A 132,046-nucleotide genomic window follows, 5' to 3' on the forward strand; every position below is an offset into this window, starting at 1 on the left:
ACAACCCGAGTTCAATTCATCCATCCAGAGCTGGATCCAGAGTGAATGCTGGATTCTTAGAAAAGAATCGGGCCAATGGCCAACACCAGCCGAAAGTTTTGCCTCCTGTCGATGGAGACAGACTCTCCCAGGGACATCCGGAAAGCTCTAGTGTGAATTTCCGCTGAACTCAGAGCATGATTTCAGTTACATTAGGAGACAAGAATTGGAGCATCCGCGAGAGTAAGAAAAGCAGCAGCTCCGGCAGAACCGCTGCCGTGACATGGGACATGTCCAGCTCTACCACCCCTGAGAAGCAAAGTGCCGCCCAGCAGCTCCGGATCCGCTGACGGGAACCCGGAAAGAAGAGCCCATCCCCTCCTGAAGGGCAGAGGGGGCCCCAGCTCATACTGTCGGATTTGTCTTCCTGCGAAGCGGGTCCTTCACGCCCCTCTAACGCAGTTCAGCGGTTAGAGGACGGCGCAGAAAGGTGAAGCTTGGTTTCAAAGCCCTGCTGAGACCGAAAGCTTTTCGAACAGCCTCTCCCGTCATTCAGGAGTGCCCTAATCACCGAGAGAGGGACGGGCTCCCCCCGGTCCTTCAGCGGGGCAGTCCAGCCCGGGCGGAGGGGACGACCTGGTGGCTCAGCGCCGCGGGGTTTGGTCCTTCTGCACAGCACCTGCAGCAGCCACCGAAGGTAACGGGGCTCAGAGAGCCGGGAACGGACAGCGCATCCGTCCCTTTCCAGCTGTCTTGAGGACGGCGGTGGCAGCGCCGAAGCTTTCCTCCTCCGACGTTTTCAGGAAGCTGCCGGCGATGCCCATCGCTGCGCGCCCACCCGCGGGCGCCCAGCCCGGCACTCGGACGGTGGCAGGACCCGCCGCAGGGTGACGGGAGGCGACAGGACGGCTGCCTGCCCGCAGACGCCCGGCTCCCTCGGCCAGCGCAGCGCCCGGCTGCGGGCCCGGCTCTCCCCGCCTCCCGCCGCAGCGGCGGCCCAGCTCCCGGCTCGGCCGTGCCCTCCCGGGAAGCGAACAGCGGTTCCGCCCGGAAAGTGGCATGGGAAAAAAAAAAAACAACACAACCCTACAGAATAATTTTTAAAAAACCAGCCATTTCCAAAGAGCTCCGAGGCCGGCGCGTCCCTCCCCGGGCGGGACGGAGCCGCTCCCCGCGCTGGGCCCGCAGGACCCTCGGCGGAGCCCGGCCCCGCATCCTCCCTGCGCCGGAAGTACCGGCAGGCTCTGCTGCCGCCGGCACCGGCCCCCCCCGGGGGTCCGCGCTCTCCCTCGCCCCCCGAAGGGGAAGCGGCGGGTCCGGCCGCCCGTGGGGCAGCGCCGAGCGGACCCGGCTCTGCCGCCGCTGCCCCTTCCTGCCTCGCTGGGCATCTCCAGCTCAACCGGCCCGTACTGAGGCTGGAGCGCTCCCCACAGGATGTTGTGGGTTTCCCCACGTGTTAAGTGTTTTAAGGACTCCGTGCCCGCCGGTGCCTGGTTCTGGCTTTTTCCTTTAAGGGAAGGTGTGTCCCTTAGACCCACCCGATCGCTGTCAGGCGGAGATATCTTCTAGCAATTAACATCCTGGGTATTTATTCATCCCGCAAAGAGAGCCCGCGTGATAGCCCCTCCAGGCCCCCAGCCTTTCTTAATTAACATAAATGACATCTGGGCGTTCACAGCATCCCGCAAGTGGCTCCGCAGCCGCGCATCCCTTCAGCGTTGGGAGGAGCTGGGCTGGAAATCCTTCCCAGCTGCTTGAGACAGCACAGGCAGCCTTTACGGTGGAGGATAAAACGTGGGGAAGAGTGGCTAGAAAGCTGCCAGAAAGCAGAAAAAGACCTGGGGGTGCTGGTTGACAGCTGGATGAACACGAGCCAGCAGTGTGCCCAGGTAACCAAGAAGTCCCCATCAGCATCCTGGCCTGCATCAGGCATGGTGTGACCAGCAGCAGTAGGGAGGTGATCGTGCTCCTGTGCTCGGCTCTGCTGAGGTTGCATCTCAAATATCGTGTTCAGTTCTGGGCCCCTCAATACAAGAAGGACGTTGAGGTGCTGGAGCGTGTCCAGAGGAGCTACCAAGCTGGGGAAGGGTCTAGAGAACAAGTCATATGAGGAGCAGCTGAGGGAACTGGGGTTGTTTAGTGTGGAGAAGAGGAGGCTGAGGGGAGACCTCATTGCTCTCTACAACTGCCTGAAAGGAGGTTGTAGGGAGGTGGGTGTTGGCCTCTTCCCCAAAGTGAATAACAACAGGACCAGAGGAAATGGCCTGAAGTTCACAGTATCACAACATCCTTCTGGTTGGAAAAGACTTTTAAGATCATCGAGTCCAACCACTACCCTAACTCTGCAGTGTCCACCACTAAACCCTGTCCTCTGGCACTGCATCTGACTTCTTAGATGTCTCCAGGCATGGTGGCTCAACCACCTCCTCAGACAGCCTGGATCACCAAGCCCAGCTCCTGCCCCAGAACAGGACAACCTCAAAGTTCACGCCATGTTCCTGAGGGCATTGTCCAAGTGCTTCTTGAATATTGTCAGGTTGTGCCATTCCTGCTTCCCTAAGGAGCCCATTCCAGTGCTCCACCACCCTCTGGGTGAAGAATCTTTTCCTAATATCCAACCTAAACCTCCCCCTGACCATCTTCCTACCATTTCCTTGGGTCCTATCATCAGTCAGCAGAGAGAAGAGGTCAATGCCTCCTCCTCCTTCCCTAATGAGGAAGCAGTGGCTGCCATGAGGTCTCCCCTCAGTCTCCTCTTCTCCAGGCTGAACAGACCAAATGCCTTCAGCTGTTCCTCATATGGCTTCACCAACCTTGTGGCCTCCTCTGGACTCTCTCTAGTAGTTTTATATCCTTTTTGCAGTGTGGTGCCCAAAACTGCACCCAGGACTCATGTTGCAACAGGGGAGGTTCAGATTGGATCTTAGGAATAATTTCTATACTGAAGGAGGAGCTGGATGTGTCACCATCCTTGGAGGTATCAAAGAAATGTGTCGATGTGGCACTTCAGGGCATGCTGCAGTGGCTGAGAGTGTGGGGGGGTTATGGGTGTTTTTTGGTGGAGTGTTTGTGGTTGTTTCTGGTTGGTTGGCGGGTTTTTTTGTGCTGATAGTTGGGCTTGGTGATGCCAGAGGTCCTTTCCAACCATGATGATTCTGTAATTCCTGTGGAGAATAATATTCATGGGTGACAATTAGCACTGACTGAGAAGAAAGGTGGGTGAGATCGGCTTTCCTATCCAGGGGTGGGGACACAAGGCAACACCTGCTTTTCCTTAGGCTGCAAGGAGGTAATAGGAAAGCTGGGGAGGCACTTTTTACAAGGACACCTAATGATAGGGTGAGAGATAACAGTTTTAAGCTGAAAGAATGGAGATTTGTTCTTAGGAAGAAATTATTTCCTGTGAGCTACAGGAAAGCTGGGGAGGGGCTTCTTACCAGGGTATGTAATGATAGTATGAGGGGTTTTAAGCTGGAAGAGGGGAGATTTAGGTTGGACATCAGGAAGAAATTCTCCACTATGAGGGTGTTGAAACACTGGAACAGATTTCCCAGGGAAGATGTGGATGCCCCATTGGCAGTGTTGAAGGGCAGGCTGGATGGGGCTTGGAGCAACCTGGTCTGGTGGATGGTGTCTCTGCCCATGCAGGGGGTTGATATTAGATGATATTGAAGGTCCCTTCCAACCCAAACCATTCCATGATTCATAGAATCATAGAATCAGAGAATGGTTTGGGTTGGGAGGGACCTTAAAGATCCTCTGTTGATTCTGTGGTTTCATTATTCTACCTCAGAGTAAGGCTCTCCCCAGCCCAAGACCCTTTGGCTTCTGGAAAGGATCTCAAAAGAGAGGCTGAGTTTCCTGGTGCTGGCTGAGCCTGCAAGGCTGGACAGTTGATGCCCACACTCGGCCCAAATCCCAGTTCTTTGTGCATCTGTGTGGGATCCTGTCCTGGGGGCGGGGGAGCCACCGTGTTTCCCCTCCCTTGGAAAAGCTGTGAGGAGACCAGGCACACACCCTCCTGGCTGAACCTGTTGCCTTTCATTTCCTAAATTCATTTCCCAGACATCATTAGATCTACCACTTGGGAGCAGATGGTTGCCCTCCATCCTGAGGTTCATCCGGGACAGATTGCATACAATTTATTAATAACCTGACAGATGCTTGGGCGCATTCCAGCTCAGATTATATTTCCTGATTGTTCAAATCCCAGCATGGGGGAGCTGTTCATTTATCTTGCACCACTCCTCTTGGTGCCTTACCAGCACCAACCTAACACAGATGGAAAGAGTGAAATTTGTGTGTCCTCCACCCCAATCCTGCTGAGAAGCACCTGGGAGCAGAACGGGGTGTGATGCCAGCCTTGGTTTGACCCTCCCAGCCCCTGTGTCCTGGGGAGAATCCCTGCTGCCTGAATCTGGGGCTGCCCTGCTCCCCACCAACCCAGCACAGAAGCACCATTGAGGCCCCCCAGTGCTGCTCTCCACAGCAGAGCTGGAAACCAGAGCACCCATTAGCCTGGCAGGGAACAACGTGTCGTGACTCCTAGGAAAACAGCAGGAGTCAGGATTTATGCCCATAGCTTGCCAGGGTTGTGTTAATTGGGTTGCTGAGAGCAAGGGCAGGGAGCTGCTTTCTGAGTCATGGGAATCACTGTATCAAGGTGAAATTAAAATAACCCCATGATGGAAAACAACACTGCTCGTGGCGTGAATTCCCTCAGCCTTGGGCAGTGAGACAGGCAGAGCTGAGAGCTGGTGACCCCATCTCTCTCTCAGTCTTAAGAGAGGAGGGGGATATGCAGGGAAAACCAGCTTGTACTCTGCGAGACCCCTCTGGAGCTAGATAAGATGCTCTGAGCTCCAGGAAAAGCCATCAAAGACCTTTCAGCAACACTCCGTTCAATTTTAATGCATAAAATGGGCTTTTCTTTGCTCTGCAGGGAGAAGCACAAAAGCAGCAGGTTGTTTATACTACTGAATAAACTAAATGCAGGTCTCTGAGGGATCTTATGCAAACCACTTACCTTGAAACACACCCCCCAGGGAAAGTGAGCTATGGAGAGAGGCACAGCTAATGTTTTACATCATCAGAGCAGCATCCTGGTGGCTGGCTCACCAGCAGTCGAGGTACCACAGAGGGTAGGGCCTGTGCTTATAATTTGGAATGTAGAAGTCACTTGTAAGGTAGAAGTAGCAGGACATTTGGGGGCTGAAGTTTAGTGGAGCGTGATATTGGAGTAAATCCTAAAGGCCCAGGGCTTAAATCAAGTCCTGAAGTTGAAGGTTAATTGTAAAAGTGAGAGTTTGGAGGGAAAGTGCATTTATTATCAGGATGCAGGATGTACTTCTAAAACAAAAATAGGAGGCATGGAAATCTTTTCTGCTCAGTGGCAGCTGAACTCGTTAAAAGGCACTTCAGTTTCTGTGAACACAGGTGAGAGAGAGACACTCAGCAATAACAGCAGCAGAATATTAAAGCCTGTTACATTTTTCATAGCTCCTGACATTTGCAATATAATTCCACTTCCTTGCTTTCACCCTGCTCCCTGTGCCCAGCAGATTTAGTGCAGGGGTGATCTTTCTTCAGCCTCCGTAAATGAAGTGAGAGAATTATGCAGTTGCAGGGGAAAGAATTCCTTCCTCCTTGCTCTGCAGCACTAAGACTGTGTGACATGTGACATGGGCCAGCCAAGCTTGCCCCGGGAAGGAGACCCAGGATGTAAAAGCTGGGGATGTGACCAGGGACAGGACAAGAGGAAATGGGGTCAAGCTGTGCCAGGGGAGGTTCTGACTGAATATTAGAAAGAATTTCTTCACAGAAAGAGTGGTGAGGTGCTGGAACAAGCCTAGGGAGGTGGTGGGGGCACCATCCCTGAAGATGTTCAGAAAAGAGGTAGATGTGTTTGTTAAGATGGTTTAGTGGTTGCAGGTTGTAGGGTGGATGGTTGAATTTGATGATCTTGAAGGTCTTTTCCAGCCTTGACAATTATATGATTCTATGGTTTTAAACTGGAAAAGGGGAGACTTAGGTTGGACATTAAGAGGAAATTCTTTGCTGTGAGGGTGGTGAGAGCCTGGCCCAGGTTGCCCAGGGAAGCTGTGGCTGCCCCATCCCTGGCAGTGTTGAAGGGCAGGTTGGATGGGGCTTGGAGCAGCCTGGGCTGCTGGGAGGTGTCCCTGCCCATGCAGGGGGGTGGGACTGGATGGTCTTGAAGGTCCCTTCCAATCCAAACCAGTCTGGGATTCTGTGATTCTATGATCATGTCCACTCCCCTCTGCTCAAATCAAGTTGCTCAGGACTGAATCCTATCCAAGATTTTGCTCCCCATTTTTTTGTCTCCCAGGGATCAGCTTTCAGCATTTGGAAGCTGAAAAAGTGGATTGAAGAGTTTTGCTTGGTTTGTTTTGATAGGGGAATGTCTGTGTTGCTCTTGTTTGTGGAGGTCTTTCTGTGTGCATGAGCTTCAAGATGTTCTCTGTCGAGCCTGCTGTTCTCTGCTCATCTTTGAGGCCACAGCCAGCTGGATGTTTGCCAAAGATTTTACTGGAAAAAAACAAACAAACAACCCATAAAGCAGCAAGCAATCCAGTTAAGCCAATGAATGACAGCCCCACAACCCCAACCTAGAAAGCACTGGAAGCTGCATCTGGATTGATACTTAATTTGCCACCAAAATCAATCAATCAATCAATCAAGCCTCAAGCGCTGTGACGTTCATCAGGGAAACAAAAGCTGGTGCAGATCAGCAGCCTCCTGATTTGGAACTAGGGGGGGAATAAAAAAGATAACTGAAGCCTGACTCACAGTTTCAGCCCTTATAACAAATCCAGATGACAAGGTCTGCTGTGTTTTGCAAACTGCAGGGTGCCAGGAGCCACTGCTGTCCATCAGCCACCCTGGTCAGCCTGGCAGCTTGGACACCTGCCTGTGGCCTCCTATTTTTTTTGTCTTCCTCAGCCTTTTGGTTTCTTTTGGGCAGAGGCACACCCAGCCCTGGCCCAGGTGAAAACAGATGCCACTGAGATGTGGTGTCTCTGGATTCTGCCCAAGGTCTTACTTTGGACAAAGGGTTCACTGGAAATCTGCAGCTTGAGGAACAGCTGCTTTACCCCTCCCCAAGGACATCAGGAAATGCTCTGCTGATTTTTTGCTTGTACAAACTCCTCATCAGGCTTAGTCCACTGCCTTGTTTCATAGAATCATAGAATTATAGAATCATTAAGGTTGGAAGGAACCTTAAAGATCATTAAGCTCCAACCCCCCCTGCCATGAGCAGGGAACCACTAGACCAGGTTGCACAAAACCTCATCCAACCTGGCCTTAAAAACCTCCAGGATGGGGCATCAACAACCTCCCTGGGCAACCTATCCCAGTTCCTCACCACCCTTAGAGTGAAGAATTTCTTCCTAATATCTAACCTAAATCTCCCCTCTCTCAGTTTAAAACCATCACCCCTTGTCCTATCACTGTCTTCTCTGATGAAAAGCCCCTCCCCAGCTTTCCTGGAGCCCCTTCAGGCACTGGAAGGTGCTCTCAGGTCTCCCTGGAGCCTTCTCTTCTCCAGGCTGAACACCCCAACTCTCTCAGTCTGTCTTCATAGCAGAGCTGCTCCAGGCCTTGGATCAGCTTCTCTGGATCCTCCCCAACAGGTCTATATCTTTCTTGTGCTGAGGGCACCAGAGCTGTACACAGAATTCCAGGTGGGGTCTCACCAGAGTAGAGCAGAGGGGCAGAATCACCTCCCTGGCCCTTCTTTTGATGCAGCCCAGGATGCATCAAAATTGATTGTTTACCACTTCTTGGCTTTTCCACTGAATCCCAGAAAGAAACCAGACACCGAATCCTAATGAGAAGCTCGGTGTGTAAAGGGAGAATTTATATTTCACTTCTTGCCTTTGCTATTGGTTTCACAAGTGATTGCTCATCAGAAACCAATTACCCCAGAAGGGCTTGGGTTTGGGTCCCTACTGATGTGAGCAGGATGAATAGCCTCATTTACAATCTCTCAACTGGAAAACAAAAAGTAATGATAATAATAATAATAAAGAAAAAAAAAAAGAAGAAGTCTTTTCTAATTCTCTCTGCCCCTGTTGTAATTCACAAGAAAATTAAACTAATAACTCTCTGTGTGAGCGTGTTATGCAGATGCCAGGAGTCAGGGATAAATGGATGAACCTATCCCAGGCAAAGTCCCCAGGGAAGGAACCTCTGAGCAGATAACTGTTATGCCTTGCAAGATTCAAAGCTTCTCCAGCAACGTGATCTATGCTGTTTCATTTTTCTTTCTTCCTTTTTTCTCCCCCCTTTTCCCCTCGATTTCCACCTGCAGGCAGCAAAAAAAACTTCTGGGATTTTTTTTTTCTTTTTTTCTTTTTTTTTTTTTCTTTTGCTGGGCTTATTTCCCATTCCATCTCCATTTGCATGTAAGAGGTCCTTTGTGAAGAAAATTCTCCATGCCAACAGAATCAAGCTCTTCACAAGTGGCTCCCAAAGTGATCTTACTTCCACATTCTTTCAGCAAACAGACAGAAAGGCTTTGGGAAGCCATGAGGGTCCCCATTGTGTTCCCAAGCTCTGGGCTGTGATTTCTCCCTGCAGCTCAAATCTGAGTTTTTTAATTCATTTTTTAATCTTTTGAAATAAGATATAACAATAAAACAAAGCCTGTAACTTGCCCTTGTTGGTGCCCAAGACAGGAGGAGCAGAAATGAGCTTCTAACTCCTTCTATGCAAGACTGGAAGTGTCTTGCTGGTCAGAGGTGATATCCCAGATAGATCCACCCTGGTTTTCAGACACCACAGGGCTGCACACAAGATGGCTCAGTAGACCCCAGCACAGCAGATTGGGATGGTTTTGTCCCAGTTGAGTGCTGGTGGAGTTGTGCATCATGTGGGTAGCACAGAGAGGGCACCATTTGGGGAGGGATTTGGCAGCTTGCAGCATGGAATCTTCATGGGTTCACATGATGCTTGAGACTGAAAGGGATGCCTGGAAGTGATTCTGCTCAAAGGGGGGTGGGGGGTGTCAGATGTGATCCAACCTCACTAGGAAACTGTGAAAGATATAAAACTTGAGCCAAAAGAGAGGCACAAAAGTGGGTATGAGGGTGGACACCACAGCAACAGGAGGAGCATGCTTGCTGAGGTCTGTTCAGATGGAAAAGGAACGTGACCATCACAGTGAGCAAGATCTGATGGGCCCTGAGTGAGGCAAATGGCTGATGTTGTGTGGAACCACCAGCCAAGAGGACTCAGGGAACATAGGAAAAGGATTCACCCCCAGCTGTACGTGTCCTCACATGTCAGACTTCAGCAGCTGGAAAGTATGAGGAAGAAAAGATGATTTAGGTAAGGGAACTAAATATAACATTGCATGTCCTGGGAAGAGAAAAAATAAGCTTCAGTTTTAGGATTGTGTTCCTAAAGTTTTGTCTTCTAGGAGACACTCAAACAAAATAGCAAATCTGTTCCTCTGACCTCTGATAAAATGTCACTGGCCAGTGCTGGGCTTGCAGGGTTTCGTTTCCACTTCTCCTAAATGATATTTAAGTTCTTCCTTAAATATCATTTACCTGGAGGAGACTGGGGGTGGGAGAAGGGGGATCCTGCCGGTGGGATTCAGCCCCAGCTCAAACTCCTTACATTTAGATCTCCAGGTGAACACATTGCATCTGTACCCAGAGGAGCTTTGGAGATTTAGTCAATGCAGAGTGAACAACTGCAGAGCAAGAGCTGTGCCAGCCTGGGTGCACAAGTGCAGCAGCTCTTTGACAGAAGAATTAGACCCAGAGCCCCCAGCCCTCCCCCTTGGCAGCATGAAAAATAACTTTCTGTTGGTTAAAACACCAAGAAATGTGGACAAGGACTGAAGAGGAGCCTCATCAAACCAGCCAGGCTTCCCAGTGATGCTGAAGCCTGAACTAACCTCTGAAATTCAGAGAGGCTTGGGCTGAAAATGTCCCTGTGTAGAGATCTGCACTATTGTTTGCACTATGATGAACTCCAGTGCTTTTCAGGGGCAGATGTGGATACAGAAATTCAGTGACTCATTGCAACAGAACAAATTCAGACAGCTCGTTTTTGTGTTGTTTTTTTTTTCTCTCTGGGTTATCATAGCAATTTAACCCCAATTTTTCTAGTTCACACACAGCCTGATATCACAGAGCCTCTGCCTCTTGGCCTATCAGAAACCCTGCTCATGCTCAAAATTATTGCCTTGATCGATGGTTGCTTCTCCTGCATCTCTCTCCTTTGCATGATTTCTTTTCTGTGCAGGAAAAAGACATTTCTGGAGGTATTTAATGATCTTTTCTGTTGTAGACGTTACTGAAATGAACAGATTTGATGTGAAGACCCTAGTGACCCTTCTGGGAATCTTCACCCTCTTTTCATACCTTCAAATGCACATTGTTTTTTTCACCTGTTGTTGCAGACATTCCCAGCAGTGAATTAAAAGAAATTCCTGATCCTAAATGCCTGCAGATCCTCTGGATGTATTTCTGATGGCTGACTGCACTGATGTGTTCTTTTTCAATTCGTTTAACATGAGCTTGTTTGCCCTGCTTCCCAGCATTGGAGGAACACTTGGAATTCCGAATGCTGGAATCACAATTGCTGCCATTGTTTCAAACAGGCAAAAAATGGAGCATTTGTTCCAACGTTAAGGTTTGTAAATCATTGCATTTCATGGGAGACGAATCATTAGTCAAATTGCAGACTGCACTAGAGGTCATCTTTAATTTATTTTCAAAGCCTTAATTCATGCTTTTTGGTCCAGCATGTCATGAGTTATTCAATACACAAAGGTGTCTACTTCTGTCTCACAATAATTAAGCTGATTAAGTCATATTATCACTAACAAGAAGCATTAATTCCACTCGAGTGAATGCTGCAGAGTCAGTGACATTTCCACCACTTAGATTGAAAAAGCATTCTAGACAAACTGGGGAGGCAAAAGCTCCACTTAGCCCAGGCCTGTTCAGCTCTGAGGAGGGGTTGGCAACTGATGTTTTCAGAGCAGTAGGGCAAGCAAAACCAAAACAACCCCAAACAAACAGGAAAAGGTGCAAAGGAGCAGAGAAAACTGGCATGTGACAATCATGCCCATCATTTGTCAGTGTGGCAGGGGCTAAATTATTGTGACAAAAGCTAAAGGATATTTATTTCTATAAAAACATCTAGAGATAAAACAGAAAAAATAGGAGGAGAGAGGAGAGGAGAGGAGAGGAGAGGAGAGGAGAGGAGAGGAGAGGAGAGGAGAGGAGAGGAGAGGAGAGGAGAGGAGAGGAGAGGAGAGGAGAGGAGAGGAGAGAAAAAGAAAGAGAAGAGAAGAGAAAAGAGAGAAGAGAAGAGAAGAGAAGAGAAGAGAAGAGAAGAGAAGAGAAGAGAAGAGAAGAGAAGAGAAGAGAAGAGAAGAGAAGAGAAGAGAAGAGAAGAGAAGAGAAGAGAAGAGAAGAGAAGAGAAGAGAAGAGAAGAGAAGAGAAGAGGAGTCCCAGTGTCTTTGGAGGCTGTCATTAACCACTGAGCACCACAGACTTTGGGCTGGATCTATAATCTCCCAAGGTCAATGTGCAGACTCCCACTGGTCCCTCTGTACATTAGCTCTGTCCTGCCCATACCACCCCCTCTGGGGAGCTGACACCACTGGTATTTGTGTCTCTACCAGCCTAACCTGACTAACCTGCACACAGGGTGCTGTGTCCCCACTAAGGTTTCCTGGGGACTCCACCGGCTGCTGCTTGACTTCATGCGTGACAGACCAGAGCCGAGCTGAGCACCAGCCCCCCTGGGTCCTTTGTTTCTGGCCTCTTTTCTTTCTACCTCTGGGTTCATTTTGTCTCTCTGGTACACGCTTTCAAGCCATTACAGAGATACAAGTAATGTTTCCATCCAAAGAGTCTATTCAGCAATAGCAGGAGCACAAAACCTCCCGGTTGCGTGGTGCCCAGAAGCAGTCTGTGCCTGCCTAGCGTGGCCTGCAGCATTTTGCAGCCAGCTGCACCACATGGCAGCTTTCCTGCTGTTGCAGAAGGAAGTCTCAAGCTGGCTGACAGATCCCTGAAAGCCAGATTTGCCTCTGGATCTGATGGAGCTGGAACAGCCGAGAGGGGCATACAGAGACCTTCTGCCGAGCGTGTCTCCAAAGCTGCTCTGCTACCAGGTGCATTATCAGCCTACAGAAACCAGCTAATGCTCAGGAACTGTGCAGGAGTGTAAGCACAGGAAAAGTTGTAAAAATAACTGGTTGTAGGGCAAAGACCTTGCATTTTTAATGACACTTTGTCCCTGCGGGAGATCTCATCTAGTCGGTGGATGATTCTGACCAGACATGCCCTTTGAAGAAGGCATTGTCATGTGGTTGGATTTGGTTTAAGCAAGTGCTCTCTCTTCTCAAGCAAGTCCCTTTGTATTGTCCTTTTCATCAACATGTTGCTTGAGAACAAAGATTGAAACTGAGCTGTGTGTCAGGGCAGGATTTCCTTCAGCTGAGCCAGAGGAGACCCTCAGGGAACACGGGGTGTTGGGGCCTGGGCTGGGCACTGTGCTGACCCTCAAATCCCTTTTGGAAGAGACTTGACCTGAACATGCAAACCTGGGGATCAGCAAGAGACACAGAGGTGTGTGTGTATCTGGCTCATCTCCTGGGCTGAGGATGGCCAGGGGTAATGGAGAGGAGAGGGAGCCCATTTCCTGGGTATCAAGTTGAGGTTATAGATGCCAACAAAATTCACTGAGGAGGACAAGCTCACGGCCGGGTGACAAAAACTGGCTGCTTGGTTGCTCAACCCCAGGAATTTCCAAAGACAGGGATGCAAAGTGCCACTTGCAAATGCCTGTGACTTTGGGGATCAATTTTAAGATCAGCTTCCCTTTGGAAAGCCACATCCAGGAATCCATGCATTTCTTTGGAGCCTGGATACCAGCACATGTACTGAGTGCTTCTGGTGTGGGAGCTAAACCTCAGCCAGCAGCCTGGCCCTGCTGCAGGGGGGCTGTGGCTGAGCCCCCAGGCTGCCTGGAGAGGGGCTGCAGTCCCATCCTGCTGCCTGACCAGCACGGCCTGAAAAGGCAAGGAAGGTATTGCCAGAGCTAATCTGAGGGAGAGAGATGCTCGCTGACCCCACTGGGACTCAGGTCCATTTGATGGTTTTATTACTTCTGGAGGCTGTTATTAATCATATTGTATCACTTCACATCATTCACTTGTTCTTTTGAAGCAGGGGAACGGGCTAGTGCTGCACAGGGGTCTCAGGCAGTGGCTCTTTGGGGTTCTTTCATCACCCTTAACATTCTGCAGAGACCACTGAGGAATGCAGTTGGCAGCATGAAATTCTTCATCCTATCATCTAATTGCAACGGGGAATAATGTTTCATCTACTGACAGACAGGCTGTGACTTGGGACTGAAGTCACCAGAAGCAGCCAGGTCCCTTTCATGTCCAGAGCACAGTCCTCCTGGGTCCCAGAATCCCACAGGACCCCTTGGAGTGTTCCTTGTCCCCCTGCTGCCACTGAAGAGCACGTTACTCACTTGTAGGCAAGGACTTCCCTGGGCTAATCCCAAAAGCTGAATTACAGCTTCCCCAGGCCTCTCACTGAGCAAGCAGGAGGCAGGAGAAGGACAGTCATGGTGTGGCCACCTCAGGACTTCATCCAAAGATGAACTGCTTCCCACATCAAGTCAGGGGCCCTTCCACCAGCAGGCACAGGCTTGCCTATTCCCAGGCACACCCCCAGATTATCCGTGTGACTCCAGAGGGTGCTGAGCATCCATGGGAAAGCTTCAATGAACGACAGAAGGCAACACACAGTAACAACAACAATCTGTTCCTGCCAGATCCAGCCCCTCTTCCCTGGCAGTTTGAAGTCCTTTATGCCCACACTTGATTGCAAATCCCTGCACAGTCTCTGCTCTACCTGTAGCATGGAGCAAGGAGCTGTGGCATCCCACGGGCACAGGGATGCTGGGAGGGCTGGAGCAGCTCTGCTCTGGAGACAGGCTGGGAGAGTTGGGGTGTTCAGCCTGGAGAAGAGAAGGCTCCAGGGAGACCTGAGAGCACCTTCCAGTGCCTGAAGGGGCTCCAGGAAAGCTGGGGAGGGACTTGGGGCAAGGGCAGGGAGGGATGGGATGGGATGGGATGACAGGGGATGGTTTCAAGCTGAAGGAGAGGAGATTGAGATGAGATCTGATGAAGGAATTCTTTGCTGTGAGGGTGGGGAGACCCTGGCCCAGGTTGCCCAGGGAAGCTGTGGTTGCCCCGTCCCTGGCAGTGTTGAAGGGCAGGTTGGATGGGGCTTGGAGCAACCTGGGCTGGTGGGAGGTGTCCCTGCCTGTGCAGGGGGTGGGACTGGATGATCTTGAAGGTCCCTTCCAACTCAAACCAGTCTGTGATGCCATGAGCTCCAACACATGGATTCTAGTGGCCAAGACCCCAAAGTGCTCCTGAGTCCAGGGAGGGAGGGAAGGGCACCTCAACCCCCCCCAGCAGTCAGGTGAAGTGAATAAAATGAGCTCTCCAGGGCTGTTCAAGCAACTAAGGAGGCCAGAGGGACATGCATGTCTGCTGAAGCCCAGGGCCCTGCTCCAGGAGCTGAGCAGCAGCTCCTGCTGTCACAGGCAGCTCAGGGACAGCCAGGACCCAGGGTGAGTTATTAAAATACGATTTATTGGTACAAATCAGACACTGTGAAACAAACTCACTTTATAAAGAGCATTCTGCACAGATGGGTTGGAGATGAACTGTCCCGTGACAGGAGCGATTGGCAACACCAGCAGACAGACTGGGTGGACAGGTGGAGGGTGAGCAGGGCAGGGGGAGAGACTGTTCTGGGGCTGGAGTCCTGCCCGTGAGGGCTCCTGAGAGCCAGCTGGAAGTCCTCAAAGAGAAGCAGGGTACAGCAGGAGATGTCTGTCCTCTGCAGGGGTTCCCTCAGGTGCTCAGGACTTGGGAAAACCGAGATCGGGAGTGGGACAATCACAGCCATGGCCCAGAAGGCAGGAGGAGGAGGGGAGAGGATTGTCACCTGCACTGTGGTCCCTCTGATGGCTGGAAATTCTTTCAGATGATGTTGCCTTGGGCTAGAGAGTTTCCCAGCAGGGCCTCATCTTGTGCATCTCTCAGATGCTTCAGCTAACAGCTCTTCTGGCCATCCAGTCTGTGTGTGCTCCAGCCCATCCTGCTCCTGAACAAAGACTACTGTGTCCTGGACCCTGGCTGTGCCCTGGACTTTGGTTCTCCAGTCCTGGGTTTGAAGGGAAGCACTCATAGTGGCTGGGTTTTGCACTGACTTCCTGGAGAAGCCAGATTCCAAAGGTTGCTCTGGACATGCAGCACATCCCACTGGATCTCAGGGATGGAGCAATGGTCTCTGCCCTGGTCCACGGGGTCAGGCTTGGCTGAACCAGACTTGGTCTGGGTACATTTTCCATGGGGCAGAAATACAGGCATGCAGCTTGGTACATTCACACAGCCAGACAAGACAAAGAGGAGACAATGCTTACAGAGATGGTGGGACCCTAAGGGGACACAGGAAGGGATAAACTCCAGGCAGATTTGCTTAACTCGAGTCATACAGACCCCCCCAACAGCACTTGCTGCCAACAAAGCTCTGCAGGATGAGATGGGAGAATCCCACCCTGCTCTCCCCACTCCATCTGCCCATCCCTTTCAGTACTCAGTCTGTTGTTCCTGAAATCCTTCCTGCTTGCCCTGGTGAGCCACGATCTCAGCAGCCCCACAGAGTCCTGGGTGGTCCCGACATGGATCTGTGTGCTGGGGGGACGTAGCAGCTGAAATAACATGAGCCAGCCAGGCCCAGTACTGGTCACTATTTCAGATCGTTGTTGATAACCACACTGTCATGCATGTCACAGTAAGTTGTCATCTTCTTCCTCTTGCCAAAGGTGGAGAAGCTGTTCTTGTTCTCCCGGCCCAGGAAGAGGGGCCCGTCCTTGCCCGAAAGCAGAGCGGGGGTGCCGGGGATGTAGACGTTGTGCTGATAATCAAGGGCTGGGATGTGGCCTGGGTACAAGGAGCTGTACTGGGGGGTCCAGATGCTGTTGGTGCCTGCAGAAGCCTTCTGAAACTCTGGAGAAAGGGTGAGTGTGAGACTGGCTTAGGGGAGGTCACATCTATAGCTCAGTGGGATGGTCACATCCATGGCCCAGGGGACAAGCCTGGGGCCATGTGCCACCAACCTCCCTTGAGCACCCCTCCCACCCCACAAAAACAACCACTGCCAAGAGCAAGGATGTGTCCCCCCTCATTGCACTGCCACCAAACAACAGGAGGGTCTGCCCTTCCCAACCCCACTGCCTCAGTACTAACCTGATACAGGGGTCACCAGCGTGCACAGCCTCTCGTGCTCCTTCTGAAGGGCTCTGCGGATTTCCCCCATGTCCTCCAGGCTCTGGGAGCTAAAGAGAAGAGACCAGTTCAAAGCTGTGCTGGAGGTAACCTCCCCATCCCCACATCTCCCTTCCACCCCTCCCTCTGTTCCAGCAGTGCTGGATCTGGTACCTCTTCAGGACAGGTCTCTGTGTGCTCGGAGGCAGCCAGTCCATGTTGGGCTGCTTGACCTGGAAAACACAGGGAAATGAAAGGCTGGTTATTGGGACCCTCTGGGAATCAGCCCAGCCTTGCCAGCACAAGGCTTCAGTAGCCAGGGATACAGGATCCTATCTCTTTTGTGGAGAAGCAAACAGCACATTCCCATTTTAGGGAAACTGAGGCAGTGTTGAAGCAGCCTGTTCTCTTCCAGACCTTTCCCATGTTCTTGAGACACTGGGGTTGTCTGGTGGCTTGCTCTCTGTCTCCCCTCTTCCCAAGAGGGAGAGGGGCTTTTCCTATATCCCTTTGTTTTAAAAAGCTGGTTTTGCAGGTGTGATGGGAACTCAGTCCCAGCCCCAGGCACCGAAGGGTGAGAGGTGCAGGAACTGGCTGCACACCCAGTGTCCCAGGAGGGTTGCAGACAACTAGGGGACAATCCCATTAATGTATCAGAGAGGCAAGTCCAGAGGTGCCAGGAGACACGTGGGGAGAGCCTCTTGGCAGTGAGTCCTGGGCTCTCCTTGGAAGGGCTGTTTTATTAAAAGTCAAACGTAAGTGGATTAGAAGCCTCATCACTCTCCATCCTTGTAATCGCGTTTCGGAAAGAGTCTTTCATCGGGAAAATTAGATGTTCCTCATTTCACTACCTAACAAATGTTGACAGCAAAATCCTGCCCTGACGACCCCGTTCCCTCCCTGCCCGTGCAGCCTAGTGTGGCACAGAGCCCAGGTCTGGGTGCCAGACCTGGGGACAGGAGCAGGGCCAGGACCAGCCCCAAGGCAGTGGAGGGACACTGCAGGTCCCCAGACAGCTCAGGCTTTCCCAGTGTGAATTGCTCACCCACAAGAAGGAGATGCCACCCCCACCATCCCATTCTTCCAGGGCATGGGGGCATCGGAGCATCTCTGTTGCCTCTAGTGGGTGCAAAAGGCAGCAAGAAGGGATTTCCTCTCGCTTCAGCTGAGCCTGACACTTCCCTGGTAATTAGACCCACCAGGAAGCTCAGTGAAGTTTCCCACTGCCTGACTGCCTCCTAATTCCTGCACTGATCAAAGGCACCGGTTATCCTCTGGGAAAAGCCACGCCTGGTTTCTCCCACGACAGAGGCTGAGGGAGGGGACTGAGGGGGACCCATGGAGCACCAGTAAGCACCACTGGGCACAGAGTTACCTGCTTGGAGACCTGAAGATGCTGGCCGGGCTGGGACCGCTTCCCGGGGTCCTTCTCATTATTCCGGGGGGGGCTGCAGGGTTTGAGGAACATAAAGTCACTCTGGGCAGACTCAGGACCGAGGCAGACCTTGTAGCAGTAGCCCGGGGGGCCGCCCCCTGGCACGTCGAGGCAGGTGGCAGCCGTGGTCCCTGCAGGGGGCTGCACTGTCAGGTTGGACGTCTTCAGGCCATCAGAGGAGGGTCTGGAGCCAGGGCAGCAGTGGCAGCGGGGTGCCGAGCAGCCGTCCCCTTGGCGGGAGCGCCGCTCTCCACGGCACCGAATGGCTGTGAGGATGAGGATGGCGAGGAGGAAGGTGAAGGAGATGGAGCCCAGGGAGACAAGGAGGTAGAGGGTGAGTGGGGAGGATGAAGAGGCCTCTGGGGGGAGGCTGAACTCGCTGAAGTCAGAGAGAGTCTGAGGCATGGTCTCCACCACGGAAAGCAGGAGGGAGACAGAGGCAGAGAGGGCTGGTTGCCCTCCATCCCGCACCAGCACCACCAGCTGCTGCCGGGTCGCATCCTGCTCCAGGAAGGAGCGCAGGGTGCGCAGCTCCCCCGTGTCTGGTCCCACGCTGAAGAGGGTGAAGTCAGTGGCCTGGAGGAGCTGGTAGGAGAGGCGGGAGTTCAGCCCTGCGTCTGCATCCACCGCAGACACCGTGCCCACGAGGTAGCCAGGCCTGGCTGATCGCGGCACCAGCTCGGTGGCCACGGAGCCGTTGCGAGGCGTGGGGGAAACGATGACCGGAGCGTTGTCATTCTGGTCCAGCACGAAGATGTGGACGGTGACATTGGCACTGAGGGGGGGGGAAACCAGCGTCCTGTGCTTGCACCTGGATCTGGAAGCTGCGGATCTGCTCGTAATCGAGGGAGCGCAGGGCGTACATGTGCCCGCTGTCCGAGTTGATAGACACGTAGGTGCCCACGGGCATGCCATGGATGTGCCCGTCAGCGATCGAGTAGGACAGGTAGGCGTTTTGTTGGCAGTCGGGGTCCGAGGCGCTGACAGAGCAGATGGAGGCACCTGGTGCATTGTTCTCCATCACGTAGACGCTGTAGGAGGGCTGGAGGAAGCGCGGGGCGTTGTCATTGACATCGGACACAGGGACAGTGAGGGTGCTGTGGGTCAGCAGGGCAGGGGAGCCCATGTCCCGTGCTGTGATGCTGACGTTGTACTCGGGCACGACCTCCCGGTCCAGTGGTTGCGTGGTCACCAGGGTGTAGTAGTTGCGGAAGGAGGAGCGGAGCTCAAAGGGCACATCGGGGCTGACCTCGCAGCTCACCCGCCCGTTGTCCCCAGAGTCCCGATCCAGAACACTGATGACAGCGATGACAGTGCCTGGTGGGGCATCCTCCAGCACAGGAGTAGATACAGAGGTGAGGGTCACCTCCGGCGCATTGTCATTCACATCAAGGAGATGCACAAGCACCCGGCAGTGCACGGCCACAGCCGAGGGCCCACGGTCCTTGGCTTGCACGTAGAGCTCATGGAGACTTGCTCGCTCATAGTCCAGAGAGCCCTTCAGCAGCACCTGCCCGCTCCGGGGCTCTATGTGGAAGAGCTCCCGGACACGCGGTGGCGCGTGCCCGCTGAAGGAGTACTCGATCTCCCCGTTGGAGCCCTCATCCAGGTCAGTGGCATTCAGCTGGATGACCAGGGTGCCAGCTGGGGCATCCTCAGGAAGGCTGATGCCGTACGAGGGCTGGTCGAAGGCCGGCACGTTGTCGTTGGCGTCCAGCACCGTGACAAGGATGTGAGCTGTCCCCGAGCGCGGGGGGACACCCCCGTCGAGAGCGGTGAGCAGCACCCGGTGCGCCCGCTGCTGCTCGCGGTCCAGGGCGCGCTCCAGAACCAGCTCGGCAAACTTGCTGGAGTCACTGCGTGTCTGCACCTCAAGGGAGAAGAAGCTGTTGGGGCTGAGCCGGTAGGTGTGCACCGAGTTGGTGCCCACGTCGGGATCCTGAGCGCTCTCCAGAGGGAAGCGGGCACCCAGCACCGCGGACTCGGCCACCTCCAGCACGTACTCTTGCCAGGGAAAGGTGGGCGCGTGGTCGTTGATGTCCAGCACCTCCACCTCCACACGGTAGAGCTCCAGCGGGCTCTCGACAAGGAGCTGCAGGTGGAGCAGGCAGGTCCCCCCGGCCTCGCACACCTCCTCCCGGTCGATCCGCTCGTTCACAAAGAGGATCCCGTTCTCCAGGTTCACCTCCAGGTGCTGCCTGGCCCCGGCCCGCGACACGATGCGGAACCGTCGAGCCGACAGGGTCGATACGTCCAGCCCCAGGTCCTCGCCCAGGTTGGCCACGAAGGCTCCGTGCTCCAGCTCCTCCGGCACCGCGTAGCGCAGCTGCCCGCCCGCCGGGCGCGGGGCCGGGGACCCAGCCAGCAGGAGGAAGAGGAGGGAGAAGAGGAAGAGCTGCCCCCGCCCGGAGCCTGCCCCAGCCCCCATAGCCCCGCAGCCCTCCCGGGAACCCGCCGAGCTACCCCTCGCCTTTGCTCGCCCCTTGCACTTCCAAAGAGTTTGTGGCTCCCGGGGGCTGCGGAGGAGAGACCTGCGCGGATCTGGGGGGGCCGAACCGCGACCACCGGCGGCCGCTTAACCCCTTCGCTGCTGGCCCTGCGGAAGGGATGCGCGCCGGGCCCCGGTGCCACACCGGAATGGGTCGACCGGAGCCGGACGCACCTGGGAAGGGGGCTGACCCCAGGGACGTCCCGTTAACGGCGGTGAGAGCTCCGGTGAGACCGATCGCTGCCCGGGGCACCGGTATTACCCCGCAGATGCTGCGCTCGTCCCCGCGGTAGATTAAGAAGAGCCTGGATCGCGGCGGCTGCCAAATCCCCCAGCCGCGTCCCCCGCCGTGCCGGTCCTAACCTTTACCAGATGGTTAAGCCCCTCCAGACTTGATTACATTTCCCCGCACACCGTTTTCCTTGTAATGCGGAGTTTTTAATTACCGGAGCAGGAGGGATTATAGCCCTGGATAAAGCTGAGCCCATCCGCGCGGAGGCACCGAGAGACGCCCCCCCCAGACCCCCAGCTTTCCCTGCCTGCTCCCACCCCGGCACCCCGCCTGCCCGCAGCCCCGCGCCTCTAATCCCGCTCTCCCACCGGGCACCCCATGCCAGCCCCCCACGGGCTCTCGGGGCCGCAGACCCAAGGACCTGCCCGCCCTCCCTCCCCGCGGCTCCCCCCGCTGGCACAAACTTTCCGCCCCCTGCGGAAGGCGAGGGGGAGGCGGGTGCGTACCCAGCCGCGGGTCCCCACAGGCCCCCGGAGGGAGACAAACGGAGCCCCCTGCGTCCCCCCCCGGCCCTTCCTCGCCCCGGTACCGGTCACGGTCCCTCTTCTGGCCGATCCGTTCTTCCCGCAGACCCGTCTCCAGCCGGCGCCGCTCCTGGGCAGCTCCGCGCGTCCCCTCCCACCGGCGCCGTTCCCGGGGGCGTTCGGTACCGGGACGGGGCGGCCGCCCCCCCTCCCGCCGCCCCGCGGCTGCCGGGGCGCGGATAATCCCCTAACGATCTAGTTAAGGGCTCGGGGGGCTCGGAGCGGCTTTAGCCGTGCACTGATATTTCACCGCCTTTGTCTCTGTCTCCCGGTCCCCGGTGGGAAGGGAACGGCCGGCCCCAGCCGCCCCCCACCCCCCGACCCCCCCCCTCAGCTCCGCACGGGAACCCGCGTGGGAGGCAGGATCCAGGAGCGACCGGGAGACCGGAGGAAGCAGGAGGCAGAGGGGCTGGAGGGGTTTGTCGAGCTTCGGAAGGGGGGTTTGTCCGCGGAACCCACGCGGGACTCGCCGGTCAGGGAGAGGCGCGGGAGAGGTGGCCCGAGGGGCGAGCGGGTGGAGGGAAAGGCGACTTGGCTTACAGGTGGGCTCGGGTGGCACCGGGACAGCTCCCGGTGAGTGAAGCCCGGGCTGCCTCGGTCACGGCCATCCCGCCCGCTCCATTTCCTCCCCCTCCCCAATCTCCCACGCCACGACCACTCCTGGGTGTCGTTGTCAACCCCCCCGCACGGATCTGGTTCTGTCCCATCCCCCCATCTCCCCCGCTCTTGCCCCCCCCCCCCCCCCCCCACCCTGCATCACCCCCCAGCCCTGCCCGGGGCTGGGACCCCGCGGGTGGGATGGCTGGGGCAGGGCGGCTCAGGGCTCCCCCAGAGGGTTGCTCAGGCCAGGGGGGATCTGAAGGGAGGTCGACACTCTACACAGGGATTTTCGGGGGTCTCTCCCCCTCCCATTTCCCTTCCCCGTTCCCCCCTCAATCCCCCTTTCCCGTCTCCGATCAAGTGCGTTCCGGGAAAATCCCCGGAGCGGCTCTCGCCCTTTTGTTTGATTAAAATATTCATCCTCCCCCCTCGGGGTGCAACCTGCTGCCGGCAGGATCCGAGCCCCCCCGCCTGCTCCTGCCTGCCCTTTTCAGGCTTTGCTCGACGATGCCTCGGCGCCCCCCCCCCCGTAACGGGAGGGAAGCGTGGAGCCGTGTCCCCCTGCCCCTCCTCCCCCACGGGAGGTTAAGGGCTAGTCCCAGCCTGTTCTTTTTCCTCACCTTCCCAAACCTCGAGGTCCCTTCCTGCCCTCCCCTCCCCGTCCCCACCCCCCTTCTCCACCGATTCCAGAGAACCGAAAAGTGAAGGGCTTGAAAGGGGGCACAGGCTTGTTCCGAGGATCCGTTTCCCCAAGGAAAAGGCACAGGCTGGGTGGGGGTGCTGCAGAGGGGTGGGGGATCCAAAAAAGAGCCTTTTTCGCGCGGGGTGGTGGGGGCATAACAGGAAGGTAGGGAGCAGGATGAGGGAGATGGCATGGAGACAGTCTGGCTCCCCAACTAACACCCCGCTTCATGTCCTGCAGATGATCCCAGAGGAGAGTCCAGCTGCCAGCCCACTTCTCTCAGGAATCAGGATGCAGCCAGAAGCTTGTTTTCAGAAGACGCTGGAAGCTAGGAGAAGGGGGGGGTGTCTGTCTGAGCTGTCTTGGCACAGGCGGGCGGGTGGCCGGGTGCTGCAGGTCGGCACGGATGTGCCTTGGCAAGGCCAGCCGGAGGTATCAGGGTGGGATGGAGCAGGAGCTGCCGCAGGTCGAGCCTCCTTGGAAGAGCCACAAAGGGTGGAGGGCCCCTCACCAGCTGCCCGCGGGCACCAAACCCTGCCCAGCCACCACCCTCGCTCTGTTCTCCTGCCCGCTGCAGGCAGCAGGAGGGTCTGCAAGAGAAGCTGTCCCTGCCAGACCGCGCGTCCCTTCCCCCAGCCCCCTCCCGGCTGCCCAGCCGTGCATGTGGGTTTGCTGCTCCCTGCTCGCTCAGAGCCAGAGCAGTTCCAGTCTGCAGAGCCCAGGAGGGCAACCGCGGTGGGAGGGGGGTCTCCGGGTGGAAGATGAGAGCAGCTCTGGCCCCGGCGGCTGGTTAACTCAGTCCTGGGTTGCTCGTGCAGGGTCAGGCGCTGGGGGGTCGGTCTTGGAAGACACAGAGCTCTGTGCAGCAGGTCAGAGCTCCCTGCATTCCCTCAGTGGGAAAACCAATGCCCTGAAGGGGGTGGTGGCCTTCTTGGTGTGTTTATCAGGGCTGGTGGAGCACTCTGCCTGCCTTGGGGTGCCGGGGTGCAACACATGGAACATGCCCAGTCTCCTTTCAGAGGCACACGGGCAGGATGAGCAGCTACGGGCAAGAGCTGGAGAAGGGAAATTAGGGGGAAAATCCTCTCTGTGAGGGTGGTAAAACTCTGGCACAGGGACCAGGCTGGGGCAGGAGTTGCCACCCTTGGAGATCCTCCTGAGCAACCTGATCTACTGGCCCTGCTCCAAGCAGGGATGTATCAGGGGTCTCCTACCTGATCAACACACGTGTGATTTGGGCAGCTCCAGTCTGCAGCAACTCATGCAGTGTTGAAGAGGTCACCAGAGGATCAGCTTCTGAGGTTTTTCAGGACACGGGAGGCCAGATCCACTCAGATTCTGGGTGAGCCAGTTCTGGCTCCCTGTAGGACACATCCTTCACTGGCAGCTTAGGAACCCATTGTCTCCACTCCTGCTTCAGAGGGGGAGATTTTCCTGCAAGCCCAAGCCTGCAAATGTCTAAAATGTCTAAAATGTCCTGTGGGAATGTCTCTCCTCTAAAATGTCCTGTGGGAATGTCTCCTCTTCTCTGGGAAGGACTGAGAAGGAAGGGTGGAGTGGGTCAGTGAGCAGGGAAGTCAGGGTGGGCGACGGTGTGATGCTTGCATGGGGGAAGAGCAGAGGTGGTGGGGGAGAGGAGGTGACAACTCTCCTTGAGCAGGAACCAGTGTGACTGATCTTGGGAACATTGTGCACAGAGCCTGAGCCTGAAGTTTTGAAAGGAGATTTTAAAAGTGATTTAAGGCTTGGAAGTTTCAGAAGGGAAAGGTAGAAAAAGGCACATTTTTCTCTGTCCCCATTTCTAGTTTTTAGCCATCTGCTTCTGTGGAGCCATCCTGGATCTCTGGGGATGCATCTCTGGAGAAGAAATTCCAATTTTTCAAGTCCTGGACAGATGCAGGGATGTGTCCTGCTTCCCCATCGCCCTTTTCATTTCTCTGTCCCCATTCCCAGGACAGAAACCACCTCTACCCTCCCACCCTCCCCTAGCCCCTGTTGGGGACAGCGTAGACCCCTGGGACACCCCTAACATCTTCATCTTCTCCCCGGGAGCTTTGCAGATCCCCCAGGTCTTCTTTTTCTCCCCCACCAGCCCTACTTCTTTCCTCCCTGTCTGGGAGATCAGTCATGGAGGGTGTCGACACGCACGCACCCGGCTCCCCCGGGAGGATGGGGAGCGTGGAGGCTGGGGGTGGTTCTGCCGCGAGAAGGCAAAGCTGCCATCAGCAAGTGCTTTGATCTGCAGACAATTACAGACGAGTGTAGGACCTCGCTCAGCTCAGCCAATAAATAATGGAATTTGTGTGTTGACACAGACAGATTTCCCCCAAACTGTCAGAGAAAGGGAGACGGAGAGTGAGGGAACGGGAGGCTGAGCGGCTGGAGGGAAGGGGAGAGGAGTGGGGTGAGGAGGGTCTGTGGGAAAACAAGGAGAAGGGGCAAGGGAGGGGGGAAGAGGAAGTTTGGGGAGGCAACGCTGATGTATGGATCTGGGCAGGGAGGAGAAAGAGCCTAAGGGACACGTTTGGAGAAGGGAAGGAAAATCAAGACAGGAACTGTGGGTGGAAAGGGGGGAGCGCTGCACGCACAGCAGGCTGGAAGCGGAGGGGGAAACAAATCTGAAGGTGGAAAAGAAAGAGAAGGAGGAACAAAGGCACGGCAGTGCCCGCGGGGCTCCCCGCTGCCTGGCAGATCACACGCTCTCCGAGCAGGGCCCGTATTCCCGCAGCGCCCCGCACAGCAGCCCCGGGCTCCGGGCGGGACGGGCTGGTGCCCGCGTGCGGAGCCAACAGCAGGAATCTGCTCGGAGAGAGCAAGTCCCCGAAAAAACCTCCCGCGGATGCCCTGTCCTCACGTCCCGCAGCTCCTCCCCATCTCCCTGATCCTTCTCCAGCCCGGAGCTGTTTGTTCTTCGGCTGATGATGGTTTTTTACTTTGCTTGTGACAAGGAAATACCTCCCCTTTGCTCAGGAACCACCACCGAGCCCTGCAGGAGCCATCCATCCTTCCAGCAGCCCTACAGCCCAACCCAGATGTGGCAGCAGATCCAACAGGGATGAGGGGCACCACCAAGGTTGTCTCCTTCCTCCCAGTTTGGAGCACTCCAGAGCACTCCCTCTTGGCCTCATCCATGGCCTGACCTGGCTCAGCACCAAGTACTGAGTGTGTGGAGAGTGGCCCCACTTGCTGAGGTCTCCAGGCCAAGCACCACTTTGCTGTAAACACCTCCCACTCTTTAAAATGAGGTGTCCAAGTTTCCCATCCAAGCACCAGATGGGAAGCAAGTAACTTCCAGCCCAGGGTGTCTACCTTCCCCTTCCCCAGACCTTCCATCCCTTCCCTATCCCTTCTGCAGAAATGCCAGCTCCACCCAGGGGCTGGGCCTTTGCCCATGCACAGATGGGGATCCCCTGGGGACACCTTGTCCCACCACATGAGGAAAGCAGGAGAGGTTACAGCTTGGGCCAAGGGTTGCCTGATTGAGGTGACACATAGTAAACAGGGTGTCCATAGAGCTGGAGGGGGTCCAGGGTTGTGTGAGATGGTACCACAACAGAAGGTCTCCTGGTGGGGCATTGGAGGCCCAGGACCCCCACAGCCTGTCCCCAGGGGAGCAGGGTTTTGGTGGCACATCCTCCTGGCACCACCATGCAGGGTCATGGTGCAGCAGGAGCCAGAGCTCCTGGGGTAACACCTATGGATGGTGTTTTACTTGATGGCAAGTGGGAAAAGCAGCTGCCTAACTGGGGCAGTGGTGACTTCTGGCCCAGGAGCTCCTGCCAAGCTCTTAAACCTCCTGTTTGGGAGGGTGGGATGTAAAACTGGGGTAAATAACCAAAAAGCTGCAACTTCTTGCTAGTTAGGTCATTGGAGGAGGTCATAATTCAGCTGGCCAAGGCAAAGCAATGCAGAGGACCAGGCTGGGACTCCTTCTCCAGATTCTCTCCAGATCCCTGATCCCAGTAATATTACTGGGATGGTGGGAATACTGGGCTGGATCAGGCTGCTGCTCTAGTCTGGGACCTGAAGACAGTGAGGGGAGGGTGGGCCAGCAGAAGAGGGCAGGGTTGAGCCCAGGAGCCCCCCCAGGTCCCTCTGAAAGAAAGGGGGGGCTGGTGCTCAGCCCCTCCATGAGGCTTCACTCCTTCTTCCCCCTTCACATTCCCCTTCCCAGGATGAGGCCCAGGAAGAAGATGGCTGGGAGAGAAGCAGCAGTGGGGGCAAGATAGGTTTGTGTTTCTCTGTCTGCTGTGACACCAGAGTGCTTCTCCAAACATGGCCACCATGGAACAGGATGGAGCCACAGGAGCCCAGCTCAGGCTCCCAGCTTCGCTGGCACAGAGGGGGTGCAGGTGGGTCTGCTGTACTGGGAGATCCTTCCCCCAGGTCCCCTGAGCTGTGAGGAGCTGCTTTGCAGGCAGGGCAGAGCCTTGGACCTTCTGCCCAGGCCCTGAGAACAAGCACCAAGCTGGCTTCAGGCACCTCCAAGCACTTCCACAGTGAGTCCAGGCAGTATGCCCCCAGCCTGAACATGGAAACCACGAGAAAAGTCCCTCCTTACTCCACCAGATCCCAGTTTTCACCTATGGAAGAGCTGCATCCCCTTTTGGCAAGAGTGAAGTGGGAATCAGCAGGCTTAGAACACTTGGGCCCCTTGCTGGGCTGGGAAGCAGGGAGCAGAGCTGGGACCTCCCCCTCAGAACCCCAAACCCTGACCCAGCAGGGCACATGCAGGAGCCTCACAACCCAGCACGGAGGTGGAGAGCACTAAAGAGCTGCCACAGAGAACTCTGGAGAACCATGGAAAACCATGGAGAACCAGTGCTGCAGTGATGGGGGCAGTAAGCGAAGGGTTAACACCCCACAGCAGCACTAAACCTTGATGGGAGCAAAGGGTTAAGGTGGGGTGGAAGCAGGGAATGTTATCCCTTTCTTCTCTAAATATTATTTCCTCCCATGAAACCAGCTTTTCATCCTTGGCTAGAGGCAGCTCCTGCTGCTGGGAATCCAGCAGGAGCTTGAATCTGCTGCCTCACACCCCAGTGCTCCCAGCAAGCGCTGAGATGGAGCTGAGCTCCCCAGTGCAGGGACACTGGGGCTTCAGCCCAGGGGTGCAGATGGAGCCTGGGGGTCACTGGGGGTGCAGATGGCCTCGGGATGGAGCCTGGGGGTCACAGGCTTCTTACCAAAGAGGAATCTCATAGATGAGATTCCCACCATGCTGGGGAGGGATTTCCTTTCCCTCTCCCAGGATGGAGATCCGCAGGCAAGGACACTGGGACAGGCTGCACGATGCCCACCATCTCCCTGGGAAGGTTTTCTGGGGGCTGCCCATGTCACACCTCCCCCCTTGGGTGCTCCGGGGTGGACAGGAATGGTTGGGATGCTCCATGGGGGGAAGCAGGGCAGCAGCCACCAGCTGCAAGGTGAGGAGTGAAGGCGCAGGAGCAGCCCAGGCCCCTTCCCCAGGGGCACAAACAGGATTCAGGCAGGAGCAGTGGGGGTCTGGGTGTCTGCAGAGCTGGTGGTTGGGCTAAAATGGCTGCTGCTCCATCTTCTCTGGAACGTCCTAAACTTTTAATGCGCAGGGAAGGGCGGCAGCAGCCCCTGCACACCCCGGAGGGCACAGAGGCACCAGCCTCTCCTCTCTCCCATTCAGCCAGAGCCACGTGCTGCAGTCTGAGCAGCGGCGGGGACGTGGCTGGAATGAAAGTGGCCTCTCCAGCTCCAGCCTTTTGCTGAAGTCAAAGGATTGCCAAGTTAAAAGGGTCAAACCTCCAAGGACAGCTGTGTCTGCCTGGCTATATATCATTTCAATAGCATCTTCAATGGGGATTATAATCTGAATTGAAGCGGAAAGACCCGAGGCAATGAAGCTGTCAGCAGCCTAAGATTAAGGAATTAAAACAGCAGCAAAGCACTACAGGATTTGTTCTAGATGTATTAGAAAGAGCAGGCGAAACGCACGGCAGCCTTCCCAGGGTCGGGAATTTCTTATGAGTACAGAGAAGGGCAAGAGCAAGGAGCTCATCCATGTACACAGAAAAGAGAAGGGGGAGCGAGATGGAGCCATGGAAAGCCTGGCACGCAGGATGTGACTCAGAGCTGTGGAGGGAAATGAGTCACAGCAGGTCTGAGGGAGGTAAATACAAGCTGGGATGAAGTGGACTTGAGGGAGGGCAGAGGTGAGAAGACACTGATCAGCAGCAGACAGGGAAAAAATGGCCTTTAATATACTAAAGCTGGTACATTCTGGAACACAGCCCAGCCTGCTGGGAATGCAGGTCCCCAGCCCCACCACCCCTGCCCCTCTCTCCTCCCCCCCCCTCCCATGTTCTTACACTCATCTTCAGAATGACTTTCAAAAGGCAAGACCAGCAGCACCTGCACAGGGGAGCTGGCAGCTGAGCTGAGAGGGGGTGACAAGCCCAGCCTTGGCCACCATCGAGGTCCTCAGAAGGCACCACCAGCTCTGCCCAGCTCGGGAGGGAGCAGCAGCTCTTCTGAGCAGGAAGCAGAAGCTCTCAAAGCAAAGAAGGAATGAAACTCCCACCAAAGGACTCATTAAAATGATCCATTTATTTCTGGCCAATTGCACACACGTTTCTCTCATCCACTCCACCCTAGATCAGTTGTGGGGCGGGAATTTCTCCCCTGCCTTAAAGATAACAAAGTTATGGGACGAAACACAAAGAGAAGCAGGGAAGTAACCCTTGGAGAGTAAAATACAGAGGCAAGTTTTGGTGCCCCAGGCTCCAGGCAGCCCGCAGCTCTCATGGAGATGCAGCATGGAGATGCTCACTGAGGCACCTTTCCTTCAGCTGCAGGATCCAAACAGAAACACGATCTCAAACACAAGGCCTGGGTGACAACTGCAACAACCAGGGCCTGGAACAACCATGCCTGGTTGACATCTAGATGAATCCTGAACCAGGCCACCTGCACAGCACTGCTGCACTTCACTGACACAAAAAGGCACCCAGCAGAACACTTCCCTGCGTGCAGGAGGCTGTGGAGTGGGGATGAGCAGCTGGATCTAGGACACAGGAGGAGATGGGAAGCTAATGACAGGCGGGGCTGGTTCTGCAGCACAGGCAGAGCAGGGAATTGCTTTTTCGACTCCTCCAGCTGACTTCTACTGGGAGGTTTACATACAAGTCCTCAATCAAGTCTTTTAAGAGATATCCAGAGTCCCCTGGGTAAAAACAATCTGTTTCAAGAAAGAGGAGAGTCCAGAGCTGCTCAGTGATTCTTTTTGGTTGAGCCAAAACCAGAGAAACCCATCACTGCTGCCATTTCATCATCCTCTTCAAAGGTCAGGTCTTCCTCTGCCCGCCTCTTCTTCTCTCTCTGCTTCTCCTTCTTGTAGGCTTTGGCCTTCTCCTCCTGCACCAATGGACAGAACAGCAAAATGGTTTGAACCTCCTGAGCCCAGCTCTAGAGACAGCAGGCATTGCACAGGTAACCCCAGTCCTACCAACAGCTGAGAGAGTCAGGGTGTTCAGCCTGGAGAAGAGAAGGCTCCAGGGAGCCCTTAGAGCACCTTCCAGTGCCTGAAGGGGCTCCAGGAAAGCTGGGGAGGGACTTGGGACAAGGGTTTGTAGTGAGAGGACAAGGGGTGAAGGATTAAAACTGGAAAAGGGAGATTTAGGTGAGACATTAGGAAGAAATTATTTAGTGTGAGGGTGGTGAGACCCTGGCCCAGGCTGCCCAGGGAAGCTGTGGCTGCCCCATCCCTGGAAGTGTTGAAGGGCAGGTTGGATGGGGCTTGGAGCAGCCTGGGCTGGTGGGAGGTGTCCCTGCCCATGCAGGGTGCTGGACCTAGATGATCTTTAAGGTCCCTTCCAACTCAAACCATTCCATGATTCCATGAACAACACACATGCTGTCTGAGGAAATCACCAACCAGCAGCAATCCTGGACTGCAGCCCCTCAGAAGGAGGTTTCCCCATTGTCTCCAGACCATCCCAAGAGCAGTCTCACAGGAGACATAGCCAAAAGAAGCATTATGAAACTCTCTTTTCCAGAATTTGTCTGGAATCCATGCAGGGGCAGGAAGGAGCTGCCTGTAAAGCAGCAGGCCTTTCCCTCCTAGGATGCCCTGTCCCAGTGGCCATGGCGCAACGTGGCTGCCTGGTGGTGCTCAGCCTGGCAGAGCATCAGCTGCTCACTGGAAGAGAAGCTGAAGCTCTGAAAGGCTTTGGGAGGTTTTGGCAGCAAAGCGTTTGTGCTGCTCTAATCAAAGTGTTTTGCTCTGCCAGGATCACAAGCCCTGGAACAGTGCCAGGCTGGGGCTGGGAGATGTGGCAGCGTGGCCAGGGCTCCTGTCTTGGCAACTGCTCCTGCCATTCCCAGCACCAGCCCCTGGGCTCAGCTCCTGCCCACAGCCGTGCCCTGCAGGGGCCACACCAAAAGCTGCTGCTGCTGCCTTGGTGGCCACACACTGACTGGGGCCTGTAGGAGAGCTGGGGGGGACTGTGTACCAAGGTGTGTAGCGATAGGATGAGGGGCCATGGCCTTAAGCTAGAGCAGGGGACATTCAGGTTGGATTTCAGGAAGCTCTTTACAGTGTAGGTGGGGAAGCACTGGAACAGGTTGCCCAGAGAGGTGGTGGAAGCCCCATCCCTGGAGACATTTAAGGTCAGGCTTGACAGGGCTCTGAGCAACTTGATTTAGTTAAAGTGGGATTGGAGGAGATGACCTTTAAAGGTCCTTTCCAACCCAAAGCCTTCTATGATTCTATAGTTCTACAACTGGCAGCAGCTTTTCAACCCCCAGCTCTGCTAGGGCACTGGTCTCCTACACCCCTAAACAGAGCAGGCTCAGTGGCACCACAGAGCAGAGCACCCTGACAGAGCAGCCCTGTGGTGTATCAAAGCTCAGGCCTTGGGGCAGGGAGACTCCAACCCATAGTGATTTTTAACCTTTGGTTTGTCTGTGAACTGCTGATGGAGGAGAAGTCTCCACAGAAGCTCCCTGACTGTGAGAACTTTGTCAGGCTTCTCCACGTCAGGGAGCTGACACCCATGCCCAGGTCTGAGAGGACTCTGCTATCTTTCCCTGCCTCCACACACATCTCACACCACAGCACTCTGCTCACAAAAGCCTTCCACACCTGGGGAGGCCACTCAGAAGCAACATGCCATGTGGAGAAGGATCCCAGCAATCCTAAAACCCACAGATAAGGGACAATGACACAGACCTGCTGATCAGAGCACACAAGTGCAAACACAAGGAAAGGGAGAAAAAACCCAGGTGCATCATCAGGGCTGTGCTGCTCCCTGGGAACCTGAAGTGTCACAAATGATCCTCACACAAAGAGGGAGCAGGGGGTTCCAGGGACAGCAGCAGCAAACTTCTCAAAAAGCAAAGACCCAAGCCCCAATCACTGCAGCAGACAAGCTGCTACCAAGAGCAAGGCTTCTGTAGAACAAGATTAGGAACCAGGGCTGATTCCCTCACAAAACATGCTTCTGGGGGGCTTGGCTTCATCACCTGCTGCTCAGACTCACCTCCTCACGGAGCTCCTTCATCCTCTCCTCAAAGTCATAGTCCTTCTGCTTCTCCTCCATCTTCTTCTTGTTCACCTCAAAGCGTTTCTTCACCTGGTCCAGCGTGGAGCGCTCCACCCGCATGGACATGCCCAGGTTTCTCTGGTCTAGAGAACAGGAGCAGAACCAGCTGTGAGCAGCAGAACCCTTCGCCTTCAGACATCCACACACAGCCCCTGTCCTGGTCCTAATTTAAGGACCTCAGCATGGCAGCCTCTTCCTGCCTGCCACCCCTGTGTCCAGCTCTGGAGCCCCCAGCATAAGAAGGATGTGGAGCTCCAGGAGTGAGTCCAGAGGAGGCCCCGGAGATGATGGGAGGGCTGGAGCAGCTCTGCTCTGGAGACAGGCTGGGAGAGTTGGGGTGTTCAGCCTGGAGAAGAGAAGGCTCCAGGGAGACCTTAGAGCACCTTCCAGTGCCTGAAGGGGCTCCAGGAAAGCTGGGGAGGGGCTTGGGACAAGGGCAGGGAGGGATGGGATGAGGGGAATGGTTTCAAGCTGGAAGAAAGGAGATTTAGGTTGGACATCAGGAAGAAATTCTTTGCTGTGAGGGGGGTGAGACCCTGGCCCAGGCTGCCCAGGGAAGCTGTGGCTGCCCCATCCCTGGGCAGGGTTGGTTGGGGTTGAAGGGCAGGTTGGATGAGGCTTGGAGCAACCTGGGCTGGTGGAAGGTGTCCCTGCCCTTGGCAGGGGGGTGGAAGTAGATGCTCTTAATGGTCCCTTCCACCCCAAACCAGTCTGGGATTCCATGATCTCTGACTGTCTGGTGCAACGCAGCCTTGGGGCTCCCAACACGGGGACCCCAACCCTGTCCCACAGCACGTGCTGACAGACCCTCTGCCTCCTCAGCAGCCACCAGGCTGCCAGAGCTCGCTGGGAGGTGACAGTTTGTGTTTTCCCCTCTCCCTCCCAGATCCAAGCTGACCAATGAAGACTTCAGGAAGCTGCTCATGACCCCGCGGGCTGCGCCAACGTCGGCGCCACCGTCCAAATCTCGCCACCATGAGTGAGTAGGACTGTGGGAGTCCAGGGCAGTGGTGGAGTCCCCAAACCTGGGGAGGTTTCAAAGCCATGTAGGGACATGGGTTAGTGCTGTCCTGGGCAGTGCTGGGGAATGGTTGGACTGGATGGTGTTAAAGGTCTTTTCCAACCCAAATGATTCCATGTCTATGATTCAGTTTCCTCACCCCCTTCACCTAAAAGCACAAGGCTGTGACACATTTAGTTTTCTTTCCCTTCTTTGCCCTCAGGGCCTCTTCTGAACCCCTTGTTGCTCAAAGGTTCAGCAGCCAAGCATGCAGGTCTGGATCACATCCATCCCTTCTGAAAAGGGACCATTTGTTGACATCCACTGGGAGCCAAAACCACCTTCAGGAGTGGAACAATGTGCCAAGAGCGTGTCAGTGCGTCCTGCTGCTCCTGTGCCTTTCCCTCTTTCCCCACACTCTAAGCACACCAAGCAGCAACACCCAAAGTCAATGGAATGAGGGTCAGTTGAAGGAGGGTGCACTCCTCTTCCTCTAGTTAAAACACAGTAAGAAACAGGCAGATAAACTGGTAATTCTTATCTCAGGCTGGGTTAACTGTATGATTAGAGCAATGGAGAGAAGAACCAGAGGTGGGCACAGGACAGGAACACCACCAAACAGCTGGTCCCAGCTCTGGGGTTGTCCTGCCCCACTCCTGTCTCTGCTCATCCTCAGCAAACCCAAGCCTCCATCCTTGGACACTCTGATCCCCACTCTGGAGCTCAGGGACCAGCTAGTTTGGAGCTTCATGCTCAGCTTTTACAGAGAAGCTTCTGATCAAAACAACGGGCTAAAGTCCCATGCCTTTTACTTACTCAAGAATTCCTTTAAAGTTTTGGTTCTGTAAAAAAGCCAATTCCATCTTTTCAAAGGAGACATCAGGGTTTGCTCACCCTCACAGCACAGAGTGTGGGGAAAGTATTTCCCAGTGCCCAGGGTAAATCAGTCACTACTTCTTCAGGGCTTATTCCACAGGAATAGTCCAGCAGCCTGGAGGAGGTGCCAGGAGACAAAGCAGCAGCTTATGAGCTTCATCCTGATCTCCAGAGCTCACCCTGGCCCACTATAAGTGCTCAGACACTGGTGATGTGTGGAGGAACAGCCCTGAGTGCTGCAGCAGCCTCCAACCCTCCAGCAGAGCAATGGTCCTTACGTTTTTTGCCATTGATGTGATCCAGGAAGTTGATGGAATCTTTCACCACGCAGTCGCAGACGTTGCAGTAATACCTGGCAGGAGAGAGAGAGGAAACATCAACACCAAAGCATGAGACCAACCTCACCTCACAGGACAACTCGTTGAGATCATCTGAAACATGGGAATTGCCTGGCACTTGGGATACAGCTCCTTTCTCCAGGGGGAAAATACAAAAAATAAGAGGCTGCTTCCAGTGGAGAGCCCCAGTGAGAACAGTGCACAGCCTGGACTGACAGAGGTGATCTGTGGTACATCAGCCACAGCATTGTCCCCTCCCAGTCACAGCCACCATGGTGGGAGGGCAGGCTGGGCTGGAGACAGGGCTGGCCACAGCCTGGGTCCCCAGCCCCTGAGGGATCTCTCTGCTGCCAGGCAGGTCCTCCCCTCCCCATTGGAGGCAGCAGCAGCCCTGCCCATCCTGGGCAGAAACCCAGGCCAGGATCACACTTCCAGCCCCGGATGGGATCAGGGCTCTGTATCCCCCTGTCACTGCTGGTTAGGCAGCCAGGGGTGCTCTTCCCAACTCTGTGCATCCTCCTCAAGTTCTCCAGGGCTTAGGATGAGCTGGGAATCCTTTCAGCCTTTGCCCAAACATGATCCACAGGAACAGTGGCCTAACACCACTGCTAAGGACTGGCTTCAGAGCAAGGGGAAATGGCCTCAAGTTGTATCTCAGGAGGTTTAGATTTGATATTAGAAGAAACTTCTTCACTGAAAAGCTCATTAAACATTGCCCAGGCTGCTGAGGGAGGGGGTTAAATCACCATCCCTAAAGGTGTTTAGAAGCTGAGTAGATGTGGTGCTGAGGGACATGGCTCAGCACTGAACTTGGTAGAGTTAACTGTCAGTAGAATTGGGCTGTGGTTGGACTTGAGGATCTTAAAGGTCTTTTCCAACCCCAACAACCCTGTGTGGTTCTGTTTCTGGATGCTTCTCCCATTCCCAGTGCACAGAACCTCAAATCAGGAACCCAAATTATCAGCAGAGAGGGGCTTGCTGCAAGCTGGCCTGGGGAGCAACACGAGCCAGGCAGGCAGCAGAGACCTGCCTTGTTTTTTCAGGAGAGCAGAGCAGCCCTGGCACAGAGTGACAGTGCCCCAGGGGGCTCAGCACCCACTGCCCCTCCAGCACAGGACCCAGTTCAGGTGTCACACACACAGCACCACAGCAGCGAGCTCAGAGGGGGGTGAGAGGGAGACCCCCCCAAGGCACTGCAGGGGCTCACTGCTGTACCACAGCCCCAGGAACCCCCAGACATCAGGACCTACCCTCCCATCTCGGACTGGGGAGTGGTTTTGGTGATGACAATGGTTTTGCCCAGCTTGGATTCCAGGTCCACTTTGTAGTCGCGGTGCCGCAGCAGTTCCCTCTTGACGGGCTGGGCTGGTTTGCCTGAAGCACAAGCAGAAAAACAAAGTGTTTGTCAGAGAAGGTCCAGCTCGAGGTGTTGGGCTTCATGTTGCCCTTGATGAAGAGGGGCCTGCTGGGAGCTTGGGAACTGCCTGATTCATGCAGAAATGGCAATTGTTTATTTTTTTTAACCAGTAAAGATTTAATTTCCTCCTCACTGTCTCCTGCTTCCTCTTAGCACCAGGTGGGCCTGTGAGGTATCTCCAGCTCTGGTGTGGGTCACACTTCAAGATCTCCTTGTTTCCAGGGGCTGACTGCTCCTCTCCCACCCCAAAGAACAGGCAGAGCAAGGCACAGGTTCTCAGTAATTACTTTTTGCCAAAAAAAAACCCAAACAACTCATTCAGTGGCAAGCACAGGGAAAAGGATGGGACCAAGCCAGCCTTCCAGTGCTGCTTCCCTGTGGGATTTCACTCCCTGGAGGCCAGCAGAGCCTGCCTGCAGCCTGCACACCACGCACCATCTTTCTTCTCTCTCTCTTCCGTGAGCCTCTTCTCTGCCAGCTTCTCATACTCATCCTTGTCCCACTTCCGGCGGAAGTCCAGGTTCTTGGTCTGAGAGGGAAACAAAGTGTTTGATAGTATGAAAACATTCATGGTACAAGTGGAGCAGCTCAGAGGGGAGCCAGGGGAAAGAGGTGGAATCACTTGGCCAGCAAGGCCACAGCAGTAAAATTGGGGCACCACATTATATCCCCCTGTCCTCTGTTTTTTTAATTGAAGGATTAAGGAAGCAGCTTGAGGGAATAACCCTCAGCAGGTCTGAGGCCACCTCTTCTAGAAGGATCTCGAAGCACTGAGAAAAGTAATGACTTTATCTTCACAGCACCTGATGGGCTCACCCAGGCTTTGGCTGCAAGGACAGACACAAAGGGCAGATACAGGGACTTCTGACAAGGGAGATCCCACCTGGACCACTGTGGCCAGTTCTGGAACCCCCAACACAAGAAGGACATGGAGCTCCAGGAGTGAGTCCAGAGGAGGCCACAGAGACGATGGGAGAGCTGGAGCAGCTCTGCTCTGGAGCCAGGCTGGGGGAGTTGGGGTGTTCAGCCTGGAGAAGAGAAGGCTCCAGGGAGACCTTAGAGCAGCTTCCAGTGCCTGAAGGGGCTGCAGGAAAGCTGGGGAGGGGCTTGGGACAGGGAGGGATGAGACAAGGGGGAAGGGTTTTCAGCTGGAAGAGGGAAGATTTAGGTTGGACATTAGGAGGAAATTCTTCACTATGAGAATGGTGAGACCCTGGCCCAGGTTGCCCAGGGAAGCTGTGGCTGCCCCATCCCTGGCAGTGTTGAAGGGCAGGTTGGATGGGGCTTGGAGCAACCTGGGCTGGTGGGAGGTGTCCCTGCCCATGCAGGGGTTGGATCTGGATGATCATTAAGGTCTCTTCCAACCCAAACCATTCCAAGAAAAGCTCTGAAGGCCCCTCTGGCACAGAGGGACATGCCAGGGAAGCACAGGCATGAAACTCAGGATGAGCTGTCCTGCTCCCACAGCCAGGCTGGGAAGGGAGGGAACCTCCCTGAGTCACCCCCTGAGGCCCTGCTCTGCAAGGACAGGATAAGCTGCAGGAGGAGAAGCTGGATTCAGGTGAAGCTGGTGCTGAAGAACACAAAGGCTGTTGTTTTCTGTTTCTCTCTCCTCACTAGGGCTGAGAGTGGGAGGGACTGGACAAGATTCCCTCTTCCATCCACAGCCACCCTCACCAGCCCAGCAGCACCCAGGGCCCTGCACCCCGCGTGGCTCAGACACCTCAGACACTTTTATCTTCTCCAGAAGACAAGTCTGGTTTGCTCAGAAAGCTGCATTTCACCTCCCAAGAGCCTCTCAGTTTCATATTAAAAGAAGAGAACAAAAGGACAGATGCATTTTAAAACACCTCCAGGAAAGCAGGACTCCCCCATCCCCCACTGCCTTCTCCACTCACCCAAATCAAGAATCCAATCACAATCCAAGGGAAATAAATCCCATTTGAAGCTAGAGCAGCAGCAGAGTCATTTAATGTTTTCTCCCCTGGCAATCCTTCAAATGGAACCAACAACTACTGATAGGAATGAAAATGCCTTAGGGAGGTGTAGAAAAATTCTCATTTATTCCCAGAGCTTCTTAAGCACTTTAAGCATGTCATAACAGGGCTTATTAACCAGCCTGAGCCACAGAAAAGAAAATACCACCCAGTGTAAATGAACGTTTGGGGGTGTTTTCCAGCCTCTCCTGCACCCCAGCACATCATCACACACCACGGCTGGTGGGAGCCCGGGGGGAGGTGATTTACTTGCTGCTTCACTCTCCTTTTGTAATAAAAAGGAAGGAGTTTTTTGCAGCTCTTTTACCCATCTCCCTCATCCAGGCACAGGGAAAGAAATGAAACCCAAATGCATGACAAGATCCTGGCTAGAGATCATCCAACAGAACCCTTCTTAACCAACCTGGTGGAGACTAAGGTGCCTGCAAGCCCCAAAATCTTCTTCCAAGACCTGCTCTGGATGACAGAGAGTATTTCCCAAGCAAGTAACAGCAATTAAATACCAGCAGTGCCCCACAGCCTCCTGCTCCCTCTGGAGGTGGACACTGAATGACCTGCCCAGTACCAGCATCAAAGCCTGTAAAATGGAATCCAGTTTGGCCGGATCCAACAGGAATGCAGCCCCCAGGCCCCCCTCCCGGGCAGCCCGGCTGCACCCTGACCTGTCCCAGCTCTGCTCCCTTCTCAGCAAGTGGCTTCCAGTTCAGGAAGCTGGGCCAAGGAGACAGAGGAGAGCAGCCCCCGCGGCGCTGCCCGGGTGTCTCTGGAGGGGTTTCAGCTGGTCTGGGTCTCCAGACACATCACACCAACCTCACTTAAGTGGTCTCAGCAGCCCAACACCAAATCCCGCAGGATCCACACAGACCTCACCGCCACGAGACACAAACTGAACAAGGTTAATAAAATAATCAAGTCACACGGGAGCAATCAGAGGCTCCGGGGTCAGTCACGGACAGGCCGGTCTCTCTGCGCGGGGCCGGCGGCCACACGCAGCAAACGGACAGGACAGTGAAAGGGGTGGGAAGCAGCAACCCCTTCCCGGAGGAGCCGAGAAGCACCAGGGCAGGACAAGAGGCGAAGGGAGCGGAGCTGCCAGCAGCCCGCACCGCCCGGCCCCAGGGGCGGTTCCCGCGGGGGCTGAGGCGGGGGCAGATCCCCCGGGGCTGCAGCGGATCTCCCGCCCCCCCCGGCTGCAGCACAGGACGGGACCGTCCCCGCCGCCGCCCTGAAGACCCCGCAGCCTTCCAGGGCCCCCAGATCTGCCCCCACCCGCGGGCAGAGGGTGTGACCGGCCGGGATCGGGGCTCCCCGCGCCCCCCAGGCCCCGCCGCGCCCCCCCCGGGCCCTCACCCCGCAGGCCCCGCAGGCCCCGAGCGGGCCCGGCCCGGCCCCCGCCCCTCCGAGCGGCCCCAGCCCCGGCCGGGGGGCGGCCCGGCAGGAGGGCAGGGGGGCAGGGGGACAGCCCGGCAGGAGGGCAGGGGGACAGCCCGGCAGCCCGGCCCGCTCCCCGCTCCTACCCCGCTGCCCGACGCCATCTTGAGGGAGCAGGCGGCGAGGGAGCGGCGACTGTCGCCCGGGCCGTAAAGCGAGGCAGTCCGCCCGCGCACCACCGAGCGCCGCCGCCCGCGCCTAGAGCGCCGCCGCCCGGGCCTAGAGCGCCGCGCGGTCACGTGCCCGCGGTGCGGCCATGCTGGGGCCGCGCGGCGCCGCCGGGGCCTGGCGGGGCCTGCGGGGCCTGCTCTGCCCGCGGGCCCGGGCGGCGGGCGGGGCCGGCGGCTGGCGGGGCCCGCCGCTCAAGACGCCGAAGGTAACGGCGGGGAGCGGGACCCAGGGGTGACCGGGCGTCGTTTTCGTCCCGTCCCCCCCCCCCCCCCCCCCGCGCGCCGCTGATCCCCGCTTTCCGCCCCGGGCCAGGGCACGCGCGATCATCCCCCCGCCCACGTGGTGCTCCGCGACCGGCTCCTCGCCGCCGTGGTGGCCGTCTTCAAGCGGCACGGGGCGGCCGCCATCGACACCCCCGCGCTGGAGCTGCAGGTGAAGCGGCCGGACCCCCCTTCCCTCCCACCGGGGCCGTGGGACCCCCCCCCACCCCCCCGCTCCCCGGGGGGCTTTGGGTGCTGTGGGACCCCCCTCTGCGGGCTGGGGGCGTTGTGGGGTCCCCCCCCACTCCTGCGGGACTGAGGAGCGCCCCGTTTCCCCTGGGGGGGATCCTTCTTGGGGCCCCATTTTGTGGGGGGATGGGGACATGGACCCCCCTTCTGCCCTGGTTGGGAGGGGACTCAAGGGAGGAGTTTGTCACCCCCAGCCTGTGGGGCTGAGGAGGCTGGGCTGACCCCCCCCGGGGGTCCCTGCCCCCCAGAGCTGCCCGGGGTCCCTCACCAGCCTCTGGCCCCTCCCCAGGAGACGCTGATGGGGAAGTACGGGGAGGAGGTGAAGCTCATCTACCAGCTGCAGGACCAGGGCGGGGAGCTGCTGGCCCTGCGCTACGACCTGACTGTATCCTGCCTGTGGGGACATCTCGGGGACACCCTGCAGTCCTGGCCACCCCCACCTCTGAGGTCACCCTGCCCTGCCCCACCCGCAGGTCCTGTCGTGCTGGTGGGACCCACCGGACACCCTGGCTGGTCTGGTTGTCATTGGGGTGACCCCACAGACCACCCCATGGCCAGGACAGCAGCAGAACACTGTGGGTGCCCCAGTATGCCCCGCTGTACTGGTTTTGCCTCCTCCCAGTTACAGTCCCCACCTCAGTCCTGCCCATCCCACCTCCGTGGTGCCTCAGGAGTTGTTCAGAGAGCAGCAGTGTTTGCCACAGGGGTCCATCCTTGGCCTTCTCCCCCTGCAGAACACTCCCCCATAGCATCTCCAGGTCTGTGCTGCGTGTTAGATCCTCTCTGGTGGCACCATAAGAGGGTGAGGTGACTGAGTGAAAGTCTGTGTGCCTGAGGTGTCGACCTCCTGTGGTTCAGAAGAACGAGATGGAGCTGACCTGGTGCTAGAGGAGCTCAGCGTGGGTTGTACTCCCTGCAGATCAGGGAGGAGCAGCAGCGGTGAAGGGGGATGAGGAGCTTTGAGGTCCAGCTTTCCACAGCTCAGGGGTCTCCCCGTTCCCGTCCTTAACCCCACCCTCCCAGGTGCCCTTCGCTCGCTATCTGGCCATGAACAAGATCACCAACATGAAGCGCTACCACGTCGCCAAGGTCTACAGGAGGGACAACCCGGCCACCAGCAGGGGCCGCTACCGGGAGTTCTACCAGTGTGTGCGTGCGGGGGCTGCGGGGGCAGCTGGAGCTGGAGCCCCTCAGCCACGCCAACAGCTTCTGCCACTTCTTCACCCCCAGGACTTTGACATCGCTGGGCAGTTCGACCCCATGATTCCCGACGCCGAGTGCCTGAAGATCGTGCACGAGATCCTGAGCGACCTGCAGCTGGGGGACTTCCTCATTAAGGTGTGACTGGGGCTGGGGGGGTCTTCATATCTCGGTGCCTGCCCTTCCCAGGGGTTGAGGGAAGGCAGGAGGACACGCCAACGGTCTCGAGGGAGCAGTGGCAGCGGGGGGGTCTCCCCTGAGCTCCCTGTGCCTCTGCCCAGGTCAACGACCGACGGATCCTGAAGGGTGTGTTTGCTGCTTGTGGCATCCCAGAGAGCAAGTTCATCACCACCTGCTCCACGGTGGACAAGCTGGACAAGGCAAGGGTGGTGCTCATGGGGAGGTGGCTTCCAGGCTGGGGGGTGCCATGGCTGTTCCCACCATAATGAAGGTCTCAGCAGTGAAGCTGCTGGTGTTTGTAAAGGATTCAGGGAGCTCTTGGTCTGGGTAAGAGTAAAGCCAGGAGTTTCCAGTGGCATCTGATAGAAATTCCTGTGAGAAAGGAAGGTTGGAGTGTGGTGGGGATTGGTCTCTTCTCTAGTAGCAAGCAATGGAAGAAGTGGCCTCAAGTTGCATCTCAGGAGGTTTAGATTGGATATTAGAAGAAACTTCTTCACAGAAAGGCTCTTAAACACTGCACAGGCTGCCCAGGGAGGGGGTTGAATCACCATCCCTGGAGGAGTTCAGAAGCTGAGTAGATCTGGTGCTGACAGACATGGTTCAGCACTGGACTTGGCAGAGTTGGGTTAATGGTTGGTAGAGTTGGGTTATGGTTGGACTTCATGTTCTTAAAGGTCTTTTCCAACCAGGACAATTCCCAGATGGTTAGGGGTGGCAGGTTGGTGCCTGCCTGCACATCTAGTGGACACGTGGGCTGGTAGAGACACTGGGTGAGGAGAGTGTCCTGAGCAGTGTTCAGAGGTTCTCGTGTCCCCTCGCAGATGCCGTGGGAAGAGGTGAGGAGCGAGATGGTGGGAGAGAAGGGGCTGTCTCCTGAGGCTGCAGATCGCATCGGGGAGTACGTGCAGCTGCAGGGTGAGCAGGGGGTGCAGCCCTGGGCCTGCTCCTGCCAGCCCAGCACGGCCAGCCCGGGGGTGCCCGGCCCTGGCAGCCCTGAGGCAGCGGCTCCTTCCCACAGGCGGCCTGGGCCTGGTGGAGCGGCTGCTGCAGGACCCCAAGCTGTCCCAGAACAAGCTGGCCAAGGAGGGGCTGGGGGACATGAAGCTGCTGTTCGAGTACCTGGCGCTGTTTGGCATCACGGGGAAGGTGAGCAGGGCCGGGGGCCGGGGCGGGCGCTGCCCCCCTGGCCGGGCAGCCCGGGCCCCCTGCGAGCGCCCGGGGGGTGACGGGGCTTCCCTGCTGCCCCCCAGATCTCCTTCGACCTGAGCCTGGCGCGGGGCCTGGACTATTACACGGGGGTGATCTTTGAGGCTGTGCTGCTGCAGCAGGAGAACCAGCACGTGGAGGAGCCCGTCAGCATGGGGAGCGTGGCCGGGGGCGGCCGCTACGACGGGCTGGTGGGGATGTTTGATCCCAAGGGACGGAAGGTGCCCTGCGTGGGGGTCAGCATCGGGATCGAGCGGATCTTCTCCATCCTGGAGCAGAGAGTGAAGGTGGGTGCTGCAGGCAGGGCTTGGTGTGGGGAAGGAAGGGCTGTAGGATGTCATCTCTTTGCTGCAGAGCTCCACGGTGTTGGAGGGGAAGGGGTTTTGCAAGCGAGGTGGGTCCTCTCCTGCCTGAATCCCAGGGTTCACAGAAGACATCCCCTGTCTCTTTCAGCCTGTAGGATCTGTCAGGGGCAGCCAAGTGCAGCATTCCCTAGCAGATGCCAAGGAGGTGTCCAAGATGAGCCCTGAGCTCTAGTCCTGGCTCTGCAATTTGTGCCCCAGTCACTTGTCTGAAGATTCCTGTCCTGGGGACTGTGAAATGATGGATTTGTTAACAGCTCAGGCACCCGCTCTGCCACGAGCACCCCAGGGAAGCCTGTCAGGAAGTCCATTGCTCTGAGTCTGAACCAAATGCATATCAAGTGAGGCTGCTGCAACATGTTTTTACTTGAAGAATCAAAGGAGACAGGGGAAAGCTGTCCTGATCCCCCCTGGGAGGGAGGAAGGCAGGCCATGGTCCTCCAGGAACAGCAGCAGATGATGCAGCAGCGTGTCAGAGCACAGATCCTCTGGGGGGCTCATTAAACTCCCCCAGGCTCTGGTCTGGGCACCCTTTTTGCTGCTGAAAGGCTGACTTCCCTCAGTCACCTTCACGGAATGGTGGTGGCTGGCTGGTTTTGGGGAGATTAGAAGGTGAGGAGAGATGAGCTGCAGTTGTGGGTCCCCTCAGGGCAGGTCACTCCCACAAGTGTGTCCAACCCCACAGGCTTCTGGGGAGAAAGTTCGGACGACTGAGACAGAGGTGCTGGTGGCTACACCTCAGAAACACTTGCTGGCTGCAAGACTGAAGCTCATCTCTGAGCTGTGGGATGCAGGGATCAAGGTAAAGATGTGGGCTTGGTACAGGGGAGGGAGGGAATATCTGAAGGGAGCTGTAGCACAGCACGGCCAACCCCAGAAGCTGCCTGTCTCTTCAAGACCTGAGCCTGTTGGAGATCCCTCAGGCAGAGAAGAAGAGCCAAGAGCACTAAAGGCAGCTGCTTGGTGCAGGAGTCATGAGGCAGAGCTTTCTGTGGAGTTTTGGCTCTGGCTGTTTTGCTCCAGGATCTTTGCATTAATGATTGTCTGTCTCCCCTCCCTCCCAGGCAGAGATGCTGTACAAGAAGGACCCGAAGCTGCTGAAGCAGCTGCAATATTGTGAGGACACGGGGATCCCCCTCGCTGCCATTGTTGGGGAGCAGGAGCTGATGGACGGGGTGGTCAAGCTGCGAGACGTCGCAACGAGAGAGGAGGTGAGAATGCCTTTTTCCAGCAGGTTTCCAAAGCACTTCCGAAATCTAGGGATTCCTGAAAGGCCCTGGGTTTTCCCTCAGAGATGGTGTTCCTCTGGGGAGCAGGGATCTGCTGGGTACCTGCTCCAGAAAGCCAACACAGACTGCGTCGGTGTCCACAGCAAGTCCATGAGGGACCAGATTGAGCCCCTCTCTGCTGCCACCTCCTCCTCTCACTTGCTTTTAGGTTGACATCCCGAGGGAAAAGCTGATTGATGAGATCAGAAGGCGTCTGGAGCCCTAGGACATCTCTGGCTAGAGCTGCTGTGCCACAGGAACCCTCCAGCCAGGAGCCATTTGCTTCCCATGGAAGTCTGGTCACCATCCACTGGCTGGGCCGAGGCAGTGTCAGCACCAGGCATCTGCTTGGGATGGAGCAAGGGGAATTAAAAGCTGGGGACAGTGCAGTCACTGAGCTAACCACCAGGAGTTCATCCACCTGGTGAGCTGCTCTGAGGGATGGTCAGTAACTGCAGAGCCATGTCCAGGCTGGAGGTGGCACGGGCACAGATGGACATGGGGCAGCTCAAGCAGGACCAGGCTGAGCTCCAGCATCGGGGTGGGGAACTGAGGTGTGCTGAGCACCCACAGGCTCAGAATATAGGGAGAGGGTGGCAGGGGGAGGCCACCCCTGCCCCTCCAAGGGCTGCAAGGGGCAGCCTCAGCCTGCAGCTGGGCTCTGCCACCGTGGGTGGGGCTGGATGAGCCTGGGCTCTGCCACCAGCCTGGGGGGTATGTGGGGGCCCCCTCAGGGAGGCACACAGGCAGGCTCCCTCTGGGGCAAGCCTGGAGGAGCTCCATTTTTATGTATTTGTGGTGGGTTGACATTGGCTGGACAGCAGGTGCCCAGCAAAGCCACTGGACAGGAGAGAGAAAATGTAACAGAAGACTCATGGGTTGAGATCTGATCACTTGGCAATTGCTGTCACAGGCAGAAGAGGCTCAACCTGGGGAAATCAGTTTAATTTCTTGCCAATGAAATCAGAGAAGGGTAATGAGAAATAAAACCACATCTTAAAACACCTTCCTCCACCCCTCCCTTCTTCCCAGGCTCAACTTCACTCCCAAATTCTCTACCCCTTGCTCCCCGTGGGGGGTCGCAGTCAGTTCATCCCGCGTTCCTGTCCCTCCTTCCTCCGGGAGGAGCACTCTCACTGTCCCTGCAGCCTGGGTTCCTCCCTGGAGGGGCACTCCAACACCTCCACGGGGAGTCCTTCCCACGGGCTGCAGTTCTTCAGGAGCAGGTCCCTTCCATGGGCTGCAGGTCCCCAGGAACAGGCTGCTCCAGCGTGGGTCCCCCATGAGGTCCTGCTGCCTGCTCCAGGGTGGAATTCCCACCAGGTCCCAGCCTCCCTCAGGCACCCCCCCGCTGTGCTGCGGGTGCGGGTGGGGATCTCTGCACCTGGAGACCCTCCTCACTGCCCCTGCTGGCTGCAGAGCTGTTTCTCACGTTGTTTCTCTTCCTGCCCATTCCCACTGAAACGAAAATTGGGAGCTTCCAAACCCCCCTGCTTTCTAACACTCCTCACCGACGTGGGAGGCTGGTGGGGCTGGGTGAGGATTCCCAGATCAAGACCCAATAACAACAAACAAGCTGTTGTTGAGCAGGGGTTCTTTATGGCAGCACTGGGGATTCTCCACCATGAGTGCTTCGAGGAGTCAAGTGAAACACCCCGACTAATACACACCAAAACCAGGCATATTCAGTTCCATGTCAGTGAGTCCCCAGAATTCTTCTACATAGTCATTTTATTTCCTGCAATTGGCTGTCTTTGTGATGATGTGTGCTCGAGGGTCTCCTGTGGGGGTCTTTGTTGACTCCAGTCCTTTGTTGCCTTTGTCCTGGTGTCCCCTCCTGGCCCTGTCCCCAGCCTCCCGCAGGTGGGTTGCCCAGGTGGGTTGCCCAGGTGGGTCAGAACCCACATAACTGGTCTGTAGGAGCCACAGGGTCTTAGGAGAGTTGTTATCCCAGCCTGCAGGATGCTTGGCATCACTGACCGACAGTTTCACAAAGCACCTTGTTTTAAAAGCAACCCCTAGCACAGCAAACCCATCACTTCAGTAAACTCACCGGGCTGTACCTCCGCGGGGCTCGCTCCCGCTGCCCGGCCGCCGCTCCCCTCCTCCCGCCAACGCGCGGGGCCGCCCTGGCGCGGCTGCCATCGGCCCCGGGGCCTGAGGGAACCTTCTGGCAGCCCCTCCTGCCCCAGCCGGGCCGCGCGAACCCGACGCGTCGTGAAACAAGAACGAACCGCCCCAAAAAAAACACCGGAGAGGAGGCTCCGTCGGGGGAGCGCAGCGCGCATGCGCGGAGCCGGGGGGGGGGGGGCCGCGCACACACACAGCGCATGCGCGGAGCCGCGGGGGAGGGGGGGGAGGGGGTGTGTGGTCAGGTAGCGCATGCGCGGAGCCGGGCGGGCCTGGCGGAGGCGGCGATGGCGGAGGCCGCGGTGCGGGCCCAGGCCGAGGCCGTGCGGAGGCTGAAGCAGGAGCAGGCCCATCCCGACCAGGTGTGTGTGTGTTGGGGGGGGTCCCGGGGCTCGCCCGGGGGGGCTGGGAAGGGGCCTGGCGGAGCTGCGGGGAGTGGGAGCGGGGGAGGGGGCTGGGGCAGCGGGAGGGTTGGGGGGGGGGTGCTGGGGGGGCTGGGTTGAAGCTGGGGGGCTTGCTGGGCATCGTGCTGGTGCTGTGGGGAACTGGGGGTGCCGGAGGGATGTTGTGCAGGACGGGAGCGCTGGGCTGGGCTGGGGGTTCCTGAGGCGGGGATGCGAGGGAGGCTGGGAGCGGGAACTGGGGATACTGGTGTTAGACTGGGGAGGAGGATGTTCGGGTGGTGTTAGAGCTGGGAGGGGGGTGCTGGGGGCTGCCGATGCTGGGGTGCAGGTAGGAGGAGCTGGTGGTGGGAGGTCTGGGGGGGCAGGTGCTGAGGGTAATGGAGGGTCTGAGGGTCAGAGAATGGAGGGGTGTTGAGGGTGCTTGTTGCAGGAGCAGGGAGTACCCCTGCGGTTACTGGGGGAGACTGGGAATAGCAGATGCATTGCAGCTGAGGGGTCTGGGTGTACTGGGAATGCTGAGGCTGAAGGCATGGAGGAGGCCTGTGGGTCGAGCTTGAGCTCCCTCCTTGTTCTCTCCAGATTGCAAAGGAGGTGGCGAAGCTGCTGGAGATGAAGGCACAGCTGGGGGGAGATGAGGGGAAGCAGAAGTTTGTGCTCAAGACCCCGAAGGTAACTTCCCCAGCACACACACTTGTGTGCAGAGTCTCAGCAAAAGAGCTGGAAACATCTCTGACAGCATCTGACACATCCCCAACTGACTTAAAGACCTTCTGGTGCTTTTGTGACAAGGCAGCCACTCGCTGGTGTGGTCAGGAGATCAGATTCCCTTTTGTTTAAGTTTTATTGTAGCTGCCTGGCACGAGAGGTCTCCTGTCTGTTTGGGTTGCACTATTTGAAGTCAGGTTATGAATCCCAATGAGTTCAGGGTTAGGACTCTTCAGCTCTTGTAGCACTGCCCACAGGTGTTGGCTCTCAAGGATCCTCAAACTGCTCCAGTTCCCTCTTAGCCTGGAGGGAGCTGAGGAAGCTGCTGGTAGGTTGGGTGAGCACAAAGTGCTGTGAAGTGCAGCTCTGCTGGCGTGAGGCTGGTTGTGAGGGAGCTGCCAAGCACACACCAGCCAGAGAAACCCCGTGGCAGGCTGTGTGAGGGGAGCAGAGCCCTGGGACAGGCTGCCTTGACAGGTTGTGGAGTCTGCTTCTCTGGAGACATTCCCAGCCTGTCTGGACCCTGCTCCAGCAGAGCGTTGGGCGAGATGATCTCCAGGGGTCCCTTCCAAACCCCAACACGACTCATTGCCTCTCACATCTCTCTCCCCTGCGCGCCCCTAACCCAGCGCGTCCTTTGCTCTTCCTTCTCCCGCCCCAGGGCACCCGGGACTACGGCCCCAAGCAGATGGCCATTCGGGAGAGGGTCTTCAGCACCATCATCAGCTGCTTCAGGCGCCACGGGGCAGAAGTCATCGACACCCCCGTGTTCGAGCTGAAGGTGGGCGAGGACACGGCGAGCTGGCTGAGCTGATGCAGCTGAAAGCCACGTGTGGAGGGCTGAGCTCCCTTCTCCCACCTGCTCTGTTCCTGTGTACTCTGGGGCTGCTCCCCTGTCACTGAAGGTGCTTTGCTCCTCTGTCCTTTTGTTGTAGGAGACGCTGACAGGGAAATATGGCGAAGACTCAAAGCTCATCTATGATCTGAAGGATCAAGGGGGAGAGCTGCTGTCCCTGCGCTATGACCTGACAGTATCCTGCACAGCCAGCCCTGAGGGGTCTTGTCACCTTTGCCACCCTCCTTCTGGGGCAGCACTGTCCAGAGGGCGAGGGAGGAGCAGGGAGGGCACAAGCAGTGTGGTTCAGTGGATGCAGAACCTTTGCTCAGATATTTACTGCCCCTTGTTTCTGTTTGGTGAAGCAACCTTTGTGCGTGGAGGTGAGGAAGGTCTGTGGCATGTGGGGTTCCTCCTGCAGCAGGGTCCCCAGACCAGGCTGCTGTTGTGGCACACAGCCCACGGGAGACTGAGACCCAGCCAGAGGTGGTGCTGGGAGATGCCTGTGGGGACCCTTCATGGCAGCACGTGTGGGCTGGGTCTGGGATGGCTGTGGAGACCTTGGGCAGCTGCAGCAAGTCCAGCTGTCTCCGCAGTTGCTGTGCCCCGGGGGTGTGCGCCACAGCGTGCTGGCTGCTGGGGAGATGGTGAGGACCCAGCGCTGCCTGTGCCTGGCAGCTTGGTGGGGTGAACCCTCCCCGTTCCCATCCTTAACCCCACCATCCCAGGTGCCCTTCGCTCGCTATCTGGCCATGAGCAAGATCACCAACATGAAGCGCTACCACATCGCCAAGGTCTACAGGAGGGACAACCCGGCCATGACCAGAGGTCGCTACCGGGAGTTCTACCAGTGTGTGAGTCTGGCCCTGGGCAGGGGCACTGCTGGGTGGCTGGGCAGTGCTGGTGGGGACCTAGGTCTTTCAAAACCCAGGCCCCAAGGCAGTGTTACCCTGTGGCTGTGGAAATCTCAGGAGATCTGCTGATGTTCTCCCTCATGTGCCCTTACGGGTGTGAAGAACTGCTTGAGAGTGAGGGTGATGGCACAGGGTGCTTGGGTAGAGGGAGCACAGTCCCCAGCTACCCCAGGTGACTCCACCTGCCTGGCACGGTGCAGGAGGGCAGCTCCTTGCTCCATCCCACGGTGGTGGAGGGGAAGAGTTCCCTTCTCATCCCAAATCAGGCAGCAGTTGAGCTCCTGGCTGTGTTAGCAGGACCCATGAACCAGGCTGGTTGGTGGCTCAGCCTCAGCAGATGCTACTTCTGCCCTGTGCCCTCTAACTCTTTACTTCAAAGGACAGGAAAAACCTGGAGGCCAAATTACAGAGCAGGCAAGAAAGCAATTTCCTTGTTGGCTTTCTCAGATGAGTGTGGTAGCCCCGAGGAATGACTTTGTTCCACTGTCCTAGTGCAGTCCCCAGGGCTCATACTGCAAACAAACTTCTGTTTGAGAGTATTCCTGTGTCACTGTACAACTCCCAGGGAGACCTTCCAGCTCCAGCCTGGTGAACTCCCATTTCCAGGCAGCTTCTAGTCTTTGCTGCTGTCTCATCTGAAAGATGGGCCCAAGATCTCACTCCTAGGATAGTTAGAAACAGTTTTCTAGTGTCCAAGTGAATCTTACTTGTGGCTCATAATTTACTTCCTATGCCAGTATTTGTCATTCCTTGAGATGGATTCTTCCCCCCTTCCCAGATAAATATTTGGGAAATTATTAGGGAAATCTTTCCTCAGGCCACATAAATAGCCTTCCCTCTCTGGAAATTCTTTGCTGCTTTGCTCAGCCCAGTAGCTTTTTCTGCATCTTTTCTTACAGGTAATTCACCAGCCCTTGGGTGGGGTATTTTTCAGTGAGATTTTCACCTGTGCCATGTACAGTGGTAGTGGCACTTCCTTGGCTGTGCCAAACCCTGCCCAACTTCCACAGGGATTGCATCAGCCTGTCTTGTGCTCAGCAGATAAGGCAGTGACTGGTGTGATCTCATCTGATGTGATCTCATCTCTTTCCTCCTCCACGGCCCCAGTTTATTTTGGAAGCTTGGTGAAGCCAGGTTGGAATTTACCCACTTAATTACAATTATTCTTGTACTCAGAATCTCATTGAAGGCTTTGCATTTGGGGATTCACAAATGGGAGTTAAAGAAGAGGTCTCTTGCTTCTGTGTTTTATTTCTCTCTGAACACTGATGATGGGCTTTAGTTCTACATGACAGTTCATCTGGTGATCTCTGGTGGAGACCCCTCAGGCTTTCTGATTTCTTTTTCTGTTTCAGCAGTTGAAACTTTGATTTTACCTCAGTTGAGATCACTTCTTTTGTCTTCTTCCCTGATTGGCATGTGTATTATAAAAAGAGCATCCTAAGAATCAAGGCAAATCACTTGGCATTTAGATCCTACCAAAGAAGTCCTGTTCTCTTCCCCTTCCTTTGTTCTGCTTATTTGCTGCTGCTGATTGCTCTGCTGTCCCCTTTTTGTTGTTTTTCAAGGGTCTCTGTCTCCAAGTGCATCAGGCAGCAACCTGCTGTGTCAGAGGCAGGGAGCAGGTCACACCTCCAGCAGCAGAAAGCAGGGAAGAGCAGGATGGCTTCTCCCAGCCTGTTCACTGGCCCCGACACAGAAACTTTGCAGTGCAGGGGAGGGGAGAGTCCTGCTGAGCCCCCTTCAGAGAGGGTCACAGCCCACACCCTGTCCCTTTGGGATCCTGTTGGCCAGGACTAGTGCCTCCTTACCTCCCATTCCTGCTGCTTTTTGTGAGCAAAGTGCTGCTGACAGCTGAGCTGCCCTGTTGCAGCCCCCCCCCAGCCCTGCTGCAGCCCCCCCCCCCGCCCTGCTGCAGCCCCCCCCCAGCCCTGCTGCAGCCCCCCCCAGCCCTGCTGCAGCCCCCCCCAGCCCTGCTGCAGCCCCCCCCAGCCCTGTTGCAGCCCCCCCCAGCCCTGCTGCAGCCCCCCCCAGCCCTGTTGCAGCCCCCCCAGCCCTGCTGCAGCCCCCCCCAGCCCTGCTGCAGCCCCCCCCCAGCCCTGCTGCAGCCCCCCCAGCCCTGCTCACTGCCCTTCTTCACCCCCAGGACTTTGACATCGCCGGGCAGTTCGACCCCATGATTCCCGACGCCGAGTGCCTGAAGATCGTGCACGAGATCCTGAGCGACCTGCAGCTGGGGGACTTCCTCATTAAGGTGAGGCCAGGAGGGTTTCTCTGTGCCACCCTGGGAAGCCCTGCTGGCTGTTCCTGTGGCTTCAGGCAGCAGCACCTGGTCCTGCTCTTAACCAAGGCCTAATCCAGAAGTTCATCCCACCACTCTGCTTCCTCGTGGTGCAGATGGCAAAAGGCTGGACCTCAGGTCAGACTTGCCTTCAGCTGGGAGTGCCAGGAGGTCTCCTGAGGCCCAAGTTAAGGTATCTTAAATTGGTTCAAATGCATTATCTTAAAAATAGGACAAAGAACAGAATTTTCAAGATGCTGAAGTTCCTGAAAAAGATACTTCTGGTTTATGTTAAAATGCTGATTCTAAATGATGAAGGTGCAACTGGTGATTGTTATTCCAAGTCTGTGTGGGTCTAACTCTGAAAGTAGGTGGGCAAGTACTGAAGGGGCTACAGGAAAGCTGGGGAGGGGCTTTTGATCAGGGCTTGTAGTGAGAGGACAAGGGGGGATGGATTATAACTGGAAGAGGGGAGATTTAGGTGAGACATGAGGAAGAAATTCTTTGCTGTGAGGATGGTGAGACCCTGGCCCAGGTTGCCCAGGGAAGCTGTGGCTGCCCCATCCCTGGAAGTGTTGAAGGGCAGGTTGGATGGGGCTTGGAGCAACCTGGTCTGGTGGGAGGTGTCCCTGCCCATGCAGGGGGGTTGGAACTGGATGATCTTTAAGGTCCCTTCCAGCCCAAACCGTTCCATGATTCTTTAAGTCCTGATGCATTGCCCAAATTCAAAGCCTCTGACTTGCAGATAATCTCAGATATAGTCATTTAGCTGATTTTTAGCTAATAAAGTGCTCCTTCACTCTGTCCCAACTGCTGCTCCATTTTCAAGGGGCACACAAGAAAGTGAAAGGGCTGGTTTGTAAATGCAGCCACAGGGTTTTATCCCACCTGCTGCAAGGAATTGGCAAGAATCCCACTGGATGTGGAAGAGAGAAGGAAAAACTGCAAAAGCTGAAGCTCCAGATAAAGTGTTCTCCTTGAGAACTCATTCTGGGTGTTGTGTAAAATGATGGTGTTTATCTGCTGTGGTTAATTAGGTTCTGTCTGGCACTGACCAGAGTCCCCTGCACACCAGCTGACTTAATGGGGTGACTGTCACCTTCACAGTAAAACACAGGCTTGCCCTTGTCAAAGCTCCTGGTGCCCCCTTAGCAGGGACACCTTCTCAGTGTGTGTGCTGCTCTGCACACTCCTGCCTTCCCACCATGCCCTTCCTGGGGCTGAGGCCTCTTCCAGAAGAAGAATCGTGTCCTGCTGCAGGTTGAACTTGCTGTTTGCTTCGAAGCCTCTGTTATCTTGGTGTGGCAGCAGATGGTGCTGGGTGTGTGGGTTGGGTGGGATGGGGAGGGGTGCACAGCAGTCGGAGAGCAGTGGGTGGGAGTGCCTGGTGTGCAGGAGGGTGGTGGGACCTCAGAGAGACGTTGGTGGGCTCTGCAGTGCAGGCTGGGTGCTGAGCTCCTGCCTGGTTACCTGCCCCTGGGATGAGCTGCAGGGCCGTGCACAGGAGCTGCCTGTCCAGCTCCTGCCTGTTGGGGTGCTGAGAGCAGATGCCTGGGAGGATGAGAAGGCACCACTGCAATGGGCAACAGCAGAGTAACCTGCTGAAGTTGTTCTGTGAGCCACTGGTTGATGTTGCTGGAGGATGACAGGCACCCGAGCAGTCTTTTTTTCTGTTTAGTTTAATCATAGATGTTCTCACTAACCATGGAAGTGTTGAACCCAGCTCAGGCTTTGGCCTCAATTACCTACTATTACAGAGCATGGTTCACTTTGGAATTCACTGTGCTATTAAAAAATCCCCAACAAATAAATCTTTAGGGAGGAGGTTTTAAGATGATCAGATGTCCCTGTGTTCTTACGCTGGGTAGCACACTGGATTAATCTCCTTAGTCCATGGTTTCTTCCTGAGCTATTTTCACATGTCCAGTTCAGAGGACTCACGGCCCCCCTTGGTTATTCTTCTCTGTTGATGGAGGTGTCTGGCTGGAGGAGGGTGTGGTGGCTCTTCCCAGGCTTGGCAGGAGTCAGTCCTGGCTGACCTGCTGTGGGCAGAGGGGCAGCTTGGCTCCCCGGCCGTGGGGAAGGGAGGAACTGCAGGCAGCAAGAGATCTTGGCAGACACTAGTTCTCTCCTGTGCTTAGAGAAGAAAGTGGACAGAGCTGGAGCACCTGTTGAGGTGGTGGTGAATGACTTGCTCTCTCTCTGCCAGGTCAACGATCGGCGCATCCTGGATGGGATGTTTGCAGTGTGTGGGGTCCCAGACAGCAAGTTCCGAACCATCTGCTCCAGTGTGGACAAGCTGGACAAGGTAGGGCTGGAGCCCCAGGCGGCAGCTGCCACTGCTGGGGTGGCAGTGAGTCTGTGTCCCCTGGGGCTGCTCTTAGCACAGGCCAGGAGAACTGGCTGGAAAACGCTGGGCAACATGGAGTTGTTCTTGTTCCAGCCTTTCTCTGGAGGGGAGGCACACAGGGCTTGGCGGTCAGACGGGAAAACTGGGCGCTGTGCTTTCCTCTCCAGTATTTTGGGGCTGCGTGTGTGTGGAAAAGCAATAGGAGGGGAGGACTGGGCTATTTGGGAATGGGATCGTTCTCTTTTTTTTCATGCTGAAATGCTGTGATTTCTGTTAGTGCAGCTCGATGGGACCAGGACTGGTTCTCTTTGACCCCTTGGTCGGGGGAAAGCTGCAGCGTGTTCTGCTTCCACTGGGATCATGCACAGCCCAGCCACCTCCTCACACCTTTCCAGGTGGTGGGCATGACCAGCAGCACTTTCTTGACTGGTGTTGATGTCTAATGACCTTACCAGGGAAACCACAGCAGACAGACCTCTCTCAGAGCTGGTGCTTTTACAGTACCAGGGTTGGATTTCTGGCCAGAAACCAAAACCAAAGTATCCACACTGGGACTGCAAGTATTGGGCAGCTTTGCTGACTGCTAGGCTGGGATACAAAGAGACTGCACAGGGAGACAAGAAATGGAGTTAGGACCAATGAACGTGCTGTGCTAGCACTTCATCTGCTGCTTCTCTCATGCACCTAAATAACCACGCTGACCCTACTGGGGTTAAAGATCTGTTGAGGGCACATGTGTCCTGAGCAGCGTTCAGAGGTTCTCGTGTCCCCTCGCAGATGCCGTGGGAAGAGGTGAGGAGCGAGATGGTGGGAGAGAAGGGGCTGTCTCCTGAGGCTGCAGATCGCATCGGGGAGTACGTGCAGCTGCAGGGTGAGCAGGGGGTGCAGCCCTGGGCCTGCTCCTGCCAGCCCAGCACGGCCAGCCCGGGGGTGCCCGGCCCTGGCAGCCCTGAGGCAGCGGCTCCTTCCCACAGGCGGCCTGGGCCTGGTGGAGCGGCTGCTGCAGGACCCCAAGCTGTCCCAGAACAAGCTGGCCAAGGAGGGGCTGGGGGACATGAAGCTGCTGTTCGAGTACCTGGCGCTGTTTGGCATCACGGGGAAGGTGAGCAGGGCCGGGGGCCGGGGCGGGCGCTGCCCCCCTGGCCGGGCAGCCCGGGCCCCCTGCGAGCGCCCGGGGGGTGACGGGGCTTCCCTGCTGCCCCCCAGATCTCCTTCGACCTGAGCCTGGCGCGGGGCCTGGACTATTACACGGGGGTGATCTTTGAGGCTGTGCTGCTGCAGCAGGAGAACCAGCACGTGGAGGAGCCCGTCAGCGTGGGGAGCGTGGCCGGGGGCGGCCGCTACGACGGGCTGGTGGGGATGTTTGATCCCAAGGGACGGAAGGTGCCCTGCGTGGGGGTCAGCATCGGGATCGAGCGGATCTTCTCCATCCTGGAGCAGAAAGTGGAGGTGGGTGCCTTTGGAGCTGTGCTAAGTGCAGGGAAAGAGCAAGGCTTTGCATCTTCCCCAGTCCCGCAGGTGCTGAAGTGAGTTTTGCTTGCTGCAGTCTTTGGTGGAGAAGCCAGCCAGGGCTCTGTGCCCTGCAGCAGGAGTTACAGCCAGGACATCTCCAGTTTTCTCTGGACTGGGAGATGATCTCGGGGGCTCCCAATGGAGACAAAACCCCTCTTCCAGCAGCCTTCAGGCATGGCTTGTTCAGCTGCAGCTGGAGGGGGCACTTTAATCCTTTGCAGCACCAGGGACGTGATGCCTCAGTGTTTTCCTCTGTGCTGGGCACCTGTGAGAGCTGGGCAGGGTGGCACTGCCCTGCAGGGCTGGCAGGGAGGTGACAACCCCACACATCTGCTTGTCCTGCCCAAGCACTGCAGAGAGCAGACAGGGGTGAGGTGTACCAGGGCAGGGAGCAACATGCCTCTGGGGAAGTTCCTTTCCTCCTGTTGCCCCTCCACAGAGCTGCTGTACTGAGGTGCTGTCCTCCCTCCCAGTCAATGGGTTTTGGGTTGGTCTTTACAAGCTCCCAAACCACTGCTGCACACTCCCCTCCCTAGAGGTCAGTTGTGGGGACTTCACTCCTGGCAGCCAGATACAGCCAGCATTTCTAAGTGGGAGCTGATTTCTTCCCCCACCACCTTGAGTCCTGACCAGGTCTGTTCCTTTGCAGGTGACCTTTTCAAGGCTTCTCCCTTCAGCAAAAGCAGCAGCAGGAAAATGCCATTTTTATCCAGCATCTGCCACGGGAGCAGGTGGCTCCTGGCAGCACTGGAGCATCTCAGCTCCCTGCTGTTAACCTTACCCACAGTGACCAGCCCAGCTGCAGAGCAGGCAGCTGCCTCTGTCCAGCTTCTGCCAGGCTTGCTGCTCCTGTCCTGCTTGGAGTGGATCTCTGGGAGGCCCTTGGGTGTGGAGGGGGAGGCTCTAGGCAGAACCTGGCAGGGAAACTGTTCATTCTCAGCATATCCTCCAGTCTGTGCCCACCTGCAGTGCAGGATGGACACTGGCTTAAGTCCTCATTGTGGAACAACCAGAGAAGATGAGGTTCAGCTCCAGGGTGGGGTCTGTGGGGCCTCCCTGACTCCCCTGTATTTGTGCTGTTCACCCCACTGAGCTTGATCCTCTTCACGACTAAACTGATGGGCTTGACTTACAGGGTTTTGGATGGCTCTGTAAGCCCATGGCACCTTTTGAGTCTTGTCCCCTTTCTAGGCCTCTGAGGAAAAGATCAGGACAACAGAGACACAGGTGCTGGTGGCCTCTGCCCAAAAGAAGCTCCTTGAAGAGCGGCTGAAGCTCATCGCCGAGCTGTGGGATGCTGGAATCAAGGTATGACCAGGTGATGGCAGAGCTGCCTGCTCTGCTCTCTGTGCCAGGAATGGACCAGATCTGGCTTTGCTTTGGGAGGAAGGAGAAGGTGGGCAGCAGACTGCCTTCCTGAATGGAGCCTGCTGCTTCTCAGTGTCCTGAATCGAGTGTTCTCCAGGGGCTGGGCAGCACATCTTGCCTAGCTCTGTAACAGTGTGGGGGCTGCTCTGTGTCTGCTAGCTCAGGATGGATTCCCAAAGCAGGTGTGGCAGTGGGATACCATGATGCTTCCACCAAAAAGCAGAATAAACCACGGAGCCTTGCAGGGAAGAGCAAGTGGGGCCAGGGAGGAGACCAGACTGTCCTCTGCTGGCTGCTGTGGGCAGCCTCCTGGGAGCAGAGGAGAAGGCCTGGGTGCTCTGTGGGGCTGCTGGCCCTGCAGGGGCACCACAGGTGACAGCCCTGGTCTGACATGGAGTGGAGCTCATGGCCCGGTGCTCTCCAGAGTGAGCAGTGTGTGAGCACCTTGTCAGCAGCAGCACCTGGGGATGGAGTGGCCCAGGTTTAGGAGATGTGGGCCTGGCTGTGGTTCTTTCCTCCTGCCCCTTGGCCCCCAGTGCAGCCAGCTGGGCTGTGGGACCCCACCCATGGGCAGTGATGATGTTAGCTCTCCTGTGAACCTGCCCCGTAAGGAATTGTGCAGTAGGGGGGAAGAAATTTGAGGAACCTACAGTTTGCAGGTTTGGTTTTGTAAAATAACGTGATAAGAAGAGGAATATATGATAACAGGGAACAGGTTGCCTAGAGAAGCTGTGGCTGCCCCATCCTTGGAAGTGTTGAAGGGCAGGTTGGATGGGGCTTGGAGCAGCCTGGGCTGGTGGGAGGTGTCCCTGCAAGGGGGTTGGAACCGGGTGATCTTTAAGGTCCCTTCTAACCCAAACCCAAGCCTTCTCCATGAGCCCATCTCCCCCATCCTCAGCAGACAGCAGTGAGCAGGCTGGCCCAGCAGTGCCTGGTTGAGAGGCTGTTGGTGAAATAGACCAGCTGTGATGGTGCTGTGGTGCTCTGGTTCTCTTCCAGGCAGAAGTGCTGTACAAGAAGAACCCCAAGCTGCTGAACCAGCTGCAGTACTGTGAGGACACAGGCATCCCGCTTGTGGCCATTGTGGGCGAGCAGGAGCTCAAGGATGGAGTGGTCAAGCTGCGGGTCGTGGCAACCAGAGAAGAGGTGAGGCCTGTGGCAGCCCAGTGTGAGGGGGCCACTCCTTGACCCTTTGTCCCAGCTCTCCAGACCCATCCAGACCCTGCTCTGCAGCAGTGGTTGCACACTGCGAGGTGGCTTTGCTGCCCCACCTTGTGAGTGTAGTGCCCAAGGGGGAGATCAGAGAAGTAAGGTCCTACCACCTGATGTGAAAAGCCTCCAAGGTGTAACAGAGCTGCAGAAGGTGTGGTGGGGGAAGGCTCTCTACATGCAGCAGGCTGGGTAGGGGTGGACCTTTGCAGACTGGGTGAGGTGAGTTTCCTCAGCCCCCTTGACCTCATGTGGAGCACATGCCCCATTGTCAGTTGGCCACCAAGCCTCTTCTAACAGGTTCTCAGCATTTTATACATTGATCATTAGATCTTTTCAAGCAGTGGTCTCTCGGGGACTTCTGCAACACCTCACATTCCAGTTCCTCGCCCTGTGCACTGTTGTCTGCAGCTCTGTAGAATTTCCTCATTGTGTGGCCTCCTTGAACTCCCAGCTATTCCTCAGTTCAGGAGCCTGGACCATAGAGGGGTGATTCAGTGGGTTGTGTGGCTGCTTGTGCTTCCTGTCCAGGCCATGGGACCAGTGCTTAGAGTCCTGGAGGTGCCCTCTTGGAATAAGTGGGACCAGTGCTGATCGGTGCACTGGTCTTGGCTTCAGAACCAGTAGGAAGGAGCGAGAGGAGCTGTTGGGCAGGAAAGGTCTCAGCAGGGCTGCAGGCAGGTGCTTGCTCTCAGCTGTGCCTGGGCTGCATCCCGCTCCATCCCCACGCAGGGACTGGTGCCAGCACCAGGGTGTGGTGGGGCCATCCCTCTGGCACCAGAGAAGGTCACCACACATCAAGCTGCTCGTGTTGTATTGAAGCAACTTTGTTCTCCCCCCGTCTAGGTCAACGTGCCCAGGGAGAGCCTGGTTGAGGAGATCAGGAAGCGGACGAGCCAGCCGTGACCCCCTTCCAGACACATCCACGGGTTGTTGGATGTTGGCTGACACATTTCCTCCTGGAAATGCCTTTCCCAGCCCACGTGGCAGCCGTGTGGGGCCGGGGGGCCTTCCAAAGCTGTATTTATTCTTCTCGTGTGCCCTCCCTTTCCCGGCGGCAGCAGAGGCTGCACCAGCTCCTGCCCCGTGCCCTGGCCCCCGAGCGTGGGGCTGGGAAGATGTTTTGCCAAGTGGCTCTGGGGCCCTGTGCCCTCCCACCGGCCCTGGCTGCGGTGACACGAGGAGCCCCCGTGCTGGCACCAGCCCCCTGGGCCTTGGCTGCAGCTTCTCCTTCCCCTCGCTCTGAATAAACATCCCATCCCTCTCCTCTGGCTGCAGGGATGTGACCATATCCCGAGCGGAATGTAAAGGCCGTAATAAATCCGTCTGTCCCTCTCCGTGCCTCCTGTCCCCTCCTTCCCCTCCTGGGCCGAGCTTTGTTCGCCTGGAAATGTCCCCGGGGATGTTCCACCAGGAGCCCTTCTCCCTGCTTCTCTCTGCATCCCGCGGGGGTCTGGGCGGTCCCCGTTCCCAGCTCCCATCGCTGCTGCCCCACGCATCCCGCCCAGTTTCCTGCTCCAGACCAGGTTGGTCTGTGACCCTGGGGGGGGGAGTCTGTGGGGCCGGCCGGTCCCCCCTGCCCTGCCCTGCCCTGCCCCGCCGGGGCGGAGCGGCCGCGGCGCCAAGGGCGGAGCTGGAACCTTCCAGAGCCCGGCGTGGGCAGCGGGAGGAGCGGGAGGAGAAGCCGCGATGGAGGCGGAGGTGGGCGCCGTCGGGGCGCGAGGGGGCCCGGGGTGCGGGGGGCGAGGAGGACCCGGGGTGCGGGGCCCTTCCACCAGCGGGGAGCCCGGAGCGGGGGGTCTCGGGGAGCCCCCGGGGAGGTCGGGCGGGGACCGGAGCCCCGGGGCCAGTGGCGGAGCTCCCCATTCCAGCCCTGTTCTCATCCCACCCGTTTCCCCCCGGTGCCCCGGGGGGTGATGAGCCCCGTTGGCCCCTGCGGGTCCTGCCCCTCGGGAGCCCCGGGAGCTCCGAGCCCCGCACCCCCCGTGCTGCGGGACAAGGCGAGCAGCGGTGGTGGGGTCTCGGTGCGGTGGGGCTGGACTTGCTGCAGCCTCTCAGCAGAGGTTTCCCCTTTGCGGGTCCCGGACTTCATCTCGGGGTGTTTGGAAAGCGGGAGGTGGGAAGGTGCCCGCCCTCGGGGATGCACGAGGTGCAGCCGGGCCGCATTTTAGCCCGGGGCTGGAGGGCTTTAATCCCACCCGCTGTTCCGGTTTCTGAGGCCCTAATGGGACCAGGCAGTACTTGATGAGCTGATGATGTTGCCACGTGGGTGGTGTCTCCAGCCTCCCCCAGTGTCCACAGAAGCCTGAGGAGATGCTGGTAGAAGCAAGTTGGCTCTTCTGGTGGGACCTGATGTGGTGGGACACCCTGGCTTTGTGCTGCACCCCCCTTGCAGCACCAGCCCACTGCTGCTGTGTCTTTGCTTCCAAAGCCCTTGCAGGGACCTGCAGGGGAGCTGGTGGTGACCTCCTGCTCTGCCAAAGTTGCTGCAGTTAGTATCGTGGGGCAGTCTGTGAGCAGGGTAGTGGGAGTGCTTTGGATGTGCAGTGTTGGAAGGCTCCTCAGGTTTCCTCAGGGCTCAGCCTTTGTTTCTGCACCTGCTGGCCTGTGCTGAGGCCTTGCAGGTGCTTCATGAGGCTGGTTATTCCTGAAGCTGGGAGGCTGGAAACTCTTTGGCCAGATGAGCACCAACGTCATCTCCCTCCTCAGACGTGGACCGACAGCATCAACCAGGCCAATAAGATGGCCCTCCTGGCCTGGGCAAAAGAAACTGGCATCCAGCTGGTGCAGATCAACGGGCAGAGGAGATACGGTGGCCCCCCCCCAGGTAGGTGAGGGGAGCATCTTGGCACCCTGGTCCCCTGGGAGCACGGCCTCTCAGGTGCCCGGGGCTGAGGTCTGCCATGACATCCTTGTTAGGAAGCTCAGGAAGAGTGGGATTGATGAATGGACAGTGGGATGGATGGAGTGTGACAGAGCTCAGAGGGTGGTGATCAATGGATCAGGGTCGAGTTGGAGGCCAGAAACCAGTGATGTACCCCAGGGATCAATACTTGGTCTGGTCTTGTTCATTGTGTTCACCAATAGCCTGGATGAGGGGACAGAGTGTGACCTCAACAAGTTTGCTGATGATACCAGCCTGGGAGGGGTGGTGACACTCAGAGGCCTGTGCTGCCATTCAGTGTGATCTGGACGAGCTGGAGAGCTGGGCAGAGAAGACCTCATGAGGTTCAATAAGAGCAAGTGTAGGGTCCTGCACCTGGGAAGAAAGAACCCCAAGCACATCAATACACATTAGGGGTGGACCTGCTGGAAAGTAGTTCAGAGGAGCAGGATCTGGCAGTCCTGATAGACAGCAAATGATCCATGAGCCAGAAATGTGCCCTTGCTGCCAAGAAGGTCAGTGGAATCCTGGGGTGCATAAAGAAGAGCGTGGCCAGTAGGTCCAGGGAGGTCATTCTCCCCCTCTGCTCTGCCCTGGTGAGGCCACAGCTGGAGAACTGGGACCAGTTCTGGGCTCCACAGTTCAAGAGAGACAGGGAACTGCTGGAGAGTCCAGAGGAGGGTGATGAGGATGCCTGGGGGCTTGGAACGTCTCTCTGATGAGGAAAGGCTGAGAGAGCTGGGGCTGTTCAGCCTGGAGAAGAGAAAGGTGAGGGGAGACCTTATCAATGTATGTAAGTATCTGAGGGTGGGTGCAGGGAGGATGGAGACAGGCTCTTCTCAGTAGTTTTCAGTGACAGGATGAGGGGCAGCGGGTACAAGCTGGAATATGGGAAGTTCCATTGAAATAGGAGGAAGAACTTACTTACAGTGGGGGTGACAGAGCCCTGGGACAGCCTGCCCAGGGAGCTGTGGAGTCTCCATCTCTGGAGATGCTCAGGACCTGCCCTGCTGCAGCCCGTGGGGTGTGCTGCGGGTGATCCCGGTGTCGCAGGGGGTTGGACGAGATGGTCTCCAGAGGTCCCTCCGGCAGTCCTGGGGCTCCAGGGTGGGTCTCACCGCGTCGCTCTCTGCCTGCAGACTGGGTGGGCGACCCCCCGCCGGCCGGCACGGAGGTGTTCATCGGGAAGCTGCCGCAGGACGTGTACGAGAACGTGCTGATCCCGCTCTTCCAGAGCGTGGGCAGGCTCTACGAGTTCCGCCTGATGATGACCTTCAGCGGCCTCAACCGCGGCTTCGCCTACGCCAAGTACGGCGACCGGCGCGGCGCCCGCGAGGCCATCGCGGCCTTCCACAACTTCCCGCTGCGGGAGGGCTGCCCCATCGTGGTCTGCAGGAGCACCGAGAAGTGCGAGCTGAGCCTGGGCGGCCTGGACGCCTCGCTGGGCGCGCAGGAGCTGGAGGCCACGCTGCGCAGGGTCACCCCGGGGGTCCTCAGCGTCACCCTGCGCGCCAGCCCCGGCCAGAAGCAGGGCCAGGTGGCTCTGCTGAAGTACAGCTCGCACCAGGCTGCGGCCATGGCCAAGAAGACCCTGATGGAAGGTGAGCAGGAGGCTGGGGGTGACGCTTGGGCTGGTCTTCCCGGTGTCTGTAAGGTCAGAACTTCCCCACCTCCCAGAGCAGCTGTGAAGTGGCCTCAGCCTGGAGGTGCCTTTTGCCCTCTCCCCGGGTCCCCTGGGGGGTGGGTGTCCTCCCTGGGGCTGATCCTGGGCAGGCTTCATCAGACCAGGTGGTGCTGGGGTTAAGGAGCTGCTGGAGGTCTTCAGGCACCTGCCTGCTCAGGAGGAGCATCACCACTGCCAGTCCCAGGCATCCAGAGCTTTTCCCAAGTTACTGAACTCTCCTGATGGAGATGCCCTCCCCCCCAGTGCCCTGTCCCATGATAGCACTGCCCTCCCATGGGACACAGATTCCAGACATCCAGCTGGAACATCCAGAGTCCTGATTTTTACCCATTCCTGCCCCAGCTGAGAAGTGTTTCTGGTGTCTTTGTTCCTGTCCCTGAAGGCAGGTTGCTCCTCACGTCCCTGGGGCCTCCTGGCCCCCAAGCCCACTTTGGTAGCCAGAGGAGGTGGAGGAGCAGTGGGAGGGCTGGGAGGGAGATCCCATGTGGTTCCCATGCGGTGGGTCAGTGCCAGCCCACCCGTGGTGGTCGCAGCACCAGGTGCTGGGGGACAACTGGAGGTGGGATGGGATGACACTGGAGGGGCTGGTGAGTGGGCGTCTCCTGCCACTGCTGCTGGTCTGTCCTAGGGAACACGAGGCTCAGTGGGGCACAGCTGAAGGTGGACTGGCTGAGCCACGACCTGAAGCAGAAGCTGCAGTCCTGCCAGGAGAAGCCATCGTCCAGCCGGGCGCAAGGGGGCAGGCACCTGGGGGTCCCCAAGCAGGCACCCCTGTCCCCTGTGCTGCACAACGCCGTGGACCACCTCAACACCCTGTGCAGGAGGCGGTGCCTGGGCACCCCCCTGTTCCTCACCAAGTGCATCCAGGCCACCCCCAACGGGTGGCTGCGTTTCTGGTGCCAGGTGGTGATCCCAGGGTGCCCCGTGCCCTTCAGTGGGTTTGCTTGGGTCCAGCAGGATGGGCCAGGCAGGAGTGGGCACGAGGAGGCCAAGGTGGTGGTGGCACTGCAGGTTCTCCGGGTGCTGGGTGAGTGCTGCGGGGTGGGGCTGAGCCCCTGCCTCTCCAAGGTCTGGGAGCATCTCCTGGGAATGTGGAGCTGTGGTGCTTCTGGTTGGGGGGGGGGCGGAAACTCAGCCTGGCAGGCAGGGCTGAAACACCATGACCCCCCTGCCCAGTGATCCTGGTTGCTCTGAACTCGGGGTGGGATTCCTGGTTGGAAGCAGAGGACACGAGGGGAGGGGGTTTTGGGGTGCTGCTCCCCAGCACTGCAGAGCCTGACGCTTTCTTCCCCACGCAGGGGGCCAGCAGACGTAGGTGGCCATTCTGCCCGAACCACCAGTGGAACCTGAGCCACCAGCCTCGGGGCCACCAGCCACAGCAGCGGGGACCTGGGGACCTGGTCCTGTTCCAGCGTTGTCTTTGAGTTTGTTTGGGTTTGTTTTGAGAGCTGGTTCTGGAGGATGGGGCTGCTGACCTGGCCCGGGACAGCTGCCCTGTCCCCACCCAGCCTTTGGGGACAGTTCTGGCTTTTGGGGACATCGTTTTTTACCTGCCCAGTTTGGCTGCTTTTGGGTTGGTTTGTGTTGCTCTGCTGCGGTGGAGGCGCCCAGTGAAGGTCTTGGGAGAAAAAGCAGCTGCTTGGAGAGGTGGAGGGGACCTTGGGGGTACCTGAGCTCCCCGGGGACTGTGGCCTCAGCTGGCACACCTGGTTCCTGAGGAACAGCCTCCCGTGAGGACAGGGCCATGGATGGGGACTGTCTGGAGAATGGGGGATGTCCAAGGGCTGGTGGAGCTGCGTTTTTAAGGAGGGGAGTGTCCATGGGCCCTGGGAGGTGGCCGTGGGGTTGCAGTTGTTAGTGAGTGACTCCTCAGGCCCAGGAGACCCGGCCACACTCTTCACTTGGCATTAAAGTAGCCTGAAAAAAAACACCAGCTGGGTCGTGTCATTTCTTGTCCTGCAGCCTCAGCTCCCTGCCTGACTCCCCCCTCCACACCAGGCAGCAGCAGAAGGGGAAGGTGGGGTTTGGATCCATCCTGTAGGCTCCAGGCTGTAGCTCCACAGCCAGCGGGGCCCCTGGAAGCTGCAGCCCTTGGCACCTGGAGCTTTGTGGCCCCACGGTCCCACTGTGGTGCCTTTTGGGGGCCCCAGGCTCCTCTGAGCACCTCTTGATGAGCTCTCGGCGACCTCCAAGAGCTTTTGGGTGCATCTCTGGGCCATGGCAGCACTTTTCTGCCCTTCTCTTGGCCTCCAAGTGCCTTTCAGCTTTCCCAGTGGTCTACGAGTGGTTTCTGCTGAGCACCATGGGTTTCCAAGTGTGTTTTGGGGCACACCAGGATGGCTCTTTGAGTACAGAGCTCTGCTAGTCCCTTCTGTTCAGAGGACCTTGCTCTTAGTCCCTGGGGGCCTCCAGAGGTGTCATTGTGCTCACCAGGGTCCACAGTGCATTTTGGGGCACCCGAGAGAACTCCCATGTGTCTGTCTGCACTGCCCAGGTGCCTCCAGGAGCCTTGTGGTGCAACCTCAGGGGACTCAGGCGTCTTCCCCATGCTCAATGGGGCAGAATCTAGTTGGAGGCCTGTGACTAGTGGAGTCCCTCAGGGGTCGGTACTGGGACCGGTGTTGTTCAATATCTTCATCAACGACCTGGATGAGGGAACAGAATGTACCCTCAGCAAGTTTGCTGATGACACCAAGCTGGGAGGAGTGGCTGACACACCAGAAGGCTGTGCTGCCATTCAGAGAGACTTAGACAGGCTGGAGACTTGGGCGGGGAAAAACCTGATGAAGTTTAACAAGAGCAAGTGTAGAGTTTTGCATTTGGGGAAGAAAAACGCCATGCACCAGTACAGGTTGGGGGCTGAGCTGCTGGAGAGCAGTGTAGGTGAAAGGGACCTGGGGGTCATGGTAGACAGGAGGATGACCATGAGTCAGCAGTGTGCCCTTGTGGCTAAGAAGGCCAGTGGCATCCTGGGGTGTATTAGAAAGGGTGTGGTTAGTAGGTCAAGAGAGGTTCTCCTCCCCCTCTATTCTGCATTGGTGAGGCCACATCTGGAATATTGTGTCCAGTTCTGGGCCCCTCAGTTCAAGAAGGACAGGGAAGTGCTTGAAAGAGTCCAGCGCAGAGCCACAAGGATGATTAAGGGAGTGGAACATCTCCCTTATGAGGAAAGGCTGAAGGAGCTGGGTCTCTTTAGTTTGGAGAAAAGGAGACTGAGGGGTGACCTCATCAATGTTTACAAATATGTAAAGGGTGAGTGTCAAGACGATGGAGTTAAGCTTTTTTCGGTGAAGACCAGTGATAGGACAAGGAGTAATGGATACAAGTTGGAGCATAGGAGGTTTAAGATGAATATCAGGAAAAATTTTTTTACTGTAAGAGTGACAGAGCACTGGAACAGGCTGCCCAGAGAGGTTGTGGAGTCTCCTTCGCTGGAGACATTCAAAACCCGCCTGGACGCCTTCCTGTGTGATGTGCTCTGGGTGACCCTGCTCTGGCAGGGGGGGTTGGACTAGATGATCTTTCGAGGTCCCTTCCAACCCCTAGGATTCTATGATTCTATGATTCTATGATTCAATACCAGCCAGTGCCTTTGGAAATGTCCCAAAGGCTTCCCAGAGGATGTGGGATCTGGAGGATATGGCCCATGGGGCTCCAAGTCCATTTGTTGTGCCTCAGGTGGCCCCACGTGCCTGTCTCTGCTTCCCGGAGGTCCACCAGTACCTTCTGATGTGGAGCTGGACCCTCCAGCTCCCTTTGGCAACACCCAAGTGACATCTTTGTTCCTTCTGGACATACTCAGGAGCAATACTCCAAGAGCCTTTTGGTGCCCCCTCAGGTGCCTTTTTGCCCTCCCTGTCCATCTGGACATCCCCAAGAGCTTCTGAGCAACTCCTGATGTCCTCACAGTGCCTCTCCTCATGCTGCAGGGGCTCCAACGTGCCTTTTCTTGTGACACCCTCCTCTGGGACCTCCGTGGGCCCTTCTGTGCTGCCCAAAGGTCTAGTAGTGCCTTTTGAGGCACCTCAAGGGCTGTGCTGGGCCTGTGGACACATCCCAGGGTCATGAGGGATGACAGGGGACAAACCAGTTGCCAAGTGGATCTGGCACAGAACTGCAGACTGGTTTAGGCTGGAAGAGACCTTTAAAAGACATCCAATTCCAACCTCCTCCCCACAGCCCAGGCTGCTCCAAGCCCCATCCAACCTGCCCTTCAACACTGCCAGGGATGGGGCAGCCACAGCTTCCCTGGACAACCTGGGCCAGGCTCTCACCACCCTCACAGCAAATAATTTCTCCCCAAGATCTCATCTCAATCTCCTCTCTCTTCTTTGGTTGGGGGCTCCAGAACTGGACCCAGCACAGCAAAGGGGTCACACCAGAGCAGAGGGGAGAGCACCATGTCTGGCCAGGGCCACTCCATGGGTGCAGTGTCACCCATCCCCCTGGCCACCAGCTACCCCACCCAGCAGGGACCAGCACTCAGCCCCTGGCCAAGTCACCTGCAGCCCAAGGACGTCCCGTGGCCACCAACAACCATCAAAACACCAGGACACACACCCCAGAACCACCCCCTGCCCCCCCAGCTGACCCCAGTGCCTGGTATGGGGGTGTCCAGGACCTTGGGGTGAGCCAAACCAGCAGCACCAGGCACTAGGAACTGAAAGGCACTGGGTTTATTGACATCTACATTAATTAACAAAGACTAATTAGCATGGCTATCTCAGCAGCAGGGGCCAGGCCGGCCCTTTTTTGGGGGGGGGGGGGGGCCCTTTTGCCCAGGCCAGGCATCCCAGGACCCCCTGTCACCCCCCATCCCAAGACCCCCAAATACAGCAGCAAACTCCTGCCTCAGCCCCACCCCTGGGGCTGCATCCCCACCAGGGACCTCCAGCCCATGTCCCCCCCCATCTCATCTGGGACACCCCCATCTCAGTGCCACCCCCTTCCCCACCTACCAGGGACCTCAGGCATGACCCCTCCCCATTAAACCCTTCTACCAGGGACCCTCAGCCACATCTCCCCATCCCCATCCCCCAGACCCTCACCCAGGGACCCTTGGCCACATCCCACCACCCTTGGCTCTCCCCCTCCCTTCCATTGACCCTCAGCTACATCTCCCCTCCCCCCAGACCCCCCCCCACCCCCCCACCAAGGACCCTCAGCCACATCCCCCTATCCCTGGACACCCCCCCCCCCATACCCAGACCACAACCCTCAGCCACATCCTCCCACCTCTAGACACCCCCCCCCCCCCCCCCCAATACCAGAACCCTCAGCCACAACAGCCCCAGTTCCCCCCGGTGCAGAGGGGGGGGCAGCACCGCCAGCGGTGCCCCCGCCCGGTCCCAGCCCCTCAGTCACTGTCGCTGTCGCTGTCACCGTCGCTCCCTGCTGCCACCTCTGGCTCAGCCTCATCCCGCAGGTCGGCGAAGAAGTCCTCCCCGCTGCCTAGCGCCTTGCTGCTGAGGGCCCGCAGCGGCCCCCCCTTCTTCTTCTTCTTCCTGTAGTCATCCACCACCAGCCCCCGCAGGCTGGAGATGTCCCAGAACTTCACCTTCTGGTCGTGGGCACAGCTGGCCAGGAGCTGCCCGCCTGGGGCCACCGCCAGCTGCTCGATGGGCTCCCCCAGGTGCTGCCCCACGCAGCCCAGCACCCGGTTGGGCAGGATGTTCACGGCCCTGGGGAGATGGGGACACCCCACTGAGCACCTTGTGGGGAGGTGGTGTCCACGGTGGACCTGCCTGGTCTGCCACGAGACCACCTGTCTGCACCAGCACAGGCTTGGTGCCTTCCTTTCCTGCCCTTCTTCTGAACCCAGGCTGATCTCATCCCACCTCATCCCATCCTATTACACCCCATCCCATCCCAAGCCCTCCCCACCCCACTCCACCTCCTCACCATCCCACCTTAGCCCACACCATCCCCATCCCAGTCCTCTCCAACCCATTATACCCCCTTCCCTAACCCCATCCCACCCCCGCCCCATTCCCATTCCATCCCAACCCCTTCTCCACACCATCCCACCCCCTCCTCATCCCACCCCATTCCCTCCCCCATTCCATCCCACCCCCTTCCTCACTCCACCCCACTCTATCCCACCCTCTCCCCATTCCCATCCCATCCCACCCCCTCCTCATCCCATCCCACCCCCTCCTCATCTCACTCCACTCCCTCCCCAACTCCATCCCACCCCCTCCTCACTCCATCCTACCCCCTCCCCAACTCCATCCCATCCCCTCCTCATCCCACCCCACTCCCTCCCCCATTCTATCCCACCCCCTTCCCCACTCCACCCCACTCTATCCCACCCCCTCCCCATTCCCATCCCATCTCACCCCCCTCCTCATCCCATCCCACCCCCTCCTCATATCAGCCCACCCCCTCCCCAACTCCATCCCACCCCCTGCCTCACCCCACTCCCTCCCCATTACCCACTCCATCTCACCCCCTCCCCATTCCCATTCCATCCCACCCCCTCCTCATCCCACCCCCCCCACTCCCTCCCCATTCCCACCCCACCCCACCCCACCCCTGACCTGATGACTCCATCCAGGGACCCCACGCACACGATGCTGTCCGTGATGGGCACCATGCAGTCAACAGACTCTGCCCGCAGAGCGAAGCGGTCGCTGGCGGCCCCAAACCCATCCCAGTTGAAGAGGTAGATGGTGCCTTCGCTGGAGCCACACGCCACCTTCCTCCCCCTCTGGGCAGGACAGAGGACAGTCAGGCAGAGGCAGGAGCAGCCCAGGGCGTGGGGAGGGATGGGCAGGACCAGCGCCGACCTTCAGCAGCACCACAGACGTCAGGTCCCCGTTCTGCGGCTCCGAGAGCAGCTCAAAGCGTCGCCTCTTCACGTTGAAGACGCCCAAGGTGCCGTCGCCGCTGCCGGGGCCCAAAGGGGCAGGTCGTGAGGACGGGACGTGGCACAGGGCACTTCCTGAGCTCCAGGGGAAGATTCCAGGCAGGCACAGGGGGAGCCTGACCCCAGGGCCCCCGGTACCTGGCGGTCAGCAGGATCTTCCCGTTCCCGTCCACGGCCATGGCGCTGATGTACTCCTCCTGCTGACGGGCCTCCAGGACGGCTTCCCTCCTGCGCAGGTCCCACAGCTTCAGCGCCCCAGCATCGTCCCCCGTGGCAAAGAGGTGCGGGTTGATGGGCAGCACGCAGTTGAGGGCCGAGCTGTGGAGACCCCAGCCCCAGCACAGTCACGGCTCCCGCCACAGGCCAGTGGCTGCCAGACCTCCCAGCCGGGGGCTCGGTGGCCCAGTCAGGGAGGGAAGTGGCCACCTGGGCCCAGCCCACCCTACCTGTGGGCTTTGGGGAAGCGCGTCTCCAGCCGTCCCTCCTCCACCGTCAGAACGTGGACAGCCTTGTCCTTGGAGACGGTGAAGAGCTCTGGGGATCCCCCTCAGCACCCCCGGCCGGTGCACGTCCCCTCCCCTTACCCCCCCCCACGTCCCCGCACTCACTCTGCCCGTCCTGGGAGAAGGCGACGTCCCGGCACGACTTGAGGTGATGGCCCGAGGACCAAAGCTGCCGGTTCTCCCCCTCGGTGCAGGAGTACGAGTACCTGCCGGAGGCGGCTGGGCTGCCCGGGACCGCGGGGGAGCCCCGACGGCAGCGGCCGAGGGTGCCCGTCCCGGGACCCCCCTCGGTGCTTCCTGCCCCGGGACCCCCCCCTCGGTGCTTCCTGCCCCGGGACCCCCTCTCGGTGCTTGCTGCCCCGGGCCCCCCCTCCTCGGTGCTTCCTGCCCCCGGGACCCCCGCCCCGCCCCCGCTCACAGGTAAACGTCGCCGTCCACGTCCCCCGCCGCCAGCAGCGGCCGGGCCGGGTGCAGGGCGATGGCGTTGGCCGCCGCCTCGAAGCAGATGTCCTCCGGGGTGTCCCGCAGGCGCGGGGCCCTGCCCGGGCCCGGCTCGGCGCAGCCCTGGGGAGAGCGGGGCGGTGGGGCCGGGGTGCGGGGCCGGGCAGGGCGGGCCCCCCTCACGCGTCCCCGCTCACCTCCCCCGGCGCCGCCATGGCGGGTGGGCGCTGCGCGCAGGCGTGGGGCTCTTTTGTATAGCCCCGCCCTCTCGTTTACATACATCATCATCTCATTTGCATAGCCCCGCCCCGCGCAGCCCGCTCTCCAGCCGCGCTGCCGCGCTCTCGCCCCGGGCCGGCTCTAGCCCAGCGGTTCCTTCGGTCTGTCCATATTCACGTTCCTCTGCCCGTCAGGGGTTCGATCCCGCGGGCACTCCCGGCCCATTTTGCCGGGAATCCCTCCCCGGCCCCCGCCCACCTCTCTCCGTTTTGCCTCGTTTTTCACTGCTCCGCAGCGGGAGCCCCGACGCGCGCACCAAGTTACCCCACGGGGAACACCGGAGCCACCTCCCCCCGCCTCCCCGGGGGCATCTCGGCCCCTTCCAAGGGCTGGAGCTGCCACGGCCGCCCAGAGCTCCTGCCCAGGGCCCCTCTAGCTCCTGCCCAGGGTCCTGGCCCAGCCAGACCCCCTCCCATGCCACGTGCAGCCCCCCCAGAGCCCCCCAGTGCCAGAGCTTATGCAGGGGACACGGTTGCATATCTACCCCTTCCCCCCCTCGAGGCACAGGGTGCTCAGCTGGGATTATTTCCCCCAAACAGGTTTATTCAGGGCTCAACAGGGGCTGCTGCCCCACCCCAAGAGGCTCCCCCCACAAGCACCCAGAGCCAGGGCTCACCCCGTGAACCCCATGTGGGCTAGTGGGGAGCAGGAGTCCTGGCACCCCTGCAGAGCCAGGCAGGGCCCCCACAAACAGATCCTCAGGCAAATTTCCTGTCATTTTATTACCACTACAAGATTTACACACAACAGGCTATACAAGAAGCAGAGGGAGAGCCTCAGCACAGCCCAGGGCTCCAGGCTGGGGGCAGCAGAGGAGGCTGCAGGGAGCAGGAGGGCAGAGCAGCCAGCTCTGGGAGGGCAGCACCTGATGGAGCTGGAGGACAAGACACTGGAGGCATCAGTACTTGGGCCGTTTCACCTCAACCCTGGAAGAGACAGAGGGGCAGGAGGGAGGTGAGGATGGGGACCTGCAGCCCTGTCCCCCTCCCACCCAGCTCAGAAGGGAGGTGGGAGAGGAATCCCACCAGCTTTGCCAAGCTGGGCAAGGAGCACTCTGAGGGGACCAAATGTCCTCTCTCCTTCCAGCCCTACTGTCCAGAGCTGGCAGGGTGGTCTCTGCCCCCTGCAGCACCAGGGAGAGGTGGCAGGAGACAGCCAGGCCCCAGCACTGCCCCCAGAGCAGACAACTTTACTGACCCATCAGCCTCCAACTTCTTCCTCTTCTCGATGATCTGCAGAGAAAGCACAAACTCCTGTTACCCTCAGGGGAGCTGGCTGCCCATGACAGCAGCAGCAGGGTTGTAGGGTGCAAGGGGAGAGCAGGAGCCAGGCCAGAGGGAGCCAAGGGGAGCTAAAGCCATTCACAAGCTGCCCAAGGTCTGGAGAAGCTTGCCCTGCTCCACCATGACCACCAAGGACCGTTTGTTTTCACCCTCCCCCCTAGTCCATCCCCTTCTGCTGGGGGCTCATGGCCATCTCACCCTGCCAGGACAATTCCCCAACTCTGAGGGTCAGAAAACAGAGCTGCTAAACATTCCTTGCCCCCTCCAAGCCCCCCTGGATGGCTCAGAGCTGCTGATGCAGAGTCTGGAGCAAAAAGCCCCTGCTGGGGACTGGTCTTGGGGCAGCAGCTCCAGCTGCCTCTGCAGTTTTGAAGGCCCAAATATTTGGCCAACCCTCTGCCAGGACATACAGAGGTCAGGGTTGAAAAGGACCTGTGGAGACCATCTGGTCAAATCCCCCTGCCAGAGCAGGATCACCTACAGCAGATCCCACAGGAACATGTTCCAGGTGTGTTTGGAATGTCTCCAGAGAAGGAGACTCCACAACCTCCCTGGGCAGCCTGTCCCTGGGCTCTGTCACCCTCACAGGAAAGTTGTTTTTCCTTATGTTCAGGTTGACCCTCCTGTGCTCCAGCTTGTGCCCACTGCCCCTTGTCCTGTCACTGGGCACTGCTGAAGAGACTGGCCCATCCTCCTGACACCCCCCTGTAGATAAAGTGTTGAGATCCCTCCTCAGGCTCCTCCTCTGTCATGGGCTGGGCCGAAGAGCCCAGAGCAGGTCAGGGAGGGAGGAGCAGGGGGGAGCAGCACAGCCAGGCCCAGCCCGCCCGGGCACACACCGCGCTGATCTTCTTCCACTGCCGGTCCAGCTCCGCCTTGTCGTTGGTCTCCTTGAAGCGACGGGTTTTGCGTCCCTCTGACATCTTGATCCCGTACTGGAAAGCAGCCCTGGGAAGGAGACAGAGCTCAGTGCTGCCAGGGGATCCACGGCTGCTCTGCCCCAGAGCCAGCTCGGGCCCCTGAGAGCAGTGGCAGGGGTCCTTGACAATGGCACTAAGAGCAAGGACAAGCCACCAGGCCCAGCACCCCCAGCTCTTCGTCCTCACCAGGGGTTCTCGATGTTAGCTCTCCCAGGAGCTGGTCTGGCCAGGCCTGTCACCCCCACCCAGAACACTTGCTCAGCCCCCCCAAGGCTGCACTCACTTGGGCAGAGCCTCCTTGTTGTTCATGTACTCGCTGTACTCCTCCTGGGTGTCGAAGTCCCAGCGGCCCAGAGGTCCCTTCTTGTTACCCTGCAGGGAAAGAACGACTCAGAAGTGGTGAGAATGTTGAGCAGCTCCTCAGCAGATGCTTCTCACACAGCCCCAAGCACCCAGCCAAGATCTCTGTCTCCCACAGGCCCCAGTTCAATGGGCTTGAGCACCAAGTCTGGCCTGAGCTCTGAGATCCCTTCCCCAGGAAGCCCCTAACAGGGGTTTCTGTGGAAGAGGGAGCCAAGAAGGACTAGCACAATTCTCCAGCACCTCAAGTGCCAGAGTCACACAGTTGCTCCCTGGGATGATAGATCCTACCCAGACACCCAGAGCAGACCAGCAAAGCCCAAAGCACACCCAACACCCAGCTCCAGGGCACCCAACCCCTCTGCACCAGCCTGCTCCTCTCCAGTGGGATCCTCTCAGCCTGCACTGATGCCCAGTTCACCAGCTGCTCCTACCAGCTGGTGATGGATCATACCTGATCCATTTTGCTGTAGTCCACCTCTTCATCACTGTCCACAGCCATGTCATCCATTCTGTAAAGGAAAGAAAAGCAAGGAAAGGATTTGGAGCAGGTCCATGGTCCATCTCTCACGGCCTCAGACCAAATGCCCTCCGTTCTTGGACCAGAAAGAAGCTTCTCCAACTGCAGGCCTTCCAGCTGAGATGGACCACAAGGGCATCCAAAATACTAAGATGACTCTGCAGGCTGAAAGCTGCTCCTCTGCTGCCCAGGAACTGCTCTGCGGCCAGAGCTCAAGGAGCACATCAACTGGACCCAACAGACCCCCAGCCACCTCGGCCTCCCCCTGGCACTAAGGGGCAGCAGACTCCAGGTAACCCCTTTTAGCAGAGACCAGGTAAGAAAAGCCCAGGCCTGCCAGAACCAAGGACTCGGGGAGCATCTCAACAGCAGGTTGCAAGCCTGGACAAAGCCAAGCATGGTCCTCCCAGCAAGCACTGGGCTGATGTCCCAGTCCCAGCAGCCCCTCAGCACAGCCCACTCCAACCCCCTGGCTGCCTCCTTACGTGGCAGGGTAGCACTCGGCGTAGCTGTTGGACATGCCAAAGAAGTCCCCCAGCTGCTTCTTGTCTTCTGGCTTCTTCAAAGTGACAGCAGTCAAGGAAAGCAACACCTCGTGGCTTTGCAGCTGAGGGCTGGGCACTGCCAGCCATGGAACCATCTCATGAGTGGTGGGGGTCTCTAGAGACCATCTAGTCCAACCCCCTGCCAGAGCAGGGTCACCTACAGTAGATCCCACAGGAAGATGTCCAGACAGGTTTGGGATGTCTCCAGAGAAGGAGACTCCACAACCTTCCTGGGCAGCCTGTCCCACAGCTCTGTCACCCTCATAGTAAAGAAGTTTGTCCTCATGTTCAGCTTGACCCTCCTGTGCTCCAGTTTGTGCCCACTGCCCCTTCTCCTGTCACTGGGCACCACTGAGAAGGGTCTGGTCCCATCTTCCTGCCACCCCCTGTAGATATTGACCAGCACTGATGAGATCCCCCCTCAGCCTCCTCTTCTCCAGCTGAGCAGCCCCAGCTCTCCCAGCCCTTCCTCACAGGCAGATGCTCCAGCCCCCTCATCTCTGTGGCTTGTGTTGGACTCTCTCCAGTAGCTCCTTGTCCTTTATGAACTGGGGAGCCTCTCCTGCCCCAACACAACTAACTGGAGGCTGCAGAGTTTTATTTGGTGAGCAAGCAGCAGGGCTTGGGCAGCATTTCTCCACCACAGGAGGAAGAACTGTCCCAGGTGAGGAAGGACATGGCCACGCTGGGGCAAGGCCTGCCTGCCAGGGAAGCCTGGCCCTGCCATCAGCCAGGATGGCACAGACATAAAGGATATGACTCTGCTCCTTCCCAGCCAGCAGCTCCAGCAAACTTCTCGTTGATGGACTTGATGAGCTCCTTGGCTGAGCCAGGACCTGGGGCAGAAAGAGCAGCAGGCTGAGTTTGAGGGCAAGAACAGTTCCCTCCTGCACAACGGTGAACAGGCAGCACAGGGTGCACACGAGGCAGAAGAGGAGCCAGGAGAACACTGAGGAGCAGCAAACCAGCTGAAGCACAGACAGGGGCAGGCTGATCCCAGAAGACCCTGAATCCCCCTCAGCTCACAGCCAACATGGGGTTGTTGGAGCTGCTCTGCTGCCAGGGAAGGATCTGCAGACACATTCAACCCAGAACACACCAGCCTGTAGGCACGAGACTCCAGGCCCAAACCCTCACAGCAATTCCCTCCATCACAGCAGTTTCTGGGGAGCAGGGAGCTCAGGCAGGCCCATGAGCCCAGCAGTTCTGCAGTCTGCAACCCCACTCCGAGGTCCCCCATAACTTGACTCACCTTTGTCGATGTCTGTGGGCTGCAAAGAAGAGAGAGAGACACGGTGTCACCCGGAGGGCTGAGAGCAGGCAAGTGACAGTGCTGCACGACTTGCAGCTCCACTTCCAGACTGCTTGTAGCAAGCCCAGAGCTGAGCCAGAGAAGCACCTGGCTTCTGCTAGTCCTGCCTTCCTTGCTGAAGGAGAGGACAAGAACCCAGCCACCCACCAGCCCCTGGAGAGACAGAGCTTCACCAGAGCTGAAGACTGGTACATGCGGGAGCACCACCAGAGACACCCAAAGCCACCAGGGTGACCGCACCAACCCCCCCAGCCGCAGATTCCAGGGGCAGGGATTAGGTGAGACAGTCCAGGCTCCAACGAGCAGATGCTCACCTCATCATCAGCCTTGGGCTTCTCAAAGTAGCTGTGCCTCTTCTTCTCCTCCTCCCGCTCCCGGTCGCGCTCCCTGTCTCTCTCCCGCTCCCTGTCCCGTTCTCGGTCGCGCTCCCGCTCCCTGTCCCGCTCCCGGTACCTCTCCCGCTCCTTCTCCCGTGGCATCTTGGCAGTGGAGGGAACATAATCCCCGATATCTTCAAAGATGCTAGAAGTGGAAAAGAGCCCACAGCTACGGATGCTGCAGAAGAGGCCACAACCACCTCCCTCTGCACTGGAACCCAGCAAAGGAGCACTCAGCTGACAGCTGAGGACACCCACTGGCACCGGCCTCTGCATCTGCCACAGCTCTGGCCACATTTCTGCTGCCTCGACCTGCTTCTGGTAGACCAGGGCAGGAGACAGCCCTTGCCTGCCTCCAGCTTGAAGTAAAAAACCCTGAGTCTGCCTCCATCCTTGTTCTGCAAACTGCAGGTGCAGACAGGCAGCTGGCTCCAGAAACACCAAGCCCAGCCCTCCCCAAGAGCCCTGACCCCACAGCCCCTGGGCAGGGAGGCACTTACTTCATGTCAGCTTCAGGGGGCTTCTTCTCATCCAGCTTCCCTGCAAGGACATGAGCAGTGAGAGGTGCAGCATCCACTCCACTACCTGCACTGTTTCTCTATCCCTAGTGTGGGAAACTGTTCTTTTCTTCCCCACATCAGTCTAAACAAAATGCCTTTTAAGCCAGCGAAGGCCTCTCCTGATTATCTCCAGCTAACGAACTAAAACAGACTTGCTTCTCAAGGACAACTGAACCCAAAACAACAGCTGTGGTCCGGGACAGCAAGGATGGGTGACAAGCCACCCTGTGCCCCTGGCAGTCGCAAAAGGATCCTGACAGCCGGGAGCCCCCCGGTACCGGCTTGTGACACCTAGTCTGGCTTCCATGCCCCAAGTGTCACTATTTCTTGTCCTCCTGACTTCCTCTTTGGTTCCCACATCATACCTAGCCCCCTCAGGAAACCATGATGTTCCTCCCTAACAGGGGACATTTCCCCAGGGAACTAGCCCTTAACCAGGAAGGGCAGAGCAGCACGAGCCACCCTCAGTTTCTCATTAGCCAGTCCCCTCTGGCCTCAGCACAGATCAGCCCACCCTCAGCCTGCAGAACTCAGGGAGCTCTGGGAAATCACACCATCCTCTAAGTCCAGTGCCCCAGGGCAGAGGGCAACGCAGCAAACCAGCCCACACCTCCTGCTCTCAGGATGTGCTTCCAGCATCAAGCCCTTCTACTCGATTCACTTCATCTCCTACCTTTGTCTTTCTTCTTGAGCTTCTTGTTGCGGGTCCCTTGCCTGAGATAGGAGAGGATCTGCGTCAGCTTGCTGATGACAATGTCATTGGTGGTCAGCGTGGTCTGTGCCTGAAAGAGACACCCCCAAGGAACTGGATGACTCCCTGCTCAGAGAACCCCCCGTTGGCAGGAGCAGGGCAGGCTGGCTGGTACCTCCATGGTGGGGCAGTCAGCCTTGCTGCGGATCAGCGTGGTGGGGATGTCGGTGTCCGCGTACTCGTCGTCCAGATCCACCACGTAGGCCATCCTGCCCGGCAGGAACAGCTCGTTCCGCTCGTACGCCTTGTTCTTGAACAGGATGCGGTAGATGTTGCGACCTGGGGGGGAAGGAGACCCCGGAGTGAAGCACATTTAGTTCATCAGGAACATCAGAATCGCCTCCCAAGAGCCACACTTCCTCCAGCCCTCAAACCCAGGACACCTGCACCTCAGGCTCCCCCCTCCCACGACTAAGGGTTCTCATTCCTCCACCCACCCTCCAGGATTCCTGCCACATTCACGACACAGTGGGAACAGTCACACACACACAGCCTTACCCAGCCGGGTCTTAAATTCTATTTTATTCTCAGGATCTTCATCTTTCCTGAAGGGAAACAGAAATAGAAACACTATGCTAAGTGTCTCCTCCTCTCCAGGAGGCAGCTGCACCCAGGAGTGCAAAATCCTCCACCACTCACTTAGTTTCCTTCTGGGGCTTCTCCATCATTTCCTCCTCTTCCTTCTCCTTGCTGGCAATCTCAGCCCGTACCTGGCCACAGAGGAGACTCGTGCATTACAGACCAATCCATCAAACCCAGCAGAGCCCACTTCCACCAGCACCCTAATCCTTCCTCAACCTTCCCCAGAAAGAGAAATCCACACTGACCAGAATGAAGCAGCTACTGCCCTCTGCCCACCACCGTCCCCCACCACCTGCAGGAGCAGAGCAGCAAACCAGTATCTGTGCTCACCTTCTGCAGCAGAGCAAAGTCCAGACCCTTCACCAAGTGAGTGTGCTCCATGTCACCACCCAAGAACTTGGACTCCTGGATCAACTGTCTCCTCTTCTCTGCAGCAGATTTATCCCTGTGCAACAAAAACGGTGCCAGTTACGGGACAGCCCCCCCGGAGCAGAGGGGCAGGAGGTGGCCGTGGGCTCACGCACGCCTCTGCAGTTGGCCCCACAGCTCTGTAGTTGGCTGTTGTGCTGATCAGCTCTGTCTCCTCGTAGTCCTTGTTCACACCATCTCTCCTCTCCTTGGCTCGATCCCGGTACTTCTCGGCCAACTCCCTCTCGCGCTCGATCTCCTGCTGCCGCAGCTTTGCGTAGTAGCTGGGGTTGGGAAAACAGCTCAGTGTCAGAGGGACTTGTCCCCAAGGACACACATGTGCCTTGTTCTCCTCCCAGCCCCTTCCCCAGAACATGTACTAAAGCACCATGGGACACATGATGCCTGGAGGACACCAGACACGATGGACCTGCCGGGCCAGGGATCTCCGAAGAGGAGCTCAGTCTTCCCTTCCAAAGGGAAAAGGGTGAGCACAGTCCTGCTGCCCAGATGTGCCCAGAAGACAGTCACTGATGTCCCACTACTGCCCTGCACTGCCAAGCCCCCACTGAGCCTCTCCTGCTTCTTCCAGAGGTGAAGCTTCACCCCCATCCAGCTGCCACCCTCCCACATGTGTTCCCTCCAGCAGTGACAGTCTGAGCTCTTCTCACGTTGCTTGGCCCCAAAGCCCCCAAATAATCCAGGCCACTCAGGGTCCTCTTTGGTAGCCCATGAGCTCAGAACCTTCCTCCATGTGAGGGACAGAATGTAGGAAGAAAAGTCCTGATCTAGGAAGACAAGTCTTGATGCTCTGCTTTCCCCATTTACCTTTTCTTTTTCCTTCTACGAGCTGCTGGATCTTCATCTTCGTTGTACTCCCGGGGCATCCTGGAAAAGGGGCAAGAAACCACACCTACAGTCTGCAGAGCCACACAGACATAGACAGCTGGAGAACAAGGCCCCTCAGACACAGCAGGACACTGAGATGCTCAAAGATGGGAGCAGCAGAGCCTCATTTCTCCCTAGGTCCACTCCATCAGTGGAAAGAGCGGGGAGAACACTGATTTTCACAGAACAAAACCTAAATCTGCCTCCTGCATGAAGTGTCTTAACAGCCTCACAGGACTTGCTAAGTTATTAAAACAACCATGACCCACCAGTTAGCACACAAGTGCCCAGGACAAAGCAGGGGCAAGGTCTGCTCCTCAGGCCCCAGCTCCACACCCATTAACAACTCCCACAGTCCTACTCACTCATGGTGGCGAGATTTGGACGGTGGCGCCGACGTTGGCGCAGCCCGCGGGGTCATGAGCAGCTTCCTGAAGTCTTCATTGGTCAGCTTGGATCTGGGAGGGAGAGGGGAAAACACAAACTGTCACCTCCCAGCGAGCTCTGGCAGCCTGGTGGCTGCTGAGGAGGCAGAGGGTCTGTCAGCACGTGCTGTGGGACAGGGTTGGGGTCCCCGTGTTGGGAGCCCCAAGGCTGCGTTGCACCAGACAGTCAGAGATCATGGAATCCCAGACTGGTTTGGGGTGGAAGGGACCTTCAAGAGCATCTACTTCCACCCCCCTGCCAAGGGCAGGGACACCTCCCACCAGACCAGGTTGCTCCAAGCCCCATCCAACCTGCCCTTCAACCCCAACCAACCCTGCCCAGGGATGGGGCAGCCACAGCTTCCCTGGGCAGCCTGGGCCAGGGTCTCACCACCCTCACAGGGAAGAATTCTTTCCTAATGTCTAATTTCTTCCCAAGATCTCATCTCCATCTCCCCTCTTCCAGCTTGAAACCATCCCCCCTTGTCCTCTCCCTCCCTGCCCTTGTCCCAAGCCCCTCCCCAGCTTTCCTGGAGCCCCTTCAGGCCCTGGAAGGTGCTCTCAGGTCTCCCTGGAGCCTTCTCTTCTCCAGGCTGAACACCCCAACTCTCCCAGCCTGGCTCCAGAGCTGCTCCAGCCCTTGGATCATCTCCGCGGCCTTGAACACTTCCAGGGATGGGGCCTCCACAGCCTCTCCGGGCAACCTGGGCCAGGGTCTCACCCCCCTCCTCACGCCCAACGCAACCCTCCCGGCCCCGCCGGAGGGAGGTTCCCGGGGCCCCGCGGTCCCGGCCCGCAGCCCGAACTCACTGGTGGAACGAGTGCGCGTCGTCCACGTCGTGGCCATCCGGGGCCAGCGGGTTGGAGAAGGGTTCATCTGCGGGCAGGGCAGGGCAGGTGCTCGCGGTTCGCCCCGCGTCCCCCCGGGCCCATCCCGGCCCCGCCGCGGGGCCTGCTGCCTCCAGCCAGCCCACTTCCCGACCCCAGGAACCCCGCGCCCTCCCGGGGTTGTTCCCCGGGGTGTCCGCACACCCCCCCCGGGACTGCCCCGCACCCCTCAGAGCCCCCCCCGCCCCCCCCCGGCGCCGCAGCCCGCGGGGTCACGCGACCTCCCGCAGCAAGAGCCGTTCCTCTCACCGGGCTGCGGGGTCCCCCCCCGCAACAGCCCGGTGCCCGCAGGTCCGGCTGGGCCTGAACCGCCCGCCCCCATCGGGCCGTTCCCCACTTTCCCGTTCCCCCCGCCCGAGGGTCGCCTGCCCCGTGTCCCCCCGTGTCCCCCCGTGCCCCCCATGTCCCCGCACCCCCGCCCCCCCCCGCCCCGCTCACTGTCGCGCTCCGGCATCGCGCCCCGCTCGCAGCCCGCACCGCGGCTCCTCTGCCCAGCAACCCCCGCGCCGGGCCCGCCCGAGCCCCGCTCCCATTGGCCGGCGGGCGGCCGGCGGGCGCTGCCATTGGGCGGGCTCCGTGACTGACGGGCGCCGCGATTGGCTGGCGCCGTGGCCCCGCCCCCCTCTCCGTGTTGTTCCCGCAGCAGTGAAGATGGCGGCGGCGGCGGTGGCGGCGCTGGGCGCGGGGCTGGGCCGCAACCTGCGGGAGCTGCGCGTCCACCTGTGCCAGCGCTCCCCGGGCAGCCGCGGCGTCAGGTGAGCCGGGGCGGGGGCGGGGGGGCCGCCCGCGGCTCCTTACGGTGCCCGGCCCCGCGGCCCCGGCCTGTCCGCCGCGCCCGCTCGCGGCCCCGGGACCCGCCGCTCCTCCCTTCCCCCCCGCAGAGACTTCATCGAGCAGCACTACGTGACCCTGAAGAAGGCGAACCCGGATTTCCCCATCCTGATCCGCGAGTGCTCCGGTGTGCAGCCCAAGCTGTGGGCTCGCTACGGTGAGTGCGGGGCTGCCCGGGAACCGGCGGAGGGAGGGACCCGGGCCCAGCGGTGCCAGCGCGTCCGGGGGAGGGCCCCGGGGCTGGGGAAGGGGCTGGAGAACCTGTGAGGAGCAGCTGGGGGAGCTGGGGGTGTCCAGCCTGGAGCAAAGGAGGCTGAGGGGAGACCTGCTGGCTCTGCAGCTCCTGAGAGGAGGTTGGAGCTGGGGGGGTCGGGCGCTGCTCCCCAGGAACAAGGGACAGGACAAGACGAAATTACAATTACTCAGTAGAGGTTTAGCTTGGATTCTCAGAACAATTCCTCCATGGAGGGGGTTGTCAGGGCCTGGCCCAGGCTGCCCAGGGTGGAGTCCCCATCCCTGGAGGGGTTTCCAAGCCCTGGAGATGGTGCTGAGGGACACGGGGCAGGGGTGGCCTGGGCAGGGCTGGGGAAGGGTTGGGCTGGATGATCTGAAAGGTCTTTTCCAAAACACTTCCATGACTCTATGACCTGGTAGGAGACAAAAGAGGACCTGTGGCTCAGAAGGCCAGCTTGGGGCTGTAGGTTCCTCTACACAAAAATGTTTGGTTTTGCTTTTTTTTTCCCCTCTGTGTTCTCGGTGAAACACCAAGGAGAGAAAAGCAGCTCCTCTGGTGAAGCCTTGGCTTTCCTCCTGAAGCCACCTGAGCTGCACAAAAAATAATCTAGAAACTTTTTCGAAGAGATACAACAATTCTTTAACCATGTGTTTCTCAGTATGAGCCCACAGGCCAGCAGAGGCTGCTAGTACTTTGTATGTGCAGGGAAACACACCCGCAGGTGGGGCTGCTGCCTCTTCCCTTTACTGAACTTGGGGTGAGAAGGCCAAAAGCCACCAGGTGGCTTTGGGATGTGGTGGTGGCTTCTGCCCAGCTGCTGTGCAGCAGAAATGAACAGAAAGAGGCAAGGAAACGTGGGAAGGGTAACGTGGGCAGGAGGAGGCAGGCTGGGGAGCTCTGGGGGTGAAGGGGTGGTGGTGGGAGCCTGGGCTGGGACACCAGCAGCCCTTGGGAAGGGGCTTTGGGTTGTCCTAGCACCAGAGGGACCAAGGCCCCTGCCCCCTCACCCTCTGTCCCTCCTGCAGAGTTTGGCAAGGAGAAGAGCGTGTCGCTGGACAACCTTTCAGTGGATGAAGTGGCCAAGGCCTTGGAGAGTGTTGTGAAAAGCAAGGTGTGAAGACAGGCAGTAAATGTGCACGTGCTGCAGACACCACTGATGCTGTTTAATGTAAAAACGTGTATTTTTTAATTTATCAATCACATAAACACAACATCATTACCCTGAGCTTGACGTGTTGGGTTTAAAGCCCAAAGGAGCTGCTGGAGGGAAGGGCTGACCCAGGGGGGCTTATCCCACCTCCCTGGCACCAGGAGCCCACCTGCCTGGGCTGCAGCTCAGCTCTGCCCCCACACTGAGCTCCAGGGGGCACAGGGCAGCCTGGGGGTACCCAGAAGGTGATTGCAAGGATGGGAACAGCCATGTCTTGCCAAGGACCAGTGTCCCTGTGCAGCCACTGGTGCTGGCAGCTGGTGTGTGACCCCTGCCCAGCCCTTGGGGAAGCAGGGCACAGGGTGAACAAACAGTTTGCTCCTCCTCAGAGTGCAGGGGGAGGGAAGGGAGGTGGTGTGTCCCAGGAGAAGGTTGACAGCGTGGCCATGCAGGGACTGAAGGTGGAGGCTCCTTGGGGCTGCCCAACCATGTCCAGCAGCGCTTGTGCCCGTTCCTGCAGCTCTGGGGTGCTCTGGAGCTGCTCTAGGGCCTGGTGGCCACCTTGCCTGACAAAGTCAGGAACAGCCTGTGCAAGGGGAGAGGGGGAGAGCTGCCTGCCCAGAGCCACCACTCTGCAGGGCTGAAGGAACCCCCCAGAGCTCTGCTGGATACTGAAGTCCCAGGCTGGGTAAATCCAGCTGTGGGAGTGCACAGAGCATGAAGCACAACTGAAAATAATCCTCCCCCAACAAATGAAGGGTACAAACAACCTGCCCCCAAAAACCCAGTCAATGAAAAGGAAGCCCCTGGAGACACAAGAAGGGCTTCCACCCTCTGCATCACCACTGCCCCCTGTCCTGGGGAGTGGGGGGGCTGGTGTGGCAGTGACAGAATTCTTCACTATTAGTATTATTTAAATAATAACAATCCCCATCCCAGGCTTTATGATCCTGTGCAGGGCTCTGGGGCAGGGACCCCCAGCTCTCACCTCTGGCCAGTGCAGGAAGAGGAGGTGCAGCAGCTCAAGGCCCTGCCCCACAGCCCCGGGGTCGGGCAGTGCCAGGGTGGGCAGCAGGAGGGGCAGGGTCCCCCCCTGGTGCAGCTGCTGGCAATAGGCTGGTCCCTTTGCTGCTACATTGCACAGAACTGTCAGGACCTGCAGGGAGAAAGGGACACTTTGTTAGTGGGCACATTCCTGACAGGCTCAGGAGGGTTCCAGAGAGCTCCCTGGACACCTCCCTGGAGGTCCTGCCAGGGGCTTCCCCCCAAAGCCACGTGCCCCCCAACTGGCTGGATGCTGAATGCTCTTCCAAAGCCTTCTCCAACCACCCCCAGGCCCTGTTCAACCCCGGCCAAGCAGACACAGCTGTACCATCCAGCCCTTGGCAGAGCCCCCCTGAGGACCACCCTAAAGCTTTAGGGTCTTCCAAAAGAAGGTGGCAGCAGCCCCCTCAGGCCCACTGCCACTGGCCCAAAGATAACATCTGCCTTGGGACCCCTCTTCTGCCAGGATGAGGCTGCCAAGGGTAAACACAAGGTGACTCCAGGGGAGGCAGGTGGTGGCCACCACAACACCAGCCCTTCCTCCAAGCTGTTGCTGCTGCCCCAAGCCAACCTCCAGCCTGAGCACTGTGCATGTGGGGTTCATGTTCTTGAACACCAGGCCTGGGGGTGAGGTGAGGTCTTACCAACACACAGGCCATCTGGGAGCAGGGCAGGAGCTGCAGCAGGGCCGGGAGCAAGTCCAGGGAGAGCAGAGCAGAGCAGAAGAAGGGGTCATCCGCTGGGGTGGGCAGAGAGGGAACATGTCAGTAACTTCAAGGTTTCTGAGGGAGATCTCCAGAGACTTCTACTCCACTCTGGTGAGACACACCCCCCCCGCAGTGCTGTGTCCAGCTCTGCAGCCTCCAACATGAAGCACATGGAGCTGCTGGAGTGAGTCCAGAGGAGGCCATATGGAGGACTGGAAGGGCTGGAGCAGCTCTGCTCTGGAGACAGGCTGGGAGAGTTGGGGTGTTCAGCCTGGAGAAGAGAAGGCTCCAGGGAGACCTGAGAGCACCTTCCAGTGCCTGAAGGGGCTCCAGGAAAGATGGGGAGGGACTTGGGACAAGGGCAGGGAGGGATGGGATGAGGGGGGATGGTTTCAAGCTGGAAGAGGGGAGATGGAGATGAGATCTTGGGAAGAAATTAGACATGAGAGGGAATTCTTTGCTGTGAGGGTGGTGAGACCCTGGCCCAGGTTGCCCAGGGAAGCTGTGGCTGCTCCATCCCTGGCAGTGTTGAAGGGCAGGTTGGATGGGGCTTGGAGCAGCCTGGGCTGGTGGGAGGTGTCCCTGCCCTTGGCAGGGGGGTGGAAGTAGATGCTCTTGAAGGTCCCTTCCACCCCAAACCAGTCTGGGATTCCATGACCTCTGTGGGCAGGATCCACGAGTCTGCCAGCAACAGAGGCAGGTCCCAGTAGCAGCAGCTCTGGGAGCTCTGCCATCCCCTGGGACGCTCACCCGTGAGGTTGTTGAGCAGCCAGAGGCTCTCCTGCACGATGAAGGGGTGCTGCTGCAGGAAGCCCTGCAGGATGAGGAAGAGGGCGATGAGCAGGCGCTGGTCCCGGGTCAGCCCCTCGCTGCCCGTCTCCTCCACCAGCAGGTTCCCCAGGCACCGCAGCACCGGGCAGACGAGCTGTGGGGGGGGGAAACACAAAGCCCTTGATCCCCAGTGCATCCCCACGGCCCTGCCAAGCACTGCTGGCTCCCTGCCCACCTCTTACCAGCTCCAGGCCCTCGGGAAGGTCTTGGGGCAGCTCAGAAGCCAGGTCAAGCAGGAGCGAGGCGAGGGCAGGCAGGGCCCCCAGGGACAGCAGTGCGACACTGGCCGTGTGGCTGCGGAGGGAAGGGACAGTGTGGCTGGGTGCTCTGGGCCCCCAGGGCAAACCAGCCCAAAAAAACAGGGCCTGGAAATGGGGAGTGCTCCCCTGAACCACCATCAGGCTCAGTTCGTGTTGGAGCAGCAGCTCGTCTCTGAGCCAAGAAGTTGGAAAGCCCTTGGCAAACGGATCCACTGGAATTATCTCTGGGGAAAGAGGAGCCCTGATCGTTCCTTGGGTACCTACACATTCCTGTCTCTCTGCTGGGGCTGCTGAAAGAGGTGGCACTGGAGCAGCCACGCCAAGGCAGGCAGAGACAAGGCCAGGTGACACTGGGCCAACCCCAGAAGCTGGGGGATCCAGGGAACTTGCCTTGGGGGACAGCTCCAGACATGGGGAGGCGACTGGGGGGGCTTCAGAGGACCAGGAACAGACTCCTCAGGTTTATCACTCTCCAAACAGCATGTGTGCTCAGACAGGAGAGTGGGAATGCCCAGGATGGTGGGGAAATCCTTTTCCTAAGGGAATGGGGCGAGGGGAGGCAATCCCGGTCCTCCTGCAGGACCTGAGCTTTTGTGCCTCTCTGGCTGCCCTCAGGGAACTCAAAATGAGGAGAAAAGAGCATTTACCTACAAATGATGTAGTGGAGACACCAGGCAAACTCCACAGCTGCTCCTGTCCCAGCCTTCAGGCCCGAGCAAACCAGTCGAAGCATGTGCTGGGGGAGAACAGAGTCCAGAACCAAGCTGGGGCAGAATGGCAGTTAGTGGAGACACAGGACAGAGGACAAGCAGGACAGACAACTGAGAGGGGGACACTAGCCCTGGCCACCAAGCAGGGAGCTGCCCTCCCCAGCACTGGGGCCACATGCTCCAAAAACACACTCAGAAGAGACTCTGGCACCATTAAAGCCCAGCACAAGCTCTCCCTGTCCCTGGGGACCCTGAGGACACTTTGGCTGGGGTCATATTTTTGGCACTGGGGTCTGTCAAGCTGATCTTTTCCTTGGCAGGAGGAATACAGCCTGAATTTCCCTGGGAGCCTGCCCTGGCCTTTACTGAAATACCAGAGCTGTCTGCTCGGATGAGGCTGAGGGAAAAGAGTCAGGCCTTGTGCTCTGATCTGCAACAAAACCCCCACAGCTCTGGTGGGATCCTGCTCTGAACCATTAATGTCACTAGGGTGGGAAAAGTGTCATTGCCCCAGGGCCCCACCTGACTGGGGGTTAAGAGGCTGGTACTCACGGAATGATCTCTGTGGGAGCTTCCTTGGCTTGGAGGAGCTGCGAGAGGGCGTAGCCCAGACCTTCCAGCACAGCCTCGTGTGGGGACTGCAATCAAACAGAACCCAGCTGATCCCATGTGGCAGACCCCAGGGGTGCTGGGGAGAGGCACCAAGCAGTGGAGTGGCAGTCCTGCCATGCCTGGGGCACAGCAGGGACCCGGAGTGACAGAGCAAGCTGTGACCACCCCAAAGCTGAGCTGTCCTCCCTGCCCAGGCTGCCCGAGGCTGCAGCTGCAGGGGCTGAGGGGCACAAACACAGCAGCAGGGCTGCTCTGGGCAAGCAAAGCTGCCATGACAGCCCTGCCCACTGAGCTGGCCTCCTCTGCCTGCTGCACAGCAGGGAGAAGCCTGCAGCTCCCTGTGTTATGGATGGTTTATCACACGTCAGAGATTCAGCTGGAGAAGGGCACAGGGTGCTGACCTGAGCCCTGAAGAAGGAGTGTGGGACAACCCATGAGAGCCTCACCCCGAGCAGGGCCAGCCCTCTGTGGAGGGGGCTGCCTGTGGCCACAGCTGGAGGGAGGGCTGGTGACTCGAGTGTCAGCCAGTGTCCAGAGGGCATAGGAAAAGGTATCCTTTGGGGCAGGGCAGGGGAAGAGCCTGGCTGAGCCATTTCACCCACCTGGATGCAGGATGCCAGAACTGGAACGATGCCCTGAGGCAGAAGCTGCTTCCTCACAGCTTCACTTTCCACCACCAGGTTTCCCAGTGTGTACAAACACAGCTCCTGAAAAATGCCAGAGAACAGGTCACCTCCACTGCACTCCCCAGCAGAACCTGAAGCCCTTGGGCAGCCAGGAGGCCCCTGGAACCTGCTTCCCCAGAAGCTGTCTTCAGAAGGGTAAACACAGATGGAAACTGCTGGACTCCCCAGCCACCCCATTCCCAGCTGCATCAGCTTCAATTTATCCTTTTTCTGTCTCCAGCTGGGAACAGATCACTTTTACTATGGAGGTTTTTCAGGCTTGTACTTATTGCTGTGACACTGCCCTCTAATCCCACAGTGATCTCCTGGAGGCTGCCCCTGTGCTGCATCAAAATGTGACCACCACCTTGGGGTTGCTCCTTGTCTTGTCCCTTAGCTCTGACCCCACCTGCTCCTCGAAGGAGCTCTGGCAGCTGGGAAACAGGCTGGAGCCCTCAGCCTGCAGTCCCTGCTTCCCCAGACAGGGCCTGGAGCTGGAGAGGAGGAACCCGTTGCAAATGGGGCATCCTGGGCTGTGGCAGGAGGACTTGGCTGGCCCGGATGAGGCTTGGGAGCATTTGAGAGCAGCCTGCAGCTACCTGGAAGGAGGTGCAAACACAATGGAACTGAACTCCTCTTGGTGTTGGCATGGGGGCCTCCATATTTCCAAGATTTGGCCAGGCTGTCCTGGGCTAGCACCAGGGACAGTCCTGCTCCCACAGAAAGGTTGGACTAGAGACTTCCTGAGGGTCCCTTCCCACCAGCACTCCTACATGAGCCATGGTAGGCTAAGGCTGGCCAGAACAGGTCAACACCCAACCCCTCCCAAAGGATTATCAGGCTCCAGAGCCCTGGCAAACACAAGCACGGATCTTACTGTGAACTCAACGCTGTGTCCCGAGAGGTAGGTGAGCAGGTAGGAGGTCACTGGCAGACACGCCTCAGCCACAGCAGGGTCACTGGAGTGGGACAGCTCGTGGAGGCCCCGGGCTGCCTCCATCTGCACGTCAGCCTGGCTGCTGGTGAAGAGCCCGACCAGCGTCCGGATGCTGCCCTCCAGCCTGGTGGGACCCAAAGGTGCCGTCACCTCCCGCCTCCCCCCCCCTCGGCCGCACAGCAGCTCCCCCACGCAAGGACTGGGACAAAGGGCCACTCTGCCCATGCCCCTGGTAAGAGCCCAGCGGTGCCAAACCTGGGACTGACCTGACAAACTTCTGCTGAGTCTCCCTGTTCTGCAGAGCCCAGCGGAGGCGGCGGAGCGAGCCTCTCCTGTCCTCTGAACCCCTCTGCACCCCCCTGAGCAGCTCAAGAATCTATCAGAAAATTAAAAGGTGGATTAATTTCAAGCAGTATCAGGTTTCACCCCATTCATCCGGGAGGCAAAGAAACCCAGGGCACAAAGACGGTCCCTGTGTCCGGTAGTGACTCGGAGAACACCCCCAAACCCGTCTCCACCCAGGCTCCTCCATGTTCCTAGAGGCTGGGGAGGAGCCCAGGGGCCCTGGAAAACGCCACACGCCTCACCTCACCCTCCGGGAGAGGGCCTGGCACGGTCCGAGCTCCATCCCGTCCGCCCTCCTCCGCGTCCTCCCGCAGGAGCCTCTTGCTGACCAGCTGCTCCTGCCGCCGCGCCCTCCTGAGAGCTGCCGTCACATCCCGTCACCGCCCGCCCGGGCTGCCCATCCCGCCGGAGGGTTCTTGGAGCGGGGAGGATCGCCCCGTTGCTCCGGGAGGGACCCGGGGGGGCGGGCAGGGCCGGGGCGGCGGCACCGCAGGCAGCCGAGGGAGGGGGAGGCGCTGCGGCCTCCGGGCAGAACAAGCCCGGGGGTTTATGTGTCTATGAAAGGGCTGGGAGCGGCTTCCCCGAGCGGCCAGGGGCGCGGCGGGGCCGCTGCCCACGGGGGTCGAGCCGCTGCCCACGGGGGTCCCGCCGCTGCCCACGGGGGTCCCGCCGCTGCCCCGGGACCCGCCACCCCGCCCGGCCTCATCCCGCCCCGGCCCCGGCCCCGCACGGACCTGCCTCCCGCTCCCGCCGCCGCGCCCGCAGCTCCTCCGCCCCGCAGCCGCTGGGCCCGGCCCCGCGACGCCGCCGGCCCCACATGGCGGCGGGAGGAGGCGGAGACCGCGCCGGGGCGGGAGGAGCCGGGACGGGGCGGGCAGAACCGGGGCGGGAGGAGCCGGGACGGGGGGGGCAGGACCGGGCCGGGCCGCACCGCCGAGGCTCCGGGCGCCGCTGCCGGGGCGCTGGGCAGCCCCGCGAAGGGAGGGCCGGGGCCCGCCGTGCCCCCCGGGGCCCGCCCGCAGCCGGCCCGGGGCCGGGGCAGCCCTGCCGGGGCCGGGTGAACCTGCCCGGTGCGGCCGCGGCTGCGGGGCGGGTGCGGGGGGACACGGGGGGGCAGCCGGGGCGGCTTTCGGAAGGGCGAGTCCCGCCCGACGTGCCTTGTGGCCCTTCCAGCCGGGGGCTGCATCAGCGGGGGGGACATTTACCTGCAGCGCCTCCGGCACAGCCCCCGCCGCGACCTTCTCTCTGGAAATACACGGATCTGGTGGGTGGATCAGGAATTAACCGGCTGGATGGGCAGGTCCGGGGGGCTCAGCGCCCAGGTGGGGGTGGGTGAGAAGTGCTGTCCCTCAGGGGTCTGTACCGGGTCAGTGCTGTTCCAGAAATCAACATCAAGCATGTGACAGCGGCACGGAGGGCACCCTCAGCAGCCTCGCAGATGCCACCAGGCTGGCTGGTGCGGCCAATGTGTCAGGAGGAGGGGATGTCACTCCGGGGGACCTGGGCAAGCTGGGGAAGTGAGTCCGAGGGAACGTCGTGAGGTTCAACAAGGTCTAGTGCAAGGTCCTGCACCTGGGTCGGGGCCACCCTCACGATGAGTACAGGCTGGGGGGTGACGTGGTAGAGCAGCCCTGCAGAAACAGACCTGGGGGGCTCTGCTGGATGGAAAGATGGACATGAGCCCTCCTGGGCTGCATCAAAAGAAGCATGGCCAGCAGACTGAGGAGGGTGATTCTGCTGAAGGAAAGGCAGCAAAGTGGTGCAGGGCTCCACCTGAGATGCCAGGGGCAAGGCCATGAGCTGCAGTAGATATAATGTCCCACAAATGCCCAAAAGGAGACCTTCCCTCCACCCATCCCAGCAGCGGGGTGCCAGAGTGCAGCTCCTGGCCCAGCTGTTGTCACACGGATGGTCTCTCTCTAATGCTGCATTAACTACAAAAAAATGGGATTTGCACCTTCTAGCCCTGCAGTTTCTTTGCCTTTCTGAAACACTTTTTGAAATCCAACACAGGCAAAGAAATCCCTGGGGAAGGAAAAAATCTCTGACAGATCTTTCCAAATGCTTGGTGGTCTCTGCTTGCTGGTGGAGAGCATGAACATCTTGGTGTGGGCACCAGCAGCAGCTGCCAGGGGAGCACAGGGCGAGGGATGTGACTTGGCCAAGCCCAGCAGCCAGGTTGCCAAAGAAGCCAAGTTGGGTGAAGAGGTGCCAAGAAGCGCTGGGATGTGCACATAGTGGATGGGAACTCGTTCCATCCCCATCCTAGGTGGGACACAGGTGTCTGGGGATGGTCTGGGCACCAGGTATGACAGTCCCCTCCTCTTCTGCACTGCACGGTGCTCAGCACCCACTGGGCTCTGAGGCACAGCAAGCCCAGAGCATCTCGAAGCAAAGGTGCGTTTGGGCTGGTCCTGAGAGTGTGTTTAGAGACACCCTGACCACACTCTGCCCTCATCCTGCCTAGGAGAGTGAGCAGCACTCCCAGTTCAACCAAAACCCTCCCCAGCCTGCAGCCACGGGCAGCTGCAAAATCCTCCTGCTGCAGGGAAGTGAAGCAGAAGTGACTCGGGTGGTTGCTGCGTGGTTCCCTTGGCACAGCCCGTCCTGCTCAGGAGGTCGGGCGGTGGGAGCGAGGACAGCGCCCGGAGCCTGCCTCTGGGTGCCCCCAGCGCCTGCTCCTTACTGCGGGGCTGCAGATGCACCCGCAGCAGCTGGAAAACACCTGCAGGAGCTCAGGTCTCACCTGGCTGGAGGCAGGAGAGCCCCGGGAGCAGGAAAGAGCCGAGAACTTGCAGAGCTTTTGGCACCCGAGGCCGGGATTTGGCAGCAGGTAGAGGAAGGAGCTGCAGGGCAAGGAAATATTTCAGGGTGAGCTGGCCGCTGAGTCACCGGGCAGCTCCAGCACTGCTTCGTGCTGCCCACTCCGTGAGGGGAACTCGGCAGGTGCTGGACGACAGCTTCCCCCCACCCCCGGCTGGTGCAGCCCCAGGATGGCACCCAGAAGGTAGGGAGAGCTCCGTGGGCGCGGGTGTTTGAGCCGAGGCCGGCAAAGGCTGTGCCTGCCGGGGGGCAGGGCAGGGGGTTGGACTGGAGACCCCAGAGACCCCGCGGCACCAGCCTGTCTGGGTGCTTGGACAGAGCTGAGTCAGCACATTCTTCTGAGCCTTTAATCTTCACCGTTTGCATTTTTGCAACCCCTTGACAGGGCTGTCCTGCCAGCTGGACAGCAGGGCTGGGCTCAGTGCTGAGAGGGCTCCATACAGACCCTCAGAAATTATTTCCTACTGTCCCCTTAGGGTGCTGGTAATGAATCAAGTTGCTGGGACAGAAAAAAGCAAAAAAATGAAGCCCGCTGTTGCAATTTCCTGCCCTGGATTACAAGGCACCATGCAGAGAAGTAAAGAGAGCTGAGGTTCTCCCATCCTGTGGTCAGGCAGATACATCTTCCTGTCTGTAACTCAGCATTTTTAGTTTCCCCTGATCCTTAGCATTTCCTCTTCTCTTCAGAACAGGATCCTGCAGTAGGGCAGCCCGGGCAGAAGAGCACAGAGCCTGGCCCTGCCTGGCCACCCTGCTCCTGGGGTGGGGTGAGACCAGAGCCACCAACTCCCTTGCGAGGAGCCTGTGGCTCAGGTGGAGCTCTCGGGTGTTTCATAGAATCATAGAATCACAGAATCATCCTGGTTGGAAGGGACCTTGAGGATCATCAAGTCCAACCACAACCTGAATCCCCCTACTATAACCTGATTTACCCACTCAGTGCTTAAATCATGTCACTAAGCACCACATCTACATTTCTTTTAAACACTTCCAGGGATGGTGACTCCACCACCTCCCTGGGCAGCCTGTTCCACTGCCCAACCACTCCTTCAGTAAAGAAATTCTTTCTAATATCCAGCCTAAACCTCTCCTGGTGCAGCTTCAGGCCATTTCCTCTGGTCCTGGTCATTATTCACTGGTTGTTTGAGCTGTGCCTGAGTCACAGCTGCAGAGCCAGGGTGCTGGCAGGGGGTGCTGGGCCAGGGCAAAGGGCAGTTGGGCAGGGGGGATGGGGGCAGCGCTGTGTCCTGAGGGGTGGCCCCTGGGGCTGGACCTGTCCAAGCCAGCCCTCCAGTCACCGGGATCTGGACGGTTCCCGCAGCTGCCACCAGGGAGCTGCCTTTCAGCGCTGCTCTCCTCGTTTCTAGGTTGCTGGCCGGGAGTGTGGCTGTTCTCTTGCTGGGGCTGTTGGAAGTGGAAGGCAGGTGTTTCTTCAATCGCACCGAGGAGCACTGTGTGTGCTACAACCTGACCCAGGAAACTGTAGGCAGCATCATCCAGTGCCTCCCAGCCTCTGTCGTGGAATTCCGGGGGGGAGAGCTGGAGAGATACGTAGCCTTCCCCATCACTGGCCTGGATTCTTCCACCATTGAAACGCTGGGCTCCCTTGTCATCAGGAAAATAGTTTTTGCTGATCTCCTCGTGCCTGAGATACTCCTCGCTCGAGTCCTGAGGTTCTTCTCCTACACCCAAGTGCAGGAGCTGGAGTTTGAGAACTGCATTTTCAAGGGCAGAGGCAACTGGGATGACATGGCCGGCCAGGGCTTGCCCATATTGTCCCTGCACTTCCACAATGTGACAGCTGCCCCGCTGACGGGCCGCCAGCAGGACTTCTCCAGTCTGAGCAGCTGGCTGGAGACCCTGCAGGAGCTGGCTGTCACTGGGTGCCACCTCACCAGCCTGCCCTGTGCCATCGGGAGGGAGTTCAGAGCCCTGCGCTCCCTGGACATGGCACAAAACAGCCTTGGGGATGAGAGCCTGATGCCTGCCTTCTGCCAGGGGGCTTTCCCGCAGCTCCAGGTCCTGATTCTGCAGAGCAACAACCTGACATCCCACCACAGTGTGTGTGAAAGCGTGCAGCTGCTGCCTGAGCTCCAGCATCTAGATCTCAGCCAGAACAAGCTCGTGGCAGACCCGTCCTCCTCCTGCCAGTGGCCTGTGTCCCTCCGAATTTTCAACTTGTCCAACACTGGCTTGGATGAAGCCCTCACACCTCTGCCTCCCCGTCTAGAAGTGCTGGATATGAGCTGCAACCACCTTCGTGCCGTCGACATCTCCCTCAGCTCCCTGAAGAAGCTCTTCCTCAGCCAAAACCTGCTGCAGGCTGCCCCCTCCATCAGGAACTGCCCCGCGCTGGACACCCTGCACCTCAACAACAACTCGATTGCGGAGCTGCCGTGGGCTGAGCTGAAGCTCCTGGGGCACCTGCGGGACGTGGCTGCTGCTGGCAACCCCTGCAGCTGCTCCTGCTCCGGGGCCGGGGGGCTGCAGGCTCTGGCGGCCACGGGACGGCTTGGGCAGGGCTGGCCCGAGGGCTACAGGTGCCACTCGCCTCCGGGCTACCGGGGCTGGCTGGTGCGGGACGTGCCGGTGCTGCAGTGCAACAGCGCTGCGGTGATCGCCCCCGTCAGCATCGCCCTCGCCCTGCTCGCCCTGGCCGGGGCTGTTTGCCTGCTCAGGGCCAGACCCGGGCTCCTCCGGCGCTGCCGCGGGGGGTGAAGGGGAAGTGTGACCCGTCCCCGTGTGCCCCTTCCCACCCGCAATTCCCCCACGCGGGGCTGCGAGGCCGGGAGCTCCGCAAAGACTCACAGGACCACCAGGGGCTCCCTGGTGTCCCCACTCAGGACTCCCCCGTGGAGCAGCAGCGTCCCCAGCATTATCCCACAGCGGCTGCACCTTTGCCTGTCCAAGTTCTGGGGGAAACCCCCTTGCCGTGCTCTGACCCGGGGCTGCACCCTCCCGGGCTGGGGTTTCTTCTGCCCAGCTCTCCCCAAGCCCCACCCTGCACCCGCTGCCCTGCCACATCGTCTGCCCCGAGCAAGAGGAGGTCATCCCATCTGCACCCCTGCAGGTGCTCAGATGCCCCAAGCCTCACCGGGGTCTGGTTCTTCCCCCAAAAAAGCCCACCTCCCCCCCCAGCCTTGTAGCCCCCTACCCCCCATCCCCCATGGCCCCTCTGCTCCCCCTCCACGGCCCCTCAGCTGGGCCATGACCTGAGGGTGTCTGGTTTGTGAGGGTGGCTGCAGAACTGCCACTCAAAGGACAGGGAAAGGAATAAATGTGCTGATTTGGTTTGGTGGGTTTTTAGGTAGCCAGGGAAGGGCCCCAGGTGGCTCCCGTAAGAAGCTGAGAAGCTCCCCCTGCTCCAAACCCAGCCAAGGAGCCATTAGAGGGACAATAGATGCATCCCTGCCAATAACATAGGAAAGAACAGCTATAACACCTGAGCAGAGAGGCACTTGAGGGAGAGGAGCTGAGCTGGAGAGGCAGAAGGTGCTGGTGGTTGGTGAGGAAGGAGGGGAAGGAGGTGCCCGAGCAGAAGTTTCCCTGCAGCCCATGGTGAGATGGCAGCTGTGCCCCTGCACTCCTGGAGGAACGTGGTGGGACATTCCCTGGGGGCACGAGGAGGGATTGAACTTGGCCAGTGGGCTTGGATTTTGTGGCCAGTGGGCTGGGATGGTGCAGCTGTGGAAGCCCCCGGGCAGGGGAGGTGCCTGTTCCCGAAGCCCCCGTGACTCTGCGGGCAGCGCTGGAGCAGCTCCTGGGCTGGTGGGAAGGGCTGATGGAGCAGAGGTTGGTGGAGGACTCTGCCATGGGAGGGACCCCGTGGGGAAGCAGGGCAGGACTGTGAGGAATCCTTCTCCCTGAGGAGGAAGGAGCAGCAGGAACCACCAGCCTGTGAACTGACTCTAAACCCCATCCCCCTGTGCCTGGGGGGAAGGAGGGAGAGAAATGGGGAACAAAAGGGATTTGGGCCCAGGAAGAAGGGAAGGGTGGGGTGAGGTGTGTGAGCCCTGCTCTGGGGGTGTCTGTGTCCTGGGTGTGTTTGATTAGTGAGAAATTAAATTATACTTTTTCCCCAAGTTGAGTCTGTTTTGCCCGGGACCTTAATGGGTGCAGATCCCTCCCTGGTGAAACAGAGCCCAGGGTCCAGCCCTGGACCTGTGATGGGCTTCAGGGTCTGCTGGGAGTTTGGGGGCTCCTGCCTGTGTGTTGAGGGTGGGGGGTGGGATTGTGCCACCCGCCTGCACCCACCCTGAGCAGCTGGAGGGGAGGGATGGGGCACCCGTTGCCTCCCTGGGGCTGTTGAGGGTTAGATGGGTGCTCTGCTTGTGTCGACCCGCCTGGATCCGTGTGCACCAGGTGTCTGCATCCTGGGGAGCAGTGCTGGGCCTGGGAACGGGGAGCAGCAAGTGCCACCTAATGGATGAGGAAGGTGAAATCCCTGTGGCTCAGAATCCTGGGATTTGCTTTCCCTGAGCACACCCAGCTCTGCCCCTGGTGGAGCCCCAGGTGCTGTTTGCTCCACCTGCCGTGGTGGAGTGTGGCCTGGGGTCACGCTCACACCTGAGGGCTGTGCAGGCAGGGGCAGCCTGTGACCTCCTCTGCAGGGCAGTGGTGGCAGACTCAGGGACAAGAGTGCATCTCCTCGTCGTGCCTGCTCCTGCCCAAGGGCAAGGGGCAGGGGCTGTCCTGGGACCTCCCTCCTGTCTCCCACAGGCTGCATTTCCACAGACCACACAGATCCTCAGCTTCAGCATTTCCTTTTGTGCTTTTCTGCTATGACTGACCTCCAGTAGCTGGGATTCTGTGGTTTGTAGTTGCTTCTGGTTTCTAGAAGAATGTTCACAATCATCCAAAGTCCCTCATCTCCCATCCCCAGCTTGAAAAGGTGTCCCTCTTGGAGCCAGGAGCATGCCAATGGTGTGAGTGGGCCCCAGCACCCTCCTGCCTCCCATGACCCAGCTGACACCTTGGCCAGGAGCATGGAGCCTCCAGGCTGGACTCCTGCCCAACACTCATTAATAATGCAGAGAAACACAATCCCCCCCACCCCCCTGTAACCCCATCCCCTGCCCTGTCCCAGCAGCAGCTCAAAGGCTGCCATGGACGCTGGGCAGGTGAGTGCCACCACTGGGGGACATCACAGGGTGGTTTGGAGGGCTCTGTCCCTTGTTGTGGTGTGGCACGGCCAGGAACTGCCCAGCTCCCTGGGCTTCATCCAGCTCCTGGCAGGTGCTGGGTGCGTGGGGCAGGACCCAGCTCATCCCTGCTCTGCTTGGGGTCCCTGCAGGCCGGGCAGGACGTGTGGGTACGAGCAGCAGTGGCAATCCACCAGGCAGCAGGTACAGCTGGGGCTGGGGACATTTGCCCCTACATCTGGGAACTGGGCTGGGGTGGCAGCCACAGCCGTGGTGGCACTGGGACTGCTGGCCGTGCCCGGGGGGCTGGGGCATGGGGACAGGGAGGGGGTGTCTCCCCATTCTGGGGGCTCTGAGGACCCTGGTCACAGCAGGAGGCCTAAGGGATGATGTGGAGACCCAGCACTTGGCCCCAGGCTGCAGGGGGACAGGGCTGGGGCAGGGGGGGACCCCTGCACCACCCCCCACTCGGTGTTTCCAGGGCCAGGGGAAGGTTGGATGGCCAGCAGTGAAGACCCCCTGCAGCTTCTCTTGGCTGGGAAGGAAGTTCAGGTGAGAGGGGCAGGGACATGGGCACTAAGGGCATGAGGGTCCCCAGGGGAACAGGCAGGAGCAGGGAGCCCTGTCCCAGCCACCTGCCACGCTCAGGACTCAGATGGGTGCTGAGGTCTCGGGCTGACCCTGCCCTACACCCCCACCCTGGTAGGGTGCTCGTGGGGGCTACCTGGTAGCAGGGGAAGGGAGGGGGGTCTCCCAGTGTGTCCAGTCCCTCCTTTCATGCTGTGATGGAGAAAAACCTGCACCTTATCACCCTCCCTCCTTCTCCTGAGCCAGGACAGCTGCTTGACTGTCGATGGCATCTTCCACTTGGACACAGGACAGGTACTGTGGGTCCAAGACCTTCTTCTGCACCTCTGTCCCCAGCCAAAGAACCAGGGACATGCTGGCCCAAGCTGTGGGCTGGGGCACCCAGCTGTAGTCCCAGAGGCACTGGGCACCTGCCAGCTCCTCAGGTGTCGCAGTCAGGGCTGGGGACATGGGGCTTGGCCTTGCGTGTGGCTTTTCTGGTGTCTCTCACCCCTTCTCTGTTTCCTCTTGGGTGCTGGGATGTGGCTGCCGTGCTGTGCCATGTTGTCTGTGCCCCCCTGTGCCATGACATTCATGCCATCTGTCCCACCCATCCCATCCGTGCCATATGTGCACTGTGTCATCCATCCTGGGCTATCTGTGCCAGGCTACCCGTGCCATCCCACCTGTGTCGTGCTCTCTGACCCGTGCCAATGCCCTCTGTGCCATGCTGGCTGTGCCACACCATCCTTGCTCTGCTGGCTTCATCTCTCCTGCCAGGAAAAGCTCCTGGAGTTGGCAAGACCCCAGCTGGCCCTGGTTCCCCTTGGCTACAGCATGTCCCTGCTGCTGTGGGACCCTCATGGCCCTGGGACTCAGCTGCCATTCCAGAGCATCATCTGGCAGGTGAGAGCACAGGGCACGGCAGGGGAGAGGTGACAGGGGGAGGTGACAGTGCCACTGCATAGTGCTGGGCTCCTGGGTCATTCAGCTGACCCCAGCCCTGCTGGTACGGGTGTGAGACCCAGCCCTGGGGACCAAGAACCAAGGGCCCTCGGCTTGACCAGCTCATCCCCAGGTGATCGACACTGTCTTCCAAGAGCTGGAGGCCATGGGGGGTGATGCCCGGAGCCTGCACACGGTCAGCCTGGTGCAGGTAGGGCAGGGGCACGGCTGGGGTGCCTGGGGCGGGGGTCCCATCCCCCTCTGCCACTGGCCAGACCCTGCTGTGCCAAGGGACACGTGTTGTCCCAGCACTGGCACCTGCTCCCCTGTGCTGGAGGGTGACCAGGGGCTGGAGGCTTTTGGATCCCAGATTTTCTCACCTCTCTGCAGGACTTCCCAGACATGGGAAGCCTGGGCTGCCCATGGGGCATCTTCTAGGCTTCTGCAGCATGGTGGGAAGGGGGAGCTCTCTGACACCTCCTGTCCCCCGGTGCCTGGACTCTCCTGCCAGGCACTGCTCCCTGTGGCCTGCAGGTCCCTCCAGCGTGTGCCGGGCTGGCAGAGACGGCCTGATGTGCCATCTGATGTGCCAGCTCCTGCCACCGCTGGGCACTGCCCTGAGGCCCCGGGATGCTGCCAGGGACCTGCCAACTGCACACAGGGCTCTGGCATTCCCAGGGATCTGCCTTTCCCTGGCCCTGGAGCTAGAAAGCCTAGAAGCCACCCTGAGATCTCTCCCTTCCCAGCCCTTACTCGGGCATGGCCACGAGCCACCTGGTACGTGCCAGCAGCCCCTTCTTCCTGCACAGCCTCCTCACGCAGCCTCATTCCAGGTCTGTGCCCCCGACAAAGCCCGGGACCTGCTCCGTCCTGACGGCCGAGCCCTGCGAGTGATGGATGTTGCACCCCTGGGCCTGTAGGTACCTGGTGCCCCTCCTGGGGGTCTGGTACCCCAGCACTGAGCGTGGGGCTGGCCGGGGAGCACAGGGCCCACCCAGAGGCCAGGCAGGGGGCCTGGGCAGGCAGGGGGAGGTGGATGTGACCCTCCTCCCTGCCTCTTGTCTCTCCTGGCTTCCAGGATGGTGGAGGAGGCGATGGAAATCGCTGTGCCCGACGCCCAAGCTGCCATCAGCGTCTATGCCTGGGGGCTGGGGGCCATCCTGGCGTGGCAGCCCCCCACAGACGGGCACCCGGCCGGGCAGGGGTGAGGGATTTGGCCAATATCCCGTGGGATTGGGAAGGGCTGGGCCGTGGGGCTGGCTGCACCCCCTCACGGAGCGGCCTGTCCCTCAGCCCCAGCAGCCTCTTCACCCTCACCCTGGAGCAGGAGCTGCAGGGCGGCAGGCGCCGGCGCGCTGCTCTCAGGGTCCTGGCGTCCCCCTGGCCCTGCCCTCACCCGTACGTACCAGCTCTGGCCCCCTCTCCAGCACCCCCGTGGTGCCTTCTGCAGGGGGTGCAGCACCCAGAGGTGAAGCAGGAGGAACCCTGGCACCTCCGCGAGAGCCCGTGGCTGGGAGCCACGGGGGTGCTGCCACCCCTCAGGGACGCGGCTTTGCTCCCAGCATGGCTCGCACACCCCCCAAGAAAATCAGTAAAAGTGGCTTCATCCTGGCTCAAAGCAGGACACTCGGGCTCTCCTGGGTCAGGGCACCTGCCCAGGGGGTGTCCCATCCCCATCCCTCTCCCAGGAGGTCTCTCACTCCGCACGCAGGGCACCAGGCTCCGGCCACCCCCCGCCTGACACCGGCTGCCTGCCCTGGATGGTCCAGCGGCTGCTGGAGGGGAACAGCCTGACATTCCTGTTGCTGTGTGTGACGCTGCCAGGTAGCTCCTGGGTCTGGGATGCCACTCTGGGGTGCCCCTTCCCCAGGGTTCCCCCCATACCCTACCCCACGCCTGGCACTCGGTCCCTGGCCACTGCCCGGGGACATCTGCAGCCATTAGAAGCCAGACACTGGATCCACTCATCCCCGCCAGCCCTGACCCTGTGCCAGGCAGCGGGAGGCCCCCATGCTAGAGAACCCCTGCGGCCCCCACCCAGGGCTTGCTGCTCTCCCAGACACCTCCAGAGAAGAGGTCCTGGTGGCCCTGGAGCTGGCCAAGCGGGTGAAGGGCCTGGCCAGGCGGATCTCGGCCACGCTCTGGGACCCGGCGCGAGAGGTGGCGACACGTCGGGAGCAGATCCGGGGGCTGCGGACGGGGCTGCTGGCTGGAGCTGCCCTCCCCGAGCAGAAGGTGGCTGTGGTCCAGCTGCGGAGAGCCCTACGGGAGCTGCAGGTGGGGGAACACCTCTGGCCACCAGGTGGGACATGGATGGCATCGGTCCCCCTGGCTGGATGAGGTCTGGGCTTTGTCCTGGTGTCAAGACCCTTGTCCAGCACTGAGGGCAGGGGCTGGGGGCTGCCTGCCTGAGGGTGGGAGTGGGCTGTGTCCCTGGAGCTGGGCTCCAGCACCCCAGCAAGGACCTCCGGCCCCTTTTTCCAGGTGCTGAAGAGCCAAAGGTGGGAGAAGAAGCAGGCAGCAGCTGAGGTGCTTGGGACAAATCTGATGTGCCAGCCCAGTGCCAAGGTGGGCACAGGTCAGGCCGGGGCCCCCTCATCCAGGTGAACCCTGGATGGCACTCAAGTGAAGAAGCCCTGAATCCTGGTTGTGTCCCCATAACACCTCCTGCTCTTCCAGGACCAGGGCGTAGCAGGGAACACACATCAGGCCAGCAGCCTGGGACCCAAACACCCCTGGCCAGTGCCAGTCTGAAGCCAGCAGGTCTGGAGCGTGGGGACAAGCAGGTGCCCCGTGCCTGGGTGGCTGAAACTTGGGCACAGAGCATGGCTTCACATGGGGGGACACAGAGCATGGCTTCACATGGGGGGACACGGAGCATGGCTTCACATGGGGGGACAGAGCATGGCTTCACATGGGGGGAACACAGAGCATGGCTTCACATGGGGGGACACGGCTGCGCTTGGGGACTGCGAGAGGCCTCAGGCCTTCGCTTAAACCTGCTCCTTCAGCCCCACCACCTGACGCTCATTCTCCATCCTTCTCCCCACCCAGGAGCAGGCACCACTGAGAGCAGCCAGGGAGGGGACAGCCAAGCCATGGGAAGCACAGGGCAGGGCTCGCTGCAGGAACCCTCACTGAGTGGAGTGACACAGCAGTGGCCACTGACCTGGGGTGACAGGGTGAGTGGGAGCCCACAGGGTCCCCCAGGGTGACAGGGTGAATGGGAGCTCACAGGATCCCCAGCTGCTGCTCCAGGGCAGGGACAGCACCCCAGGCCTGAAGCTCTCTAGGCTGCCAGTGCCCGGTGCCCAGGCTGTCCCAGCCAGCTCTGCCAGGCAGGGAGGTGGTGCCAGCCCTGCCTGTCCCTGGAGGTCCAGCACATGCTGGCCGAGGCGCAGAGGCAGCAGCTGTGGGCTCAGCATTGGTAGCTCCTCCAGTGAGAGCTCAGGGATGGGGCAGCACCAGGCCAGGAGGTGACCAGGGAGATGGACATGGGAAGAGAGCCCATCACTGTGGGCTTAAAGCTCCTTCCCTGGCTCTGCTCTCCCAGGGCAAGGCAGCTCCAGGAAGCAAAGACACCCCAAAGCTGCCTTGTCCTCATCCTTGTGCCCCGCAGTGGCACACAGCTCGCTGGCAGGAGGTGGCCACACGAGGCCCGAGCCTGGAGGCAGCGCAGCAGGAGCAGGAGGTGGCCGAGCAGGACCTGGCAGTCCTGCTGCAGAACCAGCGGCAGGAGCTGCAGGGCTGCAGGCAGGGCCTGCTGCAGGCAGGCTGGGGAGAGCCCCAGGCTGCAGGGCCATGCCCGGCAGCCCCAGGTGTCCTGCATGTGCTTCAGGCCCGGGCAGAGGAGCAGAGGCGGGCGCTGCAGCAGGCGCTGCGGGAGCGGGGCACACACACCCCCGGGCTGGGCTCGGCCGACGCTGCCACACAGACACCCTGAGCCAGCAGCCCGGGGGGAGCTGCTGCCCTGGCAGGGCGGGGGCTGCAGACCCTGCCACCTCAGCCCCCCTCCCTGGAGCAAGCCCAGGGGACCGGCCCCAGCTGCACCAGTGACAGCGGGTGAGGCCTGGGAGCGGGGCTGGGACACGGCTCGGGACACGGTGGGAGGGACAGCGACCACCCGGCTGCTGCCACAAGGAATAAAGCAGGTGTCCCTTCACCCACGAGTGTCCTCAGGCTGGGCCATGCCCCAGGCCCCACACCTCTCCCAAGTGGCACGGATGCCTTCCCGCAGGGAGGACAGACACACCAGTGCTATTGAACCACAACTTTAATAACCGTGGCCAGAGCCAGCGGTGACTTCTGCCTGCCAGGAACTCCCCAGCCACAGCGCTGGCACACATCCAGGTGCTGCCCCTCTTTTGGGGAGCAGGTGAAACAGTTCCCACCACCCTTGTTCCCCACCTGCTCCACACAGAGCAGGGCCACGATGCCCGAGAGGCAGAAATGGGGCCTGAGCTGAATGCCCCTTCAGCCAGAGGCCGGGGCAAGGGGTCAGCCAAACAGAAAGGTGGGAGAGACACCCGTGGCATGAGGTTCTCCAGGCAGCTGCACCCAGCCCTGCCCTGGTACCTCTACAGCCACAGAGGGAGAAACCTTCCCCACCTCACCAAGGCCTTGAGGGGTCACAGGCCAGCAGGGATCACCTCCCACAGCCTGAAGCTCCCCCAGAGCCAAGGGCTGGGATCAGCTGGGCATGTCAGAGGGAGGTGGCCTCCCTGCCACCAGGAAGCACTGTCCAGAGCAGCAGCAGCAGCGTCAGGCCCAGGCAGGGAGGCTGCAGGGCTGGCAGCAGCAGCAGTGAGAGGCACGAGGAGCTGTGTGGTCTTTGGTGCAGGGAAGCTGGGAGAGAAGCTCCAGAACGTGATCCCACACGTGAAGGAGACACTCAGGAGCCAGCCTCGAAGCTGGGCCCCCCCAGCTGCACAGGAACCCCCTGGCACGGCTAGGCTGGAGCAGAGCCCAGCTTCCCCCCTGGAATCAGGGGCAGGGCACCCTCCCCACGGACACTCCTCCCCGTTGGGACTTTGTGTGTCCCAACTCAGGAATGAGTCCCTGCAAAGAGCAGGGTGGGGAGGCCACCAGCCAGAGCTGTGCTCCCAGCACCAGCTCCAGCACCCCTGAGGAACAACTAAGGGCTGCCCTGCAGCAGGCAGGGCAGGAAGGCAGCAGCTACCTGACCCCATAGTACAGGTGAACGGCGAGGCCGATGCACGAGACAGCAACGAAGAAGAGGAGGGTGAGCTGCAGGTTGAAGAGGGTGATGGACAGGAGGGCGTTGACCAGGATCGAGCAGGAGATCACGAAGAGCCTGGTGATGTTACTGCTGTGCTTCATGACCACCGACATGATCAAGCCGTTCAAGGCCTGGCTGACCACAATCACGAGCACCCAGGAGGAAAAGCCCTCCAAGAAACTGCCCTCTGTGCTGCTCCAGAAGTAGCCAATCAAGTTGAGCAGGACCCCAAAGAAGTAAAGGAAGAGGTTCTGAAGGCTGAGAGGCAGCGCCTGGGTTTTCAGGATGGCTTCTGTGTAGACAGCAGACAGGCCTGATATCAGGCAGTACACGGAGATCAGCACCAAGCCCACCAGTGTGATGTGCAGCTTCATCTGGGAAGGGCTGCCAGGGTCCTGCAGGCCCCCACAGCTGTAGCTCACCCCAGCAGCCACCAGCAGGAGGAGGGCCAGCCACCTGCGTCTGCTGAGCCTTTGGCGCAGGAAGAGGCTGTAGAGGAGCGCGGTGCTGACGATCTTCAAGTTACTCAAGACCTGGTAGGTGCTGGGATCCATGAAGAGCTGCATGTGAACCACCAGGTTGTTGTTGGCAGCATAGAGCAGGGCAGAGAGGGCGAAGGGGACAACATGGTGCCAGGACACGGTGACTCCCAGCAGCTGCCGGTCCCAGGTCAGCAGGAAGAGGAGGGAGCAGAGCAGTTTTGTCAGCTCGACAAGGACCACGACGGAGGCAGAGCTGAAGGGGATCCTCTGGTCCACCTTGCACAGGGTGAGGAGGGGAGCATGAGAGCCATAGATGGCTACAGACACCATCAGCATCAGAGCCCACAGCCCCCTCCGGAGCAGCCGGTTTGCAGAGCCAGCAGCATTACCAAACATCACCATTTTCAGGCAGCAGCCAGCAGGGGCAAGCTGCTCTACGTGCAGACAGGCCGGACAGACTCGCACCCTAGAACATTCAAGAAGAGACCAAATACCATGAATTTAATGAGCCTGATTAAACAGGATGTTACCTGCTGCACTTCCGATGCAGTGGAAGAGAACGGTTTCGTCTTTGTCAGGAAGAGAACTACAAGCCTCCCCAGGAAGCCACACAAAGCGTGTTCCTAGGGCAAAGCAGGTGCTGGGTGGGAGGGCAGGCAGGTGGTGACATGTCACAGGCAGCCTCTCCGTCCTCGGGGGCGTGGGGAAGGAGGTGAGAAGCAAAAGCAGCTGGCCAGCGGCTGGCCACCCAGGCACCCAAGCCGTGTGGGCCGGAGGGGTGCCCAGCGCTGTCCCCGCTGCTCAGCCCCCGTCACCAGACCCGCCGCTGCCTCACGGGACGTGGTGCAAAGCCCTTCTCCGGGGGAAAAGCCTGCGCGCTCCGGGAGGCCTAGGAATCTTCTGTGCCTGCTAACCGAGGAGGACCGTTCCTAGTCACCGCTGGCCGAGGGCTCCTCGCTAGTCCCGACCTTTTTTCAGCGCGCCGAGGCAGTCCCGCACGGCCTTCCCCACGTCGGGCACCGCGTAGCTCTGAGCCGCGTAGATCCCGGCGCAGGTGCCCGCCACGAAGCCCAGCACGGCCGAGAAGCGCAGCTTGGCCACCAGGTAGCCGGCCAGGAAGCCTTTGAAGAAGGGCGAGGCCAGCAGGGAGCCATCCTGCGGGGCGGAGCGGGGCGTCAGGCCGCGCCGGGGCCGGGGGGGTCAGGCCCGCCCCTCCGAGCGCGGCCGCTTTACCTGCCCCACGCCCGCCTGCACCTCGTCCTCCACCCTGCGCTGCAGGCTCTCCAGCTGGTCCTTCAGGAAGGCCAGGTCCTTCAGCTTGGGCAGCGGGTCCTGCGGGACACACGGGGCGGTGAGGCCGGGACCCCCGGGACCCCCCGCCCGGGCCCGCCCGCCGCGCTCACCTTCCCGTCCGCCATCTTGGCGCCCGCGCCGCCCCCGCCGCTGATTGGGCGGCGGCGGGACACGTGACCCCGGGCGCGGCGGCGGGGCCGGCCCGCCCGCCGCCATCTTGGGGCTGTTCCCAGCCCCGGGGCCGGGCCGGGCCGGGCCCGCTGGACGAGCCGCTTGGCCCCTGCCCGCGGCCCCGCTCCGGCCCGGGAGGTGCTGGGGCTGTGTGCCGTCCCTGGGCCGTGTCTCCAGCTCGTCTGGCCGCGTGCGGAGCAGGCGGGGATCAGCCCTGGGCAGCCCCCCGGTTTAGAAGTGACGTGTGGCGCTGAGTTTGCATTCCGGTGTCAGAAACGTGCTGTGGGGTTTGCTTCACATATATATATAAATACTGTAGTGTTAGGAATGTAATAGTTTGCTTGAGATAAGTGAGGTCTCTGCACATCCCAATGACTCCAGGGGTGGTTCCGGCCCAAGAAGCTGAGGGGCTGAGTCGGGCTCCGTCAGGGGATCCCAGCATGGAGCAGGATTTGTGGCCCGAGATCAGGCCCAACACGGCTGCTTCTGTGCTGCTCCTCGGGGCAGGCTGGCACCAGTAGATTGTTAATCGGGAAGGCAGCCAAGGGGGCAAGAAAGGTCAAAATTTTACCTTAGAAGGTAAAAAGTGACCTGCTAGAATGGAACGTGTGAACGGGGGGGAAACTCACAGGATCATTTGAAGTCGGATGGGCTGGAAACCCTGGAGTGCCCAGCCTGGGGGGAAACGGGAAGGAACTTTGGGAACAGGGAATATAAACCGTTATTCACCTTGCTGTGGGTGTGCCTGCTTGCTTAGGTCACCCGTTCTGGGAAGGATGTAAATAAACTCTGCTTGGCTGAGGGATCCGTGTGGGGCTGCTCATGGGCGCGACACATTTCTCACAAGGGGACCCTGCTGCTGAAGGACAAGCTGCAGCCCCTGCAGCCCCACGGGGATGGTTCTGGAAGGTGGAGGTCCCTGCTGGAGCTTCACCCCTGCTGTGCAGTGAGGGACGGGAGCAGATGGCTCAGCGAGCAGCGCCAGGGCTGGCTGGCGCCTCGGCTGACGGGCTGGGTTCCCAGGGGGCTGGCAGCTGCGGGCTGGGGGTCCCACAGGGGCTGCTCTTCCTTCAGTGCCTTTCCTGCTCGGGGGGGAGCAGAGCGTGCAAGGGCCCTGCTGCCAGCCAGGATGGGCAGGTCCCACGCCTGGGTGGCAGTGCTGCTGCTGGAGGCCCAGCAGTTCTCAGGAGGGACCTGGCTGGGGCAGGGAATGGGCTGCCAGGGACCCTGGGAAGTCCAGCAAAGGCAACTGCCAAGGTCCCAGCCAGGGATGGGACACTTCTGTGTGCCAGCCTGGCTCAGCTGCCCTGGCTTTCACTCCCCCCAGCTGTAGCACCTGGCTGACTCCAGCCTGCTGAAGGGTTTGGTCACGATGGAGACCCCCAGACCGTGGCTGGCCACCCACTAAAGAAAAGTGTCTTTATCAACTTGGTTCCCACTGCAGTCTGCTCAAAAATGCAGCTTTTCTGAACAGAAAGTTGATGCTATGATTCTATCCCAGCAAAACCAGGATAACAGCAAATGCTTAATGGCCTTCTAAGGGAGCTTCTTAAAGGTCTTCTCGTAAATGCCAGCTCTGCTCCACGCTGGACCAGGTGAAGAAACGCTTTGAGGTCAACAAGAAGAAGATGGAGGAGAAGCAGAAGGACTATGACTTTGAGGAGAGGATGAAGGAGCTCCGTGAGGAGGTGAGTCTGAGCAGCAGGTGATGAAGCCAAGCCCCCCAGAAGCATGTTTTGTGAGGGAATCAGCCCCGGTTCCTAATCTTGTTCTACAGAAGCCTTGTTCTTGGTAGCAACTTGTCTGCTGCAGTGACTGGGGCTTGGGTCTTTGCTTTTTGAGAAGTTTGCTGCTGCTGTCCCTGGAACCCCCTGCTCCCTCTTTGTGTCAGGATCATTTGTGACACTTCAGGTTTCCAGGGAGCAGCACATCCTTCCTGTGCTGGGGGCTCCAGAAGCCCCCACTGCATGTGATCGACACTTAGCAGAAAGACCAAACCCTTGTGTGAACCACCTGTGACCACAAACTGGCACATTTTTCCCTACTTGGGGCTTTGAGTTGTTTTTCCATGTCTTTGTTCACCTTTCTGGGAGACCCAAGCACCCACAGTGGTGCCAGGGACTGTGCTCCATCCAACACATCCACTGGAAGTGCCAGCAAAAGCCAAACTGCAGCAGTTCAGCTTGGGCACTGGCACCACGGAACTACAAGCAAGGCTGGTGGATCCTAGGAAACACACATTCCAGATGCTTGGCTGACAATTTAGTTAAAAATTGAGATGTTGGGGTTTGTGTCTCCATTGCCCCCACGGGTGCTCGAGGATTTGAAGGTGAGACTTTGCAGGCACAGCTCTGCACTGGAACACCTGCAAGGGCTTCACCACGGCCCTGTGAGGGCCTCTGGACTGTCAGCCTGGTGGCTCTCAGATTTAATTTATACCCCCCCTCATCCATTGTCCTGAGCCTCTGGGAAGGGGACACGAGAGGGGCTGTGGATTCAGTGGCTGGAGCCCTGCACAGCAGAGGCAGTTAGTTAACTGGGCCTGGTTTAGGTCCAAGAGGTGTGAGAGTCCCACTGAGGCTGAAGGACTGAGCTGCTGTTTTCTTCACTTTGCAGAATCATAGAATCATGGAATATGCTGAGTTGGAAGGGACCCATCAGGACCACGAGTCCAACTCCTGTCCCTTGGGGTGTAGGGCACCCCAGGAATCACACCCTGGGCCTGAGAGCATCACCCAAACACTGCTTGAACTCGGGCAGGCCTGGTGCTGTGACCTGGGGAGCTGGTTCCAGGGCTCAACCACGCTCTGGGTGAAAAACCTTCTCCTGATATCCCACCTAAGCCTCCCCTGCTTCAGCTTCCTGCCAAACAGAGACCCAGCCCCCAGTTTTGAAGAGCAGTGCACAGCCCAGAGGAAAGCTTTCCTAACAGCAGAGACTAGAAGGAGGCTGTTTGTTTCACCTTGCAAAGTGAAAACTGCCTGTTAACTCATGCTGAACTTCAACCACAGACGGGCGAGACCTTCCAGCAGGGCTTTTACGAGACGAAAGGTAAAACGCGATGGACCCCAAGGAACCCCGGTGTGGTTGCAGGGGCCGCGCAGCAGAACCGCCGCACTAGGGAAGTGCAACTTGGTGCAGCCGGGGCTGGAAACTGCGGGTAGGGCTGAAGAGCAGCACTTGAGGGCAGCAGAGCCCTGTGGAACAGTCGCTGCTGCTCCCTCCTGTGGCTGCGTCCTCACGGAAGGTGTGAGTACCCGCCACCAGCCTCGCAAACGCTGTTCTGCATGAGGCAAAGTGGGTGTTTCGAGGGCACAGCCCTGCCCGGCACCTCTTTGCCAGTAACTTGCTTTATTTCAGCTTCACGAGGTGACCACTGCTGGTTATAAGCAGCATCCTCTACAAAGTGTTCTTTGCTCTGAACCTGCAGAGCTGCCAGCCAAACTGAGCTGCTCTTCAGAGCTTACATGGATAAAAGGTTGAAAGACACAAATCCAAATAGGTCCTGATCCATCTTTTTAGCTATTGTCAACCTTCAGAAATCATTACCTTTGGCTTCTTCTCCCCTCCTGTCCCAGATGCAGAGTCATCCTGTATTTGCAAGGCTCCATAATTTGACCTTCTCACACAATCAGAAAGTTTCTGCCCAAAGGCTTCAGGTCCCAAGTGTCAGGATGGGTTTGGAGCTCTCAGGAGTGGAGCAAACAAAGCTGGGAACACTTCCTGCCTCTCAGCACCAGAGATGGCCTCATAGGGAGTCAGGTTTGGGGCCTCCTGGAGAATCTGTTTTGTTAGTGTCAGCGTTTGTATTCAAGATCATGGTATTTGTAAGGGCTCAAAATTGACTCTAGCTCTTGCATTAGAAAGCAACGTTACAGCCAAGGGGCACACTTGGCATGAGGCTTCAGCACCAGACGTGTGAGCAGGGATGAGATGAGAGATCTCGACATTCCAGGATCCAGTCTCTCACCACCAGCAGTGCAAGGATACTCTTTCCCAGCCTCTGCAGGGACAGGCTCCCTCAGCACAGGCAGCAAGAGGGAGAAAAGAGGCAGATTCCCCAGGAGTAGGACTGCTGCATCATTCCTCTTGGTTAAGTCACTTGTCTTTCCTTAAGCTGGTGATAATGATCAGTGACTGCACAAGCATTTTGAACAGCACTCGATCAACTCCAGTTCCCACCACAAACTGAATTTAAATGACTAAGTTTTGTTTGTTTGTTTTTATTTTGAGCAAAGCAGTGATTAATGCACAGTCTCGGGGCTAGAGAAACTGTGAAGGATTAAATCTACAGACAAAAAGGGTCATTTCTCTGTGGCAATTGGTAAAGTACGTCAAGCTCCAAGCTCCGGGGCTTCTGCCCCCTCATGGTGGGCACAGGGGGCATGGGGGGACACACCAGGGGTGGCCCAGGCTGTGTCTGTGCTGCTGGTGCCCTGCAGCACCTTCAGCTGCCCCAGAAGCTGTGGAGTCCTGAGTCAGGCCTGAGGTGGGACACTGCAACCAGCCCAGAAAGCTCAGCTGAGGGGAGCCTGGGGGCAAAATGTTTGCCAGCTGGGGCAGCAAGTCTCCTCTTCTTCTGAAGTTTTATTTTTCTACCTCTGGTTTAGCTCTACCTGGGAGTATTGACTCTGCCAGCAAAAGCTGTCACCTTGCTGAGTCTTGGCCCTGGCTTTGCCCTTGAGCAGTGGCAGGAGCTGAGCCTCTGGCTGCTGCTGGAACCAGGTGGTGCTGTCAGCGTCCTCTGGGCTTGTCCCTGTCTTTCTACCCATCCCCTGCTGACATGGGCTGAGCTCATCAGCCATCTTCAGCCCAACCTGACGAGGTGGTGATGGGCAAGATAAGAACTGTCCACATGGGGAGGGAAGAGGGAGTCGGGAAGGACACGGTGTCTGTGCCCGATGAGGATCCTGGAGGATTTGAAGGTGTGACCCCTTGGAGACTGCAGCAGTGCTGGCTTTGCTGCTGCTCCTGGCTGTGCTCGTGTTGCTGAGCTCAGCCCTGATGCATCCATTCACCTTGGGTCCCAGCAGGTGCCCACAGCCTTCGCTCTGTGCCCTTGGGAATGCTGCTCTGAAACAGGAGGTGGGTGATCAGGACCCACGTCCACCCACCCCGGGTGCAGCACCCTGCTCAGTGCACCCGGGTAAGGCAGGAGGGAGGTCCCTGGCCTGCAGCTCTCCCCTCTCCCTCTGGCCAGTGCAGCACCCAGCACTTGGCACATCCTGGCAGCCCTGGAAAAGGTCCCCAACACCCCTGCAGCCCAGCAGGCCAGGAGGAGCTGGCTCTTTGCTGTCACAAACCCTCCCTTCGCAGCTCTTTTTCATCTGCTGTTTTTGCCATTTGCACAGATGCAGCACCCAGAGATTAGGCTGCAGATTAAGGTTTTATTGAATCCTGAGATGGGTTCCAGTGCCCAGTCCCAGCAGGACCAGCTGAATCTCTGCTGTAACCTTGCTGGGCTGGAGCCAGTGGGAGGCATCTCCCACCCTGTTCTTCCACATGTGTGAAAGACAGAGCCCTGGTATTCACCTCGGGTGCTTTGCTGAGTGGCAGCTGCCAAGTAAGAGCAGTTTTATCCTGGGAAGGAAAGCTGGGGAGAGGCAGAAGGAACTGGAGCTGTTTCATCAATGGCTTTAGATCAGAGAGGAATAAGCTGTAGCCGATCCCTCTTTGCTCAGGGTCACAGTGGGGGCAGGACTCAGCACCGAGCACAATTCCAGGCCACGAGAGTGGTGCCTGGGAGGGCTGGCAAATGCTGCCCTACGGTGGGGCCATCAGGGTGGAGGGTGGCCTGGAAGTCCTGCACATACTCCTGTGCCTGCAGAAGCCATCAGATCATCCAGGCCACGCTGGCTGGGTGTGTTGGACCACACAGACGTCCACACTCATGGCTGGGATTTCCAAAGCCCCATCCAGGACCGTGCCCAAGGTTCAGGATTGTGCAGCTTACTCCAGAGGAACATGTTATATGATACAAATCAAAGCAGATGAATTAAAAAAACCCAAGCCATGGATTAATATCTGAGACATACATCACAGAGACATTGGGAAGTATGTCACAGGACTGTGGCTTGACCCTGCTCTTTCCAGTAAACACAATGCACAGGAGGTTTGGGTGTTCCTGCAGGAGGAAGTCCCCAGGAACCTGCAGGAGGAATTCCCCTGTTCCTGGGGATTGCTGCCAAGAGGGGGCTCGGGAGAGAGGAGCAGAGCCTGGGCTGGTGCTGAGGGCTGGGCAGGATGGGTGCTTTAGAAGCAGTCGCTTCGCAGGGGCTGCGGCAGGTCAGACATGCTGATCTGCAGGTTGAGCTCCGTGGAGCTCAGGGTCGTGGGTGGGTCCTGCAGCTGCGTCCCCTCCTGCACGGCAAACTCCTCGTCACGCTGCTGCCGGAGGTGCCACAGGATCTCTCTGGACAAGAAGTGGGGCTCTGCTTCACCCAAGTCTGGAACAGAAGAAGGAGAAAACCCACCTTCACTGCTCTGGCCTGAGGCAGGGGGTCTGGGCTGGGAGCAGGGCGGAGTCTCTGGGAGAGCCCTCAAAACTGAGAAGTCAAAATATGGATCCTACTTTCTCGTTTCAGCATGCCAGAGGAAAGAAAATAAAACAAAGAGGAGAGTAAAATACAGGCACTATGTGCTGCTTTCTCAGTACTGCTTGTTGTGATGGGAACTACCTTGCTGGACAGAAATGCTTCTCCATGTCAGGGAGAGCTCTGGGTGTCCTCTGGAAAACAATGAGCTTCATGTCAGCAAGAAGCAGTGAGCTGTTCCCAAGCCCTGCTGCTCTGGCAGAGGTGAGAAGAGAAATCCAGAGGAGGAAGGGATTGCCCCTCGTTCCCTGTCAGGAGAAATGCTACTGAGCACAGCATCACTCATCCCAGTGCCTGGAGGGGCTGGCCAGTCCCAGCCATCTCTCCCGGGAACGTCAGCTGTGAAGGGAGCTGCTCCTTCCCCTGGAAGTCTGCTGTTAGATTTAATCCTTGAGGGATGTTCTTGCTGCCCCAGCAGAAGACTGCTTGTCTTGGTGTGGGAAACTGTTCTTCTTCCTCCCCACGTAAGTCTAAACAAAATGCCTTTTAAGCCAGCAAAGGCTTCTGCTGATCATGCCCAGCTAAGGGACCCAAACCAGGCCTGCTGCTCAAGGACAAACAAAACCAAAACGACAGGTGTGGTACAAGGCAGGAAGGATGGGCAACAAGTTATGCATTGCCCTGCTAGTTACCGCCCTAACTTGGGGCTCATGGAGGCCAATTGGCTCTGGACAGTGACACTGGGACTGGAGCCTGCCCGGTCCTCCTGCTGCTGCTGGGGGGTCACCCTGGTACCGAAGCTGCCCCTACGGACCTGCTGCCCAGCCCTGCCAGCTGGAAAAGGAGCTGCATCCCAGGAGCCACACGCTACGGAAGGGTGAACACACACACACACACACACACACACACACACACACACAAACAAACACACACACACACACACACACACACACACACACACACACACACACACACACACACACACACACTCACTCTACCTGTCCTGCCGGGCTCAGCTCCTCCTTCCCTCTCCTTTGACCCACACCCTCTCAGGGAACTACAGGCACAGCACTTTTTGCATCTCCTTACTTCCCTGATAAATCCCTGGGAGCCATTTGCCAGTTTTACATTTTCCTTAAACCTCATCCCTCAGCTTGTGTTAACCCTTAATAAACTGGTTAATTTGTGACGTAAACATGGGTCTTGGAAGCAATTTCTGAGCGTGGGGGGTGCATTCTAACTTCCACTCTAAGATCTGGTCCCGCGGCCGCCGTTCCTCCGGGAGAGGCAGCGCCACGTGTGACCCTCGGGCTCGTTCACAAACCCCTCCAAACTGGGGGGCAAAGTCACGGAAGCACCTGGCAGCTGATAGCCCCCCTTGAGACACTCGGGTGCCTCTGGGGCCTGCAACAGGGACCAGCTCTGCCAGCATCCTCCACACTCCTCTGAGACCCACAGCAAGATCCTTCTGCATGCGGAAGCAGCTCCTTCCTCCCCACTGCAGGAGGGACCCCATGCCGGTGTCAGTGGGAATTCCAGTGGGAATACCTGGATCCTGCCTGCTCCCCCTTCTTTCCTCTGGTCTGAGGCCACTCCTGGGGCTGGGAAAGTGTGACCCCCGTGCTGGGCACCCTCTTCCCCTCCTCACTCACCCTCATAGGCAATGAGCCGGTAGGTACCCGCACACTCCCTGGAGCCTCTCAGGATCTCCTCCAATGTCCTGTAGAAAAGCTTGGCCTGCTCCAGGCGCTCCTCCCGGTCAAAGGCAGCACACTCATCCTGGGACATGGCGTAGAGGGACTGCAGCGGGGTGGCATACTCCACAGCACAGCGCCAGAGCTGCAGGGATGGAAGAACATCTGTACTGAGAGGGTGGGGAGAGCCTGGCCCAGGTTGCCCAGGGAAGCTGTGGCTGCCCCATCCCTGGCAGTGTTGAAGGGCAGGTTGGATGGGGCTTGGAGCAGCCTGGGCTGGTGGGAGGTGTCCCTGCCCATGCAGGGGGGTGGGACTGGATGATCTTTAAGGTTTCTTCCAGCCCAAACTAGCCTGGGGGTTGATTCTAAAAATATTCTATGATGATTCTAAAAGGACATTGGGGCAGGAGGACCAAGTGCCTGGCAAAGAGCTGCTGAGAGACCCCAGTGCTGAGCAGAGCCCTCGGAGACCCCTCGGCAGCTCCATGATCTGCCCTGCACTGGTGCTGTGTGCTGGGACCCCGGGAGAGGGGCTCTGTCCCATGTCCCCCTGTTGAGCAGGGACAGAGCAGCTGTGCCCCATGTGCTGGGTGGGCTGGGGAAGCTGCCTCCCTCCCTCTTGACCCCGGGTGCAGCCACAGGCTTTGGCAGCCTGGGAGGGACGGATGTTCCCCACAGGGTTTGGTCCTCTGTGGACGTCCCCCTTTGCTTCTGATCACACCTTCTCGTGGCTTTCCAGCTAGAGGAGGGGAACTCTGAGCATCCTAGTGGAGAGCAGGAGAACAGCAGAAATGCACTGCTAAGGAGGCTGATCGAACACACGAGGAGAGGTTAATTAAGGCCATAAAAATTCCAAGGAGTAAGTCTTATACTGGGAAAACTGGAAAGTAATAAAGGGTGTTAGAAGGAAGAGGGATGGGATCCCTGGGTAAATGCAGAGTAAAAGAAGAGCTCCCAGCCTTGGAGGGCGGCCTCCACAGTGATCCAGAGCAGGTGCCAAGGATGGGAGCTAGTGTGGCTGTGCTGAGCAGTCTGGGCAGTGAGCTGAGGGACTGGGCTGGCAAGAGGCAGCGGGTGAGGGCAGGGCCAGGCTGCAGAGCTGCTGGAGTTCCCCTGGTGCTGAGTGACTCAGCAGGAGACTGGCAGACAAAACACAGCTTTGAAGCAGGAAAAAACCTGACACTGACCATACTTCCCCAGGAGTGGGGCCAGGGAAGAGCCTCTGGAATCAGGCAGGGCTTTAAAAGCAGAAGCTCAGTGCTCAGCCAACCATCAAAGGGCAAAGTGGGGAGACCCAGATGAGAAGCATCGCGCTGCCACCGCCTCCATCCGCGGCCGTGTCAGCAGGACCAGGGTGTTCCCTCCTGCCAGGGTGCAGGGGCAGAGGCCCATCTGCCTGGAGATGTGGAAGGAGATGAATGCCATGTGAGAAAGGGGGATCTAGGGCTTGTCAGCCCGGGAAAGAGGTACCAGGGGGAGGGGAAGGAGTCATTATGTGACAGCTCACACAGACGTTTTCAAGCACCTCTTCAGAACAAAGGGAAATATTCATTAGTCCCATGGGAAGTGAGGCTGTGGATCCCACATCTGCTTTTTTTCTGTTTGGTTTTCTGCTGCTTTCCAGACTTAAATCAGCTCTAGCACTGTGCCCTACATCCCTGCAAGGGCTGAGCCCGGGAGGAGAGGAGGCAGCCAGGAGAAAGGGGTGCAGGTGGCACCTCTCCATCTCATGGAGAACTGCTGAAAGCTGGGAGTATCTGACAGGAGAGAGGACAATGTCCTGCCCTTATGGCCTCTTCTGGGCTGGGATCTGAGGGCAGGAAGACCTTTGGGCTGATGCAGGCTGGTTGCCCTCCCCATGCTGCACGCAGTGTACCTTGTCTTCATCCCTGATTGTGTAGAGGCTGTGTTTGTAGACCCTTTTTTTGGTGCCAGCTCGGGTCAGGGTGGTTTCACTGAGGTCTGCCAGGTACTGGATGTTGCTGTCAGCTTTCTCCAGGTCATCATAGACATCACAGCTCAGAGGGATCAAGATGTGGAGCTTCCAGGTCTCCCTGCATATCAGCACATTGGGGTTGGCTCTGCTGAATTCCTCCAGTGACTTTTTCACCCCTGGTGGAAAAGAGCATCAGGCAGAAGTGCCTGGAGTGAGTACAGCTGCTTTTCACTGTGCTCCCCATTTCCTTCCTAACACTGTAAAAGTGGGAGGATCGTTATTAGGAGCTATTTCTGTCTGCAGGCAGGATAAGGCAGGGGAACAGCTACGTACGTGGCAGGACTATTTTTAGGTACCCAACGTAATAAGACCAGGCAAGTCCATGAGCAACATTCTGCTTGGACCTCTCAGACATCTCAGAGATTTCCACTGCTGAGGGCTTCTGTGGAGGGAAGGAAAGAGACCAGTGGTGATGAAAGCAGCCTTCTTCTGCAACAGGGACTGGAGAAGCTGCCTTCTTCAAAGACGTCTGGGGAGTGATGAACCCTGCTGCCCACTTCCACCACCACCCCTGGCAGTGGGGCCAAGAGACCTGGGTGGTCCAAACAGCCCCTGCAGATGAGGAAGCTGATGCTGGTGTGAGCCCGACATGTTTCTGGCTGCATCCCCCACTGGGACTGTGTGTCCCATTGCAACTTGTGCATCAGCCTGGTGCTTCCAGCATGTGGGAGGAGACATCCCAGCATCTGATGGTGGGATGTCAAGGGCCACTGGTGTCCCCTGCCACTTCTGTGTGTTCATTTAGGTGGAAATGGGTGTTGAAGCCCCACAGGAACCTGAGGGCTGCCCTCCCCAAAGCACCTTTCTGTAGCCTGTGAGACCCCTCTCTCCCCTTCCAGCTCTGCTGGGGTACAGCAGAGCCCCCCCCTCAGTGCTGCAGAGATCCCTGGAGCTTGGCTCTGCCACCCAGTGTGCCTGATAATGAACCCTTTGGAGACCACATGGGCTCCCCTTTGCCCCAGGCTCATCGACAGATGTTTTGGTGTCAGCAGGGCCTGACTGCCAGCTCTGAGGGGCTGGGCTAACAAGAGTGTTTCTCCCACTGCAGGTGGCTGGGCTGGACCAGCAGGGGCTGCCCCCACCACTGCTTGGTTGCCAAGCTCCCCGGGGTGCCCGGCCAGGCTGGAGGTGTTGGTGCCTTACGTGGAGCCCCAGGGTAAGGATGAGGAGCTGGCACAGGCTGGCCAGGCCGAGTTGGAAGCTGAGTGTCTGCCCATCTCCATCCATAAGAGCCACGCAGGCTGAGCCACAGACCAGCAGCGTGAGGCCCTGCCAGTGCCGGGGGAAGCAGGCACACAGGGCCCTCTGGAAGCTGCCGTGGTGCCTGGATGGGAGAGGGAGACAGGGGACATGCTGGTGGCCGCCCACCATCCCCGCCTGCAGCCCACGGGGTGCTCCCACCTCCCTGCCAGTGCTGCTGACCCGTGGGACCCTGCTCAGTGCCCCCCAGGTGCCCCTGCAGGGAGAGGGCTTGGGTCTCTTGCAGTGCCCAAGGGTCTCAGGGGAGCAGATGCGATGTTGCCCTGGACAGCAAGGGGAGGTCATCTCTGACAGCCCCGTGCCCCCCAGCACTGGGCACTGGGGCTGAGATCTGCCCCCAGGGGAAAGGGAGCCCCTCGGGAGCTGTCACAGAGGGGAAGGGGAGAGGCCCATGGACATACGGGGAGCTGGGCAGGTGGGAGAAGGGAGAGGAGGAGCTGAGAAAGACCCAAGGCTGATGGTGAGCAGGTATCCTGCTGGGGCACAGCAGAGCATTCGCACCGAGAGCACCCGTGGGGGCAGAAACAGGGGCCAGATCCCTCCTGCCCCCCAGAGGCTGCCATGCCCTTCTCCCCAGGGTGCCCGGGGGCACCGCCAGCCCCACGCGTCTCACCTGGTCTGGAGGTGGAAGATCTCCTCAGCCAGGTAGCAGGCGCCCTTCAGCAGCACCCCGAGCTGCAGGGCCACGAAGTGGGCGGTGAGGAAGCGGGCGGCGGGGACGAGGGGCTGCCCGGCCAGGCAGAGCGCGGCGGCCGCGATCCCCAGCAGCAGGAGCCCGGCGCGCCGCGCCCGCCCGCCCCGCGCCCGCGGGATGCGCAGCGACCCCGGGGGGCTCGGCCGCCGTTCCCGAGACATCTGCGGCAGCGAGAGGGGGTTGTCAGCACCCAGGGGTGTCCCCTGCACCCGCAGCAGCGCTGGGGGGAGCGGGGAGGGACACACACACACATCCTGCCCTCTCCGAGCAGGAAACAAGGAGCAGGGGATGTTCAGGTTGAGCAGAAGGAAACGCTTCTTGACGGGGAGGGGGGCAGAGCCCTGGGACAGGCTGCCCGGGGAGGCTGTGGAGTCTCCTTCTCTGCAGACATTCCAAACCCACCTGGCCGCGTTCCTGTAGGTGACCCTGCTCTGGCAGGACCAGATGATGACCCTGCCAACCCCCGCCACTCCGCGGCTCTGGGACAGAGCTGAAACGCTGCACAGGCCCCCCCGGGGCTGTGCCCAAGTGGGCTCGGCAGGACAGAGCCGGGCTGCCCACCCCAGCCCAGCCCAGCCCAGCCCTCCCCGCACTCACCGGAGCAGGGAGCAGCTGCCGGGGGTTCCCGCACCAGGGGCTCTGCGCTCCAGCCCAAGCAGCCGCAGCACTTTTCGGGGGGCTCCTCCCGCAGAGGGGTCCCCAGAGCCCCCGAGCCTTTCAGACTCCCACTGCCTTAGGCAGAGCTGCACAGTTCACAGCAGAGAGGAAAATGAAAATGAAAACGAAAGGGGCAATCCCAGCTGCTGGAGGAAAGCTCTAGAGGCCTCCCACGCAGGGCATCTGGGAGGTCTGGCAGCCTGCGGGAAATCCAGGTGCTGGGCAGCGCTGGGTGCACGTGGCAGGTTTCCATCTCCATTACCTTACAGGTCTGGAAAGCCCCAACGTATCTCTCGGGTCCTAGCAGGGTGGAGCCAAGCCGGAATGAGGAAAGAAACCAGGATGTATTGAGATTGAATTTATTAGCTGCAGCAGATTTCCAGGGGTAAAGCAGAAGCAATTTGCTTCTATCAGAGAGGGTGACTCACAGCTCCCTGGGCCTCTCACCCACGCAGCTCCAGGAGATGGTGGCTCAGGACACAGTGCCCGTGGGCACTGGTGACACAGCAGGGGCTTCTGCTGCTGGGCTCTTGCAGGCCAGTAAGGCCCTCAAACCTCTCAGGTCCCTGGTCCTAGTGACCACAGACCCAGAGAAGCTGAAGGGCTCCAGGCCTTCTCTGACTCTGTTGTCATTGCTGAGCTCAGCTCTCAAGCCTCCCAGGTCCCTGGTCCTAGCAGCAGATTCTGCAGTGGTGAAGCATCATCCATCCTGGAGGGAGGCTGACTTAGGGCACAGCTGAGCCACCTGAACATTCACAGATCCATAGGAACAGGTGGGATGCTCTCAGAGATGCTGAGGGAGATGGCTGATGCCATGACAAGGCTTCTCTCTGATCTCTTGGGAAGATCAGAGCAACCAGGAGGTTCCTGATGACTTGGGGAAGGCAACCACCACACACAACTTGGAGCAGGGTGAGAAGGAGAGTCTGGTGAACCACAGCCTGCCCAGTGTCACCTGTGCCCCTGGGAAGGTGATGGAGCAAATCCTCCTGGCAATCCCTGCCAAGCGCCTGAGGGGCGAGAAGGGAACAGGCAGCAGGGATTTACAAAGGGCTCATTGTGCCTGAGCAACCCAAGATCAGGTAACTGGCTGTGTGGATGAGAGGACAACTTTCACTTCACCAGGCTTTCAGCATGGTCTCCCATGGGCTCCATGTAGCCAAGCTGGGTAAATAGGAGCTGGGTAAGGGGTGACTGCCCAGAATGTGGGTCCAATTCCTTTCTGTCCAGCAATGCCTGTGGATGCAGGGAGGCTCCCAAGGGACCCTCACGGTCCCCACAGACCTGCAGGCACCTTGCCAGGGGTCTCTGCAGGCTGCAGTGGACACGCAGCACAGGGATCTTGATTCAGATATGGCCACAGGTCACAGTTAATTCAAGTGTTTGCAAACCCAGAGAGTGGGGGGGAAAGAATGGCTACATGGAGGGCCAGGCGGCTGCTACATGAGCTCCTCTCAAGGTTATGAGTTTATTTCAGTGGCACCTTGAGAACCCCAGCAAAGCCCTGGCAGGGCAGCTGACCCTGTTCCTAGCCTGGGGAGGGCTTGTGGATCCACCCCATGTGCTCTTTGCTTTTCCAGCACAAAGGCTGGGCAGAACATCAAGCGAATCACTTCCCCCTCCTGCACTGGGTTGTCCTGCCCTGGGCTTCACTGACAGCCCTTCTGGCTCCTGTGGGGCAGTGGAGGCTGCCCAGCTCCCCAGCTGTCTCCTCAGCTTCTGGAGCAGCCAGGTCCCTCTCCTGCCCCTGCAGCCTGGCCTCCTGCTCTCAGTTCTGCCCTCAGTGCATCAACACCCCTGGGGTTTCTCTCTCTTTCACTTCTGCTCCCAGGCAGCCTTTGCCTCGCAGCTGTTGCCAGGGAGCTGGTGGCAATAAAAAGCAGCATTGGAAGAGCCACTTGTTCTGCCAGAGCCTGCAGGGGCAGATGGCAAGGCTGGAGGGAGCTGAGGGGCAGAGCAGAGAGGAATGGCACCTGCAGCTGCTGCTGGGGACACAGGGAGAGCTCCGTGGTCTCCACCATGTCACGTTGCTTCCATGTCACTTTGCTCTTGAACAATCCTCCAGCCACCCCCCACCCCCAGCCTTTCCAGGCTCCCTGCCATGCTGCAGGTGGGACTGTGGAATCCTGGAGTCAGAATAGTTGTGGTTGGAAAAGACCTTTCAGGTCAAGTCCAGCTGTTCCCCCAGCCCTGCCCAGGCCACCACTGCCCCATGTCCCTCAGCACCATCTCCAGGGCTTGGAAACCCCTCCAGGGATGGGGACTCCCCCCCTGCCCTGGGCAGCCTGGGCCAGGGCCTGACAGCCCTTGCCAGGAAGAAACTGTTCCCAAGATCCAATCTAAACCTCCCCAGGGCAACTTGAGGCCATTTCCTCTTGTCCTATCAGCTGTTCCTGGGGAGCAGAGCCCGACCCCCCTGGCTCCAACCTCCTCTCAGGCAGCTGCAGAGCCAGCAGGTCTCCCCTCACCTCCTGGTCTCCAGGCTGGACACCCCCAGCTCCCTCAGCTGCTCCTGTTCACACTTGTGCTCCAGCCCCTTCCCCAGCCCCGTTGCCCTTCCCTGGACACGCTCCAGCCCCTCCATGTCCTTCTTGTCCTGAGGGGCCCAGAACTGACCCAGGATTTGGGGTGTCCCCTCCTCAGTGCCCAGCACAGGGAGATGATCCCTGCCCTGGTCCTGCTGGCCACACTGGTGCACAGCTCAGGGCAGAGCAGTGGTTCTGGGTTCAAGACCTGAGCCTAAACTCAAGGAATGAGATTTGAATGTCTCCAGTGGAGGCTGGACACCCGTGACATCTGAGCTTGCCTGGAAGTGGAGAGCCCAGTGCTGCCCAGTGCCTGTGCACAGCCAAGAAGGACCAGGAGCACCAGAGCAGCAGCTCTGTCCTCCCTGGGCTGTTGTCTCTCTGACACTTTGTGTTTCCAGCTTCTGCCTTGACTGAAGTTTCATTTTCCCCTGCTTGCTGTTACCCCCTGCAGGGCAGGGAGAAGTCATGTATGATGCCAAAAGATTTTAGATGCATAAAACTCCTCCGGCAAACCACCTCCCCAGACCAGTCCCATGGCCCTTGTGACCAGGCTGGTGCTGGCACCTCTGTCTGAGATTGAGTTGAGCAAAGAAACCAGCTCTTTGCAGAACAAAAGGCACCTGCACTGCAGCCCCCACCGTGTCACAGGCATCGTGACCCCCTCACACACCTTGTGCCACAGGCTTTTCCAAACCAAAAGCAGCTGGTTCTTGCTCATGGAGACCACCACGGGTGGCAGAGGGACACACGGTGCATCCCCACCCTCCCCACGCCCCGTGTGCTGGGCCGTGTGTTGCCTGGGCAGTGTCCCACCAGTGCACCCCAGCAGTGCACCCCAGCAGTGCACCCCACCATTGCTCCTGCTGGGGAACTGACTCATCAGCACCAAACTGGGTAGCACTAACCTCTCAGCCCAGCCTGGACTTGCTGGTTTCCACATGGTTCCTGACAGCAGAGATCACAGAATCATAGAATCACAGGGGTTGGAAGGGACCTCTGCAGATCAAGTCCAACCCCCCTGCTGCAGGGGGGGGGTTCAGCAAATCAGTTTTGTTGTGGGACAAAAGAGGTGACAGTGGGGGAGCCAGGGAGGTGTCCTGGCCAAAGGCTTTGGTTAATTGTCCCTTTTGTCTCCAGGTTATGCAGGGTCCTGATCTTCCCTCATCAAGCCCAGGGGAGATGGGATGCCCTCCCAGGGATGGGCCCAGCTGGAGAGATCCTGGGCCTGACCTGCCCTGACCCCGGGCTATGACCCCTCAGCAACCCTGAGGGCAGCATGGACCATCCTGGGACCAGGGGCTGCTCTGAGGGCTGCAAGAGCCTTATATCCACTAAGGTCCTTCCTTCTTTTGTGGCACCAGAACCTCCTGCCTAAGAGGGCGTTTTTACTCACTTTGTACACATAAAGTGCATCAATCTGTGGTTTCTGCAGTTCTCTTTGGATCCCCTGCAGCATCATGTGGCACTAAGGCCTCACTCACATGTGGGGTGAAGTCATTGCTGCTTGTTTTGAAGGTGCTTTGTGCTGTTCTCGAGCTGGGGGAGACAAAACCACCCAGCCCTTTTCCTCCTGCCCAGGTCACTGATGGCTTCAGACCTCAGCCATCTCCTTCCCAGGCTGCAGCATCTCAGATACTCACTCGCTCCTCTCAAAGAAGCTCTTTCCTACTTGACTGTGCTGCTCAAAATTCTTTCAGTAGCTCCTCCAGGTCCTGTCCAGGTCTGACTCCTCCAGGACACGTTTAGCTGCCCAGAACACAGCACAGATCCCTGGGGGTCTCCTGCTGGGACCCCTCCACTCACACAGATGAGCTCGTGCTCTCTGCCCTCCAACAGTCACGTACTTCCCTCCCCTTGGTCCCCAGCCACCCAGGCAGGGACACTGTGGAAAGGGAAGTGGTTGGTTGTGTCTCCTCTGCCCTCCCACCCTGTGTCCCCAGGGACCTGATCAGGCTGAAGAGAGAACAAGTGAAACTGCAACAGCATCAGTGGCTGCACAGGCCTGGACCTTTGGGTGGCTTTGGGGTTGTTCTACATGGATCTGCAGCCTCAGGACAGGTGAAGCTGGCTTTGGGGATGGAGTCACCAAAAGCTTCTTGAGGTTTGGGGCTGCAGTCCCAGGGACCCTGGGGAAGCTGCTCCTGCCCTCAGGCATCCTGACCCACCTCTGCAGCAGGGGAGGGGACAGGCTTGGCAGGCAGGAGCCAACAGAGCATCTTACAGCTGGGTGTGGGACCTCCAGCAGCACTGTGGTCCTCACTTGACTGTGCTTTCCAGTGATTCTGCTCCCCCTTCCCCTGCAGCACAAACTCCAACACAACCAGCCTTTCTCCATCTGCTTGGCAGGGGCAGGACTGCTCCTTCCAGCACCAGTTTGTAGGTAGATCATTTCAAGCCACTCGTGAATTTGTATCTTCTGCCTCCAGTGCCAGAGATTGTGACACATAATAACCACGGAGAGGGGTTATGTCCTGCTAAGAGAAGCTTGTCACCACAGGCAGAGGACATCCAGAGTCCTGGGGGAGCCAGGGATGGGGCCTGTGCCTCTCTGTGACACCAGTGCCACTGGTGGTGGCAGTTATGTCACCCTCAGCCCGCAGAACGTGTCGCCCACTGGGAATTGTCTATGGACAGGGTGGTGGTGGTGACTGGTGGATTTTGCTTTGTGGTTGTTTCAGTTTGCTCTTTGCCTTTCTCTGAGGGGTGAGATCCCAGGCTGTCCTGTGGTGGGACACCAGGATGGAAGAGTTCACACTGCTGTGCGAGGAGAAGCCCTGTCTTCTGTGTTCCTGCACTGACTGAGGGCTGAACTGAGTCCCACGTTCATGCCTGGGGCAGCTGGAGCCTTTAGGAGAGACCTGCCTGCTCTGTTGCCTCAGTGGGTGTTGGAGGACACCTCTGCTGGGTGCTGGAGGGCACGGCTTTTGGGTGCTGCTGGACAGTTTCACCTCTTGCCATGTGCCACCATGTTCCATTCAGGGCTCCCTGGCTGCTCCCAAGTTTCTAGCTCCAGTTTTGAAACGAGTAAAATCATTTTATGGTAAGACTCATCTTCAGATGTCAAAGCTCCTGGCTTGGGAATGGTTCCACATGTTTTTCTTCCTGGTTGTCATCTCCCATGTTCTACTGACACACACTCTTGGCCAAGTTCTCAGCAGGATTTGGCCAAGGCTGGAAAGAACCCACCTAGAGCTCCTCACCTGGGCTGAAACCCCACAGAATCAGCTCATTGAGAAGTGTTCCTGTGGATACTGATCCCTCTGGTGTCTCCATGGAGGAGACACAGGAGGAACAAGGCTGACCTACAGGTTGCCCTGCACCTGCCTACAGCCAAAGCTTGGATTTAGAGCAGAAGAGGGGAAAAGTGTGATTGATGTGGTGGGCATCTCCAGGTGACATAGGTGACCACTTCTGTATCCAAGTCCTGGTCAGAAGTTATTTTTAGAAGTGCTTTGAACTGCCAAAGAGTCTCCTCCGAGATGGAAAGGCCTGGCCAGCCCACCCCTGGAGCAGCAGCTCCAGGCTGGCATTGCCATGGTTCCTGCTTCTCTGGGTGGCTGTGAACCAGGCAGCACCTCAGCTCACCCTCCAGAGGGTGTGACAGGGGTTGGTGTGAAATGGTGCATTTGAGTGGTGCTGCTGGGCAGAGCTGCCCGGGACACGAGCAGCCTTGGCTGCACCAGCTCTTCTGCCTGCAGATCTGCTGAGGGGGCTTCAGGTGCTCCTGGAGGAAACACCAAGGAGCAAGGGGGAAAAGAAGCAGCCCCTGTGTCGGGTTTGAAGACACAGGTTGTACAGCCAGGGAGGCAAGAGGTTCTCCTTGGCCCAGGGCTGCAGGTTCTTTACTGTTTGCCAAGGGGCAGAGGCAGAGTTTGCTTCTCCCCAAACCATCACCTCAGTGTCTCCACTGCTCCAGGTTCCTTTTTCTGTGAGTTTCTTCCTTTGAAGCTTCCTGACTGGTGCCACCAGGTCACCCGGAGAAGCTGTGGCTGCCCCATCCCTGGCAGTGTTGAAGGGCAGGTTGGATGGGGCTTGGAGCAGCCTGGGCTGGTGGGAGGTGTCCCTGCCCATGCAGGGGGTGGGACTGGATGGTCTTTAAGGTCCCTTCCAACCCAAATTCCATTATTCTATAACACAGCACTGCAACCTGACCCTGCTGAGCAGAGCCCATCAGAGGGTGGTGGTGAAGGGAAGACACATGGAGGCAGGAGTCACCTGAGGACAAGGCAGGGCTCAGCTCCCTCCTCCTGGGATGCCCTGCTGGTTTGTAGTGGGTGACACTGGCACAGGATGGTGTTGGCAGGCACAGGAAGCATCACAGGAGCACAGCATGTCAGGGGTTGGAAGGGACCTCCAAAGATCACCAAGTCCAACCCCCCCACCAGAGCAGGACCAAAATTACAGCAGATCACTCAGAAAGGCATCCAGACAGGTCTGGAAAGTCTCCAGAGAAGGAGACTCCACAACCTCTCTGGGCAGCCTGTCCCAGGGCTCTGTCACCCTCACAGCAAAGAAGTTCTTCCTCATCTTGAGGTGGAACTTCCTGGGCTCCAGTTTGAATCCATTGCCCCTCGTCCTGTCCCAGGGCACAAGTGACAAGAGCTTGTCCTGCCTTCTTGATGCCCTCATGTATTGACAGACATTCATTACATCCCCCCTCAGTCTTCTCCTCTCCAGACTGAACAGCCCCAGGTCTCTCAGCCTTTCCTCATCAGGCAGGTGTTCCAGTCCCTTCCTCATCCTCGTAGCCTCCCTTGGACTCTCTCCAGCACATCCCTGTCCCTCTGGAACTGGGGAGCCCAGAACTGGACACAACACTCCAAGTGAGGTCTCACCAGGGTGAGTAGAGGGGGAGAAGAACCTCCCTTGATCTGCTGGACACACTCCTCTTGATGCACCCCAAGATACCACTGGCCTTCTTGGCCTCAAGGGCACAAGAAGTTACCCATGGGACAGGGCACTCAGGGCTCCTCTTTGAAGCAGAAGAGCACAGCAGTGTCACCAGGGTGAGAGGCCACAGAGCCCAGCAGTGTCCATGTCTGCAGGACCAGCTCTCTCCCCAGGAGAGAAAAGGCAGAAAGCTGCAGGTGGGAGATCCCCAAAAGTGCCACGGGGGCCCAGCAGCAACTGGTGTGAGGACACAGCATCTGCCCAACACGCAGCACGTGGCAGCAGAGCTGCTCTGGGTGGGGAACAGGCACCAGTTTCCAAGCTGACACAGCCCAGAGCATCTTCTCTGGTGCTGGTGACCAGAAGTCATCCTTTTGGAGGAGCAGGACAGGATCTGATGTGAGGTACAGGAAAGGGCAGGTGGGTCAGTCCTGCTGTTTGGGCAGGGGTGGGAAGAGACTGAGATGTGGGGGGACACCTGCAAAAGGTGGAAGAGAAGCAAGAGATGCCAGGGCAACCTGTAGGTCAGCTGCAGCCTTGTTTCCCCGGTGTCCTCTCCATCGAGAGACCAGGGGGGGCCGTGTCCACAGCAGCAGTTCTCAAGGAGCCAGTTCTGGTGGTGGAGCCCTGAACAGGCTGCCCAGGGAGGCAGTGGAGGCACCATCCTTGGAGGTGTTCAAAACACAGGCTGATGTGGTGTTTCAGATGGTTCAGTGGCTGGGGGCTGTAGGGGGGACACTTGGATTTGATGACCTTGAAGGTGTTTTCCAACCTTGCCGATCCTGGCTGCCCTGCGGGGCTGCTGCCGCTGCTCCCCCCGATGCTGCTGGGTCCCCAGCTGCTCCCTTCTGTCCTTCCCTCAGCACCGGGGCTTTGCTGTGCTCACGGAGCCTGGCACCGCAGGTGTTTTTTTGCTACACAAACAAGAGTCCGTTGGATGGTTTATTACCCACCCACCCCGGGACCCACTTCAACTCGAGTCCTGCCAGGCCTGCGGGGCAGACACGGCGCCACAGCCCACCGCTCGGCACCAGGAGCCGCCAGCGCCTCGGGCTGCTCCAGAGGGGCCCGCGCTTGTCCCGGGCCCCTGCCGGGCCTCCCGGGGAGGCCGCGCGGGCGGCCCACGCCCCGCAGGCCCCAGCGCCGCCCCGGGAACAGGCCGCGGGGCCTCTACGGCCTCAGCCACCGGCAGCGGGGGCCGGCACCCAACCCGCGGGGCAGAGCAGGCGCTGCCGGGCAGAGCAGGCACCGCCGCCCGCTCCCGCTCCCGGTGCCGGTGTCCATGCCCCGGTGTCCGTGCCCCGGTGCCCGCGTCGGCCCCTCAGGCCTCCCCGGCCCTCACGGCGGCGGCGCGGCCGGGACTTCTTCCCGCCCCGCCTTATCGCGAGAAGAGGGGGTTCTCGCGAGACTTGTCGTCACCCACTCCGCCGCCGTACCCTTCCGCGCTCTCCCCCTCCCCCTTCTGGAGAGTTCTGCACGGCGGCTGCAGGACAAATAGTCCCCGCCCGCCGTCCCGTCCCGTCCGTCCGTTCGCCGCTCTCCCCCCCCCCCCAGCCCTCCCCGCCCGGCCGCAGCCCCCGCCGCGTCCCCCGCCGCCAACCCCCCCCGGCGCAGGGAGCTGCGGCCCAGCGTAAGGGAGTCCGCGGCGGAGTGATCCGCGGCAGAGCCGGCTGCGAAGAGCATAAAGGGGCGGCGGAGGCAGCCGGCGGCGCTGCGGCGGCAGGTCCATCCCGGAGCAGCCCGGCCGCGCCCGCCCCGCGCCCCGGGGCCGCTCCGCCGCTCCCGCCCCTCCGCGCGCTCCTCTCCCTCCCCCTTTTTCCCCCCCTTCCCCCCCTTCCCTGCCCCCCCCCCCCCTCCGCCTTCCGCGCGCGCCGCCGCCACCTCCGCGCTCCTCCTTCCCTCCCCCCCCCTCCCCCCCCCCACTCCCCCTCCCCCTCGGAAAATAGTCCCCGCCGGCTGCCCCCTCCCCGCCCGCCCCTCCTCGCTGCCTCGCGCACACAATGGCGCTGAAGAGAATCCACAAGGTAAGGGCCGGCCCCGCCGACACCGGCCCCGCCGGCACCGACACCGCTTTACATAACCCGGCCTGGGCCGCCCGCTCCCGGCGGGAGGGGAGGGGGGGGGGGAGGGGCGGCCCGACCCTGCCGCGGTGGGGGGGGGGTCCCCGGTCCCGGCCTCACGGGATCCCCCGCGTCCCGCGCGCTGCGAGCGGGGCAGAAGTTCCCCGGGTGCCCCGGGCGGGTGCGGGGGGGGCCCGGGCCCCGCCAGGGCAGCCGGGGCGCTTTGTTTGCGCCCACCGGGAACGTCCCTCCCGGCCCGGCTCCTCCCCGGCGGCGGGGGGTGTCACCGGGGCCCGCCGCGGGCTCCCTGCCCGGGCCCCGCCGGAGCAACGTGGCCCCGGAGGCCGGGCCCGGAGCCGCGAGGGGGCGCCGGTGGCGGCGGGGCCGGGCGGGGGGGAGCGGCGGGGGCTGCGGCCCGGGCGGGGGGGAGCCCCGGGAGGCGGTCCCGGGGGAAGGGGGCCCGGGGAGCCGCGCCGGAGGTGCCGGGGGAGGTTGTTGGGGAGCTCCCCGGGTGCGGCCGGAGCCGGGGTGCTGGTGTGGGGCGCTGGAGCGCCCAGGGGAGGAGAAGCTGCGGCGCTGGGCCCGTCGGAACGGCGCGGTGTGTTGCTGTAGCGGAGCCGGGGCTGCTCTGCCGCCTGAGTCATCGGGAGGGCTGCAGGGAAAGGCGTGCGAGGGGCCTTTTCCTCCCGGGGCAGGAGGTGTCCCGGCCTTGCTCTTCAGCGCCTGGTGGTCCTAGAACCGTCCTGTGCTTGAGCTTCGTTGTATCTTCTACCAGGAAGAAAAAATAAAAACAGGATTGCTGAGCACACTTATTGCCGCGGTGAGTCAGGCAGGGTATCTTCTTTGCCACAGAACGTGCAGCTGTCAGTTTGGAGTCCCTGTGCGAGGTTCAGGTGTAGAAGCCACGTCCTCCCATAGGGTTTTGTAGGGTCAGTTGCTATGCAAATCTTTTCTGTTTGGCCTAGACCTAGATGTGAACCCACTACCTCACGTTGAAGATCAGCTTGCTAGCACTGTTTTGTTACGTATGCAGTGCCAGGTTTGGGCCGTGTGTTAACATCTTTGCTTTGGTTGTAGGTTGTCTTGAAGTTTTTGTGAAGCTTCGTGTGTCGTACTGATCAAATTAAAGCTGAGATGGAGAAGAAAATTGAAGAGAGCTTGAAGGCTTACGTGTCCTCATGGAATAGGTAGAGCTTGAAAGGGAAGGATTTGGAGTGTAATTTTAGCTTATTGAACTTCCCAGATAAGTGTACAGAGCTGGGTTACATAAGGAAGTTGTGCTCCAGCTGAGCAGCCCCTATCTGCACGGTTCTGTCATGGACTTTAGGGATGCTCAGTGCTTTGTGAGGGCTGTTCCACGGCGTGTCCCTGGGCTCATGGGTGCTCTGGAAGAGAGAGCTGCCTCCTTGGAGCAGGTGGTGTGCCTAGGAACAGACCTAGGAGACAGGGGAGATGTGACTGCTGGGGGGGCACACAGGTAGTGCAGGCTTTTGTGGGGAGGGTGCATCTTCTCTCAGTGACTTCATGGTGGTTTAATGTGTGCTGAGGTTCAGGATTCAACCCTCTGAGCGTTTTGGTTCCTGCTCTGTGGGTCTGAACAGGGGAGAAGCTGAATGTCTTGGGTCTTAGTTAACAGCGGGTGTTTGTGGACTGATTCTTGGTGCTGCTTTTCAAAGATAGTCCTGAGGGATGATGGGGACTGTGAAGTTATGAGAGTCCTTGGAGCCTTGGGAGGTGGTGAGAGCATCACCAGGGCAGTGCTCTGTGTTGAGCTCTGCCGAGTACCGAATGTTTCAGTGGTGGCTGTTGAGGAGGGGGGGGACAGTAGGGCTGCAGGTGACATTTGCAACAGAAACAAAGCGTGTGAAGGGAAATAAAACTGCTAGTTCCAGCAGTCAGGATGCTTCAAAAGTTAGATGGGACTTAAGCTACTGACTAGAAAGGAGCCCTCTGAAATTGAGTTGTGGTTGTCTTGCTTAGCTAACTCAAGTAGTTAAGTAGCTGGCTGTTTGCACTCCAGCTCTTTCTGAAGAGTGTTGGCATCATCACCTTGTTATTGTTCTGGTTTCTGGGAAGAGCAGTGATATTGTCTGTGCAGGGACCATCCCTGCTGGAACAGTGAGTTTCCCACCTTTGCTGTTGGACCTTGTGGCAAGAACAAAAGCCTGCAGAATGTGGATTAAGTAGAAATAATCCCAATAGGCTCAAGCACAGACACAATGGGAAAGGAAGCTGCTGCTTGGGCAGCCCTGGAGGGAATTGCCAGTCTCAATATATCACTGGTTCTCAATTTTGCTGCAGACTCTTGTGCTTGGCAGCCTTGGTTTTATGCTCGACCACAGACTATCAGGCTTTCTCCAAAGTTTTTGTAATGAGAACCTGGAAACAAGCAGAAAAATCCCGGAAGTAAACCTCTGATACTGTGTCAGCAGTGTTACCTGAAATGGCCTCTTGCATGTTGAACTCCTCTGGGCTGGAAGAGGGGCAGGACAAGCTTGCAGCCAGATCAGCAGGGGTGTTGCTGGTGTGTGAGGCAGCACAAGAACCTGGACAGTCCGTCCCAGCACGGCTGCTCTTGGGACTGCCCAAAAACCAGTCCAGCTCCAGCTGGACTAAACAGTCTGCACGGAGCAGCAGCTGTTCCTGAAGCAGATGCTTCAAGAGCTCAAATCTGAGACCTGCTATCAGGTTGCTGCTTGGATTATTCACCGTGGTCTTTCAGGCTGTGGTGGGCTTCCTTCCTGCTGGGGTGCCTGCCGGTTTGCAGGCCTAAAACTTGAAACTTGTCTTCTTGTGAGAAGTGTTTGGGATGTAGGTAGTGGAGCTACCCAGAGCCCCCATGAAGTATAACAATGTCATTTTTATTTTTATACATGTAACAATGACCTATTTAATATATATAGTAAGGAATGCAATGTGAATATAACCAGAGGAAGGGTAGGAGTGATACTGGAGGGCCCTAATGAATGGCTTCCATTTTAAGGTTGAAGCTGAAGCACTTTGGATTCAGCTACATCCCTTTCTGTGTTGCTGATCTTTAGGAGAAGTGTTTCTTATCACTGAGTAAGGTAGGACACTGGGGTTGCTTTGGATAGGAGAACAAGTGAAAGGTTAGTTTTTCGTCTTTCGTGGATTTTCCTGTAACTGCTGGATGGACCCCTCCAGTGAAGGGGAGCTGGAAGCTGTGCTTCAGCCTTGCTGAAGGAAAACACTTCCTTACAGCAGAAGGATGGTGGCTTGTTGCTGCTTGTAATGCCTTGGTGTTCAGGGTGGTGTGTGTGCTACCTGTGCTGAGCAAATTGTGTGTCAGTGCTGAGCAAACTGTGTCAGGGCTGTGGCACCAGCTCTGCTTTATAGCAGTCTGTGGGAACAGCCAGGTCCTTCTGCCTCTGCCTCTCGCTGTGATTGTGGAGCTGCCAGCACAGCCCATCTGTGTTCAGTGCCTTGTGTGTCACCAGGACAGGGAATACTGGTGAAGCTTCTGCTAGCTGGGCTTTTCTGATGCTCAGGTTCCACACCAGGAAGAAGTTAGACATTGCTTTGGGTTCTTGCTGTTCAGACTGGAGGAAAAAAAAGGTGACAGTTGGATCAGAGCTTGTTTGTAACTTGTACCTTGGTTGTTGCTGAGGTTCATGCAGCTTGGTTTGTCTCATGCCAGTCACCTGACTGCTTGCTTTCTGACTTCTGCAGAGTCTTGTAAGAAGTCAGTCAGTGGATCTGAGCCATTTCAAGTATTGAAAAAGGAGATTCTGTCAAAGGTAAAGGATGAAAATCTTTAGAAAGATTAAAATGCTTCTTGTTGCCTTAGAACACCAGTAGCCCTGTAGACCAGGAGAGCACCTGTGGATGCTGTAGGGAAGCGCCTGACTCCTTATTTCTTGGCAGTGTGCTGCTGAAGGTTGTTAAAAATCTTGGCTAAGTATTCTTTTTTTGTTAGATAAGTCAGTTTTGAGACACAGCCCTAAACTGGCACTGAAGGATTTTGGGTCTTCAGGCAAAGAAACTTGCTGAAGTTGAATTAAAAGCCTGTTTTGCTGTCAGGTTGCTGCTCTAAGTGAAAATTAGGTTGTAATCAAGCTAATAATGTGGTGTTTGAGTAAATTACAGTTTGAAAATAGCTCAGACTGGAGTAGGGAGGAAAGACCATGGAGTCCAAGCTGGAAGGATTTGGAATGATCTTTGCCTGTTTGGAGGCCCAGGTCTGGTGTGTCAGAGGGTGTTTGGGGAGCTCTGCTGTGCACCAGGGTTTATTCGCGTGGCTGGAACTGACCCTGAAGGATGCTGGCTTCTCACTCACTTGATTGGCTTCTTGATGTTGCCAGTTCTATTGGTTACTCCTGCTAAAAGCTGTATTAGCATTAACTTGATCCTTAACACTAGTCTTCTCACCAGAGCAGTTTTTACCACGAACACATTACACTGGGGAGGAAATTGTTGTCTAGAGGAGTAAACTTGAACTTCTCTAACAAATGTCTTTAGAGTTTACAGTTGAAACTAATGATAACTTGAAACATGTGCACTGTTAAGCTTTAAGGTGAGACTTCAACCACTTCTGTTTGATAGAGTTTTAACAACTTGTGTGTTTTGTGAGCTCCTTGATCTTGATATGCAGTGAATGAGCTGCAAGAGAGGGGTACCAGAGGTGGTGGCATGGGTCTGAGTGAGACCTCAGTGTGCCCTG

The 132,046-nt window shown here is 58.6% G+C and overlaps 13 protein-coding genes and 2 long non-coding RNA genes across 21 annotated transcripts in view; 7 read left to right on the plus strand and 8 right to left on the minus strand.

The window, feature by feature from the left end:
* Positions 1-14,654: 14,654 nt before the first annotated feature.
* LOC127389886 (protocadherin-10-like) lies at positions 14,655-20,191 on the minus strand. The gene is given in 5 exon segments (XM_051630817.1): positions 14,655-16,070; positions 16,311-16,399; positions 16,503-16,561; positions 17,704-18,549; positions 18,551-20,191. Coding segments are annotated over 5 exon segments (2,895 nt in total). The 3' UTR covers positions 14,655-15,810.
* An 8,719-nt stretch (positions 20,192-28,910) lies between these two features.
* ZMAT2 (zinc finger matrin-type 2) lies at positions 28,911-39,162 on the minus strand. The gene is made up of 6 exons (XM_051630924.1): positions 39,070-39,162; positions 35,991-36,084; positions 35,389-35,512; positions 34,079-34,152; positions 31,862-32,007; positions 28,911-29,735 (listed from the first exon to the last, which is right to left on the minus strand). Exons 1-6 carry the CDS (start codon positions 39,085-39,087, stop codon positions 29,592-29,594), a joined length of 600 nt encoding a protein of 199 aa, XP_051486884.1. The 5' UTR covers positions 39,088-39,162; the 3' UTR covers positions 28,911-29,591.
* Positions 39,163-39,225: 63 nt separating this feature from the next.
* On the plus strand, positions 39,226-44,883 carry LOC127389899 (histidine--tRNA ligase, cytoplasmic-like). 2 transcript variants are annotated; one of them, XM_051630898.1, is made up of 12 exons: positions 39,226-39,359; positions 39,467-39,586; positions 39,953-40,048; positions 40,687-40,812; positions 40,894-41,001; positions 41,145-41,243; positions 41,865-41,958; positions 42,062-42,189; positions 42,294-42,536; positions 43,297-43,413; positions 43,676-43,822; positions 44,049-44,883. In XM_051630898.1, exons 1-12 carry the CDS (start codon positions 39,240-39,242, stop codon positions 44,103-44,105), a joined length of 1,455 nt encoding a protein of 484 aa, XP_051486858.1. In that variant the 5' UTR covers positions 39,226-39,239; the 3' UTR covers positions 44,106-44,883. The 2 variants fall into 2 exon arrangements, with proteins under 2 accessions (XP_051486858.1, XP_051486859.1); XM_051630899.1 differs by lacking the exons at positions 39,953-40,048; positions 40,687-40,812.
* Positions 44,884-45,458: 575 nt separating this feature from the next.
* Positions 45,459-46,129, minus strand: LOC127389916 (uncharacterized). The gene is made up of 2 exons (XR_007890762.1): positions 45,933-46,129; positions 45,459-45,834 (listed from the first exon to the last, which is right to left on the minus strand). It is a non-coding gene; the product is annotated as an uncharacterized LOC127389916 (long non-coding RNA).
* Positions 46,130-46,258: 129 nt separating this feature from the next.
* LOC127389897 (histidine--tRNA ligase, cytoplasmic-like) lies at positions 46,259-58,922 on the plus strand. The gene is made up of 13 exons (XM_051630895.1): positions 46,259-46,371; positions 46,993-47,082; positions 47,780-47,899; positions 48,054-48,149; positions 48,682-48,807; positions 51,014-51,121; positions 53,358-53,456; positions 54,276-54,369; positions 54,473-54,600; positions 54,705-54,947; positions 56,202-56,318; positions 57,378-57,524; positions 58,434-58,922. The coding sequence occupies exons 1-13, from the start codon at positions 46,297-46,299 to the stop codon at positions 58,491-58,493; spliced, it is 1,503 nt and encodes a 500-aa protein (XP_051486855.1). The 5' UTR covers positions 46,259-46,296; the 3' UTR covers positions 58,494-58,922.
* Positions 58,923-59,266: 344 nt separating this feature from the next.
* DND1 (DND microRNA-mediated repression inhibitor 1) lies at positions 59,267-63,470 on the plus strand. The gene is made up of 5 exons (XM_051631573.1): positions 59,267-59,288; positions 60,297-60,414; positions 61,611-62,072; positions 62,784-63,182; positions 63,454-63,470. The coding sequence occupies exons 1-5, from the start codon at positions 59,277-59,279 to the stop codon at positions 63,468-63,470; spliced, it is 1,008 nt and encodes a 335-aa protein (XP_051487533.1). The 5' UTR covers positions 59,267-59,276.
* A 3,949-nt stretch (positions 63,471-67,419) lies between these two features.
* On the minus strand, positions 67,420-70,211 carry WDR55 (WD repeat domain 55). The gene is made up of 8 exons (XM_051630906.1): positions 70,165-70,211; positions 69,945-70,090; positions 69,632-69,732; positions 69,470-69,557; positions 69,162-69,341; positions 68,944-69,043; positions 68,695-68,864; positions 67,420-67,836 (listed from the first exon to the last, which is right to left on the minus strand). The coding sequence occupies exons 1-8, from the start codon at positions 70,180-70,182 to the stop codon at positions 67,512-67,514; spliced, it is 1,128 nt and encodes a 375-aa protein (XP_051486866.1). The 5' UTR covers positions 70,183-70,211; the 3' UTR covers positions 67,420-67,511.
* A 738-nt stretch (positions 70,212-70,949) lies between these two features.
* On the minus strand, positions 70,950-80,585 carry IK (IK cytokine). The gene is made up of 20 exons (XM_051630891.1): positions 80,504-80,585; positions 79,988-80,054; positions 79,118-79,210; positions 78,693-78,752; positions 77,981-78,148; positions 77,787-77,901; positions 77,514-77,584; positions 77,373-77,419; positions 76,990-77,153; positions 76,797-76,905; positions 76,064-76,103; positions 75,501-75,708; positions 75,127-75,145; positions 74,632-74,710; positions 73,815-73,895; positions 73,264-73,321; positions 72,733-72,821; positions 72,369-72,477; positions 71,444-71,478; positions 70,950-71,172 (listed from the first exon to the last, which is right to left on the minus strand). The coding sequence occupies exons 1-20, from the start codon at positions 80,517-80,519 to the stop codon at positions 71,145-71,147; spliced, it is 1,656 nt and encodes a 551-aa protein (XP_051486851.1). The 5' UTR covers positions 80,520-80,585; the 3' UTR covers positions 70,950-71,144.
* A 99-nt stretch (positions 80,586-80,684) lies between these two features.
* NDUFA2 (NADH:ubiquinone oxidoreductase subunit A2) lies at positions 80,685-82,356 on the plus strand. The gene is made up of 3 exons (XM_051630930.1): positions 80,685-80,820; positions 80,947-81,053; positions 82,157-82,356. Exons 1-3 carry the CDS (start codon positions 80,717-80,719, stop codon positions 82,246-82,248), a joined length of 303 nt encoding a protein of 100 aa, XP_051486890.1. The 5' UTR covers positions 80,685-80,716; the 3' UTR covers positions 82,249-82,356.
* TMCO6 (transmembrane and coiled-coil domains 6) lies at positions 82,294-89,212 on the minus strand. 2 transcript variants are annotated; one of them, XM_051630894.1, is made up of 12 exons: positions 89,127-89,212; positions 88,640-88,753; positions 88,314-88,423; positions 87,988-88,171; positions 87,048-87,152; positions 86,386-86,471; positions 85,771-85,887; positions 85,046-85,157; positions 84,783-84,957; positions 83,970-84,064; positions 83,270-83,437; positions 82,294-82,867 (listed from the first exon to the last, which is right to left on the minus strand). In XM_051630894.1, exons 2-12 carry the CDS (start codon positions 88,673-88,675, stop codon positions 82,667-82,669), a joined length of 1,389 nt encoding a protein of 462 aa, XP_051486854.1. In that variant the 5' UTR covers positions 88,676-88,753; positions 89,127-89,212; the 3' UTR covers positions 82,294-82,666. The 2 variants fall into 2 exon arrangements, with proteins under 2 accessions (XP_051486854.1, XP_051486853.1); XM_051630893.1 differs by having other exon boundaries at positions 88,635-88,753.
* A 1,903-nt stretch (positions 89,213-91,115) lies between these two features.
* CD14 (CD14 molecule) lies at positions 91,116-95,172 on the plus strand. The gene is made up of 2 exons (XM_051630902.1): positions 91,116-91,399; positions 92,583-95,172. Exons 1-2 carry the CDS (start codon positions 91,386-91,388, stop codon positions 93,931-93,933), a joined length of 1,365 nt encoding a protein of 454 aa, XP_051486862.1. The 5' UTR covers positions 91,116-91,385; the 3' UTR covers positions 93,934-95,172.
* Positions 95,173-102,123: 6,951 nt separating this feature from the next.
* On the minus strand, positions 102,124-105,113 carry SLC35A4 (solute carrier family 35 member A4). 2 transcript variants are annotated; one of them, XM_051630897.1, is made up of 4 exons: positions 104,993-105,113; positions 104,844-104,921; positions 104,504-104,744; positions 102,124-104,055 (listed from the first exon to the last, which is right to left on the minus strand). In XM_051630897.1, exons 1-4 carry the CDS (start codon positions 105,096-105,098, stop codon positions 103,044-103,046), a joined length of 1,437 nt encoding a protein of 478 aa, XP_051486857.1. In that variant the 5' UTR covers positions 105,099-105,113; the 3' UTR covers positions 102,124-103,043. The 2 variants fall into 2 exon arrangements, with proteins under 2 accessions (XP_051486857.1, XP_051486856.1); XM_051630896.1 differs by having other exon boundaries at positions 104,823-104,921.
* Positions 105,114-105,296: 183 nt separating this feature from the next.
* On the plus strand, positions 105,297-109,360 carry LOC127389914 (uncharacterized). The gene is made up of 2 exons (XR_007890755.1): positions 105,297-106,741; positions 107,678-109,360. It is a non-coding gene; the product is annotated as an uncharacterized LOC127389914 (long non-coding RNA).
* A 1,066-nt stretch (positions 109,361-110,426) lies between these two features.
* On the minus strand, positions 110,427-118,120 carry STING1 (stimulator of interferon response cGAMP interactor 1). Of its 2 annotated transcripts, XM_051630903.1 has the most exons (7): positions 117,828-118,120; positions 117,150-117,391; positions 116,420-116,600; positions 115,550-115,658; positions 115,157-115,392; positions 113,239-113,425; positions 110,427-111,499 (listed from the first exon to the last, which is right to left on the minus strand). In XM_051630903.1, exons 2-7 carry the CDS (start codon positions 117,389-117,391, stop codon positions 111,306-111,308), a joined length of 1,149 nt encoding a protein of 382 aa, XP_051486863.1. In that variant the 5' UTR covers positions 117,828-118,120; the 3' UTR covers positions 110,427-111,305. The 2 variants fall into 2 exon arrangements, with proteins under 2 accessions (XP_051486863.1, XP_051486864.1); XM_051630904.1 differs by lacking the exon at positions 117,828-118,120 and having other exon boundaries at positions 117,150-117,409.
* A 9,100-nt stretch (positions 118,121-127,220) lies between these two features.
* Positions 127,221-132,046, plus strand: part of UBE2D2 (ubiquitin conjugating enzyme E2 D2) — a 29,787-nt gene continuing 24,961 nt past the window's right edge. The window contains exon 1 of one of the 3 annotated variants that reach the window (XM_051630925.1): positions 127,221-127,329. In XM_051630925.1, coding sequence (XP_051486885.1) covers positions 127,306-127,329 — 24 coding nt within the window. In that variant the 5' untranslated portion in view covers positions 127,221-127,305. Of the gene's footprint in view, positions 127,330-128,109; positions 128,186-128,442; positions 128,553-132,046 lie in introns of those variants that run through there. The other 2 variants (XM_051630929.1, XM_051630928.1) reach the window with 2 other exon arrangements.

This window comes from Apus apus, chromosome 13, assembly GCF_020740795.1.
Source record: "Apus apus isolate bApuApu2 chromosome 13, bApuApu2.pri.cur, whole genome shotgun sequence".
Classification (NCBI taxonomy): domain Eukaryota; kingdom Metazoa; phylum Chordata; class Aves; order Apodiformes; family Apodidae; genus Apus; species Apus apus.

Bases quoted from the DNA above. Each gene is read 5' to 3' on its own strand.
- ZMAT2 (XM_051630924.1), bottom strand. The intron at 35,513-35,990 runs GTGCGTGGTGTG...CTTGTGCTTCAG, and splicing joins AGAGAGAGAGAAGAAAGATG to GCAAACCAGCCCAGCCCGTC. The intron at 32,008-34,078 runs GTAAGGACCATT...CCTGTTCTCTAG, and splicing joins TCACATCAATGGCAAAAAAC to ACCAGAGAAACCTGGGCATG.
- LOC127389899 (XM_051630898.1), top strand. From the start codon at position 39,240: ATGCTGGGGCCGCGCGGCGCCGCCGGGGCCTGGCGGGGCCTGCGGGGC. The intron at 39,587-39,952 runs GTGAAGCGGCCG...GCCCCTCCCCAG, and splicing joins CCCCCGCGCTGGAGCTGCAG to GAGACGCTGATGGGGAAGTA. The intron at 40,049-40,686 runs GTATCCTGCCTG...CCACCCTCCCAG, and splicing joins CCCTGCGCTACGACCTGACT to GTGCCCTTCGCTCGCTATCT.
- LOC127389897 (XM_051630895.1), top strand. From the start codon at position 46,297: ATGGCGGAGGCCGCGGTGCGGGCCCAGGCCGAGGCCGTGCGGAGGCTG. The intron at 51,122-53,357 runs GTGAGGCCAGGA...TCTCTCTGCCAG, and splicing joins TGGGGGACTTCCTCATTAAG to GTCAACGATCGGCGCATCCT. The intron at 54,601-54,704 runs GTGAGCAGGGCC...GCTGCCCCCCAG, and splicing joins TGTTTGGCATCACGGGGAAG to ATCTCCTTCGACCTGAGCCT.
- DND1 (XM_051631573.1), top strand. The intron at 60,415-61,610 runs GTAGGTGAGGGG...CTCTGCCTGCAG, and splicing joins ATACGGTGGCCCCCCCCCAG to ACTGGGTGGGCGACCCCCCG. The intron at 62,073-62,783 runs GTGAGCAGGAGG...GGTCTGTCCTAG, and splicing joins CAAGAAGACCCTGATGGAAG to GGAACACGAGGCTCAGTGGG.
- WDR55 (XM_051630906.1), bottom strand. The intron at 69,044-69,161 runs GTACCGGGGGCC...GGGCCCCGGCAG, and splicing joins AAGATCCTGCTGACCGCCAG to CGGCGACGGCACCTTGGGCG. The intron at 67,837-68,694 runs GTCAGGGGTGGG...CCATCTCCCCAG, and splicing joins TCCCTGGATGGAGTCATCAG to GGCCGTGAACATCCTGCCCA.
- IK (XM_051630891.1), bottom strand. The intron at 76,104-76,796 runs GTAGGAGATGAA...ATGTCCTTGCAG, and splicing joins GCTCAAGAAGAAAGACAAAG to GGAAGCTGGATGAGAAGAAG. The intron at 72,822-73,263 runs GTATGATCCATC...CTTTCCCTGCAG, and splicing joins ACTACAGCAAAATGGATCAG to GGTAACAAGAAGGGACCTCT.
- NDUFA2 (XM_051630930.1), top strand. From the start codon at position 80,717: ATGGCGGCGGCGGCGGTGGCGGCGCTGGGCGCGGGGCTGGGCCGCAAC. The intron at 80,821-80,946 runs GTGAGCCGGGGC...TCCCCCCCGCAG, and splicing joins CCGGGCAGCCGCGGCGTCAG to AGACTTCATCGAGCAGCACT. The intron at 81,054-82,156 runs GTGAGTGCGGGG...TCCCTCCTGCAG, and splicing joins CAAGCTGTGGGCTCGCTACG to AGTTTGGCAAGGAGAAGAGC.
- TMCO6 (XM_051630893.1), bottom strand. From the start codon at position 89,211: ATGTGGGGCCGGCGGCGTCGCGGGGCCGGGCCCAGCGGCTGCGGGGCG. The intron at 88,754-89,126 runs GTCCGTGCGGGG...ATGTGACGGCAG, and splicing joins GCGGCGGGAGCGGGAGGCAG to CTCTCAGGAGGGCGCGGCGG. The intron at 88,172-88,313 runs GTCAGTCCCAGG...GGGTCCCACCAG, and splicing joins ACTCAGCAGAAGTTTGTCAG to GCTGGAGGGCAGCATCCGGA.
- SLC35A4 (XM_051630896.1), bottom strand. From the start codon at position 105,098: ATGGCGGCGGGCGGGCCGGCCCCGCCGCCGCGCCCGGGGTCACGTGTC. The intron at 104,922-104,992 runs GTGAGCGCGGCG...TGTGTCCCGCAG, and splicing joins CCAAGATGGCGGACGGGAAG to GACCCGCTGCCCAAGCTGAA. The intron at 104,056-104,503 runs GTTAGCAGGCAC...TGAATGTTCTAG, and splicing joins ACTAGGAACGGTCCTCCTCG to GGTGCGAGTCTGTCCGGCCT.
- STING1 (XM_051630903.1), bottom strand. From the start codon at position 117,391: ATGTCTCGGGAACGGCGGCCGAGCCCCCCGGGGTCGCTGCGCATCCCG. The intron at 115,393-115,549 runs GTACGTAGCTGT...CTTTTCCACCAG, and splicing joins CCTAAAAATAGTCCTGCCAC to GGGTGAAAAAGTCACTGGAG. The intron at 113,426-115,156 runs GTACACTGCGTG...CCATCCCTGCAG, and splicing joins CAATCAGGGATGAAGACAAG to CTCTGGCGCTGTGCTGTGGA.